The 121896-nt window shown below is 49.5% G+C and overlaps 2 protein-coding genes across 4 annotated transcripts; one reads left to right on the forward strand and one right to left on the reverse strand.

Moving 5' to 3' along the window:
• Nucleotides 1-19158: 19158 nt before the first annotated feature.
• LOC122386601 (small nuclear ribonucleoprotein-associated protein B-like) lies at nt 19159-23540 on the reverse strand. Of its 2 annotated transcripts, XM_043375936.1 has the most exons (5): nt 23385-23540; nt 22887-22980; nt 21250-21654; nt 19544-19690; nt 19159-19500 (listed from the first exon to the last, which is right to left on the reverse strand). In XM_043375936.1, the coding sequence occupies exons 1-4, from the start codon at nt 23385-23387 to the stop codon at nt 19572-19574; spliced, it is 621 nt and encodes a 206-aa protein (XP_043231871.1). In that variant the 5' UTR covers nt 23388-23540; the 3' UTR covers nt 19159-19500; nt 19544-19571. The 2 variants fall into 2 exon arrangements, with proteins under 2 accessions (XP_043231871.1, XP_043231870.1); XM_043375935.1 differs by having other exon boundaries at nt 19159-19690.
• Nucleotides 23541-23767: 227 nt separating this feature from the next.
• Nucleotides 23768-110938, forward strand: LOC122386602 (DNA topoisomerase 2-alpha-like). 2 transcript variants are annotated; one of them, XM_043375937.1, is made up of 29 exons: nt 23768-23957; nt 25824-26179; nt 27001-27139; nt 27455-27631; nt 27819-27959; nt 28349-28522; nt 29338-29577; nt 30190-30295; nt 31796-31986; nt 34746-34877; nt 35344-35554; nt 36395-36504; nt 38955-39185; nt 41997-42244; nt 47124-47355; nt 50356-50549; nt 57809-57976; nt 59036-59161; nt 64022-64172; nt 65375-65584; nt 66831-66923; nt 68467-68595; nt 76392-76494; nt 76879-77037; nt 79273-79432; nt 89907-90004; nt 97017-97127; nt 100938-101092; nt 110216-110938. In XM_043375937.1, the coding sequence occupies exons 1-29, from the start codon at nt 23934-23936 to the stop codon at nt 110357-110359; spliced, it is 4713 nt and encodes a 1570-aa protein (XP_043231872.1). In that variant the 5' UTR covers nt 23768-23933; the 3' UTR covers nt 110360-110938. The 2 variants fall into 2 exon arrangements, with proteins under 2 accessions (XP_043231872.1, XP_043231873.1); XM_043375938.1 differs by lacking the exon at nt 23768-23957 and adding an exon at nt 24012-24126.
• Nucleotides 110939-121896: the final 10958 nt, after the last annotated feature.

The following is a 121896-nucleotide window of genomic DNA, read 5'->3' on the forward strand; positions in this document are numbered from 1 at the left end:
GCATACTTGCAATATGCTACAACAACTACATCTATTCTGAAAAAAACATAAGCTGGTGAAATATTTTATCTTTCTGATTATGTCAAATGGTACGCTGACTTCCATTGATAGGTATAGCGGTGACCCACGCTGTAACAAAGGAAACTCAGATTAAAACAAAAAGCTCATGGTCTACATAGATGTGTCTCTCCCACTATACCTCGGGCCCGGTGGAGACTGCCCACTCCTCCCCCTCCCCGGTAAGAGCCTACCACTTAAGCGTGACCCAGCACTTGGCTTAGCTGCGCTCAGACATGCTTAGGAGTGCTTACCGCAGACGGCCAGTGGATAAGTCGCAGTGCGGCACTGCGCTTAGCCAGCCCGTGTCTCAGAATGTGCTATCTTGTTTGTATCGTCTGCACCACGCATGGCCGCTTCATTCATTTTTGTGTTTGCTCGGATTTAGTGTCACACCTGCTGTAGGGGATTTGGCATTTGAGGCTCACGATTTACTTGTAAGTTACCCAACGACGGTGAGGGTTAAATGTTTGTCAATTAGATTTGTTGTGAGAAAGCTGAGAGTTTCTTTCGTTTAAGACAGTTTTCCTGAATCTGGTAGAATACACATAACATACCTACATAGTATATACCTACCTACATCGTTTTAGCACGGAGTGCCACTCATGTCATACACCACACGAGTGCAGAATGAGGTTCTACTTGGATTCTGTCCGTCTGAAGTATCGGCGTCTTATCGCTCGATAAGTGCTCTATCATTGCCCTGTTGATGGGGGGGGGGGGGGGGGTCACATCTGCCGTCAGCAAGCCATCCGAAACCGGTTTTCGACGCCTGACCTGACCGCGATAGCCTGCCAATCGGCAGGGCGACCGCCCCCCCCCCCCTGGCAGGGGGGCGCCCCTGCGCCATCATCAACTGACCTTGGCGATGACGTCACACCAGCGCCATTCGCAGAAGTCGGGCGGGTGAAAACATTGGCGGATTTTCTGGTAATTGGGCTGATGGGTGCAGTGAGATGTCTGTATGTCATTCTGTCGGTGAGTTGTGGATGGGAGGGAGCGGCTGCAGCGTGACAGCGGTTAGCCAGGTGTTCCACCCGTCCTGCACTGTGACAGACAGACCCGATGACCCGAGTTGGGGTCCCCTGTCCGCCGCCCACCACTCCCCGTCTCGTTCATCGGGCGCAGCTGCACCGGTCAATGAGCAGTGAGCAATGACAGGAGAGGAGTTGGCTTTTCTTTTGATATATGTCCCCGGTGATAATCATTTTGTAAGGATGACCTTTGATGCGTGATGACCTAGGGATGACATTAAGTTTATAGAGTTCATAGTAAAAATACGTGCCAGCCTTTTCTTTTCTAAGCTAATGACGTTTTTTATATCCTGTAATCTGTAGGGATGTATTGTACATTTCATTTATTATATAATTTACATTTAAGTTATAGTTACAGGTACTTAATTCGTTGTTTGCTCTTCATGTTTATAAGGCTGTTTTTTGTGAGAATGATTGTCAGGCGATGTAACCATGAAACTGGAAGAAAGAATGTCATGACCACATTTCTTGCCTTATAGAAGTATGACACCAAATGAACGGACCATCACTTCACTTCCCATAAATCGAAGGGAAATATTAGCCTCGTGGTTTCGTCGCATTCCATGGTTTGACGTAAACAGGCCCACAAACGTTCATAAAAGCCCTCAGTTATTTGTGGTTTCCGCACCTTATGAAGTTTCCAGATTCGGCCGTTCAGCGATTTCGGACAATGCCGGAGCTCCCAATTCAACAGGGATCCGTTTGGAGGCACGTGGGGTGGGGAATGGGGGGGGGGGCAGACATAACCAGGGAATCCTGAATGACCCAAGGATATGTGCTAATTTTGAAAGTCGGCAATGCGCTATGGTGGTGGCCTTCAGCTATCGCGAAACGCTTCACATGTAATAAGCTTGTTTCCGTTTTCCAAGTCATGAACGACCCTAGCTTGGCACCAAAGTAAGCTATGTGACAAAAAATACCTATAAGTAGAGTTGAATTGTTGATTCATCAATAAAAGCAATGACGGTGGAATGTGCATAATACCAATCACAGATTCATTCAGTGCATATATATGACCAGTTATTCTGCCAATATTTCTCATAATCAAAATTCCTTAGAGACTAGAGTGCCGCAACATACTTTGCTGAATGATGTATATTGGGCATTTCCGAACTCGAATAGCACCCTGAGCATAACAACTGTCAGTTGCTGCACGAATGCAAATGCATTGTAACCGGCAAGTCCCCTGCATACTGTTAATAATTCGGATTATTCGGACATAGAACATCGATTGACAATGGCCGTTCTTAATTCTGTTAACCTTAAGTTTGGCTGCATTATATGCATGACGTGTTCACTGTTCAATGTATCTGTCGCATGCCAAAAACAAAAATATACAAAACACGATGACTCTATTTCTCTCTTTGCTTAAGCCTCGAACTATGCTTCCCCCCCCCCCCCTGGTTGTAAGTTGCAACATGAGCCAAAGCTGCTCCCAAGAAGCATTCCTACGGCTGTTTACTTTATCATGAACTCCCTCAGACCCTCAGATCACGATGTTTGTCAACACGTAAGCCCTCTGCTTAACCCTTATAGCGCAACATTCAGTGAAGGAAGGTGCAAACTGCCGATTCGCTAAACCGTTCGTCGCAGTCACAAACCGTGCAAACAGCCGTTGCTCGGGTGCACAGAGCCGGTGCACGTGTCACGCTGATCAAAGATTGTGCACCTCGGCGACGGGTCGGGGTCGACAGCCGTGGGGGGGGGGACCAGTCGTGCGCCAGGACTGGTCCGAAATTCTGCATGTCATGACTGTCGGGCTGTTTCATTTCCGGGTTGCTTTCCCAGACATTATGGAGCTTTATGATCTGGGATTAGAATTAGAGAAATGATAAACACTGTAACATTTTGAGCTAGTTTGTTGTAACTTGCATAAATGGATGTTTCATGAACTGAGGCTTGTTGTTTGGTAGATCGCTTATGCCGGCTCGCTGCTTCGAGATGTCGTTAGTATTTTCTTCCTTGTTTTTCGTGACAGTCGGACGTTTTGTATGCTTTTCTAAATATTTGTTTGGATAACAATGTTGTCAAGTTATCTTCCCTCGGACGATTCTCGAGCCCGCTTGCAATTCCCACTGCCCGAGCTCATGTGTGGCCGAGATGAGGCGTTCTCCGTAGGAGTTTTTGGCATCTAACATCTTTGTTTACCCTGAAAAAGGACGGGTCGGAATATAACCCCCGGGCTATCCACCTCTCTTCAGTCACACCCTTTGTATCCTTGAATAATGGCTCTTGAGTCTTGAAGCAAGGTTCATGTAAGACTCTAAGACTCAGGGGCGGATCCAGAAAATCTCCAAGGGAGGGGCCATTAGAAACCAGGAGGCCCCCCCCCCCATAATCCCACCTGTTGGAGGCCCCATCTTCCCACTTGTTGGGGCCCCCCCAAAAAAAACTGCGTCTATTGAGCTTATCTAGCTGTTCAGGCAACATCTCAACATCTGTGCAGGCTTGGAGGCCCTCTGTGCAGGTTAGGAGGCCCTGTAAAAGTGGTCATCTCTGTGAGTATAAGAGACCTCCAAGTTATGAAAAGCTTTACCAATCTTCTAACAAAGAAGTCTTCTCAGCTAGTCTTCTAAGAAATAACTAAGTGGGTAGGTAAAAAAAAAAAACTCATCGGATTTCGGCCACTTTATTTTCAGGAGGCCCCCTTTTCAGCTTTTTAACTTTTTAACTTTTTATTTTATTTTTGAAAAAAATCGGCCAAGGGGGGGGGGCCATGGCCCCCATGGCCCCCCCCCCTTGTATCCGCGCCTGCTAAGACTCATGTCATCGTACATAAAAACCATGCAGAGAGGCGGGCCCGAGGCCTTTTCTATTTCTTATAAATTTGGTTCAAATGTCTTGAATGGTTGAAAGGAGTAAGAGTCCATGCAAATCATTTTGCAGATCATTTTTCATATGAGACAACCTAATGTATGTCCATATGTTTTACTCAAGTGAAAAACATAATCAATTTCCCGTGCTATTGTTTGAATGTTAGTTAGACCATGTATATTATTTGTATCATTCAGTTGCAGCTTATTTTTTTCTCTAGAATTGCATTCCTGTACGCTGGTTTGTTCCTTTATTAGTCATGGCACCATTGCCCAAAACCGTATTGACACGAGTCCGAAAACAGCTGAGCATTGTCCAGCACGTTCTATTTTTCACAACAAACAAAAATGCACCCGAAACCAGTTCTTCAGACTAACACAGATGCAGTGGCTTAAGACTGAAAAATAGCTCGCATGGCTGTCGAACTCCACAAAGTTCGGACCGATCGTCGTCATGTCACATGAATTTGGCCACGTGTAGCGCTCGGCGGTGGGTCGACTCCTGATCCGTTCATGGAACTCTCACAGGGAAACGATCGCACTTCGTCTGAACTCCCCGGTCAGCCAGCTCGACGGCACGTGGCTACCGCTCGGCTCCCATAGGACAGCGTTCGGAGAGACGCGCTCAGGGGAAATGAGTGGGGGAGGGGGCGGTAAGAGACAGTTGCCGGGGGGGGGGATTAGGGGAGAGGGTAGTTTCTTGGGGTCGGGAGATCAGTCAGGGCGGGCTTTAGGGGGAGAGGTCTGTAGTGGGATCTTTTTCGCAAATGCGGAAAGATCAGTAGGGGCCGGGGTTTTGGAGAGATGACGGTAGTACCTATACTGGTATGAAGAGGACAGCGGTCAGTTTCTGGGAGGGATGTGTGTGAGAGCAGAAACAGGGGTGGGAGTCTTTGAAAAGGGACCAGTCGAGATCAACTTCCAGAGACCGCCATTCAGTATCTCGAGGGAGATCGTCCAGGGGGGGGGGGGGGGGGAAGAGGGAGGACCTTTCTTTGATCAAGCTATCTGCTTTGGCTGGACCGTCGAGCAGACTCATCTTGTTAAACTCTTCGTGGAGCCACCATTTACTAATGGCACAAATAATGGTTTAATAACGATAAACAATGAACAGTCCTGCCACCTTTACCACCTTGGCACCCTGCTATCCAGCGCGGCTGGGCGTCTACATCTCTGCCGGACGCCGCCGCCTCACTGGCTGCCCGCACGCTGGGTCCACTGACGGCTGAGCGAACCATTCCGATCGCCTGTCAAGGTCAGCGTGCGTGCTGCTCCTGCAGAGCACCCGCCCCCCCCCCCCCACCCTCAGCCCCCTTCCAGCGAAGGTCGCACAGCCGGCTGGCGGAGCGAGGTCACGGTCGTCAAGTTAGATGTAAGTGAATCCTAATCTATAATCTAAGATTCGGAATCAGGTGAGCCCCTACGATTTGGACCAAACTTGGTCAGTGGATGGTACGTAACGTCCTGATTACGATGCACCCAAAATCTAAGCTCGGCCCGCAATATTTACGAAGTTACGGATGTTTGAATTTCAAGGTCATTCGGGAGAGCCCCTGCGATTTCCGTCAAAATTTGTGTACGGACACTCTAGATGCTCCTCATTATGAATATCACAAAATTTAAGCTCGGCCCGCCATATTTACGAAGTTACGGAGGTTTGAATTTCAAGGTCATTTGGGTGAGCCCCTGCGATTTCCGTCAAAATTGGTATACGGACATATTACATCCTCCTCATTACAAATATCATAAAAGTTAAGCTCGGCCCGCCATATTTTTCAAGTTACGGAGTCACAAAGTTACGGAATTTCAAGGTCATTCGGAGAGCCCCTCCGATTTTCGTCAAAATTTGTATGCGGACACATTACATGCTCCTCATTACGAATATCGTAAAAGCTAAGCTCGGCCCGCACTATTTCAAAAGTTACTGACGTTTGAAACTCACTGAAATTCAAACATCTCTAACTTTTGAAATAGTGCGGGCCGAGCTTAGCTTTTACGATATTCGTAATGAGGAGCATGTAATGTGTACGCATACAAATTTTGACGAAAATCGGAGGGGCTCTCCGAATGACCTTGAAATTCCGTAATTTTGTGACTCTGTAACTTGAAAAATATGGCGGGCCGAGCTTAACTTTTATGATATTTGTAATGAGGAGGATGTAATATGTCCGTATACCAATTTTGACGGAAATCGCAGGGGCTCACCCAAATGACCTTGAAATTCAAACCTCCGTAACTTCGTAAATATGGCGGGCCGAGCTTAAATTTTGTGATATTCGTAATGAGGAGCATCTAGAGTGTCCGTACACAAATTTTGACGGAAATCGCAGGGGCTCTCCCGAATGACCTTGAAATTCAAACATCCGTAACTTCGTAAATATGGCGGGCCGAGCTTAGATTTTGGGTGCATCGTAATCAGGACGTTACGTACTATCCACTGACCAAGTTTGGTCCAAATCGTAGGGGCTCACCTGATTCCGAATCTTAGATTATAGATTAGGATTCACTTACATCTAACTTGACGACCGTAAAGCCCAGGGCAAATTCCACCAATCATTTTCGAAATCAAAAGTATCTTACGTCATAATTGCTAGCGTTGTGCGATATTAGAACATAAATACCGGAAACGCCTTCGGAAAGACGGTCGTCAAGTTAGATGTAAGTGAATCCTAATCTATAATCTAAGATTCGGAATCAGGTGAGCCCCTACGATTTGGACCAAACTTGGTCAGTGGATAGTACGTAACGTCCTGATTACGATGCACCCAAAATCTAAGCTCGGCCCGCCATATTTACGAAGTAACGGATATTTGAATTTCAAGGTCATTCGGGAGAGCCCCTACGATTTCCGTCAAAATTTGTGTACGGACACTCTAGATGCTCCTCATTACGAATATCACAAAATTTAAGCTCGGCCCGCCATATTTACGAAGTTACGGAGGTTTGAATTTCAAGGTCATTTGGGTGAGCCCCTGCGATTTCCGTCAAAATTGGTATACGGACATATTACATCCTCCTCATTACAAATATCATAAAAGTTAAGCTCGGCCCGCCATATTTTTCAAGTTACGGAGTCACAAAGTTACGGAATTTCAAGGTCATTCGGAGAGCCCCTCCGATTTTCTTCAAAATTTGTATGCGGACACATTACATGCTCCTCATTACGAATATCGTAAAAGCTAAGCTCGGCCCGCACTATTTCAAAAGTTAGAGATGTTTGAATTTCAGTGAGTTTCAAACGTCAGTAACTTTTGAAATAGTGCGGGCCGAGCTTAGCTTTTACGATATTCGTAATGAGGAGCATGTTATGTGTCCGCATACAAATTTTGACGAAAATCAGAGGGGCTCTCCGAATGACCTTGAAATTCCGTAACTTTGTGACTCCGTAACTTGAAAAATATGGCGGGCCGAGCTCAACTTTTATGATATTTGTAATGAGGAGGATGTAATATGTCCGTATACCAATTTTGACGGAAATCGCAGGGGCTCACCCAAATGACCTTGAAATTCAAACCTCCGTAACTTCGTAAATATGGCGGGCCGAGCTTAAATTTTGTGATATTCGTAATGAGGAGCATCTAGAGTGTCCGTCCACAAATTTTGACGGGAATCGTAGGGGCCCTCCCGAATGACCTTGAAATTCAAACATCCGTAACTTCGTAAATATGGCGGGCCGAGCTTAGATTTTGGCTGCATCGTAATCAGAACGTTACGTACTATCCACTGACCAAGTTTGGTCCAAATCGTAGGGGCTCACCTGATTCCGAATCTTAGATTATAGATTAGGATTCACTTACATCTAACTTGACGACCGTAGCGAGGTCGCAGTCCAGGCGGTGAGCTGAGAGCCCCCTGGCTATATCCATTACGCAACGGCCGTCGCGTCTGGCGCCCTGCGGCTATAATTGAAATATAGCCAAGGAAAATGCCTGGTCCTTGCATAACAGAAGGTAGATAGAGTTAGAACCAAATGGGAATATGATGCAAACGAATTCGGGTTTTTATTTAAGAATTGAGGGCCGCCCTTCCAGAATATTATTAGCCGTTTTCACGACGGGCCATCTGGTAAATACGCCAAAACTTGACCAAATCTGCACCAAATCTCTTTTATAACAAATATTTTGAGTGGGATTTTAAAGTCACCTTATCTTTTACTCAGTCATCTAATCTTTTAAAGTCATCTTATTAATTTAACAAATATTTTCATTTGATGAATTTATTTCAGTGATTTAATCGAAAAATGTTTAATAATTTAAAAAAGCAGATATATAAGCAACTGTGCAGCCCAAGCTGAAAACATCTGAGAAATACAACGGACCTAATTTGACCAAATCTGCACCAAATGCGCACCAAATGTGCACCAAATGTGTAGATAGCCGTCGTGAAAACGGCTATTATGTCCAATAGCAAGAATAACCCCGCGTTCGATGTCTCTCGGACGGCAAAGATTCTACGTCGTCCGGCCAATCACGTTCAAGGTCAGCGGGGGCTGGGCTGCGGTTATGGAACGTGATTGGCCGGACGACGTAGAATCTTCGTCGCCCGGGAGACATCGAACGCGGGGTAAATAAATGACTAATGAGGTATTGGTTTTGCAAATATTTTGCTATAAAATATGAAAATATGTGATCATTATTGCATCTGAATTTAGCGACAGAATTCAGCGTCACTGATCAGCATTGTCAATACACTACGACGACCTGGCACCCACACACTCAGTGAGCCTGCGTCGCAGATTTCCTGGAATTGCTCACCCGATTACGGGTTGAATCGCAAGCTCGCCTCGCTGCCGAAAGACCCTGACGCTGCGTGTAGGACTAGGTGGAATTATGCGTTCAATTCGGCGCTCTGTGCCTATATTTGGTACAAGTTCCGGGAAAGTCGGGTCTTACCGTTACACGTCTATTACAGAGTCAAGTCGCCGCCACCGTTGCAACGACCGGCAGCGGCGAAAGTGGCGATCCGAGGGAGCTCGAGAGCCGAACCCGGCGAGAGTTGCCAGCTTCGAGCGGAGCTGGAATTTGCAACAGGACAGACGCAGCTGGTCTGATAATATGTGCGAAAATGTCAGTCGTGAAAACAGGAAGAACAGGATTGCTTGGCGGCAGACACGAACACAGTAAGTCAAATTGTCCGAAGGCAAATCTATTGGCAGAAACTGTCGAACAGAACTGTCTGTACATACACGAGCATAGCAGGAAGGACAGAACTGGGCACTGACACAGCTAAATGAACAGGACTGTGTGGACAAGCATAACAAGCAGAGCATGCAGGACTGTCTGGAGTTATAAACATGGACATGGGATAAAAAGCAAAGACAACACAAAACTGCCTGGACACGAGAACAGTGTCCAGGCGGACACGAGAACAGTGAACATCAGGATGGAGCAGGACCGTGAGACCCACGCGCTACAACTTACACACACACATATGAATATATGCATATGAAGTATGAACACACAGGAGGTCCCAGTATGCGGGGGCATGTTGAACTTTTACATGTCTGACTCGTAACTTTGACATTCATTGGTCTGTGGTCCACCGGACTACGCACATCCTCCGCGAATGTGCAGTGTGCACAGTCATCGGACCCGGCTGGCCTTGACTCGTGCGTGCCAGGCCGATGCGTCGCGGGCCAGCGATGGTGCAAATCCTGGAGGGTGGGTGGGTGAAAAGCTGATGCAACGGCCAGTTTTGCCCGTACTCTAGCGGAGCAGTCAGGCAGGATCGTTAAAAATGGCTATCGCGGCTGGAGACTCTGATTGGGTAACGCATCCTCAGCTGAAATGGACCACCATTTTCTAGAAATTATCCGGGTAAATGGATCATTTAAGTAGATATGCTCTCACAGGTATTGATGTAATAGAACCAGTGGAGTCTTGCACAAAGACGGGATAGCTTATTTTAGGCTAGCATTGTTGAGAAATGAGAGGATAGGAAGCACTTAACTCTCCCTGAACTAGCATATTACATCGCTCCAGCGCCTCTCGCCGTTCAAAGTAGACTGTAGCAGTTTCGAGTCGAACTTGGGACTGCCACCGAGGGAACATTCTGCCTTGCAGAACTGTCAATTGATGTTCGATTTTGGTGCTTTCTTAACTCATAAATGTCAACTACATTCTTAACTGTATTCGAAAGCAGTCAGGCGAATATAATTATGATAGTAAGAGCCATAGATCCATTAGATCCCATGGATCATGTTATCTATGTAAAAGCATAAATCTTCGTAGGATATAATTTGTACGATATACCTGGGCTAAGCTTTGATTTTTTTAACATCACGAGCACGTGAAACGTGGTGTTTGAACTGTTGACTTTTACTTATGCCATCTTATGCCATGTTTTTCATTTAATCAGGCTTCAACAAGCATTCAACCTTCATCAACAGCTTCTCCATCAAGGTGGACATCACACCTTCTCTCGGACGATTGTCCTGCTGGTCTCTCGCTGCAGGGAGATGATCTTCAGCGCCATACCCAAGTTCTTCGCGGTACCAGGGCAGACCCAGGCATATACATTCTCGGGAAACTGTTCGCCGTTCATTGTGCTATTCGATAGTCTTTTCGGGTTAGAAACTTACTGCTGTTTGCTATATGGGGGGGGGGGGGGGGGCGCCTACTGTTATTCGTTCGAAATATACTTACAAAAAAACGTGCATTAAAAAACCGTTGATTGTATTGTATGACATCAACGTTTACCCATCGTCTGTCAATAATGCTAAAAAAGTAACAGCTAACTGCAGTGAAATCACCGGATTATGATTTATTTCCGGTAGCAATGTAAGTGTCGTACACATCTGAGCTCCGAATGTTGTTATAATTTTTAGGAGTTCCCGTGCTGTTCACAGTGATTTTATGATTCATTCCTCAGATAAGCCAGTTAAGGTCATTTATTTTCATTCACTTCAACCTACACGATCAGGTTTATTTGAATTTTCCATAGCTTTTCCTTTGCATTGTTTTGCTAGTAAAACACCCCTTTAGTTGATGTGAGCCTGTAAATAAGTAGGTACTTACGTACCAGACCAGCTCCACACTGAGCACTTCATGCTATCCAGTTTTTGTAGATTCAAAGGAATCCCCAGCAAGGGCGAGGCAGGCGTGAACTCATGAATAGAGTATGGCGAAAAGCCGTTTAGATAAGTGAGCGGAAACATGTAAGCACCGGTCCACGCGCGCCCCATGATTCAAAAAAGTCAGCTAGGAAAATGCTACACGGAAATGTTTCATCAAAGCTAAAAGAAAACAAGTTTCAAAATTCAAGAATGCTAAAATATGAAACTCTCACAGGAACATCAAACAAATGTCCGACATAATGTCGGTTGTTGAACATTGACCTAAGACCGTGAATATGCCACAATGATGCACGATGCAGCTATTTTTAGCTCGGACGGCTCTAAACTGAGTTTCGTCCGTCACCCTGTCCGGTGCGGCGGTGTGCGTGGCCTCTGTACCGGCCCGGTCCGTCCTGCGGGGTCAGTGACATTTCGGCCCTGCCCAGGTGCCCGCCATACCTCTCGCACAGCCCGCGGCGCTCTGACGTCACGCTGCAACAGGCCCTTTTTACACGCTGCTGCAGATCAATAGCCGGGCGGTTGAACGACCCCGACTGCGCGTGGCGGGCGGGGGCGGCTGGCCGAGACCAGCGCCAACACCTCGCCCATTCTGCGGGTCGGCGGCCTCACTTCACTCTCGCACGCACACGCACTGGCCGTTACTATGCCGTGGATAGGAAGGCCGACCAGGGGCTCTCAAACCGGTACACAGACGCTGCCTTAGCAACAAGCTGCAACAATTGCAAAAAAAATAAATACAACACATCTTGACAAAGACATGAGCTATAAATAAATCAACGAACAATTGACAACTTTTTAGTTGAAAATTATGAAAATATATGCTGTTTTTCTTCTTTCGTTGAGGAGTTCAACCTTCTAGCCAAGGAGCGAGAATGGATTAGAGGATGATGTAACACTCGTACCGACGACGGTTGGACAAAGTTTGAGAGCCGAGACGGCGCCCGGAAGTGCGTGCGAGGCCGGGGCGCACAGCGAAGGCTGTGTGGCAGGTCGGATCGAGGGGGGGGGGGTGTCTGGCGGGTGCTGACGCGGCGAGCAGTGACCCGGCTACAGGTCAACGGCCCACGTGTGGCTGAAACAGAACGGCGGCGACAGAGAAAGCCGATCGGTAGTGAGGGAGGACCGATTCGTGGAAGTTTGTGCAGACTGAAAAGAAACTTGCGTAACTTTCTAAACATAGACGTATCGGTGGTAATTCACCAGAAAGCTGTGACAGATGTCCAGATTTTCTGAGTAGAAGGGTTTATTTTGACTCACATTTCAGCATGGGAATCAGCAAAAACAAGCGTACGATTATTATCAAGTTTATTACACCTAATCGACTTCAGTCTTCCCACCAATTCAAATCAATATTGCAATCGAAGTAAGTAAGTAAGTAATGTTTTGAAAACTGTTATCCTTGTTCATATACTGAACAGTCATCAGTGATGGCCATGAGCTGAACCTTTTCACGAACCTTAAAACGTACTTTTAAGGTATATGTATGATGAGCAAAGTTGCGTTGTTACAAGCTGCATGAACTGAGCCTGAATGAACTGGCTTAAATCGAATGATACAACAAACTCCTTATCAAGTGCTTTCGCACGGCCACATCCTAAGAATAGAAGTAACCTCCTCCCACTTGGTGTTCACAAACCGTTACACATTGATATATCTATATGCATCAAATATCACAAGACGGAATGATCTTAGCTAGAGTAAAACGAAAAAAAAATGACATAGAATATTATTTCTGAATGGATGGCAGCCCTTCAATGGATTCGGCGTCCATATGGACTGAACTGGAACGGGTTGCAATTTGAGCCAGTAATTATGGATGCAGCCAACTACTAAAGCCAGATAATTACTTCTAACTACAAAATTGTGTGCATAGCCACGATTTTAATCGCATAGAATCGTTATAATGATAACGTGCTGTCATCTGTTGAATAAAGGTTTCCCATAGGAAAATAGTAAATAAGTACACCGTCGATAAATTGTGCGTTAAAAAGCTATAGCCTAGAGCTCCGGCTTATTTCTCCAATGCATCTAGCTTCGGAAAGGTATTCAGCTAGTTTCGTATTCTAGTTTTCGTATTCAACTATGCATACCGCGCTGTATTCATGCACTGGTGTGCATTGTGCACTGTGCCTAGCCTGTGACCATGTCTGTCACAGGCTGTAACTTGTAACTTGCAGTCAAGTCACAAGTGTCTCATAAGCATGCTTGCACTTATTGGCATATGATGTTTGCTATGGTTGACTGCCAATTGTCAGTATATGCCTGGAGCAAGTAGACGAGTACATACATACGGTAATAAGTCGTGCTCCAGCCTCCAGCCTCCAAGTTCATTGCCCCAGCTCCTTCAGCACCACAAAGAAGACAGTTTCAAACAGACGGGAAGATCCTTGACCGTTTCACCACAGGGGTCGGGCGATGGCTCGGAGCAACGGAAATAATGAACTCACAATAAACATGCTGCTAAAAATACACTGCATCCTTGGAAGCCTTCTTTATGACTCTACGTCGGCAATGCAAATGATCCCGGGCGGTGTTACATGCAAATGGGATGGGGAGGGGGATGGTGAGAGCTATGCAAAGCAGGACAAGTGGCGCCTGGACTCTCATGACAAGGCTGTGCCGGATGTACTGCATTTCACTGCGGGACTCTGTGCTGTCGAACTCAATAGTTAACGCCTCTGCATGCCATAATTTCGTCGTTAAGTTAGTCTGGGTCTTCAAGCCAGACTTTTTTAGTTTAGTTGAATGCCAGTCGTTGAGCAGGCAGTCGCATTTACTTTGCGGTCTAGCAACAGATCGAGTAATTTTAGTGACTCGTCATGAACAAAGATATAATTGAGTCTGATGGAGTGAATTTGAGTTTTCATTACGAAAAATAACGAACTTCAGAATGGCAGATTCTATTCTAGAACCCGATCTCAGACACAAAAGTGAAATATAAATAGAAAATGCTTCGATGGGGCGAACAGAGCCTGTATAGTCATATGAATGCTGCAGGCGTTCACTTCGAATCATCCGTAGACCGTACGTATACATTTATACAACTCACAATAATTTTTTTATTGCACTGCATCGCCCCCCCCCCCCCCAACGAAAAACAAAAAACAAAATCGCACCGTCAGCAAACATCGCATGCTGCTTATATAGTTACTTGCACTACATTTAAGCTTCCGGTTCGAATGAAATCCCCAGACCAGCCATTTGGGCTGGCGTGAAAGGGGAAGTATCAAGAACGAAATTGCCGGTCTTGAAATGGAACGCTGGTTCACAACAATCTCGAATTACTGGACTGTGAGGTGTTTTCGGCAAGTAAATACTTCCTTCCTTTGTAAATACTTCCATGGAAAAGTATGGCACAGTTAATGACTCAATCTTATCGGATTATGGTGTTGGGCGCTGTAATATATCGAACAAGAAACACGGCACCTCGATATCAATGCCGCTAGATGGCAGGAAAAGCGAACGCCTGAAGCTAGGCTGTACCGCAGGACCCAAACTGCAGGAAGTAGCGCGCGGCGGTTGGAACAATTTTATGAGCTATTGTATTGAAGGGGTAATCATTGCAGAGTTGACACATGCACGATGACTGACAATGCGCAGAGACTATTGTATTGGAGGTCAGACGCATCTCACTATGAGCAGATTTAGGGAGTCTCCAAAACGTTCCCGACTCCTGTCTATGGATCACCGCTTGGTGAATCACTTTACATTCAGATTAACATGACACATCCCTCTCGGTAAGCAAAGACAGAACACGTCTTGTAACCGAAGGAGCTTAGAAGTAAGCAACAAGCAGTGAATAAATTTCAACATTTATTATGCCTGAAAGATTCATAAAGAAGTCACTTAAAATCACGCCTTTGATTGCAATGTGCACAGTTTTGCTGGATATTTTAGGAAAAAACACTGCGCTTTGCAAACTGCAATATGCAACAAGCATAGTGAAACATGTGTTATATGTTATTGGTTACCCCAGTATATCCAATGCGGACTCTAAATATCAACGACCAATAAATGAAATAACTGAGCCAGTGCAGTCGCTTATATAGCCTCTCTCAATTTTGTCTACGAACTTGAGACGGGTATCTATTATCTGAATTAATCATTGCAAATAACCACGAATCTCTCCTGATTTATTACGTACGCACTACACTCACGAGCAGCAGCATTACGCAGCAACTTGGTCGGGGTCCATGACCGCGGTGACCGGTGGAAAGCTACACACACCTGGCCTGCCGACCGCCGCGCCGGGTACTTCCCCTTCTCACAAAGCGCTGGAGCAGTGCGCAGTTTCGGCGGCCCGCAGGGAGCACATGACGCGAATTGACGTCAACATCACAGTGGTCGGCAGCCGCGTCAGTGCACCGATCGCGGTGTATTTGCGGCTCAGCGCTGCCCCTCACGGCAGGGGTATGTCCCGAGGGCAGAGGTCATGACCTCTCAGTGCGGGACGGATGATTGATGTAATTTGTGCGTCATGCATTGATGTCCACACGAGGTAACGGAGGAAACGTCGACAATAAAGGTAACGCAGAAGTCGCTTGTAACAGTTCCATTAGTTGATTAAAGGTTGCATGTAATATTTATCTTTTTATGAGTCTCAAAAGACATGTTAGATATAAAACATCATTTTCATGAAACAGGGGCTTAGACGAGCCCAAATGAGGCCGGCACTGGATTTGACGCAAAACACTAACTGCAAATCGGATAAAGTGTGAGCAAATAATGCATACAAAATGTTTTTCCCGAGCCACTTACTTGCCTCGAGCAACAATGAGTGATATTTGATAAAGGATAAAGGTTATACCTATGGTATTACGTGTTTGCAGCTCGTCGCACTGATTAATTCAAATGATTTAATCATTTTCCGTCTTTTTTAGAAAAGAATCATACAATTTCATTAGTCGCTGACATACCGTATAACCTATCCAGAGATCAAATGTCCATTTGTGCTGCACAATGTCCTCGTCGCTGAAACATCCCTATCATGATTACTGACCACACCCCCTATTATAACCTCGTCGCAAATTTAGACGGACCTCGCACAGCCCACAGCATGCAGCCGACGACCATGCACAGCCCGACCAATGAACTGAATGTCCGGGTCTCATCAGTGTGCGGTGCGGCTGACAGGACCGAATTCAACGTGTCCAAATACTGACAGCCGACACAGAACTAGACTTTCAACCGGGGTATCCACCGAAAAGCCTGCCCAGCATAGTCTCGCAGAATTGGCATGGCGGACTTCCAACCGATAATGCGCTGTATCTATATTAGGTATGTTTTATAACATGTCCGTACTTTAGCCTTTAGGTATGATTATGAACTGCGCAAAACCTTTAGTAGCCACAAATATATTTCGCATAGTATTTACATGGTGGTGTCAACGACAATGTGAAAATCGGGCCCTGGCGAAAATCCAGCTGATACCTGCTTAAGCCAGTTGTGATAAACGTGGTTTATATGAGCCGGACAATTCACATCCATATATCAAAAACACTAATTGACACGTCGTTAGACGCTCATGGCCGGCATGACTTTGCGAAATGCGAACGACTTATCGAAATGTCATGAGTGCATATAACTATGTGCAATACTTACCGTGCAAGGTGAGATTTCCGGTTCTGCAGGAGATTATATCCATACGCGCAATCTCGGTAAATCGCTGGCGAGTGAGGCATATTGTCATCGGTTCATGACGCCATACGAGTATTTGCAAGAAAAAGTTGTAGTCTTTGATAAGCAATTTAATGGTTGTTTCCCACGAGAAAATTGCAACAACTGTAATGTTAAAATCAATCGCACTGACGAATAATAGACACTTCATAATGCTAAGCAGCCGTTCAATAAAGCCGTTGTGCAAAAACGAAAACATTAAATGACAACAAAAAAGAACCGTCGTACAAAAAGGCATCATTAAATAGGTGTAAATAAATGCTAAGACAAAAAAGCAGATTCTCTTCACCGATTTCTATTGTCAGCCATGGACCGCACTGAGCTCTAGATAAACCCGCCGGCCTTTTGTAATGTTAAACAATACCTCCGCCATTTTCCGTCCATGGTCTGGCAGTGTTGGGCCCGGTCCTGCAGACTGAGTCCCGCCTGACACACCCTCAACAGTCGTGCACTAGGAAGCCATTATCGTGCGGTGATCATCAGCTTTTCTCCACTGTACGGGAAAACGGGCCCGCGTCTGATATCTCGGTCAATCATCGCACGATTTTTATCGAGTCTTGGGGGTGCACGAGCGCGCTCTTGGCGTCAGCGGAAGTTTTAGCGCCATGGAACAGGCTCAGCACATTGCCTAATCGTAATCCGACGGCTGAACGATCCGGCGAAAAGTTGAGCGTCGCAGCTCGTGGCCGAATTCATGGTATTGGCGCCGGTAGCAAGGTAATCTCTGGAAGTCTGTGCAGTTGCAGGTATACGGGCAAGTGGGCCACGCGATCGTACCCACGCACATGTCAGTGAAAGTAACAGGCAAATTTCGCCGTTGTGTGTGTTTTTTAGGTATGTTTGTAAGTGGGTACGTAGGTAACAGTGCCACTGCTAGGAAACGACCGACTAGCGCTTGCCTTATATAAGCAATGCCGTAACATAAATGCTGCATAGCTTTTGCCTTTGCGGCCCAGTATCAACTTATGGCATTGTCGACAAAGAAACTCATTATAAACCGACTAAGAGGCCCTGGGCCTTCTCCAAATGCTATGACAGATTCGCAAGTCTAACAAAATCGCTAGTCTAACGCAAGTCGGGGTGTTACGGAGTACGGACACGCCCCAGCTCATTATCAAACGGATCTCAATATCAAAAGTTGAAACTCATCCCTAGCTACGGTCAGAGATGACATAACCTGACTTCTGACGGAAATATTGCGAACCAGTTTCAGCCGAACCGTCTCAATAAGACCTTTTTCACATCTGCATCGGCTGTATCCAGCTTTTATTGCAATTGAAAGTAGCCCAGTGCAACTCAGGAAACGCAAGTAATCCGGTTGTCATTCGAATTCAAGTTCACTTCACAAAAGCCAATGATTGTTTTTCAGTGTAACGCCCTCTCGGTTTGGGAACTTTTCAGAGCCGGATTCACATAGACGGCCTCACTGTTGCGTCGGCAGACTTCGACGTTGCGGTGGAGGCCCAGCCAGCCGTACCTGCTCCGCCATCTAGCAGCAAGCATAACAACTAAAGACTCCTCTCTCGGTTGCAGATGTCGCTGTGCTGAGCAAATGAACGGCGAGTCCCAATGGCGGAACTACACTTCATTCAATGCAAAGGCATTATACTGTTCTCAGCATTTGTATAGAAAACCGTGTCCTAGGCGCAAACGACTTTGCGTTCCCCCTGGTGAGAGCTCTAAACCATTGATGCACCAGCACTGACCAACCAAGTCGAGAATAGTGAGACCTTTGACCCGAATCACCTCAGACTGGAATCAGAGGAGCGAGCATAGTTTTGAGCATCATTATGGCCCTTTTCAAGTACAGTCCAAAGCAGAAGTAATGCACCTATCCGTGCTTCTATCCTCAGGATACTGAAATCCTTCTCCTCCACGCCACAACCCCCTTCCGGGCTGGACAGGCAACTTTATCTCATGCGGGCTGCTCCCTTGGAGCGGCACCGCTGCTCCCGAGGGAGAGCACCCCGTAGCCGGGTGCAGTGAGTGCCTTGGGGCTGGGTGGCCTGTCCTCTGGACGGGCTCAGCCCCGGCGACTCACTAGGGTGCCTGCCCAGACCAATGTCTCCCCCTAAATCCTATCATCCTTCCGGCTCTGCAATGGTCTTGTCGACCGAAAGGGCCTAACCCAACAAAACAAACAAACAAACAAACAAGAAGTAATGTGCGGTTTCCGTCATGGGTATGTCCTGCTTCTGAAGCTTATGAACGATTAGACAGACTACAATGAAACTTTGAATGTAGCTTACATGTATCGTCACCCTTGCAGCTGCAACTTTATCTATTGACATCTTCTTTTCGATTACTCCGCATTAAAAAAAAATCGCCAGTCAAAGCCATCCGTTGAGATTGATAAAACCGCACATTACTTTAGCGGTGGGCTGTACATCTTTATGAATTGGTCACTCCTACGACAGTTGCCGCTCATAAGACAAATGGCTATCCCTATGTGCAGTCACAACTGTGCTCCTAGTCGGTAGCTCACACGCCCCCAAACATAATCTTAGCGAGGTCAGTGTATTCCACCACAAACCATCTTCTGGTCGGAACACGAGGCTGAGGCCCAGACACCGGGCTCTCCTTACACTGAGAGAGCCATCCACACTCCACAGCTAAAACGGCTGCCCGGCCGGCGGCAGACCGTCCGCATTCAAATCCACCTCGCTGCGTTGAACCCCGGATAAAATACACTGACGTGATGGTAGTAAGAGAGACCGATCACAGGTATGCTATCGACCATTTCGAGCGCGCATTTCGACCGGTAGAGAACTTCTCCAAAGCACATGAGATACTGATGACACTGGTGTGGGCGATGATGACGCTTTCTGACGTCACGATGACGCCGGATGACGTCCCGATGACGCCGGATGACGTCTCGATGACGCCGGATGACGGGCTCACGGGGCGGCGGGTAGTCTAGAAGGGTCGTCCCTGGTGAGGCCCGCCACGCATCATACCTGGCGGCGGCCCCCGCATGGGCCCCATGGGTCCGGGCCCTCCGCGGCCCATCTGGGGCGGCCCTCCGGGGCCCATACCTGTCGAAAGGTTAGAGGTCAGTTCAGGGGCTATCTTACGGGTCATCTCATGTTATCTTAGAGTTCAGCACAGAGGCTAGCACATAGGTTACGGTCAGCTTAGAGGCCACGTTAGCTCAGAGAAAAGCTCAGCCAGGTTTGGTGAACAGATGTCACTCCTAAGGTGATAAAAGAAAGGATGGAAAGTATACGGAAAAAGATTATGGTCGGCCGTGCGGTGGTGATGAATCGTTAACAATCGAAGTAGCGACTACGCTCAAACCAGTTTTAGGTTAAAATGAATGGGTCCGATTGCTGTGACAACACAAACACATTAGGCGCACAAACAAGGATATCAACTGAAATAAACAACAAATCAACCATCTACGAGAATCGAAAGTTGTTCACGATGTCCGGATGCAAACGATGCCATCCAATACATCAACAACTGAGCCTGTTCCACATTTCCCCAAACTCCACCGAATATAATAAACAATGTAATTCAATTCCAGCTATCACAGACCGCAAATCCTTTCCAAAGCTGCAGCTGAACAAACACGATTCCCCTGACAGTAGTACGGACCAGCGCGGCAGTCACGGTGGCCAGTTCTCAGAATATGCCCAGCGGTTCGACGGGTGCGCTGTCGGCCGTCCTAACCTACCCCACCACAAATCGGGTGGCCGAGGCCGGCCGCTCCGTCCCAGGAATTTAGTCCGAACCGGGCGGACGGCACTGCGGCCGGCGAACGGGGTGGTAATGAGTACCGTGGCCCGTGGGGTACAGAAGGGACCTTTTGTGGAAATATCAGACATAGAATTATCAGCTACATAGATGGACCCTTGTGGACGCTACAAGATACAAACTGCACAGTGGACGCATCAATATCAGGTGATGCATGCTGACCACAGGCAGGATCAGGTGGGAATACCCAAATCAGAAGTGGCGATATACTACCAGGCAATGTCCTGCCAACAGACTAGGAACCACATAGCGGGTCCCAATGATATTATAAGTACTTGTACCGCGCAATCTCATGTGAAAATCACACCAGAGATCGAAAATAAAGCACGACAAACAATTGCGGCCACACAGAACTAAAACCCATGGCAATAAATTTGCCCGGGAAGACCCCGACCCATCAGGTTGCATGACGAGCTACCTCTCTATCTTTCTTAGCACTCTCCGAAAACACACTACTCCCACAGGACAAATACCTACACCACAAAGCAACACATCTCTATTTACTCTCTTCCCATTATGAACACAGCCACACAGCACGCACTGTCCCACAGGCACAACCTAATTATAGTAACAAGTAACCCCATCCCAGTGACCATACTGTTCCTCTCTCAGGCGACTCGCCACTGAAACTTCCTTCTTGGGCTGTAGCAGCCACCCATGGCCCAATCCCACCCCAAGCCCAGACCCCTCACACCCAAACCCCTCCCCCTTCCATGGCCGCCTTACCTCCCATGATGAGCCGTGGTCAATGCATTCAGATACCCATACGTTCAAAAACACCCCCTCCCCATGTCGATAATCTTCATCATCATCATCATGTAGGTGCGTAACGACTTACCTCCCATCATGGGCCGTGGCGGTCCACCGAGCAGGGGTCCCATCGGTCCCCGCATGGGCGGCATGCCGCGTCCCTGCGGCACCATCATCTGCTGGGAGGGTCCTCCGACTCCGCGCACCGGTCCCTGGAGGCCGGCGGCCGGTCCGGTGGGCGCAGCGCTCACTCCGCGGCCGGCGGCGCGGCCGGCGCCCGGTCCCGGCCCGGCGCCGGCGGCCGGCACGCGCGGCCCGCGCTCGTCGGCCGGCGGCGGACCCTCCACTGTCACCGAGACAATGTTCTCCCCGCGCAGCAGCACCATGCCCAGCACGCGCTTCTCCTCACGCTCACCAGTCTTCCCGGCTTTGGCCTTGAGCTTGCGGAACTCCTCGCAGTCACACAGGATCAGGTTCATGTGCTTGTCGAACGCTGCACGGCACAGAGTGGATTGTTACGATATCAAACAAACAAAACGGCGCGAAGTTAGCAATCTTTGCACACTCAACAAATGTACGAACACATCACGTCAATTAACCCGCGCCGTTTATAGCTTTTGGGGCATAGCTCCTACAGATTTGACCAACTGCCTCCCTGCCCTGCCCTATGCCCTCACACTGTTATGTGCCCTGCTCTCAACCCTGTGCCCAGTTCTATGCCCTGTGACCTACCCTGCACCCTTTCTTGTAACACCCTGTTCTCTGCCCTGCCCTGTGTCCTGCTCTCTGCCCTGTGTCCTGCTCTCTGCCCTCTGTCCTGCTCTCTGGCCTGCCCTCTGCCCTGCCCTGTGTCCTGCTCTCTGCCCTAGCCTGTGCTCCCTGCCCTGCCCTGTGTCCTGCTCTCTGCCCTGTGTCCTGCTATCTGCCCTGCCCTGTGTCCTGCTCTCTGCCCTGTGTCCTGCTCTCTGCCCTGTGTCCTGCTCTCTGCCCTCTGTCCTGCTCTCTGCCCTGCCCTGTGTCCTGCTCTCTGCCCTAGCCTGTGCTCTCTACCCTGTCCAGTGTCCTGCTCTCTGGCCTACCCTGTGCCCTGAGTCCTACCATGTACCAAGATACCTACCCTGCCCTAAATCTTGACATGTGCCCTACCCTGTGCCCAATAATTTGCCAGCAGTTAATGTAGCTGTAGGGCTGACATCCATAAATGTTTCTATACCTTATTGCATACATATGCTCTCAGTGCCCTATCACAGCTATAGCATGTGCCCTCTGCTCAACCATGGGATGCAGAAAAAAAAACTGTAAAAATATGCCCAGATAAAGTGACACAAAAACAAAAACAGTAACCCCTGGTGTTGCTTCCCTAACACAATATGTAATGATGCAAGGACTCCTTGCATCATGATATGGCTTGATTTGATCAGTGCTGTCTGGACAGCTTTTACAGGAAGCTTCATTAAGAAATTTACTAGGCCTTGGAAATGAGATCAATAATATAATCTTTTTCAGCTTTCTAAACTAGAGCTGAAAAAGATTATATTATTGATCTCATTTTCAAGGCCTAGTAAACTTCTTAGTGAAGCTTCCTGTAAAAGCTGTCCAGACAGCACTGATCAAGCAACATCAATATTGATAATTGTGAAAAATAACTAAATCAAAATAATATGATTTGGCAGCACTTTAAGTTGATCCATCCCCATTTAGCTTGAGAATCTTGCTGCCGCTCACCCTTGAACGTTCCAATGAAGGTCCTAGAGTCCTGTAGCATCACCCGGATGCGGTAGTTGATGTGCTGCATCATCTTGTTATTCTTGCCCACTGTCTGTGAATCAGCATCAAAGGACTCAACCAGTGTTCAAGAATTAATTGAGGACAGATTGGTAGCTACGACAGCACAGAAAACAGACCCAACAAGACCTATGATTCTAGAATCGGCATAAATATACCCTGCAATTGGAGAAAATTTTCACTCATCTCGTAACAACTGGATAGAATTACAATTAGCTGTCTTTAAACATATCAGGATTTTTAATAAATTGCACTAAACTAACGGTTAAATACCTATGAGTAAGGTATTTTCAATATTTGTAGTGCAGGGTTTAGATAACCCAATTCAAATTGGGTTACCTATCTGTCGGTTAACCGACAAAAGAAAAGCCAAACACCCGCCGATCGACAATACCCATTTTCGCGTTGCGGAGCACACGGGTCACCCTAGTCACTTACCATTTTGGTGTTGTTGATTTCAACACGGTAATATCAGTCAGACTTAATTAACTCTTATTTCAGCCAAAAATTAATCCCATAAACCCCGCAGCCGATGCAAAACGTTTCTCGCCCTCCACGCTTCTTGCCTATTTCACTTTTGTATCAGCCATGCCATAAATGCCTCTTATAGGTACCGCCATTTTCTTTTCTAAGTGCTTTGGCCGATGTTTGGCTCATTTTTACTTTCTTTCAAAGCATTTATCCATTTGATCAAATGAAAGGCTTAACATAAAATATAAAAATCTAAATTGCGTTCATTTTGAAGAAGCTTTTGAAGGTTTTTAAATATAATTAAAAAATATATTCGGAAGCTTTTATAAATGTCCGCGAGGTGTCAGTGCGCTCAAAATCTCCAAATCAATTGCGCGCCGAAGGAGTTTCTTTGATATTTTCGAATTATCGGGGGACGTATTTCGGGCGGTGGTCTGCGTTTGTCCTTTCAATATAAGCGCTGTATTCAGGAGTACGGCTTTCAGAGCTTTCGGACGTTTTAATTCCCTAACATTGATGTCTTCAGGTGGACCTTTGAAGGTAATGATTATTTGAAAAGACCGCTCTCAGACGTATGCGGCGAATGTTCAGGTTTTAAATTTGTTCATGTTTGTACTAGTGACTGCCGGTGCTTATACTTCGTGTCTTTATTGAGCAATTATTTGCTGGTGCTTCTGCCTTAGCTCAAGACTTGAGTCACTGGACACAGGTCTGGGAAATGTTTGTTACCTACCTATCTGTCCTGTCCATTACTGCAGGGCGCTGTTCGGTCGCAGTTTTTATCAGCAGGCTGTGGCCTGCGAGTTTACTGTTATTTCTTGGCTCCTCATTGGCCAAATTCACATGGTCTCTTCATTGGACCAATGAGAGGTAAAGAAGTGCCAGCAAGAGCTTCCTTATATGGGAAAAACCAACAGTTGCTGATAAAAACAGCCGCCGAACAGACCTCAGGTCAAATACCTACTACATCAAAGTAATTTTAAACAATCCCCAAGCAGATTGCAGTGCAAATGCAAAGATTATACCAAGGCGATAAATATCAGGTGGTGACGTGGCGTCATGAGAACTTAAGCCCAAGGGACACTGTATTGCTTGACCTAATCTAAGGTAGCAACTGTTGGAAAGAACAAGGAATGCAATTAGCCTAACATGAATGTTTTTTGTCACCTGAAGCTGGCATATAGCAGCTATTCCTTTGTTTGCCATCATTTGTCATGCTGTGTGTCTTAGGCAAAGTCCAGACTGCAAAGCGTGGCACATGCGCACCTGAGGTGCACCCAGTTCAATGGGACTGGGACTGGGACTGGGAGTGCAAGCCTGGCAAATAGGAGTACACGCCTGTGTCCGTAATTTGTATGCCTTGAGCGCAGCGTTTCAAGCTCAAGCTTACGTACTTGCCCCACAAGCATGGGTATCGATGTTGAGGATCATAGCAAGACTTACCAGTAAGATTTTCCTGACAAATAGGTCATTGACCTGACCTGGGAGGTCAGCCAATGATCGAAGATCTCAAAATTTGTTACCATTCGCTTCCTCTTGTCATGAGTAATACACTTGTTTTTTTCCGCGAGGCTCTACCTCGATTAAGGGTCCGGCGTTCGGATGGAACCCAGGTCCGCTGTCCGATAGAGGTTACTCCGCCCGTCTCCCATATATGCCAGATGCAGTGAAAATGCTGGAATTTGTGGCAATGACCGCACAAGTGATCTGTCACACTGGCAAATTTAATCCCAATCATCCCAATGAGCAGCGCTGGGCGCTCTTACAAATGTGCGGTAGTTGTGAGATGTCTTCCCGTGCATTTCTCATTTGTTTCATTAGCAAGCTTCGAATGAAAGCTCTCCAGGCATGTAGTTATGGCTCTCGCGAGATTAAGCGGTAGGTTTCGCACTTTTACATTTCCGGTTATATCTCAGAAACTAATCGATCTACAATGAAGCATTTTACACGATCATGGCCGGCTTGTTACCCAACAAGTCGATCGCATCTTTAACACTTAAAAGCTTAAGATGACGAAGATATAGCCTGAAGTACACTAAATTTTCTAGGTGCAAAACCTACCGCTAAAACCCGCGAGACCTGTACGCTCTGGTTCGTTACTGCGAGCCTGGGCCGTGCATTGCACGCCTGAGATTTGTAATGCACGCCTGAATAAGGCTAGAGGAGGCCCCGTGCACGCCCGAGATGTCGTCGAAACCTGCCACGTTTTTCAGTCTAGGGAAAAGTGGTAGGACATTTTACTTTCAGCCTGAACCAAAATACGAAGGTGAATCGGTGAACGACCATCCCTTTTACAGCTCAACATACCCGAAGCTGAAGGCAGCCTGCGTCCCCTGCTCACTTGTACCCAGTGTTTCATTGGCAGCAAATGCACTGCTCACACTCGCCCCATGTTCTTGTCGACAGCAAATGTTCAGTAATATGGCGGCAGCTGTGAACGGCGCCGCCAACGGAGAGACTGCCGGCGGCGGCGGCGGGGACAAGGCCGCCGCCGCCAAGGCGGCCAAGCGGCTCTCCGTCGAGCGCATCTACCAGAAGAAGAGCCAGCTGGAGCACATTCTGCTGCGGCCCGACACCTACATCGGCTCGTGCGAGCCGCTCACCGAGACCATGTACGTCTACGATGACGAGCAGGGCATGCACCAGCGCGAGATCACCTTCGTGCCGGGCCTGTTCAAGATCTTTGACGAGGTGCTGGTGAACGCGGCCGACAACAAGCAGAGGGACGCCAACATGGACACCATCAAGATCGAGATTGATTCGTGAGTTGACGAGGGGAAGGGACCCAGGGGTATGCTATAGGATGGGGGATAAATAATCAATTCATGGCGTCATATGGGTTTCGGGATAGCCTGGTGTTTGGCATTTCTCTTTCACGGGTCTTCGGTTTATAATTGTTGCCGAATATCGGCATTGTTTTCTTAGTCTGTATATCAAAATGTGTTGAATGATGTTTTCAATGTGGGCAAAAACATCTGAGGGCTGTTCACGGGCCCTGTGTGCGGTCGGACCGCACACAGCCTGAGGGGTGTTCACGGGCACCGCACACTGCTGCGTGCGGTGTCTGCGGTGCGTCCAGCAGGCGTGGGGGTAGGGGATGGGTAGGCGGCTCTGACGTCACGGCTGCGTGCGGTGGACGGTCCGCTGTGGCCAGTCCCGACCGGCCACAGCGGTCGCTGTGTGCGGTGACGGAAGGCTGACGTAGGGACGCAGTGGGCGGAGCTTGGAGGCTGTGTGCGGTCCGACCGCACACAGGGCCCGTGAACAGCCCTCTGGAAGCTCCGCCCACTTCGTCCCTACGTCAGCATTCCGTCACCGCACACAGCGATCGCTGTGGCCGGTCGGGACTGGCCACAGCGGACCGTCCACCGCACGCAGCCGTGACGTCAGAACCACCTACCCATCCCCTACCCCCACGCCTGCTGGACGCACCGCACACACCGCACGCAGCAGTGTGCGGTGCCCGTGAACACCCCTCTGATGTATCATTTCATCTGATTATTCAAAGCTTTCTTCAGTAGGTATGTGCGTTTTAATGTGTCACCGAGATTCGATATAATTTCACTTGCATTTCATTTTGCAGCGAGAACAACAGCATTTCCATCTACAACAATGGCAAGGGCATCCCAGTGGTGACGCACAAAGATGAGAAGATGTACGTGCCGACGATGATCTTTGGCCACCTGCTGACCTCCTCCAACTTCAATGACGAGGAACAAAAGGTGCGTGCCTCATGTAGTTAAAGCCTGACGGATGGATGGAGCACAGCTTAATCTGTCCCATTCCATTGCAGTGCCGTTTCTAAAGATAATAATGGTTCCGTGAATGGGATGCTGGCACTTGGCAGGTGTTGGAGTAAAGTTGTGTCTCTGTTGTATTATTTCGAGCTAGGAAGTTGTGTAATGTGTGTGGTGTATTAGCGTAATTAATCTGCTGGATGTCTCTTTGACTTTGTTATTTGTAACGTGTTGAATCAGCATTCACGGCGTTGTAGCTTTAGTGCGTGAACATACGTTTAATATGTGACTTTCCCGCAGGTGACTGGAGGCAGGAACGGTTACGGTGCGAAGCTGTGTAACATCTTCTCCTCCAAGTTCACTGTGGAGACTGCCTCCATCGATTACAAGCGCTCTTTCAAGCAGACGTGGGCCAACAACATGTCCAAGACCTCTGAACCGAAAGTCAAAGACTTCCATGGATCGGACTTCACCAAGGTATGTGCTTCGTTTCACGTGGGCACACTGAGTTGTGTTTGAGCCCTTTTTTTGTTGGAAATATGCTGACGTGATATCGTCCACCGATTTGACCACAGCAAGCATGCTTCAAAACACCCGGTCTCGTCTCACCCTGCTGGCCTGTGCATTTCATTAGCGAACTGACCTGTGTCCCTGTCTCTATCAGGTGACGTTCAGTCCTGACCTGGATAAGTTCAAGATGACCTGCCTGGACAAGGACACAGTGGCGCTGCTCTCGAGACGCGCCTACGATGTGGCCGCCAGCACCAGGGGCGTCAAGGTCTTCCTCAACGGCAAGAGGGTGCCGGTAAGTAGCGTGTCGTCAAATGAACCGGGAAGAGTGTGGTGTTACCTCGCTAGTAGGGCGGGAACGATAATCGATGAGTAGGACTGAATATGGTGTGGTGGGTAGGTGCACGGTCGTGGCTTGTGTAATTCTGTGGCTATTTTTTGTTAACATTTTTGTTGTTTGTACAAATCGTTTAGATCGATGAAGTTAATGAATCAGCTATCAATTAAGATCGAGAACAGTCCACGATGGTTTTGAGCCTCTCCAGAGCTTATTGCCCCACCAATACGTCTTGGACCTGCTTGAGATCCCTGTCTGCCCCTGCCCTCAGCTGAACGAAGAGCGAGACCCCTGTCTACCATTCTCTCGACTGACCGTAGCCTCTGCTCGCCTCGCTCTGACCCCAGGTGAAGAACTTCAAGGACTACGTGGAGCTGTACCTGAAGGACAAGGTGGACGACACGGGAAACCAGATTAAGTGCGTCTACGAGAACTGCGGCCCGCGCTGGGAGGTGGCCGTCGCCATCTCGGACAAGGGCTTCCAGCAGGTCTCCTTCGTCAACAGCATCGCCACCACCAAGGTCAGCTCGGGAAGGAGGGAATGGGCTGTAAGGGGTAACTTGGGATCTGACTCGATCGGTTTAAAACGGACGTTGAGTGATTGGACTGGGGGCTGCTTCATGTTTGGCCTAAGGAACCTATCAGCCCTGCATATTACCGGCAGTCATTGATTTGGTCTGTCCGTCTTGATCATTATTGCCACTCAGTGGCAGCGTAGAGCGGTATGAGAAGCATAATTAGAGCTGTCGCATATTTCGAGTTTCATCAACATGCTGGTTACTGGTCGTTCGCCACTGTATTTGTGTTTGGTTAGATCTTGGGTAGGACCTTTCGCGTATAGGTGACGCTGTAATCGGTTGGAGAAGCCGTGTGTGGCACTGTCCGCTTCGTTGGTACCGTTCTATGCGATAGCACCTCCGATACCGTGAGAGATTTTGGATAGGAGTATCTTAGCATCACAGTCTTCCATCCTCCTAGCACCAGATGGGTTTTCATCGGAAGTTCTGCCTGCCTTTTGTGATTTCAAGCTGCTAACCTTTCTGACCTAGATGACCTGTAAATACAGGCGGCCTTTCAGTCCTCTGTGACTCCTGATTGCTGACCGATTTGTGACTCCAAACCTGCCTGCCCTGTGATAGACGACTGCTGACGTGTGTGACCTCTGAGCAATAACCTGTTGGGCCGTTTTGACGATAAATCCTGACCTGCGTGAACCATTGCTGTCTCCCTTCTGGCTCGCCTAACCAGTAACCCGTGTCCCATCTGCAATCTATTACCCGGCCTGATCGCTGACCTGTTGGCTGCGTCGCTTTTCTAACCTCTGCTTCCTCTCCAGGGCGGTCGCCACGTGGACCACGTTGCCGACATGATCATCAAACAACTGATTGAGACTCTCAAGAAGAAGAACAAGGGCGGCGTACAGATCAAACCGTTCCAGATCAAGAATCACATGTGGGTGTTCATCAACTGTCTAATCGTCAACCCGGCGTTCGACTCGCAGACCAAAGAGAACATGATTCTGCAAGTGAAGAGCTTCGGCTCCAAGTGTACCCTGTCGGACAAGTTCATCGGACAGGTGAGATTTGGTGGTGGAATTTTCTCCTAGATACCGCGTCGGTGTTTTGCTGGGAGATAGTGAGGCTAATTGACTAAGTTCTGATGGAGTTGGGGAAGTTCAGACAGCGTCTGACGGCTGAGGATGTTGTGGGGCGGTATCGTGGGCAATAACCGCCCGGCCAGCTACCCAAATGTCCTGTTGTTATTGTCGAACTGCGGGCAAGTGCTGGCCACCAGCCTATCGAACGTAATCGAAGCGACGTTAATGCGGCACTGATGACCGCCCGAAGCCGTTCAACTCGCCTTCACTCGACATTTGAGGGCACTAGTGTCTTTCCCAGTGTTTGCAGTGGTGCAACTTTGCCCCGAACGAGCTCTGCCGACCCTTCCGACCCGCTCTACGGGCCGGTAACGGTCCAAACTCGCTGCGAGCACCGACAGTCTTTGTCGGGTGATGTTTTGCACCAAAGTCGGTCTCTCAAGTCCGGGCCGGTACCGCCGAGTCGGCCACTCAGTGCTCTGACCTTCACAAACGATCTTTGTGACATTCACTGGTGTTTCTTTGGTCGGAACTTTAATGTAGCCTCTGTGGCTCCCCACTTGCGTAATATGTCTGATTTCTTGTCGCCAGGTGAACAAATGCGGTATCGTCGAGTCGGTGATGGCCTGGGCCAAGTTCAAAGCCCAGTCGCAGCTCAACACCAAATGCAACTCCAAGAAGCAGAATAAGATCAGAGGCAAGTACCCGCCCGTCCCGAATGAAAAGTGAAAGCGTAGTGCGGTGTTGTTTCATCCCCAGCTGTTGTCCTCATCTCAAATGGAACGGCGCGTTACATAATGGGACTTTTCCGAAAATTGGTATTTACTCATGTGCCGTATTTATAGCCACAGTCGAAGGTGGTCGCTTGTGTGCCTTTATCTCACAGCTGAGATCACAGAGGTACCGGGACGTCTCCTATTTCACGCTTTTTGCGCCCGACTTTTGTGTGTTCCTCTGTGCTCCATGTGTAAATTTACCAGCTGTCTTACATCAAAAGTTCATACATCCTATTTTGTTATGTAACTCTAGCTCTACAACTACGCGTGATTTGAGACTATTTTCTGGTTATTTTGGTGGTCCCGGACTTTCCCTAATGCCCTCTGCTCGCTGGCCGGTTCCTAAAGTACTTACAGAGGACGGTGGTCGATGGAAGAGTGCTTTTATTAGCCACATAACCAGCTCCGACGCACATTGTTCTACGTACAGTTGCCTTCCCTCCCGTGTGCGTGACTGTGTGCGGGGCGATACCCCGCGGGGGCAGGATCCTATCCAATCACCGCGAGCGTGCTCAGCGGTGGCCGGTGGTCCCGAAAGTCCGATAGCTCTTCCGCGCTGTCCCAGCCTTCCGCTGTCTGATTTGTCGTGGACGCGTGACCCTGTAGATGATCCCGAGACGAGTTCGATTCTGCTGTGTACTCTGTTGTGTACTTGTGAACAGGGCTGCGGAGTCGATGGATTTTCGGCGACTCCGACTCCGACTCCGACTCCGGCTTTCAAAAACCAGCTCCGACTCCGACTCCGACTCCGGGCAGAATTGTCGACTCCGACCGACTCCAACTCCCGACTCCGACTCCGCAGACCTAGCAGGGCTGCGGAGTCGACAGATTTTCGGTGACTCCGACTCCGACTCCGGCTCGGGTTTCTAAAATCGACTCCGACTCCGACTCCGACTCCGACTCCGCAGCCCTGCTTGTGAAGATGTGAGGTCAAGGCCTCGTTTCATGAAGCGAGTCCATAACTTACGCCGGTTTTTGGGCTTGTATTGCAAGCGCATGTGAAGCGATAGATTTATTTCCCCATCTCCCTTCTGTTCTTGCTTGCAAGATAAATAAATTCAACGTTTCAAACTATCATCATCGCTTCACATACACTTGCAATAAAAGACCAAAAACCGGCGTACGCTACCGACTCGTTTTATGAAACGAGGCCCTGGAGACCAAAGGCTTTCTTTCAGAGCGTTGCTGTGAATTGTTAAACAGCGCGACTAGCCTTTGATTGCACGTGCTGTTATATGTTTATGCCAGACTTCCCCACTTTCATTTCAATCCAATATTACAAACTTTGACGCCGCCAGTCGGCACACCACTACTCCATCATAAAGCCTCCTCCTTAGGAACTATTTAGAGGAGTCGGATCGCCTTTATCCTCACCCAGCATTGATAGGAGTCGGATCTTCTGAACCCCTCCCCTCGGACAGGTATCCCAAAGCTGGAGGATGCCAACGACGCCGGCACGCGCTACTCCCAGGACTGCACACTGATCCTCACGGAGGGAGATTCGGCCAAAACTCTGGCCGTCAGTGGCCTGGGTGTGGTCGGACGAGACCGCTACGGCGTCTTCCCGCTCAAGGGAAAGCTGCTCAACGTGCGAGAGGCCTCACACAAGCAGGTGAGTTGGTGGGAGGTGGTGAGGGGAAAGGAGGAGTTGAGAGAAGGAAGGAGAGAATGGGAAGGGAAGCAGAATGGGCATTGAGTCTGCACTGGTCTGCACGTCACTGTATACTACATAGTACATACAGTCATGGAAAGTGGGCATAGTGTTGCTGTTTTTTTTTTTTAGGGGGAGGGGCTAAGCGGTTTGACGCGCCTTCACTCGGTATGTAGTCCGAAGCGTCTGGGTCTTGTTTATTCTGTGAAATTCCTACGCTACTATTTTGTGCTTTAGCAACGTGTGGAGTTGCACAGCTTTGATGTTTCAACATTTGCCAAACGACTTTAAAGCCGACCTATAGCCGGCGCTCAGGGATGGCACACCGCTGTCCGGCGGCCGGCACATCAGCTATTCCTCCGACGTAAGCGGTATAATTGAACTATCGGCGGCGTAATTTGAGCTCGGCGCTGGCACACGATGCCGGCCTGCGCTCGTTCGGCCCCGTTCAGCCCGATAGGTCAATGGCGCCCATCGGCCGGCTCGGGGCCAACTGTGCGCTATTGAGGTAATCTCCCATGGCGGCGGTGGATTCAACTGGGACACCCCCGGGCCGTCCGCAGGTAACAAGTTCCGGCCAAAACCGGGGCCTCAATACGCCGGCACTGAAGAATCGACTCGCTTCCTAATTGATAGGTCGCTTAAATCGGCCCAGCTGCGTCTTTAACGGAGCTCTCCGTCGAGTAGCGATTGGGGCTAGCGACAGTCGGTCGTCGGAAACCTAATGGAGCTCCCCCCCTCCCCCCGGATAGAGGGACGAGGAGCGAGTGACGGCCGAGACGGGAGTTTAGTTGACCGTGCTCGCTTCCGGTGGTGCAATGGACAGGAAAGGCTTAGGCGAGCGGCCGGCGGCGGGGGCGGATATAGACTCCGAGATCAGTTTCCCGATGGTTTTGTGTAGTTGACACTACTGTTAACGCCAGACCCCTTGAGACCCTAATTTTTCGCGATTACTTTTAAATGCGTGAAGGAATTTCAACCAAGCTCAGGACATGGCCGTTTCAAGACAGGCCGAAACTTTTACAATTTAGATATTTTATCGCCATTTCAATATTTCAGGCACTTGTCATTGACTCGTAATGTTAACTGTTTTTCCATCCTGGATAGAGGCTTTCTACGTCATATGACATTAGGCTCCGCCCACGACTGCGGCATTGACCCGTGCCCATCAGCGACCTCTGTACAAACGACACCCCTGCCATCTGTGAAGGACTATGAATTTCGCTGACGCTTCACGTGCTATGAGTCAATTGCAGCAGACGGTCAAGTAAATGTTAGGCTCTTGTTGACTCTTGTATATAGGACCAAGAGGACCATCACTCCTCAACCTACTACTCAGTCGTGCTTCGAACAAACGTTAACGATTCCTAACAAATACGATTTTCGATGTAGGGTATCTGTTTGAAATACGAGCGAGCCGTATGATGTGAAGCTCAGGCAATTAACTTATTATTGCGTTGTTCGATGGTTGCATAGCGATGTACAAATCGGCAGCTACTTGGTGACATCCGACATCCCATTATCGCATTATCTGCAACGCCATAGGCTTTAAATACAGGTGAATATTTCCTAACCTTATGTCAGTTATATGCCATCTGCCCGTCATATGCAGCTTATAAAAAAAAAAAATCAGCGAACATATCAGCATTGTAGAAGCAATGCGCATTGAGCATTTATGACTCCTTAGTCATCATGTCGCTCTCTGGGCACTGTCAGCCAAGACGCTACGCACAACTCCGCCGGCTTTCGGCACCGCTCGACCGTCGCCCGTCCCCGCTCCCCGCCACAGCGAGAGTGACCGCGCGCCGGCCCGAAACCGCCGCAGGCCAAGACCACAGAGGCGGGGCTTAGCTGTGACGTCATAACGTATCACAGACTGACTGTTGATAGCCTCTACACACCGGATGAAAATCTTGCTCGAAATTTAACATTACGAGTCAATGACAAGTGCCTGAAATATTGAAATGGCGATAAAATATCTAAATTGTAAAAGTTTCGGCCTGTCTTGAAACGGCCATGTCCTGAGCTTGGTTGAAACTCCTTCACGCATTTAAAAGTAATCGCGAAAAATTAGGGTCTCAAGGGGTCTGGCGTTAACAGTAGATAGCGGTGATACGAAGGAGCTGATATTAGAGAAATATGGTGTGTCTATTCCTGGTAAATGCGGGATCCGCGATAGCCGCGAGCTGAAAGGGTTATCAGTGGTGTTATGAAAGTGTTGATTGGCTTGCCAAATCATTTAATCAAAGTGTGATGCAATGATATTGCATGGTTTATTAGTCACTATTCAGAGCTCCAATATAGCTTATTGATTTGGTTGGGGTTAGTAACAATGGATTTGTCTTGGTAAAGCCATTGCACGTAATTTGCCCACGTCGGGCTACACTTCTGCAAGCATACACAAAACAAATATTACGGCTTTATCGATTACAATGGATAATGGATATGGGACAGTGACTCTCAGTCTATTTATCAATAAATAGCTAAGATTCATATCAGAGCTGACTCACAAGAACATTGAAAGGGCTGCAGCAGGGATGTCTGGCAATTACATTCTTCGGAATGTTTGAGACGAGTTGTTAGGATTACGGATGTTAGTAGTCAGACTATCGTCCCCGTCTTGAGTTGAGTTGGAGGATTAGTTTCACGACATTGTCTGTAATTATATAACCAAACTCGAAATAAGTTGACCGTAACATCGCATTACCGTCTGTTTCCAGATTCTGGAGAACGCTGAGATCAACAACGTGATCAAGATCATGGGACTGCAGTACAAGAAGACCTACGACAACGCCGAGGATATGAAGACGCTCCGCTACGGCAAGCTGATGATCATGACAGATCAGGATCAGGTATATTAGGGTTATTGGCACATGTTTTGGTGTACGTTGCATGGATGATTAACATTGTTGTTTTTTCTCGTGCTCAGAAAAATTCCTCGAAAAAGTATATCTTAGCTGCAGACAAGGACGGCGTGTTGAGTGTTTTTTTTTTTTTGTGTGTGGATATTTTGAAACAGTCGTAAAGCCTGAATATTTTATGTAACGGAAGTTAGCAGGGATTCAGCAGGGGTTCATATTTTTGTGTGGTAATTGTTTTGTGTCAATAAAGTCCACATTTTCGCTGCATTCCGGCATCTTCGCTTTTTGCGCGGTTGCCTTCTGTCCTATATCATTCTTACGCATACAAGAATCAGGTTAGGCCTTTTTTCTCGGTATGATTTCGCGCCTGGCTCTGACGGACGTCTTTGATCTATGCCACGGTATCTGACGTGTGTGCCGCCGCGCCTGACCGTGTGTCCCTGCCGGCGCCGGACAGGACGGCTCGCACATCAAGGGCCTGCTGATCAACTTCATCCACCACAACTGGCCGACGCTTCTGCGGCAGCCGTTCCTCGAGCAGTTCATCACGCCCATCGTCAAGGCGACCAAGGGCAAGGAGGAGGTCAGCTTCTTCTCCATCCCCGAGTTCGAGGAGTGGAAACAGAACAAGTCCAACTGGCACACCTACAAGATCAAGTACTACAAAGGTATTTACTTCAGGATGGAAGGGGACGCTCACGATGCACTGTATAATTGTGCTGCAAATAGTAACGTCATGTTGTTCAGCTAAAGAATTATTAGTGAATCGTTCTTTTATGTATGTTGTTGCCTTGTAATGCATATTTGTCGCGGCAAATTCCATGATTATTTTTTCTTATTTTCTCCGGAAATTTTGTTTGAATGCTTACATTAGCAGAATATGTGGGCTCGACTGCAATTTCTTCCAGATTTATTGTAGTCCACGAGAGCGTTAAGTTGTAGCGTGAAATGCGCTTTGTCGTACAATTGAACTACGCTTTACAACGTCTTCAGTTTTTCCTTTTTGTTCTGGTTCACACATTTAAAAAAAAAAAAAATGTTCAGTGCTATGCGAGAAAATAATATATTTCTTGCTCTACCCGGGAAAGAAGCTTATTTGCAGACTCCCGATATGCAAAGCAAGTTATTCCAAGAACAGAAAACACACGGCCGCTTCCGGTGTTTCACTGCTTTACATGTTCTAGTTATTGTTATCGTAACTTTACTGTTGGGGCAAATTCGCTCATAGAAGAGTACGGGGGATCGGATATAACAGCTTCGGTAAAACACAAAATAAGTCCGATAAATTAATATGTAGGTACTTAGCATACAGTGCAAATATACTTCCTATTCAGATAATGGTAAAATAACAACATATGTATATTAGAGGCATTCATACGTCAACTTCGGTGGAGCCGGTTCCACTCTGTCAGACGCCTGATAACACGCTGACGCAAAAGTTGGCAGTATAGCAGTCCGTCCCGGGCGTCGTTCCGCCCGCGGCGTTAACGCTGTGCCTTTATCCCCAGGTCTGGGTACCTCCACCGCCAAAGAGGCCAAGGAATACTTCTCGGACATGGCGCGTCACAGGATCAAGTTCCGCTTTGAGGGAGACGCCGCCAACCGGGCCATCAACATGGTAAGCAATTCCCGTGAACAACCTCTCCTTCCATCCCCCAGTTTCATCCCTAGCTTTCCGTTTACCACGACATTGACCCTTATGGCCTCTGTCTACTATAGACGCCTCCCCACGGCGGGCAGACCGCTCTGTCACGGGCGATAGGTCCTCCGACGGCGCACCGACGTCACTCTGTCCTTCTCCGGCTGCTCTACCCTCCACGTGTGCCACGTTAGACCGTCCGAGCGCGAACACATCGTCTCCCGCCCTGATGACAAACAATACACCCACTCAGCTCAGATCTATCCGCTGCGGGCAGCGGGCTATGGGCGTGGAGAGTAAGAAAACAGACACATTGTATTCCTGCATCACAAAGACACAGGGCTCGTTGAGTTTTGAGGCGCTTGAGCTGGTCGCTGGAGGTCTTCTTCATGCACGTGTCTGTCTTTCTAAAGCAACGTGATTTTTCACCGGGCCGATTCATATCATTGTGTGCGTGTGTGCAGTTTTCCGGCTGGCCGCGCGGCTTCAGAGACGACCGTCGCCGGCGGCGCCGACCCGTATTCAGAGTCAGGATATTTGATGGAACCGCCCCGGGCTGGTCCGTGTGCCGACCGGCGCCGCGTGGCTCCTTCCTGCCCCCAGCCCCTCCCCGACCCCCGAGATCTGGGAACTACAGGCGCTCTGAGACGCCGAATCGTCCCTCCGCAGCGCGGGCGGATGAAATGCGCTTTTGAGAGTAACTTGCTGCTTTTATGTTCTGTCCAAATTGCCATTCTTGAATGGTAGATCAAAGTGTCATTCTTTGAGAGCCACTAAGACCTCCGCGTCATCTCTGTCTTTTCTTTTCATCTTTTGTGCTGTTACTGTCACAATTGGTCTGAAGTCTGGTCCCCGATTTCGATGTCGGAGCTCGACAAATCCCGTGCTGTCCGTCGGGACCGCCACTCGTCCGGTCCGCTGGACTCAGCTGCTCGGCAGCACTGTTTTAATCTCCAGCGGCGCCTCCATCTTGACGGGCTCACCGTTATATTTCCTATGGCCATTATAGCTGCGATCCCGTCGTCTACGGTTGGCAACAACGCCTCTGTAGCAACGCCTGCGGAGCGAACCACTGAAGCGAGCCGAATGTCCCGGGGACTGGGATGATCGGGTAGGGGCGTTATTGTTTCCGGCTGCAGGTCAGTCAGATGGCGTATTTCTGGTTTGGAGCTGACACGCAGAAATACGTGCAATATGCATTGTGTGCTGCATTGTGGACATACTTTTAACTTTATTTAATGTTTCTTTTGGTGCAGGGGGATGACAAATTGAAGTTCTCATCACCGACCAATCATCAAAATCTGGCACTGTGCAGTTGTGCTCTGTTCATTGAGTTTGTGTCATCATTTGGTCTCGTATCGTGTATCATTGCAGGCGTCTTCTAAAGATACCTCACCGACCGCAAATTGTTCGTTCCATTAACCGGTTTCAACCAGATTTACTTCTATAGGGGGTGTAAGGATGATCGTTGGATGCTCTAGCTTGGCACGTTTCAAGAGCCGGGCCGGAATTCGTTTTCCGGGAGGTCGGCTTCCAATAACCATTGCATACATTAGTGGGTTAATCAGGGCACGGCCGTAAATAATATATCGGCCGGCCGGTCGGCCCGCCGCCGCCGTTCGTCAGCCGGGCTGGCGTATAGACGCGCCAGGGCAGCCACCTACGCATAACGCGCGCCGCGGGGCGTGCCGTTGGCGCGCGACACTTGTTGTCTCGGCTCGGGCCGCTGACACTAATACTGTCTCTAATCAGTCGTTTGTATGCGCTCCCCTCGAGCTCCCGGTTCTACCATCCCATTAACGCGGCTGGCCTCGGGCGTCAGAGCCAATGACGGCCCGCCAGAGTCGCTCATTTTGTTGATCAAAGCAAAGAGCCTTTGTTACCCTAGCCGAAATTCATTTTCACGGCTGCCCGCTCTGGCTTTTAGCGCTAACTTTGTGCACCTTCCGTTTCTTTGTCGACGGAAACACTCCGGTGTGCGTGAAATCCTTTGAGAGGTGTGACTTTCCTGGCTATGTTTTATCTTCAATCCTTTGAGGGAGTCACTCGGCACTGTTTGCTATCAACAGCAATTAACTCGGTCGCCAAACTGACTGTTGGCTGCTTTCAGAGCTGGTTTTGAAGGCGTCTCGCTAAAAATTTGCTTGTGTGGGTAGCTTGTGTGGGCTGTATAAAAAACCTTGGTTGGTCTGTAGCGGTTATCAACGACAATAAATAAACTGTGATAACTAAATTATACACTTTTTTCTTTTTTAGATCGTCCCATTGTGCTTGACAACATCAGCTGCTGCTATGTAATACAAATACTTCACCTAAACATATATAATAAATGTCGCTGAACCAAATAATGTAATTGCCAGTTCTTGCTTCCACCATTGTAGCCAGTTTGATCCGTACTCGGCTGACGTTTTCTTCACCCCACCCGACAGGCGTTCAGCAAGAAGTGCGTCGACCAACGCAAAGAGTGGCTGACCAACTGGATGGAAGAGTGCAAACGCCGCCGGGAGCTGGGTCTGCCCGAGCTGTACCTGTACGAGAAGGACACGCGCGCCGTCAACTTTACCGACTTTGTCAACAAGGAGCTGGTGCTGTTCTCCAACCTGGATAACGAGCGCTCCATCCCGTCACTGGTTGACGGACTGAAGCCGGGACAGCGCAAGGTAGGTGTCGACGGGAGAGGGAACCGGCGGGTGAGGGCACTTCGGGGGAGAGGTGGGGGGGGGGGGGGGGAGAGACTGCTTTCCGAGAGTGTGTGAAGGGAAAGGAGACGACTTTATAGAGGTGTTGTATGGTAGAAGTAAGAACACTTTTGAAAGGAGGCTGATTCTACCTGATGCCTCATAACTGGTAGAGGCGTGCCTTCTGAAACTAAACTTGAGGAAGAGGTAAGCGTGAGGTAAACTTCCTGATTGGAGACGGAATCGATGTTTGGCTGCGTTGCAAGTGTTCAATTTGATTACCCACTGAATTGTAAGCGAGCTTACGCTGCGACGTATCAGCTCCTGACATGTTTGTGGAGACGTTTCCCTGAATTTGCTGTCTAAAGCCACATTCACCCGCTAAAGGCCCTCCGATGGAGCGTGGAATGCAAACCCACGCTGTAGAGATCTGAAGCAACTTGCCATGCAACAAAACTCATTTTGTTGCTATTTTCAGTGGCGTGCGTAGGGGGCTACATCAGGTAGCAACGGCTCGAAAATGCCGAGATGCTAGCGATCAGGGTTTTATTGGGTGGTTGTTGTCCTTCAATCCGCCTTTAAACTGTCGACCTGTCCTCTTATTTCCTAGATATGATCCTGGAAGTTTCTCTATTTCGAGCCAGGGTGAAGCTATGACTGGATTAACATGTCACCTGCTCTAAATCTGATCTAGCTGGCTGTTCTGGATACAGTGATAAGCTATTGGTTCGATGAAAAGTTCATTGAGACAGTACCTACCTCTTCTATACTTTGACCCAAGAATATTTGACAAGTTTGTGCAATATCCCTTGTTTCGTTATCCCCATTTCTGTTTCGCATCTTAACTTTGTGCAATTTCGCTTAAATAAAACATTCATTAGCCTTCCCCACAATTTTCCCTGCAAGTTACCCGTCTCGGAGACTGTCATTCCGCCGAACCTCCTCCCAAATTGACGCCGGCCGCGGTCTGTCGCGGCACCTGGACGCCGCTGTACGCGATAACTCCCTCTGTTCGGCGGTGGTCTGTTCCCTGTGTCCCTCCTCTGCTGTCCGTCGGCTGCGAGCGCTAGATAACGCCGGCCCACTGTCCCGAGTGCTGGCGGCATTTTGGAGCCGTGAAGGGTTCTCCTGCGGATGGACTGAGTGGCAACGAAGAACGGGGTGGGACGGTGTCGAAGGCTTCAATCCCGGGCTAGGCTGATGTGATACATTTTGTGAGAAATAATACAATAGAAACATTCGTTGAGGGTAGACGCAAAAATGAGCACATTTTAATACCACTTTTCGAAACAGATAACACTCCACCGGTGAGGCTGCTCAGTGTTCAGCTTAGCTGGCCCCGTCAATACTGCTTTTCTGTAGTGTAACTGAAACGCATTTACAGCGTGGGTTGGGTGGGATACCATCATTATTTATGTTTGCCTCTGTTAGCTGCTTGAATAAGCCGAAAATTGCTTCTACTCTATCGGAATTTTCCGAACCTGACACATAATCAGATAGGATTTACCGAAAAGCAAGCCTCGTATCTAACACAGCAGAACGTGAATGGTAAAAACCTGAGAGTAATGGCCGACATTAGATGGTCTGACAGCAGAATGAACGGAGCCATCAGCGACTGCTGCATTGTATCTCTGCTGACGGTTTGTTCGGCGTCCCGTCCGGTCGGAGGGCGGCGCTTTTTTGTCCCGTCTGTCTCCGTCGGCGGCGACGACAGCGCCGTCGGGGCCGACGGGGCGCATCTGATGGCTCCATCGGGGCGCGTCTGATCGCGCCATCAGCCCGCGGCGGCGCCCATCGCGCCGGCACACACACATGAGCGCGCCGGCACAAAGAGGCCTGCCGCCGTCCGGCCGCGCGCCGGCCCACCGGCGGCCACTAATGCTGTCATCACTCGCCGACCGCTACTGTGTGCGGGGAATCAGATTAGCCTGATATGCAGGGTCTGGGCTAATCATCCGTGATGATAGTTTGACTATCGCTGAATTCCTCAAGTGAGAGGGAATAAAACGTCATCTTGATGCGATGCAGAGGTTTGGATGGGATTCGACCGGTCTTCTATAGCTATGGCCAGTTCATAACTGTTCAATCTTAGCTGTTATGAACATATGACTTGAACTGCCGCGTTGTTCACCGATGTCAGGCCGTGTTTCACTGGTCGTTCACAGGCGCGGCCACACCAGATCGTTACGTGTTCATTTGGTGGCGGCAGTGATCAGTAGCTACCGTGCATAAATGAAATGGTCGTATTAAAACACCATTAAATCCCTCATCCCGCCATTACGAGCGCTACGTCCCGTAATGAGACGACTTCGGTTCAACGAACTGCCGCATATTGCTATTCGCACTGCTCGCTTACGTTCAAATCTAAATGATCGACCACAAATTGCGCTCGCTTAGGTATTATGTCGTCGCGTTATTAGCGAATGGTGTGATTCACTGAGGCCTAGCGTAGTCATTCCACCCATCGCGGTGTCTTCGTTCTCATAGACTCACTAGGGGATATTTCTGCCCCTCCCTTGAATGATTCCTGTACTCTTGAAACCTACCTAGCATCCGACTAGGTCCAAGAACAGACCATTAGCCTGCCTGAGACGCCAGGGGTCTGGAGTATTCGTCATCAGATGTGTCAGAAATCGTTCTATTCGGTCATTCCATCGTAATTATTCTGAGAAATTCTTGTCCATATTCATCGATTTTTGTCTTTCTTCATCGTGTGATTGCAATACTGTGCGACCTGTAAAGGACAAAGGTTGTGTGCTCCTGTGCGCCATGTGACCGTTCGTTTTGCCGCAGGTGCTCTTCACCTGTCTGAAGCGCAACGACAAGCGTGAGATCAAGGTGGCCCAGCTGGTGGGATCCGTAGCCGAGATGTCGGCCTACCACCACGGCGAGATGTCGCTGGCGTCCACCATCATCAACATGGCGCAGAACTTTGTGGGCAGCAACAACATCAACCTGCTGCTGCCGGTGGGCCAGTTCGGCACCCGGCTGCAGGGTGGCAAGGACGCCGCCAGCCCGCGATACATCTTCACCATGCTCAGGTGAGTGGGAATGCACGGTGTGGGACGGAAAGGCGCTCTGCGATGACGGTATGATGACGCGTCCTTGCGGTGGGCTGTGTGGCGCGCTGTCGGGGGGAAGGGGGGGGGGGGGGGGGGTAGCGCACTTGAGCGGCAGGTCGAGTGGCTGGCTGCGTTGGAGCATTTGAGCTGAGCGCTTGTGTAATAGTAGTTTCTGTCGGGACGGCCCCCATTTGTTCGTATTTGTGACGTCACCGAAAGCGTTGCAACGCTTTGTATGGCCTCTTTCGTTCACTTACTGGTACACAATTGAGTAAGTCAATTACTAATTCAGTTACAAGGCAAGTACTGCGCACTGAAGAGGTGCTTTGTCCAATCTGGGGACTGTGCTTTTCGAGTGAATAGAAGCGGTTCCGTTTGCCGTATTTATGGTAGATTGGCAGGCGCCTAAAATTACCCTGCGACAATAACAACGTAACTCAGGTTATCAAAGCACCTTGCGTTAGGTTAGTGTCAGCTGACACCGTATTGATATTACGTAGTTTCCGGGTGGTGCTGGCAGGGCACGTCATTTAACTGTGTGTTTTGCTCATCCTGTAACATTGTTTATAGCATATAAGCAAATAATTTTCTGCCTCTGAAGAAACAGTTTTAACCCTCGCCCGTATTGGTGTTTTTCCAGCCGCGAACGTGTAAGGGGGGTCCGTTGGACCCCCCTCCCCCTTGCCGTTTCGCCCCTGATCGAGCTAGAGCTTCGCGGAAAAAAGAGCGTGTTGCCCGTGACAAGAGGAAGCCGAAGATACCCAATTTTAAGGTCCTAGGTTGCATTGGTTGACCTTCCGGGTCAGGTCAATGACCCAAAAGTCGGGAAAATCGGGACCTGTTAGAATGTCGTAAAGTGTGGCTGCTATGGGGTTTTTCGGGGTCCTGATCACGAATATCATGTTAGTTTTGATCACAGATGATGTCGTCATGCATTTAGGCCAGGTCGGGTCAGGTCAGGTCAGGTCAACCAGTAGGGGTCCTGCCGGGTATTCGTAGTAGGTGTCAACCGCCTCTGACAGCTTCGTAACATGTTACGAAGGCACTAAAACTACTTCGTAAACGTTCATATGGTTGTTAAATTCGAATTCAGCTCCAAAAACTGACCTAGAAACATGTAAAACTCGAAAAAGTGAACCGAGGTCATCAAAGGTCAATGACCTGACCTGACCTTCAGGCTTCAGGTGACCTTGACACCCACCCTAATGCATGGGACCAACATCATTTCAGATGTTTGAACGCTTGAAACCACGAAAAGACTGCAAACGCGCTGCTAATGCGAGCCGACATACGCCGAATCGCGATTCCGGCCAAACATGGTCTCGAAAAGTAGGTCACAGGTCAAAGGTCATTTGGGTCAGGGTCATGAAATTTTCAGGGTAGGTGTTAAATTGATCAACTCGAGGGTACTGAAAGTTTCGTCGCGATCGGCCGCTTTTTACGCGAGTTATTCGCGAAAAACCGAGGGGGGGGGTCCGTTCGATCCCCCCCCCCCCCTATACGGGCGAGGGTTAAAGCATCGCTCACGCTGTAATTTTGCCAGAAATCACCTTGTTTTTCCATATCAGCTCAAATTGCACAATAATTTACTTAATTCACGACCTGTGACCGTAACATGTAGCTCTCTCCAAGGCAAATTGTTTTTGTATCAAGCTGGAAATGTGTTTCACGAGCTCACACGTTCTCTGAAAAGTGTGGGGCGATGGGCGACGTATCAATAACCCGGGTCATTGTGGCCGTCGCTGTTTTCCAATAGCCCCCGATCATCGATAAGGCCAGCGTGTCCGAAATCACAACCGGTACTGGGGGCTATTTCCGTCTGAATAGCCCGCTGATCGATCCTTACTGCAGCCGCGGCCCGGTACCGGACTCCGGGGGGCTCGGAGCGGGGGGGGGGGGTACCGGATCTTAGTTGAGCTGTGACAGGTCAATCTCACGCTCCACTGGGGACAGGGTCTTGGCGCAGGTCAATGTAAGGTTTCTCTGGGGGCCTATTGGGGGAAATTCCGCGTCTACAAACGTTCATAAACACGTTGTCATTGTTTCACTGGACGGTAGGGCTTGGTGCATGTCATCTTCATATTCCAAATAGATTTTTACATTGATGCAGCTAAGTATGTAGGTTCAGCTTTGCGACACACCCGCCTGATTGAAATAGACCTTTCGGTTATTGATTATGTCGTCCTTCCGGAGTTTTGGAATTCCACGGTTATTTGGCTGCTCGATTTGCATGTCAGTAGAAACGAGAGTGCAGCGGAGCTTCATATTAAGCGTGATGGAATCTAGCGTTAGGGAGAAAAGACCATTGCTGTGTGAAGGACAATTGTTTCGAAGGAAACCCGTAACATTTGACGGTCATAAGATAGGCGATTAGAAGTCAAACCATCATTTGTTGTGCTGGGATAGCAAAAAAGTAGCTGTTCGGTTGCATTATGTAAGCTTGCCAGCACAAGCATGTGCTTAATCTGAATCATTTAATTTATTTGAGTGGTGCTGTCTTCATAAAGGAGCAGCTGGTAACAAGTTAGCACAAAGTGCAGTCCCTTGACAAGCCACATCACATTTCGATATTCAATATCCTGCGATGCTTGCCACTTCGTCGTTCTATAGACTTGTCTGATAGTTGTGTCGCTACATTTAACTGGCGAGTGCGAACCCTTGTAGTGTCTGGGGCACTGACGAGCACAGGTGTGGAACAAGTGAAGTGCGACCGATAGGCCGTACTTCACTAAATGGAACAGTCCCCGTAAGCCTATTTATTACACCAAACTAACTACCTAGGTAGAGTTCGGTTTCCTTTCCTTTGAATTCTCAGTATTTTGCCTAATTTGCCTTTCTCTTGCACCATATCCCGTATTCGAAAAACTACCTCGATGATTTCTCTAGAAATTCTCTTGAATAGTTACAGGTTCGCGTTAGGAGCTGGTGCAAGAGAAATTATCACCGTTGGACAGATCTCTTTTCTCTTGATATTGTCATGGATTACCATATTGTCAACGTGTGTTGATAACTTACAATGCATGTCGCTCTTGGCGCTCTTGGCGTTTCATCCATGTGACTAATGCGGCACCTTTACGTTCCACTGACTACTTTGGATAAGCCACCGGCTTCTGGAGCCAGTCGAGATAAAGCGGACTATTCATGCTCTGGACAAAAGAGAGTCGTTAATAACAGAAGATAGCCAGAGGACACTGGTGATTGATAGCTCAAAAGTATCTTTTCCTGAACCTTTGTGTCTCGTGTTTCAAAACCGGACACAACGCGGCACTCCTGGCCACCTGATAATGGTTGGCGGCTTAGAAAAAATGAATGCTGAAAACTGGGCCCGCCGTTGCATTCTCCGTCTCCGAATATTGCTCGCACGTTGACCGGCGTATCCGCCATTCTCGGTGGGCGTTTTCCCCGTAACCGATCGCCGCGGCTGATTGCGATTCTCGTTGGTCCTCCGAAGCAGCCGGTGGCTGTTTTCGCTCCGCTGTGGCGAATAGGCCGACCCGCATCCGACTAATGCCGGTGTTTGGTGTCGCTGCGTCGGAACTTTATGCGGCTGATAGCAGCCTGCATGGACTGTTATTGGAACCGTTTTTGCAACACTAGACGCTGTTTTTCATGCTGTGCGTCCCTATTCGATACTAGAGAGTGGAATAAAGTGGTACCCATTGAATGGAAATCGTTGCTCAAAAAGGGTTATTTTTCTTTAATGTGTGTTTGTCGGCTCAGTAATTTACCTGTCTTGGTATTTCTCTTACGGGGCTAAAATTGCATTTTTAGTTCATTGGTTCTGGAAAAGTGATTTTTCTATTAAGCCTTGCTTTGGATTTATCCGCTCTCAGTACCTGGTGTTTCAGGCAGAATACCCTTCGGAGGGGCCGTTGGGCTTACTTTTTTCGTGAAACTGTCTTTACTTTCCTTTTATGGTCAATTTATGGCTGTTTCGTAAGAAAGCTTCAGGCACTGTTATTTATTTCTTAGCTGTCCAGCGTCCACACTCGGCATTACGATGTAAAAACACGTCCAAAACCTCTTCGAGATATTTTACGGGCTGTATGGAACTTTTATGTCTGTTGAGTGACTCAACAGGCGATGTTTTCCTTTTTTTACAATTTCCTTGTTTATTTAGTGCTAAATGTTCGCTACAAAAACAAGAGACACATTTTTTTTGCCGTTTAGTTATTGATAGGATTTTCCGACACCTATTTTAATCAATGTGACCGCAGGTTGTTTGAAATGGACAAACACTATTACTTATTGTGTTTTGCCATTGTAAAGAGGATCGCAACGAAATCCGCTCCACCATGCCTTCAATCGCGAGTAATTAAACACCATAAATTTAGGTATGATTCGTAAATAGTCCGCATTTTACCGTGTAACACTTTACTGATTCGCTTCTTGTAGCTCTTACAGTTTAGTTCTTATAATGCTCCAGAAACTTCAATTTGAATATAATTCGTAAATCGTACCTATTGTGTACTTACATATGGAGAGCGTTCGGCGATTTCTTCCATTAACAAATGAAGAGATCATAGAACATAGTTGAACATTGACCACGTCTTCTATGGTTTCGTAACAAAACTTGGAATGTCCATTTTCAGTCTTGGTCCCGGGTAATAAAATCCGGCCGGAGAGCCCAATTTCTGGCGCCAGATTTTGTAGCAAACTATTTGATTTTTTAGCGACAGGCTGCTAGACCATAATTATTGGGATGTGTAGTACACATTTTTGAATCTTTGGACTGCACAAACATAGACTTCAAAGATAAACGCCGGAGTATATATTTTTCCGGGAGAACAAAATGTTTTGGAACTGCCTGTGATGAAAGGGTCTTACATTCACCACTCACCCCTCGTCTATTCCGCAGCCCGGTGACGCGTGCCATCTTCTCTGCGTCGGACCTGCCGCTGCTGAAGCACCAGATGGACGACAACCAGCGCATCGAGCCCGAGTGGTACATCCCCATCCTGCCCATGATTCTGGTCAACGGCGCGGACGGCATCGGCACCGGCTGGATGACCAAGATCCCCAACTACAACCCGAGGGAGATTGTCGAGAACCTGCGCCGCATGATGCGAGGGGACGACCCGCAGCCCATGGTGAGAGGTAGGGGGGAGAGAGAGAGAGAGAGAGAGAGAGAGAGAGAGAGAGAGAGAGAGAGAGAGAGAGAGAGAGAGAGAGAGAGAGAGAGAGAGAGAGAGAGAGAGAGAGAGAGAGAGAGAGAGAGAGAGAGAGAGAGAGAGAGAGAGAGAGAGAGAGAGAGAGAGAGAGAGAGAGAGAGAGAGAGAGAGAGAGAGAGAGAGAGAGAGAGAGGAGCAGCTAATTCAAACATTGCTTCTAATCTGATTATGTGGATGATGCATCTGCGGGAACCACTGAATACAAACCATAGGCAGACAAGTTAGGTCGATCTACATTTTCAGCTCTTCACGTAAACTCTAGTTGCGCTCGGTGAGAGTGGCTGTAGTATAGATAATAGAGTTGTAATAAGAACGTGGGCAGCGACCGTCAGGCAAAGGTGAGCAGATAGATAGATATTTGCGCGATCAGGGTGCGGTCGCACTGCTCAGGTGGATACGACGCGGTGTTTATTAACGACAGCAAGGAAATATTGCCGGGCCGGGGCGAAACAACAAGCGAGCGTGTCCGTCTTATTGCAATTCGCTGCTCAATATATCACTAGAATTGTCCCAGTGGCATGTAAGGCATTTATGGGATTTCCTGCGTTTCTGAATGTCAGGTACTGTTGGTCCAATTTTACGCCAATATCGTAGCAGATTCGCTGTTCCCTTGGCGACACTGCCCTACCACAGTACTATATAGCCACATTTTTCCTCAGTACTGACCTTCCCGACTGTCTTTTCATACATTGGGGCTGACGCGTTGCCTCGACTGTCGCTCCGTCATAGAATGACAGCGAACAGAGCACGATCAAAGTGTCTCCAGGTCACAGCGAGCGCCATCCGACCCGCACCGCCTAACCAAATTAGAATACCTGCATCTTGTCGCCTCTCGGAATTCGGGGCGGCATTTCTCGGGGAAGTGGCGGAACGGCAACGACTAAGCCTCTTATCTAACGTGCTGTCGCATTGTGAGCCTCCTGCCCCCCCCCCCCCCCCGTCAGCCTCGCCCCTCCGCCCCTCCCCGTGTCCGTTCCCCAGGGATAGGGGGCTCCGGGATGCGTGCATACGTAATGGGGTCACACGCATACACGCACCTACGTATCCACACACGCATACGCCTCTACGCTCGCACGAATACATACACAGCAATCTCCGGTTGGGTGAGCGTGTGTCATTCCTTCGCAAGTGAGGGAAGGGAGACGGCGGCTACCCTTCGTCATCATGCGTGTCGTCTCTGTCCGAGGCGGTATGAAACCTTGCATATTAATGGGGGCCGCGTGTGGCCGGGGCGGCGTCAGCTGCGTTATTCAGGCGCTATACATATGTGTGGACGCTGAGGTATTCATTGCGGTCGGGTGGTGGTATCACCTGACTCTGCCGAGTGGGCGATGGGCGCACAGCGGCGGCGCCCGGCGGGACGTGAACAGCCTCCGTGACGTTTTCCGACCGGTGAATGGCGGCCAAAAGGAGCCGGGGAGCCCCAGTGGAGCTGATTTCCTCCCATGCTGCTTCATACTGCCATATGCTGCCCACCGGCGCCTCAGACATCGTTCCATGGACACGCGGAATCTGAATCAGTGATTGTGGATTTACCACCTCAATAGAGCTAGTTGCTGATATATGCAAAAGGAGTGAGAGGACACGCGTTGATAAAAGTTATTCCAGTGACCTTTGTAAGCAACAGAAGTCGAAAATTTATTGGACGCAAATTTGATAATCCGTATCACAAGCGCCCATTTCATGGAATCGGGGTCACTGGCGAGACCAATATAGTTCTGCCAGGCATATGTGCGCGGCGCGTCAGCTAATATCCACACCTGTTTGGGGAGGCGGAGGTGATATGTCTGTGCGCTTGTGTGTGCGAAGAACACACGGGAGCTCATCATCTACGAGGTCATGGAAATATGGAGACGGAACTGGCACCTGTTACCATACACCAGCTACTCATCCGCCACCTGAGTAGGATATAGGGCGGCACTGTTGGCTTTCCTTCAGGTGCGCGATATAGAAAGTAAGGGTGTCGTGATCATTTATCCTCTATCCATGATGTGCAAGCTGTGGATGCCCTGGGAACGTGATGGTTGCCCGTAATTTCACATGAACTTTGGAAAATTGAGTACTCACCGCACTAAGTGCTGTCGGTGGCTGTCATGAGTGGGCTGGGCTGTGTTATCGACGTTCGCTATGGCTATACGATGCAACTATTTACAATAGGATTGAGCTGTGGAGTTGACGTTTGGACAAATCTGCAATATTTCAAGTGGCATAAACGGAAAAATTCAGTGCTCATGCACTCGGTTTTATATTCATGCATTTTGCACCTATCAATTTCCTCGGGCTGTGTTTCTATGCATGCTTTATAAAACACTGCCATCTGCACTGAACTCATCCGGGGCATAAACATAAGTTATTTTCTCAAGAGCCCTATCAAAAGGATTCTACTGCCCCGTATTATCGACTTAGCAAAGACAGAGTTACGCGTAAAGACGGTGCTTTCCGTTAATTCGGGGCACCGTCCGGCGGAAGCAGAGCGGCAGCACGAGAAACGCGTCATATGCTTTTTTACGTCTCATCATCATAAACAAATGAACAAAATGCAACAGCACGTCTTTTAGCGCAGAATGGGCCCCACTGTCTTCATCGTTTTTACATTGCAGCCTCGTTATTTGCTCAGAGATATTCTGAGAGAGTTAAGTTGATGTTCACGTTTCTTTATTTTTAATTTAATACATTTAAGTGTCCGCCAACTCTGTTACAGCCAGGGTATTGAAAGACGTGCGACGTGATTTCTGTCTTCGTTCTGTAAGACACGGAAGGAATAAAGCGCATGTAAAATCGCAGTCATCCCATAGATTGTCCTGCAAGCGTACGTTCGCATACTCTGCTTTGGAAATAGTCGGTGTGATGCTTCTGACAGAAGTCATAAACACCTGTAACAAAGCGGCAGGATCTTCACATGTCCTCTCCCACCCACAGAAACCATGGTTCAAGAACTTCCGCGGCGAGATTCTGGAGGCCTCGCCGCAGCACTACATCATGAGCGGCGAGATATCGGTGCTGTCGCCGACCCAGGTGGAGATCACCGAGCTTCCTGTGAAGACGTGGACGCAGCCCTACAAGGAGTTCCTTAGCCAGCTGCTCAACCCAGAGAAGGGCAACCCCATGATCAGGTGAGGGCTGACAGGGGGATAGAGGGGAGATGCTGTGGCTTGTGGGGTGTTTCGTCAGTCGGTTTTCAAGTCCGAGCTGCGATACTTGTCAGAAATACTTCTCAAGCCATGTATCAGGTGATTTGGTTGTTCCAATCGTGTATGTGCCACTTCAGTGCGTCTTGTGCATTGCTTGCGGATTATAGTCAAAGCCATAGAGAACAGCTATATTTACATACCTGTCCTTGGTTTACTGACATTTAAATATGGTAAAGGCCTTTGTCACACTGGTCTGTCATTTGTTGAGATACGATTCCTAAAATACGGACAAACTTTTTTCTGAATGTGAACGCTCTGATCTCATCGCCGAAGTTTATATAATTCAGCACTCAACCAGCTATCCGTATTCCGTAACCTTGAAAGAGGTTTCCAAGTGAATTGAAGACTTTGATCTTAGCCTTTGGCCAGACTGTTAGAAGTCTAGCAAGTTTTGATTGAATTCTGCCAAGCCATACAAAAAATATCCGTGCAGTGAACGGTTATTTTTAGGCATTTGCCAAGGAAACAGGTTGGTGCATATCTCCATCATATCTCCACATTCCGTTGCTCGAGTATTATGTGGACCAAGACCGTGAGGCTTTCATATTCGGCACGAAAAGTTGCCAGCTGTCTCTCAGAACTAACAAAAAACTTCTCGTGTTTGTGGTTGGAAGTTTTAGCCTCGATTCTTCATCACGCATTCTGCTGTCAAACACGCTTGTGGTTTTCTTTTGATTAACTGTAAAGCTCACTAGTTTCTGTCATATTTGATTTGGTCGTAATACGGGTCCAACTCGGACCCTTAAATATGCTGTTAACCATGACCATGATTTGCTGTATTTTTTTTAGCACTTCAATGTTTTGGTCGTAATCTTTGCGTTGTTTGCCTTTTCACCCAGCTCATTTTCAACTCATCTGTGGCGCTTTGTCGCGAGTTGATTTGACGTATACGCCAGCGCGACGTGCGGCGGCTGATGGCGGCCAATGTTGGCGCAGCGGTGACATATGCGCCACTGCCACCATCCAGCGATGCCTGTCATTTCTATTCAGCCGGCTGGCGTTCTCTGCTCTGTTCGACCGCCCCGGCCGGCGCCGACAGGCCGGGACGTGGAGCGCCTGCCGGTGACGGCAAGATTTAGCTAGCAATCTCCGGCCGGCCGGCACGTGATTCCTAGCAGAGATTTGCCCATGGACGCGGCCGTCTCGAGACGTCATGCCTGCAGAGTGCACATTGGCGTCAGTCGGGAATTAGGGAGCGCGGGGCCGGCGGTCTTCATTGAAAGGTGACGGACGGCCGCCGATGTGCGCCGCATTGGCCGCGCGGCTGGCAGTGAGGGTGTGTGACGCCGAGTCGCCGCCAGCTGACGGTTAATCAGGGCCGGCGGCGACTGTATGGCTGCGGCGGCGAGTCTGGCGCACCTTTTTACCTTGCCACCATTCACACCTCGGTCCCTGGGAGCGGGCCGGTGACTGGTATTGGAGCCGTCACCGGCACCGTAGGAGAGGGGGTGTGGGAGAGGGAGAGGGGGGTCTGGCCGGCACTGGACAGTGGACAGCCGTGGGGGATGGATGACGTTCAGTCTGTGGACCTGTGGATAGGAAATAGGAATCCTATCCGGCGCCGCAGGATATGGAGAGAGGGAGAGGGGTTGTTCGTCTAGTTTACTGCACAAGAGAGTGGTTAAGTCTGTGGGTCTGACGAGCACTTGAAGATGCATTGACGAGCGAAGTCCTTGACTCGACCAACGCCGAAGAGGAGAGACGTGGCCTGTGAGTTGTGACATGTGTCGGTGGTCAGTGCTGAATCTGATGGGAAGGGAAGCGGTCTGGTCTGTACAACGGCCTCACTGAGTCGCCGGCCCATTCGGTCCAACGCTTCAGTAAAAGACAGTAGCGATGTGGTGTAAACTCATGCTATATACTGTTTCCAATGCAGTCTGGCCCATCGGAAAACTTATTTCGTCAGCATGTCCTAGAGCTGCAATGAAATCGATGATGATGATTTGGTGTTTTAGGGCGCACCAGCAACGAGGCTATATGGCGCCCATACCAATGAAATCAATGCCCGAGAAGTTGCAGATAGGTCGAATGATATTCAATGATCAGTGGATCACTCTTTTATGGAGTCCTTTGTGGAATAGATATCATTAGAAAGGATACACTAATTTTATTATATTTGTATCATTCGTACTAGCAGCTATACCCGCTCTCGTTATCCCGGTCGGTAATGAGTACAGGGTGTCCCAAAAGTTCGTTCTCACATTATGTTTGCATGTGAAACAGAGTACATTGCGTTTTGATATGTTTATGACCCCTCAATGTGCTCCCCATTTAATAGGCAAACACATGAATACATGCAGCGGCATGCCAACCGGCATGTTTGGCTGCATAGCAGGCTTTAAGTTAACCCAGACTGACTTGACATGCGCCGTGAGCTCCTCGAGGCTGGAACAGCGCTACGCTTCGACGAGCCTCAATTTCAGCATAACCAACTTTTTTTTTTGAAATTTTGATCCGATGAAGTGCCTGGCATGTGATCTTGCCACAAACGCCTGTCACAGTCTCCTTGCACCGCTTTTAAGCTTTGCTTGACCTGTGCACTGATGCACTGTCTTGCCTGAAGGTGGGCCTACGACCTCCCGGATGCCATTTTCTCCTCTATAAATGTGTTCATACTCGCGGTTCGAGTTCAGCTTGAGGGCTGAAAATCCTCCTAGATGTTCTTGGAAAAGCATTCTGCTTCCCAAAACCGTTTCGGGGTTGTCACTTGCAGCTTGGTCAACTCCAGAAAGTCTATAATCCCACAACACAGTGACCCTGGCCTTTTGCATAGGAGCATAACGGGACGAAACGGAGGCCTCCTCCTTCGCCCTTATGGGGTTGTTTTCGGGTTTGGACGGGTGTTTCATCTCGAACGTGGACTAGTTAGTCCAGATGACCTGGTTGATGTCATCAGCCCTCTAGTTTTGTTTAGCCTAAGGCATAACGAAACTCATGTTTGGCCATTTTAAGACGTTTTTGACTGTTTTGTGCCCTCCGGTAAGCAAAGCTTAAGTCACCTTGAGTTATGTTCCCCGAAAGAACACTCTTAAACAGCTGGTAATCCATCCTGAAAAGTCTGCTTACCAACTTTCTAACCCGTTGACCTTTTTGACAGCCACTTTGGCGCCACACAGTTTTGGCCACTTGGCTCACTCCTGAGGGCTGACTGGAAAGATGATAAACTTGCAGTGATTGACTCCCGACAAATCATCGGCGTCACTTGCTGACTGTGCGTCCAGTTAGCGATCGACATTGGCTGCAGACTGGTAGACCTCAATCACCCTCAATCGTCGCGAATAGTCACGTGCTGACTAAATACTGAGACGTACCCGTATCAGAGACCTCTATGTTGCGGCGTTAGCCGTCTCTGTAGGAAGCGGACTCTCTAGCAAAAACTATTTTGTCTACAGAAATTAGGTACTGTGGAGCATATTTCTACTAGCCATGGCAACCACGTAAGCTTAATTACGAACCAATTTCAGCGTGCCTTTAAGCAAGAGAGCCTAAAAACGTAAAATTTAGGTGAGAACGAACTTTTGGGACACCCTGTAGGTATTTCTGGAGTTCCATTGTCGACTACATCAGCTGCCGCTGCTTATCTGTCGCCCATTGGTTGGTGTGGACTAAGAACAGACCCCACATGACCGCGCACTCGCTCCGGGGTCTATCTGATCACGCGCCGTCGGCCGTGTATGTATAGGTAGCATCTCAGACTCATCTACCATAGTCAGACTGTCCACGCCGGACCGCCGCCTCCCTCACTAACAAGACGCGGCTAACAGTTGCCCCCGGCCGCTGCTGGTTGGTCGCCGCTCTGACCCGCAGCGCCTCAGGCAGGATGGGGGTCGGCGCGTGCCCCAGACCAACTATACCCGCGCTCCTAGGAGAATGCCCGTCGGCTGCTTGTCTTTCTCTGTGGGTTGGAAGTTGGGAGCTCTGTGGCTCCTGTGCAGACTGAAGAACCCACTCTGAGAACAAACACAGAAAGCTCGGAGCTCGCCGGTTATATTATAGACTCAGCCGGAGGATGCGATTCATCGTTGCCCCACTCTCCCTCGGACACGGGATCCGTCTGGTCTGCCGGCTCACAGCGGCCACCCACCGCGAATCATCCCCGCGGCCTCTGCCCGCGGACATAGCACAGCCCTGAAGCGCGACTCCTTCCGTGAAAAGACCGACGAGACAGATTATCAGATAAAGCTTCGTCGGCGCACAGGATGTGCCCCAGGTGATCGGGTTTGAGGATGACGAGGTGCACACTGCCTCTCTGTTGTCGTGTTATGAGGAACCCTCACAGAGACGGTCGTTTATATTTACCGTCTGGTCGACGTGACTTCCTCACTGGGTCTCGTCCAATTCCTGATGTGAAAATAGCTCGTAAAAATTGTGACTCGTGGCCCAGCCGCGGTTGGCATTTTGTTTGATGGAAACAAGGTGCCGTGGTGTCGATGGCTTTGTATATTTTCTCTGTCTGTCCCACCGCACATCACACCTGTAATTTGACAGACGGGGGTGTAAGGTCGTAAGGAGAGCCGCCCAGAGGGACGTGTCACGGATGGAAGGTGGGGTGGACTTAAAACCGCGTCCCAGTCGCGTATGTTGGTGATTGTTAGGCCCAGGGAATGCACGGCCACATTGGCGGAGGTTTATGTTTGATGTCAGCGTATGGGTTCTCTTTGAAAAGTACCAGGGCAGGTGTACACTTACAGAATAGTAGTGTTGTGAATATTAAGTAATTCCGCCATTCAACGAAACCAGTGGAGAATTGCAACATTCTGAAACTTTCGCTTTCATAATGGTATTGCATTTTGTGTAGGCAAAAAGAGGCAAGCCCCACGTCTAAGTTTAATTAAATGGAGAAATATAACGTCCCGTACTGCGTGTTTTGTGTGTCAAACGTCGAACGATGTGCGGTGCGGTAACCTCAGTGGACTTCTGTGGCGTCGCTTTGCTTTTATGTTCCTTGAGCGTGTGAAGTCCTCGCTAGTTTGTTTGGCTGAACGCAACCCTAGTGCTTGTAGACATTGATGTTAATTTGCCGAGGAACACGTTTTACTCTTGCTGAATAGTCTACCTTTGATTGCATATGCTACTCATTGCGGATAAGTTGAGTTAATATATATCGTTTTTGCCCTTCACGAACTATGATCCAAGTAATTTATCTCGTATATCGTCGCATCTGTAGCGTGTATAGGACTGAGGAACAGCTGAGTTCCGTGATCTCTGCTCGCTCTCGGCACCATATTGACGCTCTTGCAGCGTTGTTTAGCGATACTTATATTCGCATCCGAGCGCCGTGAAGTGGCCTAAAAGTAATCAGAGTGTCTCAGAGCGGCAGTCGACCGCCCTCGGGGCTCCGTTTTTATCGATGGCCCGCGACAAAGCCGGCTGCAGGGCGGGACGCGGCTGTAATTCACAGTAATGAGCCGGCCTGTGTGCTCGTCGGTCGCTCCCGTGCCGGTGTCCCGGGGATGTGAGGGAGGCGTGAGAGTGTCCCGCCCGCCGGCGTCTGCTCAAGGATATGGGTGTGGGCGGCCCGAACCAGCTCTGTGCTGCAGTGACAGTTGGCCTTCGCGCTCTGCTTTCGGCTTAATTATTATATTATCGCTGCAAGTAGCAGATGGACTACACTAGCAGGCGTCCTCAAAATTTCAAATGTCCTCACCATCGCAGAAAGAAGTTTTCATATGCGTGAACTTAACAGGGAACTTCAGCATTAGACAATGTAGACCAAAATATACCCGTGTTTTAACTTTACTGTTTTACAGTTCTGAGAATATTTATATTGCTCCATTCGGTCCACAAGCCACGTATGCAAATAACATGTTAAACAAATAACAAAGCGGCAAGACCGGTAGATCTGCAGCAATTGATACCGGTTCAGTGAATTTAGCTCTTTTATTGTTACTTAGTAAACAAAGTTTTAATTTGAATGTCCGCTTCTGAATTCCTTAGATCCTTTATTAGCTGGCCAGGCTGTAAACACTTCGTGGAAACGGCAGAATCTCATTCATCTGCTTAGATAGCTTCTTGTGGGTCCAGTCGTTTTTCACTGTGAATAAGCAGGACACGCATTTTTGTGCTACTATAACACCATCAGTAGCTTCGATGGTAGACGGTTGAGTTGAGGTCTGAGGAATATCTTTGTCAGCATTTTCGCTAGCGTTACATTTGTGTGACATGCTAACGGGCTGTGAAAATTGGCAGTGAAATGAAAATTGTTTGTGTCCGGTTTCTTTTCTTCCCTCCTTATGTCTGTTTTGACTACCCCTTACCACACCGGCCACTATATTCCGTAATATCCGTCCGTGCTCGCTGCGGGTTCGACCCACGTCGCTGCATTTCTGCCGATCGCCCTGATAATTCAACTACTCCCGGCTGGGAGCCGGTGTCGTTTAGTCCCGCCCCGTTCGACTGTTCCGGCCCATTGTGCGCTGCCAATGTGTGTGTGTGTGTGTGTGATGACACGCGGCTGGACGGGGGGGGGGGGGGAGCAGTCATCAGACCCGTCGCACGCTCGTGAGGTCAGTGCGCTCCCAGCAGGCACTGTCACTGACGATTTGTTATAACTGACGATGGTGTGGATAGAAACCGACGCATACAGGAGCGGGAGGGCTAGGTGTAATAATAATGTAACCGGCTGATTTGTTGTCTGACAGTGCCTTGAGTGGTATTTAGTAGCAGAGTGCAGACTAATGGCCATGATGGTGGCATATGCACACTGTTTTATAATCCACTTGTATTATACTTCACCATGACGTATTAATAGCATTATACTCCACCGTGAGATATTTCATATTTATTCCACCGTTAGCTTTGTTCCTGCACTTTGTTCAGCCATTAATCTCCATTGGCCATCGCAAGAGGCGTCAATACGTCCATCACGGTTTATTCAAGAAGCGCCAGCAATGATGTTAGAGGTACTAAATACTAAAAATGATGATGCATTTTACCATGCCTCACACTGTGAGAATTTTAGTCTGCTCCCTCTCAAATGATGTTGTTCACTGTCAATTTATTTTCGTTTTTGCTTCCACCTACCGCCATCCCTTTCTCTACCCCTCTCCATCTCTGTATCTTTTCCAGCCACTCTCCCTCCTGTCCTCCTTAGTCCTTATATCTCGCTCTCTGCCTTCCTGTGTGTCTGACTGTCTCTGTCCATCCCTCGCCTAACGATATCTCCCTGTTCTGTCCCACAGCGACTTCAAGGAGTACACCACCGACACGACCGTCAAGTTCATCGTCTCGATGCCGGAGGAGAAACTGATCGAGGCTGAGGAGAAGGGCCTGCACACGGTCTTCAAGCTGCAGACCTCCTTCAGCAACACCTCCATGGTGCTCTTCGACCATATGGGAGTCCTCAGAAAGTGAGTTTGTCTGCGGGACCACAGGCCGCGGCTGGTTGAATATCTGAGCCGGTTTTATAAAACTGGGTTTGACGGCAAGTTTTTGAAGTGCTTTACAGGTTTCAAAGGCATTTCAGTATCGGCGAGTTTAGAAGTGTTGACGCCTTTTTTGTTGCGCCGATAAGTTTTGCTCTCGACTTTTCAATGGCTTGCCACCCTGTCACCGAGAACTAATGTGCCGAACTTTACCAGATTTGATAAAAGAGGTGTGCATTTGACGGTTCCTGTAAAAGGCTCAGAAATTCCTGGTTCGAGTTTCGTGAGTTTCGTATATACGTGTACAAATATCAAGGGCAGTGCGTGACCTGAAAGGCGTAATGAACCAAAGGCAATGTTCATTATCCCGCTATTATTACATTATTAACACCTCTGCTAAGCTGTTTCTGCGCTGTTCTAGACAGTCTGTATCTCTAACGGACCCTATTGCGATATATGGTGTCTATATTTATGCTTCCACACCACATTAACCTTTCTTGCGTGTTCTGTACAGTCCGGATCTCTACAGATATGTCGGTATTGCTGTGTGCTTAATGACTCAGGAGTCCCCCGGGTAACCTGACCGCGTTCTGCCCAATAACTGCACTCGGCCGGCTCACGGTACGAGCTTTGTGTCATTCCCGAGATGCGTGTCTGATATCCGTGTCGATATCTTCACATCCTTTCGGCGTATTCACGTGCTGGTCTCGTGACGTCAATACCCTTCCCGTACGACAATTTACTCCGTGATCCTGTCGTAATGTCAGACCCGTCCGTTTCTTCATCCCGTCCCGTCCCGCACGCTCTGTGTCTATCTAGCTTCCTGTCCCGTCATCAGGGTGTCATACTCCATCCCACCCTGTACGCTGAATGGTCTTGTCCTAGCATCGAACCCCAACCTGCCCAGCGCACTGCCATTCTAGCAGTCCTATTTCAACATCTGTGTCACATCACATCCCGTCCCACCTGGCTCATTGACTAGTCCTGTCCCACTGTCAGGCTGTCCCACCCACCCCTTTGACTACTCCGTGCACCTTCGACCAGGTATGACAACGTGGCCTCAATCCTGCGCGAGTTCTACACTCTGCGTCTCGAGTTCTACGACAAGCGGAAGGTGCACCTGGAAGGACTGCTGGGCGCCGAGTCTTCACGGTTGTCTAACCAGGCCAGGTCAGTTCGACGGAGGACCGGGGGAGCTGTGAGACCACCTTTGGAACCAGGCTAGGTCAGTAGCGAGGGAACGCTGTTGAGAGGGTAGCGGGGAAGATGATACCTGACTAGACCAAAAGCCGATTTCAAACAGGAAATTGAAATTATAGAATTTACAATCTTTGTAGAATTGTCTCTGAATTATAAATGGAAGTTTCGGCGTCGAGTTTCTTATGAAAATGAATTTATGAATTTAAAATGATTTCTGGTAGTATCAAACCTTTTCTTAGTAATTGCAAGCATCATTTCTTTTTCTTTTCTTTTTTCTTTTTTATCCGTCACAGGCCGGCTGCGCAGAGGGGTTGTTAGTTGGGGGGGGGGGGGGGGAGGAAGAGAAGCGGTTCTTCCACCGTGATTGCGGGCGGCAGTCTCGAAGTGGCCGTATTTTGGCGGCTCTAACAGAGCAATCATCATTAAGGTGGTTAGGTGATCCGACCAGTGTGTGTTTGTGTGGATGGCTACTGGCGAGGTGTGCGTGGAGTCGCAAAGAACCACAAACAGCGAAGCTGGTCCGCCAAACGAGAGAAAAAAGGCCGCGGGATGAGGGGCTTCTGCTGTTGGATGAGAGGATTTGTCCGGTATTTTCGATTACTTGGCACTCGGCCGTCGTTTCGTGTTGGTGTGTGTTTTTTCTAAAAGTATCTGGCAGAGGGCGATATGTTGGAACGAGGAAGAGCGTGTCTTTGACGCGCACATTACACAGATTGAAAGATCGCCGCAGATCGCAGCAGCTTTGTAGCGTTGGCATCCTTCAGCTTGGCAGCCTCCCGTCTGTCCTGGGGTGGACGCTGCATTCAAATGACACCAATGTATGGACTGAGCCCCGCCGAGTCCGTCCAGCGTCGCCCCAGGGCCGTCCGAGTGTTGTTTTTGTACGCTACCATAGGCCACCGTCCAGCCCGCCCACAGATGGCTATATGATTGGAACTCGAACCCCCCAGGCGACCGCCTGTGTCCCGGCGAGCCGGTGCCGCGGGCAGCAGTGGTCGGGGGCTTGTGGCAGGATTACTATGGCCGCAGACAAAATTTCAGTTGAGTGTGTGACTCGAATTCGCAATGTTTTTGTTTATGTTCGCCGTTCGCAGCTGTGACTTGATTGTGGAAATTTAGTGAGGCACCAAAAATAGTAGCGCAACTTCCCTGCCATATTTCTTCTCGAAGGTATGAACAGGTTCCAATCAAATTTACCAGATGAATCATGGTGACAATCAAACTTGATTAACCATGATAATCACTATATCATTGTCGAAGTCGATATCATAGCGGTTATGAGCAACGCAGCTCTCTGACTCATTCATCTCTGGATACGGAATGAATTGAGAAGGCGCGGCGACCGGAAGGTAGGCGGGGAAGTCGCTGCGTTCTCTGGACTCTCTTCTCCGTAAGGAAGCTATCAGATAGGAGCGAACACAGCCGTAGTCAATTAGACTGCAGAGCACGTAGCTTCAATACGGCCTGTTGATGTCCCATTCGATGAGGGTGCACTAACGTCATATGCGATGTCGCGGTGAGAATATATGATTGTTGGAGCTAAAGGCGACACTAAAGCGACACGCAAAAGAATAACAGGCGTGAGATGGGTATGAGTCTGGCCCAGTCCTTTTACATGGCAACGCTGAACAAAGTAGCGGCTTCTCTCGAGCGGAAAATAGCCAGACAGAACTCAGCATTGCCGTGACGAACTAGTGGCATGGCTGAGAGTCGGCAGCATTGGAATATGAAGCTTAGCCGCCGGTGTATTTCCCCAGTCGTCAGTGTATCATTGCCGCCACTGCACCAAGATGTAACCATCTCAGCTCGACTCGGGGTCGAAGGGCGGCCTACGACACCCGCGGGACAGCTCCGACGGCCCGATGGACCCAGTGCCGCCCCCGGGCTGTCAACGACCCCATCGGCCGCACCTGCCGCCCGGATTGCACCTTTGTCATGTGGACCGACGCGCCGAGCGACCGGTCGCTGCCGCCGCCGGCCGTATTGGTTCCCGACTGGCCGTCTCCTGAGCCGGCCGAGGGACCGTCCGTGGTCGGTCAGAGATTATTGGATCGGCGCAGCACAAACATAAACCGGCGGAGAGGAGATCTGACGTTACCAAGCACCGGCGCACTGTACCAATAACGAATATGGCCGTGAAATTTAATAAGGCGTGTTTGTAATGTGGCCGCTGCCCAGCGTTGTTTTCTTATGACGGAAATTGGCCACTTTAACGCTCCAATTTTTCCGACAGGGTAATTTGTACTGGCTACTCGCTGCTAAAGGCGTGTGGCTTATTGGTTTGAATGAAGATTTTTCAATAGGGCTCATGACGTTTATTAACCCGCGCCCGGCTGGGGGTCCTGGATTTCCACGCCCTGCTGGGGGGGGGGGGTGTTTGAACACCCCCCCCCCCTTGTAACTCGGCTCCTGGGCCACGTAGCGTTACGCGGAAGGCGGCGTTCGAAAGAGCGTCAAAAATAATGACGAAATCACTTCTGTCAATTTTTTGGTCAGGTCAAAGGTCAGGTCACCAGAGGTCATTGAAGGCAAAATTTCGCCGATTTCCAGATCGAATGTCGAAAATTTCCAAGAAGCCAACGAATAACTCGGGAACTAATAAAGCTACAGCGCCGCGGAAAAGCGCATTCGATAGCCCTATTAACGCCCTTTCTGAGCAATTATGTCAGATTTGACCTAACGTCAACGGTTTTGCCTGCAGGGGGCAAAAACTGCAAAAATAACCGATTTTTTTCGGAAACAGTTTTTCTGCAATAACTTTTGACCCAAGCCTTGTACGAGCTTACTTTTACCGGCATCGTGTTCCTCTCGTCAAGACGCATCGAATGAACTATAACTTGACCTTGGAAGGTCAACTTGAAAATTTGACCTCAGGTCAAGGTCATGACCTGACCGGAAAGGGTCATGTTGCATATCAGTCGATCCGTATCGTCTAGCTGAACACATCTAAGGCGTTTTCATTGCTCTAGCATGCCTCTATCAAAAGTTATTTGCGAAAAACTGTTAGATACCATTCGTGACCTAAGATGACCTCAGGGCATATAATTATACAAGGGTCACGAACACCATTTTCATGTTCAGTGTGTCTAAAACACTTGTAATTCGGTGTTTGGGAGTGTTTATAATGTCTTTCGTCCAAAAGAGGCGCATTTCAATTTTCTCCCATTGCCTTATAATGGGGAGGTCGCAAAATTGACCTGACCTTAGGTCATCGATATCAAAATTCTGAGATATGCATTTTGTACATGCTATTGCTCTTAGCAATCGCTGAAAGTTTCAAAGCGATCAGTCACTCGGTGTAGCTATGACAGACATTGAAACTTTTTATGAGGTGAGGTCACTTCAAGTGACCTGGTGACCTGACCTTGAATGACCTTGGTCTGAAATTTTCACAACATGTGTAGAATTGATGTATGATAAGGTGTACCAAAAACGGCGGCGCTCCGCGCCGCCGTTTTTTAGATATTCGCGAAAAACCACAAGGGGGGGGTGTTCAAACACCCCCCAGCAGGGTGCGGGTTAATATTTCTGGCAATATGTCTGGCAATATTCTGTCTGGGGTGATCCGTAGAAGTGTTTCATCAATCCCCCGCATCTGTCACTGGTGAAACACCCGTCCCATACCACAAAGCGCGCTGCATTGTGATTGCAGTCTGATGGCCCCTGCAGCCGTGCCGCCTGGTTACAGTTAGCTTACTGAGCTAGCCAGTGTCAGGGGTCTGCCGGGAAGAGTGGGCATCCTCTAAACCCCTTCCCAGAGGCTCCGCGCTGCGGTGTTCCATCTCGCCGGCTCGGACTGGCTCAGGCTCAGGTAGAGGACGCAGTGGCCGTCTTTGCAACATGTGGCCTCTAGTAATTAATCTTCCGGATCTATTTAATTTGTTGGTTTGTGTTATTTGTCGTATCTGGCCAGTTTTTGCTGGCCACTGCGTTTCCCCGTGTCTTTCCTAAGGGGCAAATCACGGCGGCTTATGTAAGGGTTACGTAACACCTGTTTGTTGGACTGCTTTTTTTTCAGCTAGGACCTAGGTAAATATTTTCTCGGTACGTGCCGGTGTGGCGGCCGCTGTTTCGTAGCTGGGCTGGATGTGTTGACCCGCGGCTCCTGCGAGAATCGAGCCGTCAACATCTCTCAGAGTCGAGATTGATAGATAATTTTCTCGTGCTCGCCCGGCCCCCGCCGGCTGCATTTTCTCGTTTGACTTTCTGGCACGCCCGGATGGAGGCAATATCGTAGTCCGGAGAAACGGTGCGTGTCACCGGCTCGGGGCCGCGGCGGTGACAGGCAATTCAGTGGAGGGCGCGCGACCACCGCCGGCTGATCTTTTCACCGGCGCCCCACTGCCCGCCGTCAGTTGGTCGGGTTAGACTCGCTAATAGGAAATCGGCACAGTCAGAATGAATAGCCGTCTTGGAAAAGGGTGAATGTGGTGTGTATTGGAAATGACGCGTGAAACATGTGCTTTGAAGCGATCGATTCCGTTTCAATTGATAAAAGCTTTATCTGTCTAGCAAGGCTTGTGTCGTACGAGCCTCGTATTTGTACAAAATCGGCTTTGTTGTGTTGAATTTTTGCTGGGGTAACAGCTGCTATGGTGTAAAGTAAGCCTTCGATTCACCTGGGCAGAAATGAAACAACCTCACATTCCACCTACAAACGTTTGTGATTGACCCTATTGTCCAACGATATTTTAGGCTTTTATAGGTTGATCAAATTAAACTTCTTATGTCTTTTGCTCCTTGCATTGCCGATACCAGCAAGTTGAGTCTGGTCGCCATTTCTCCTCTCCCCGCCCAGAGCCAACATAACTCCCTTCTCCTGCCGCGCAGGTTCATCCTGGAGAAGTGCGACAACAAGCTGACGATCGAGAACAAGAAGAAGAAGGACATGATCGCCGAGCTGGTGAAGCGCGGCTACGACTCGGACCCGGTGAAGGCGTGGAAGGTGGCGCAACAGCAGCTGCTGGACGAGGAAACCGCCGTAAGACCGACGGGGGTGTCCTGGGGGGGGGAGGGTCCCTTGGAGGAAGCTTTTTGGGGTGTGGTTTGTAGGCGGAGGGAGAGAGGTTTGATAGGTAGGCGTCTGGGACAGGTGTTGCGTGGGCGTCCTAGAGCAGTGGCGCATCCGAGCGAATGGGATGCGATATGTTTATATGTGTTGTAGAAAGGTTGGCTGTCATGCCATGCTTAGTACTCACTCAGATAGCTATAATACTGCAGAGACTATTCAGAGAGAGTGAGGGCATTGCACTATCTAATCAGACGTTTGCTAAGAAAGGAAGAAAGGTAGGCGACGCGGACAGATATAAATAATCGTCAGATAGGTCACATGTGACAGGAAATACTGCAGGAAAGGGCACCCCGTAAATAACCGAACAATAACTGACATTCGTCGCTCTCATGATATGCTCAGAAATCGATCATATGATTATTATCAGCATAGTTACTACGCGCGTATTATTATCATCCAACACTGACGGCACGGGCTGGGTAGCAGCGGCGTGAACCCGGCGCCGGTAATTGCCTGCGTTTGTCACACACCCACCATCAGCACCGAATATCTCCGCCGTGATGTATGCCGCCCGTCATCTCTCTCATATCTGCGCTCGCCGCAGACATTGCCGTTTTTTTTTTTTTGTCGTGGTCGTTCCGTTATCTCCTTTCTTGGTTCTGTCATTATTACCCATTCGGTGTTTTTTCCTGCGCTTCTTTATTTGGCATGTGCTAGCACACAATAGTGGTATGTGTGTTTCTGGTTAAGATGGATGGCGTTAGTTCTAGAGCGGAGTTAGATGTGTCTGCTAGACGCTTACTTCATCATGAGAGATTGCTGACTTCTGACACAGGCACACAAATGTAGTTTTGATTTCATTAATTATTTCATTATATAAAGTTCATTACACTAGGCTGCAATTTCATTGAATTAATTTCCGGCGTTATGCGGAAAGCTATTGAATTTAGCTTATTTAATGTAATCAGCCTTAGTTTCGGACACACGGTTTGTGATGTGTGCGCTCCTTCTGTGTCCGCATCTGTTACAATGCCTCTATGACTGCCCGCTGAACGTTCTCACAGTGGTCTTTGACTCCCCCACCCTCCACGACTCTCAGGCTCACACAGACTCTCCCCCTCCAGGACTCCCAGGACTCGCACAGACTCTGACTCTCTCCCCTCCCCTCCCAGGACTCTCAGGACTCCCAGGAGGAGGAGGCAGCTGCGCCAGGCGCGCCCGACTTCGACTACCTGCTCGGCATGAACATGTGGATGCTGACCAAGGAGAAGAAGGACGAGCTGCTCAAGAAGCGAGACGAGAAGCTTCAGGAGCTCAAGGTGCTCAAGTCCAAGTCGCCGTCAGACCTGTGGACCGAGGATCTGGACGCCTTCATCGAAGCGGTGAGTGACGCAGATTCGGTCTCGGGCGCCGGGATGGGGGTGGCTCGTGGGTGTCGTGAATCCTCGCGATTTTCGCCTGTTTTGTATCACTAGTTGTGTGTGTGTGTTCCGATTCGTGTTGAGTATTGTCTTACCATCCAGTTTTGAGTTTATTCTATCATAAGCTTATTACTGAATTTGTTAACTTTGGCAATGTAAACTAAGTATTGTTCATTCTGCTCAGCTTTCCCAGCAACGCGGCATGCCGTGAAAATTTAATTTGGCCCGGAATAATTTCCATAAATATTTCAGTGAACTGGCTTCTGCATCAACATTTTAAAGTGGTTGAATGTCAGAGCTCGGTTCACAAGATGTCACGCTTGAAGTTTATCTTGAACAATGAGCGTTTTAATATTGCATTGTTTCCTGTGGGACTCTACCCAGATATGACAGATTCACCATTTACAGTGCTGTGATATAGATATATAAACAAAGACATCATTCAGCCGGTGTGTCTCTATGTCTCCCGTTTGGTGTCGCCGGCTGGTCACTGGTTTTCGTTAGCCCTGACCGGCCGGCGGCGGCGCGGGCGGCCGGACCACCCGTTCCGGGAGCCGGGTCTTTTCTGTGGCGCGCGCCATCAATCTCTGGCCGGTGTTTTTCGCTCGGCGGGCTGAGGCCAGAATTGGCTCCAGACATAGCTATCTAGCAGCTTGATTAACACACGCTAATGTGGGTGGGGATCCTGGGATAGTCCTCTTCCTCTCTCCCCCATTCGTCCCTCCCTCTCTCCTCTCTCTTTCGTTCGGGCTCACTTACCCATTAACAGCTCTTACTCGTAGCCAATTTAGCTAAGATCTGAAAAATTATTTTGTCGCTTATATCTGTCCCTATAAACGATGCATTGCTGCTTAACGGGTGGTTGCAGTAGGCAGTACCTATTGAAAAATACTCTGTGAATCGCGCTACTCTAAGAGCTTCCGCTGCGCTGTGGCGTCTTTGCTACATCGCTGTGACCTCTTTGTGACTTTTGACTTATGTGTGGTGCCTAAGTGGCACAATGCATAGGTCATCCTCGACTTCTGACACTTCTTGTGACACCTGTGGGCACCCTCCGGCGTTTGGACGCCCAGGGTCGTCATGACCTGGGCGTCATGAGGCGACCTCGTCAGAGGCGACCTCGCTGTGGCCTCTGTGTAACATCCCTGTGACCTCGCTCTGACCTCTGTGACCTCGCTCTGACCTCTCTGTGACCTCTCTCACTCAGCTGGACGCCCAGGAGCAGAAGGAGCGAGAGGACGATGATGCAGGTTCCAAGAAGGCCAAGGCGAAGGGCAAGGTGGCCGGCGCTTCCAGGAAGGTCAGTGACCGCGTCGACTACAATGGTGCGGGCGGGCAAGGGAGGGGAGGGCAAGGAACAGCGAGTGCCACTTACTCTCACCATTTTTGTATTTCTGTGCGCAATCGGAATGGAGGCACTCGCCTAATGCTTTCTGAATGGGTGACATTTTCGGGAGCGTCAGTCAATAATGCCGCCACTTGGGCACTTTTCGGAGATTCGCACACACACTGGGCTGAGTTCTGTTGAGTGGAGCGCATTTCGTGTCAAAGGAGATGGAAATTCCGTCTCCGGGCCCTCTTTCGCCGGTTCTCGTCTTTGGCAGAGATGGAATGGCAAAGGAAAGTCGCTGGCTAATAGTGGATGCGCATCGGATTTGCATTTCACAAGGTCTACAAAGCTCAAATTCAAAGGTCTGCACTTTATTGTGAGAGTGAAAGTTCAGGATGGGCACGGATCTCCCGGGCTCGTGGGCATCACGGCTATAAAAGTGCCGGCACGTTTGATCCGAAAAGTCTCATCTGTTTTCATTTCACTTGGTTCTTTGATGTCGGCATGTAAATAAATCCCAATAAACTGTCGGGGCCAAACCAACAACGTGACAGCGACAATCGGCTTAGCGTGCTGTGTGCTGAAATATCCAATAGCGTCAGATTGGGCGGGTTTTATCGGTTCGCCGCGGTGATAGGGGCTGAGGATCGCCAGTGGGCATGATTGGGGACCGGGCCGGGCAGGGCTGCGAGAGTGAGCTGGGTTTCATAGGGGTTGACATTGCTCTAAGGCTGAGGAGATTCGAGGGAGCTATTCCCGGCATAGGGCTTTTTTAGTTGTGTTAACATTTCTTATTTAGTTCTTTGACGAATGACATTATTAATCTTTTCTTTTAGTGTTATAGCTTTAACCTAATTCAGTTTATTCGTCGTTTTGAAAGAAAGCCATTTCCTAGTATTGATGTCGCCAATCACCGAGCTCTCGTCCCATGAATGCATCTGCCCCGAAGGACAGGAATAGCGCCGTTCGTTTCCGTTATGAGCACTCGAGAAGGCTCGAAAGTGAGACACGACCATCCCGAGCGTCCCGGACGGAGGCTCGTAAAACACTGAGCAGCTCAGCGTAAAACTGAAAATGGCCGCCCAATGTATACGACCGCTCAGTGCCGAGCGCCGGCCCGACTCGGCTCTGGTTTACGATCCACATTGCTCTATCCGTCTCTCCGAGATTCGACACTGCGCCGGACAGCTAATATTGTCACTTGTTTTACAGTGGAGCTGTCAGCGTTCGGATCATGCTGACACACTCAGTGTAAAATCCGTCTTTCCAGCTTGACTGCCTTGTCAGCGCTATTTGGGGTCCGTTTACGCGTGTCTGCCGGCCGAGATAGGAGCTGGGACGGCCGTTTGGGCCGCGGGCGAGTCTCCAACAAACGGCCACAGTGACCAGCTGATCACATTTCTGGTGACTGGCCCACGCCAGTCGTGAGACCCGCCGTCATTGATACAATGTCAGCGTGTGAGCGCCCGTCGACATATATTCCCGTCAGGTGACCTGCCCTGTTCGCCGACAGACGGCCGTCGTCGAGTACCTGCCGTCGCCGTCTGCCCGCCGCGTGGCTCCCGTCGTTACTGCCGACGTCAAGAAGCGACTCGAGGCCGCCCAGAACAAAAAGGACGGCGTCGTGCGTGGACGAAAGAGGGTGAGTGTTATAATGAGGTGACGGCGCCCCAGGCACCGGCTTTGGTCTCCTGTCAGAGTCGCCGTGTGTTGCTGTATTGATCCTAACCTTGTCAAAATTGCAACTTGTTTTTCCTACATTATTTTACAATATTTTGTTGCCTCCGGTCAAATCTGGAAGCAGGGCGGGTAGTAATTTTCAACGTGGCCGATAGGACCAAAGTTTCTTCTAATACGGCTCGTCATCGTTTGACAATATTCATTTTTACGATGTTGGAACGGGCCACTTTTGGCGGTTTATGTTCTGCCGGGGAGGTGTTTTTCGCAAAGGTGTCACCTCTGGCATCTACTTACGTGGCCGCACGTAAGGCTAATGCCGTTATCATGTTGACAATCTTGTCAACATGCTGGCTGATCGCAGCTGAAATTGTCACGTCATGTTTTCGTGCGTAACTGGCGTGGACCATTTGTGCGCTGTTCCTTCTGCACGTAAATTTCCATCCATCTGACCCTATAAGTGGTGTTCCCGCTCTCTCTCTCTCTCTCTCTCTCTCTCTCTCTCTCTCTCTCTCTCTCTCTCTCTCTCTCTCTCTCTCTCTCTCTCTCTCTCTCTCTCTCTCTCTCTCTCTCTCTCTCTCTCTCTCTCTCTCTCTGTCTCTGTCTCTGTCTCTGTCTCTGTCTCTGTCTCTGTCTCTGTCTCTGTCTCTGTCTCTGTCTCTGTCTCTGTCTCTGTCTCTGTCTCTGTCTCTGTCTCTGTCTCTGTCTCTGTCTCTGTCTCTGTCTCTGTCTCTGTCTCTGTCTCTGTCTCTGTCTCTGTCTCTCTCTCTCTCTCTCTCTCTCTCTCTCTCTCTCTCTCTCTCTCTCTCTCTCTCTCTCTCTCTCTCTCTCTCTCTCTCTCTCTCTCTTTCTCTTTCTCTTTCTCTTTCTCTTTCTCTTTCTCTTCCTCTCTCTCTCTCCTTCCTCTACCCCTCTGTCCTCCCTGCGTGCGGTACTGGGCCGTGGGAGCCATATGCGCCAGTGTCCCATCCGTCCTGGTGGCTATTGTTGTCCGTAAAGTGGTGACCGGGCCGCGGCCTCGCGTGGCCTCACGCCGGGGCTGAGCTGGGGCAGAGGGCCGGAGGGCAGCACTCGCAGCCTTCCGGCGGTGGCGCTTCCCGTTCCTGGTCCGTGACCTCATGAGGGAGAAGGAGGGTGCCAGAGATCCGTCTGACGCCGGGGCGGGAGACGACTGGCTGAAGTGGCGGGTAAACGGAGGCTGCTGGTGGCTGATTTTTTATGAGGAAGGAGGGGAGGTGTGATAAGGCTGGATTGAAGTTGCGTCTTGTGTTTATCGGAGCTGGTCAAACGTTTTTCGTTGCTAGCAATTACATGTCTCGTCATTTTTTACACGCAATTTTTGGTTAGCGTTAACTGCTATTGTAAGCCAAAACTGTCCAAATCACGAGTTCAGCTTCAGATTGCAATGTCAAGTTTGGATCACGGCTCCAAATTGTATTGTTTAGACGTAGATGGAGAGCTGATTCTTTTTAAGTTTTTAATGGTTTTGCGAGTTTATTTTTAGTTTGTGTTCGCTCCTGAAAGATCATATTCTTCGTTCGATATCATTCATCCACAGAAATCACGACCGCCTTCGACTCGACGCCCCATCGAGCTACTTGGTGTAGGTGCTTCTGAGAGCCTTTCAAGCTCCACGTCTGTTCTCTATAGCCCTTTATGAAGTTACCGGGAATCGAAATTGGTTCTGCAAAGTTGAGAGGCCGAATGATGAATTCAGTGCCCGCGACCTGTCGGGAAGACCCTGTTGTCCCTTACCCGTCAGTCATCGCTATCGAAACTTTTCCAACCTTTTATCCAAATATGATGGAACAACGCTCCGGACCTGGGATGAATGTTGAAGCAATGAGTGTATTTTTGCAGGGACTGTTCGTCGCTGAAACGTATTTCCTTACATCTGCTACGTAGTGGCAGGCTGTCCTTATTAGCTTCATTAACTTGAAGGACTGGTCTAATTTCATACCATTTTTATTAAAATCAGAGAAGCGGTGCCGTTCAGCATTTCGGACAGCCCTGGCTCGAGCTCCGATGGATTATTCTTACTATCTTCGAAGGAAATGGCCCGGTGGTTCAGACTTGGTCCGACTGGCCAGAGTGGGAGAGCGGAGGGGCCAATGTTTCGAGGACGTCCGTACGGGGCGGGGGCTGAGTGACGCGGCAGGTCCCGTGGAGCGTGCTGCTGCGCCGTTCGAACCACTCCATTGTTAACCAGCTGTGTGTCGGGCGACCGCCGTGCTGACTTCTAACTCCCTTCACCGGCATCGGCGCGCAGGTGTGCTGGGCGAGGTAACTCACGGTGTAGTTCCTGTGTGTTTGAGGAGTGTTCGGGGACGGTTGCCTTCTCTGTCTCTCGGTCTCGTCCTCTTGGTTTGGTTTGGTTTGGTTTGCTTTGATATGGCGCCCGCTGCCACGAGCACTGCTCTCCCTCTCCTCCCCTATCTCCCTCTCCCTCTCCCTCTCCCTCTCCCTCTCCCTCTCCCTCTCCCTCTCCCTCTCCCTCTCTCTCTCTCTCCCTCTCCCTCTCCCTCTCCCTCTCCCTCTCCCTCTCCCTCTCCCTCTCCCCCTGTTTAGCTGCCGTCCCTATCCCGTCTGATGACGGTCACATATCAGAGTCCTGTCGCCGCCGGGTCACATGCCGAGCCGACCCAGTCGTCGGCGACTCGACTGCGACCGTCGTGACCTTCGGGTCGGTAGTTACGATCTGTCGGGTCACGTCGTCTGGGCTGTTTCTCAGTCACTCTCCATCTTCCGGCCCCGCTCTGCCTCCGGGCTCGAGTCAACTGCCGGCCATCCATTTCAGAGCCGGCGAAATTATAGGGCGCTGAGTACGGAATCGTTTTAGCTTTCCAGCGTCATAAGCCAGATGCTAAAACTCACAGATTTTAAACTCACCATGCAACTGAACCTGAGAACACACAGCTGTGTAAGTTGAACAATGCCGTCTGGCGGTGAGGTCAGGCCTGTCGTACCAAGAAGTGTTTCTGGTCAGGCCCTGCATTTGTTCCGTTCTTTTGCATGACAATGCACCTATCACGCTATCATCTCGTCGATTGCCACCTGGCCTTTCTCATGCTTCATGGCGTGGCTTAGACGCCTCAACATTGAGGGAAATTAATAGCGCCCTTTGTGTGGCCGACAATCCTGTTAGGGCAGCGGCGTTGTGTGGTTATCCTGTCATCTTACAGATGGGCTGCTGGATGTATGGGAGGCGACGGATGGTGTGAGAAAGGGAAATTGGCTTTTCAGCTTAGTGCGAAGGTAACACCGATGCGATTTGCATTGGGTTGGATAACAATTTGTCGTACTATTCACCAATTCCAGCGCATTTCGTGTTCATTTGACGTTTATTCGCCGGTTTTGCCGTGGTGCTCGGTCCCGTTTGTCCTGCTGCCACAGCGCCAAGTGTCAATATTTCCACTGCGGCTCCAGGTGGCGTCATTCCGGGCTGATTCAGCGGTCACACTGTTTGTTCCTCGCTGTTTGGCCCTGTGTTTGGAGCCACAAACCGTTCGTAACCAATGGTCCGCGCCAGCTCGCTAGCTGCGTTCGACTATTGTGTAGTGATGCATTTATTCATGTAAGTCGATTGTCTATTTGTATCTGTATTCTTCTCAAATGTTCTGTGTTATTTGGGTGATGGAGTCGGGACAATTGAGTTTCCGGCGTGTTTTACACACCGCACACAACATCAGCTGCTGGGCCGTGTGGAAACGCGGAGCGAGTATGATATGTACGAAAAGTCAGACATTGTCGAAAAGTGCTGAGTGGAGTAGAAGCTTTAGTGACAGTGGATCGCTTATATCAATTCTCTCTCTTCAAAAGAGACTAGGTTGAGTGAGTAAATATTTACATTATTAGAACCATAGCATTGCTGTTTGAATAAATACTTTGTTTCCAGAACCCAAAATGGAGCTGTGATTTCCCTTCTGCGAATGTCTCTGACCCCGTTCTGTTTCTGGTCTGATCCTCCTGTCTCCGCCTGACCCTCGTCTCGTATTGACGGCAGCAGCTCTGTCCTGACATGTCACGTCAGGTCTTCGTGACCTCGTCAGTCGTGTGTGGATGGTGTACCGCGGGAGAAGTCGGATTAGCCGCGGTAATGCTGAGCAGCACGCAGCGGGCCGTCTGTCCTTCAGATGACATTGCCTTCGCTTCCCGTTTCCTTTCCTTATACCACCTAGAATGCCTAAGTTAACCTGAAATAAGGACGTCCAATATTTTTAACTTTTTGGTAATGTCGCTATATGATATAGCCAGGCATTCAAGAACAGCATCACCCTGCATCTTTTTCTTGTGTGTCGAATGATTTGCAACAAACAACGAGAAGCAAGAAAATCACCAGATCATCTTCAGTCGTCTTGTATTTTACCTTTGAAATTATACGGATCTGATGACAGAAGAGCATTTGATGTCAGTGGACATTTACGATGCTCTCGGAATTATGCTTTTTTAATTGAATGAAAAAGAAATATGTTCAAGGAATTTGAGATCATCGGAGACCTTTTCACTTCAGTGACAACTGATCTTGGTCTTTAGTATTGTGACTGGGAGTAAAAGCATTGACTTGCTTTTGCTGAGCTTTGATTGACTTTTCCATTCGCTAAGAGTGTATGACATATGAGGGGGGGGGGATTAGCTTTGTTAGGGATCTCCCAATACTTGTAGACTATTAGGTATATTACTTTTAGTTCCCGATGTGAACGTTTAGCATTTATGTTCACGTAAATCCGCATTCTTAAATGCTGACCTAGAAAGACAAATCAACATTAGTGAATGCTCTAGTCATATCGGTTCCCGAAAGCCTCTTGGCCGTGTATCCCTGGGACGCGGGGTGGCTACAATCCCTGCGCTAGTATACTGTGCCGCATCCCAGCTGTGCTCAGCGGGACAGCCTACCAGTACAGGGCGGGCGCCCAGTCTGCCTACATTGAACTTTAAACAAGCATTTTGGGAATTCGTCGGACATCACCACCACTAATGCTTGAGTTTTAATCCAATTTCAGGCCTATTTGTTCTAACTTTGCATTGCTCTTTCATCGCTGTTCAGATGTTTTGAATGTTAGTGGGCTGCGGCTGCCTACAGACTTGTCAATCTTTCGCTGTTGGTTTTGCCTCGCCAAAGGCCAGTGATTCAACGGTGCAGGACAAAGATATCTGTTTGACGTCAATGCTGACTTATCTCATTGATGGTGGCGTCTGGCTTCGTGGAAGCCTGAAAATTTGCCATCGACTGTTGCGTTCGGAATATGCAGTGTGCACAGCAATGTCGCCAATCCTAATGTAATTACGTGGCTTAGTAAGAGCACATTTGCGTCATTTCTGGTAACATACGTGAGTAGTTTTTAGTGGGACTCACCGAATGATCCTGCTGTTCTGGGTATCATGAATAACGATGCATAAATGAGGCGCGCTCCCTCGCACTGTGATTGCTCCAGTAAGCAGAAGAGCTGCTGTGTGCCGCGGTCACCTATGTTTTTCTCGGGGTACAGCTCCGCCGACCGCGCCGCCGGGGAGTCATTCTATCAGCGGCGTGGCGTCAGTCCAATCACGGCTAAACCGCAATCACCGCCGGCCGGCCGGCCGCAGAACTGCCCTCTCCAGAGCAGGATCTGCGGCCGGGTGTGACGCGCGTGCCGGCTCGCCGGCCGTCTGATGGTGACGCTCCGCTAATTGGTCCCGGTCCGGAGGGGCTAGCGCCGCCCCACTGCCCAGTCCCGGTTGACGACGTCACCCGATCCATCCATTGGTGTGGAGGTGGGTGTGAATCCGGGGTCTGCCACTCCGCTCTGGATGGTTTCGCCGCCACATCGCCGAGCACTGGCTTTCAGTTCGGGCAGGGACGGTTACGGTTGCAGTCGTGGCAGGTCAGATAGCGGAAACTTAAAACTGAAACGGACAGAAACACGGTAACGCCGCCAAAGTATTACCTGCGACAATTTCAGTCCCCGTCCATCGATGGAGTCACGGGTAATGCCGTGGTCTTCGACCCCGCATCTGTCAGCTTTATAGCACAGCTTGAACCGTGCCTTTTGTCGACGACATCCGCGCTGCTTTTTACGTTAGCTGTCATAGCTCAGTGGATGATTCGGTCACGTGTCTCCTGAATGGCGCTGGTGATGGCCGGGCTAAGGCACTCTCATGACCGCCTGCTCAACAGGCAGCCCAATTACTCGTACGCGGTCACGTCCAGAGGTCTATGTTTTAGAGGTAATTGGATAGAAGGTTTCATATGAGCTTACGAGGCGAATCGGCGAGCCCAGATGATTTGTATGCTCGCGGAATGGTTTGCACGTTGCGAATTATGATGGCAACTGAGTTGTTGCATCCATGTATAATATGCGCGATGCGTTCCAAGCTTTGATCATCCAATTAGCTGAGAGTCACCAAATAAACAAACTATTCCAATTAAGCAAACGAATTGATACCGAACTTGTGTGGTATTATTTCTTTACGGTCCCTGGCTTCGCTTGCTCAGCAAAGTCAGCGTAACACTGGGGCTAATACGCCAATATCAGACAGTTGCAGTATGACAGGCGGGATGTGGAGTGTCTCGTTTACGACAATTTGTCAGGTGTTTGCTGCAGCCATTAGCTCTGCGTGTTGTCTGCTCCGCTGCAGGACGCTGTCGGTGCCATTTGGGCTGGACGGACCCAACTAACGATGTTTTTTGGCGGCGTCAGCTCACAATTGCCTCGTTACTCGTCGTTTTTCTTTCCCTTGACCCGATCGTAAAATTGTGGATGATGCTGGGGTCGCCTGCCCGTCCCCGGGTGAATCTAGTCTCGGTTCTGCGAAGCCGTTGGCCGCCTAAAATACGGCCGGGATTTTCGGTCCCCGCCCTATGTGACCGATGGGGTTCGGGATAGATTGGAGTCGCCGCTTCCGAACCTCGTCGGTTGGACCCCCGCACCGCGCCGGCCGGCCTTCCCAATTATCGAGTAACCCAGATGGCGATATAAGAAATCGCCGTCACGTCCGACGGGAGATGGCTCGTCGGCGGGTCAGTCGCCATTTGTCTGTGGTCCTATCAGCGGCCAACTTTGGATGAGGTTAAAATAGCGGGCGATGTATTGACTTGTCATCTTGCAGTTATTAATCTGGCCAATATCTGTCGCACCAGTGCTCTTTAAACTTATACGACTGATGCTGGGTGGAACAGTGCCTTCACCGCAGTTTTTCGTGATACAACGTCAGACGCAGTAGATGTGTTCAGATCCTGGCTGCTGTACCTTTGATTCTGGCCGTACTCTCCGACACATGTCCTATTTTTGAGGCACTGCGGCCACTAACGATGCCATCACATTTTTAACGCCTTTTGAAGTCTTTTGCGTTTCAAAAGCGGGAAGCACCTACCAAATCATCCATCAAATCAGCTGATGTCTACTGATATGTGATACGATCGCTTGATCAAGTGACCAAACCTGCCTGAATATCAATGGTTATTTGAAAATATATAAGCATGACCTGTCAATACCTGTCATGACCTGTCAATATCTGTCATGACCTGACAATTTTCTGTCAATAAAGTACATTTTTCGGCACTTTTTTATTCAATATCGAGGAAAGGTCATGCTTATATATTTTCAAATAACTGCCTGAATATCGACTAACCTATATCTAAAGTCATCAATAGACATTGAAAGTGCGCTTTTATGCTGGAACCAAACATGCTGGATAAGTTTGTTACTCTAACTGACAAGTAGTTAGATACTTTTATTATAGCCTGATTATATTACATTTTTCGTTTCTTTCTTGTGATTGCAGAAATCAGATGACGGAACGGCGGAAGACGGAGATGACAAGCCGAAGAGGCAGAAGAAGGAGGGAGATGGAGAAGATAAACCAAAGAAAAAGAGGGAGCCCAAAGGTACTGTCCTGCGCTTATGCGAAATACTTTTACGGCATTTTACCCGCATTGCATTTTTGACTCCAATGAGATGCCACTTATTGTTTTAGATACAGATATAAATATTTTCTAGAAAATTGCACCGTTACAACCGATAAGGTATTGTTGAATATGGTGTTTTTTTCAGTCTCTGTACCCACCGACAATAACAACTTAGCGGGATTTTCTGTCTTCAGGCCGTCTCTACTAGAGTGATTAGTTACCCAGCTGGGACTTGTGCCAACGCAAATGTTTACATTGTCGCTGTTCTCCCTCGCTTAATCTCCCTGAGTAAACGTGCCGCGAACACGGCACGGTCGCACGTACACCGCTCGCGTCCTTACCTGCCGCTCTCTCCCGCCGCAGGCAAGGACGGCATGAAGCAGACCAAGCTGCAGTTCAAAAAGAAACCGGGCAAGGAGGCGTGGGAGACGGACTCTGAAGAGGAGGATTTCCGGGGCAGCGATTCCGAACTGGAGGTCTCCTCGCCCACCCGCGTCCGCGAGGCAGGCCGTCGTGCCGCCGGTGAGTTGGGAACGTCTAAAGGAAAAGTCGGGAAGAGAGTTAGATGTCAGTGGCGCCGGCGCGGCGTGTGATAGAGGCTGTCAGCAGAGCTGACAATACGTGATTTGTGGGTTCTTTGGGCGGGCCCGGCGGTTGGTGGGAGACCCATATGAAATCGTTGATGGAGGTGACAGGAGATGATTTGTAGTTCCGATCAGGTTTGGTAGTTTGAGAAAGAATCGACGGAATTATAGATGGTCTGTGGAGCGAGGAGTGATGGTTGTGTGGGAGGGACGATAGAAGCCGAGGACGGTGTCAGCAGGGGCTCTGCATGAGACGAACGCGCTTATTCATTCATTAACTCACGCCGTATGCATTACTGCTGACCACTAGCGGGCCGAGTTACCCTACTCCGCGTGCGTCACCGCTGTGCGTTGTAGCAGAGTTGGTCTGCCCCTGTTCCCTGCGTTATTGTCGTCCGACTATTGGCAGCGTTACCCTACCGCCGCCTGCGTCACTGCCGTCCAGTTAGTGGTTTGTTTTGGTCCGACCGGTAAGACGAGCCGCCCCCTTTTGGTCCACGCTGCCGCCGACTTAATTAGCGAGGCGCAACATTATGCCGCCAATGACGTCACCGAACTGGTAATTGAAGGCGGTGCTGGCCACTGGCTCGACGCGTTCAGATGTCTCCTGCCGTTCTCGGTATGGTTAAGAAAGGCGACCAACGCAGCCGTTTTCTGCGACAATTGAGGTAGCGGTGATCGGTTTCTGGAAGGTGACGCACCTTGGGATAGCTGAGACGGCCGCTTTCGGTTTGGCATTTGTTCGGATGGGGTTCTGTTCGTCAGGCAGTCAGCTAATTAGCTAATTTGACCGGAAACTTCTGGCCGTGTTGAACAGGATTTGCTTCATGTTGAGCGGAAACTTCTGGCCATGTTGAACAGGACTTGCTCACAACGGCTGTACTAAGACGCAGCTGCCGGCACGAGCGAACTGTAACCAGTGTCCCAAAATTGAGTTTTGTCTTGGGTGTCAGAGGGGAAAATTACCCACCAAAAAGAGGGGAGAGAGTGGAAAACTGCTGATTCGATTAGATAAAAAAGGAGTGAGAAATGACAAAAAGCATGTATTTTATTCTAGGGTGTAGACTGTTTGATGCTAACTGGGCATCCACACAACTGTCTTTCTATAGGTAAAAAATCTATGTTTTCTTAGTTGGGACTTGGGAGTGGAAAATTGTTCTTAAAAATGGTGGTGAGAGTGGAAAATGAATTTCATTTGGATGTCGTTTCCCACCCAAATAGACAAATTTTGGGACATTGACTGTAACTGAACTTTTTTGTCAATATCATCAGCAGTTGTGCTGCTCCGGAATATGTAGGATCACGGCTAAACTCAGTCTCAATCTGTAAGTTCTCCCATCTCGTCATTCACGCCACCGGCACTGCCAGCGGACCTCCCCCCCCCCTCCCTCCCCCAGCCTACTGTTTAGCGCGCTGCGTTCATTACGTTTTTGCCTAGCGGGCTAAGCTGGCACTATCTGTTTGGTTTGGTTTATGCGGTGCGGGTGCGCGCTTCCGCCGTATACTGAGGTCTTGACGGCGGCCCAGAGGCAAATATTAGTGTTGTGCCGCGCACACACACAGACACACAGACCCCCGGCCCCACACACTGCACACACGCCGCAATAAGCTTCTGCGTACGGGGGCAGCGGAGAGCTGTATTATTGACTTTGATTTTGAGTGACCGGCGGGCACGTCATATGACGCCTGGACGCGGTCCCTGGTCGGTCTCACCCTGGCCAGATACCTGGCCTACGTGATGACGGATAATGCTAGCGACCGCATTGTGACCGATTTATTGTCTCAGATGACCTTCAAAGCTGTCGGCTGGTCAACCAATACAAGCATCAGTATGTACAAGCATCAGTTCAGACATTTTTGGTTGATTGATTGATGCTGGATTGGAACACAGAATTGAGCCTTGTCGAGTTCTTATTCAGCAATCAGTTCCAAAAGCAACGATTTCATGTACTTTTCACGAATTTAATATTTCCCTGAAAGACAAATTTCGTATAGTATCTGCGTTTAATGTTTTGCAATGCGTCGATGATTGTGCCGCTCTCGAATTACATGGGATCACGGCTATGTTTAAGTTGTAACTAACGGCTAGGCTGTAAATAACCACCACCGTCGTCCATATTGGCACTCTCGCTGTCCTGTTGCGTCATCTCACACACGCCCGTTTCCTCCACAGCGGCTAAGGTCAAGTACAACTTCAACAGTGACGAGGAGGATGCCTCCAGCGGTGATGAGGAGCTGTTCGACAATGACGCCGTCAAGGAGCCCGATCATGTGATGGAGGTGGACTCTGACCTGGACACCTCGGCAGTCCAACCGCCGCCAAAACCGGCCAGGTCAGTTCTTCGGGCCTGCCGCGGGGGAGGGGGATAGGCGTTGCAGTCCCCAGTCATCGCCCGCCGCGGAAGAGGGGGTGGACAGGGAGGGGGCAGACAAGTCAGATTCGTCAGTCTTAAGCTCGCGTCCTCCACGGAGAAGGGAGCGGGCATGGAGGGACACGACGGGCATGCCAATCCTCAGACCACACCCGCCGAGGAGAGGGGAATGCGGTGGTAGCGATACTGGCGGGGAGGAGGGTTGCATGTATAGCATAGAGATGTCTGATTTTATCACGATAAGATGTTTTTCATGCATGGGTGATTTTAACCATCAGCTTTCGTGCAAGATGTGGATGACTCAATTTAAATTACTGTTTTCCATGAAGGCCGTGATTCAATTTGAGGGATCGTTATGGCACCATTTATCATCAGCCTGGTCTCGAGCATCCCATGCATTTAAATGTTGTCGGACCCCACCGCTCGCGTTGGTCGACGGCTGATTTTCGTTTCCCTCTAGAAATTATGCCGACTGCCGAAAGTTTTGCATCGTCCATTCCATTGCATAACTGCGTCGCAGTCGCTCAGTTCATTCGCTGCGTCTTCATTGTCCGGACGGGGGCATTGTCCCCGCAATCCCGTATGTATTCAGCGTGTCCTTTAGAAAATTGATCTAGCTCTCGGTGAAATGTAATCTGGGAGCGGCGTGCAGTCCATTGTCGATGTAGCTGTCGCGCAGTGAAGGTTCGCTGTCACATGAACATGACTCGGACCGGGGCGCGGCACTGTATCATGCATATCTGATCAACGTCTGTCGACTGGAGCTGCCATCGAATATCCAGCGCTCTTCGCTGACGTAGTAGGCAGGCGTCTTTGATTGAATTCTGACTCAGGCCAGAATCCTATTCCAGGTATGGATATTTTCCGCAATGCCTTGGCGACGCGCAGATGTTGGGTCCAATGTGTTTTAGGGAGCTCTTGAAAATAATTTTCGCATGAATGATAAAACATGTATTTTGCCGTCTATTGGGTATTTCGTCTATTGCTTTACTAGACGTGTCGGGTGTTATGTCGCTCTCAATATGAGTCGGGAACATAGCCCTGTTCAGTTACCAACCCGCCGCAGCTTGGCGTCTCCATGTCACTCCTGTTGACTTCGAGAAGGTTCGAGAGTGCCAATCGGTGCCCGTGCCCGTCCGGCGCCACCCAGAACCAATCAGTGCGCGCGTCTCTGTGACCTCTAATTGCGGTCCGGCGACGGGTGTGCGTCTCTGCTGACGTCACACTGGCTCCTTTGAAGCTCTCCCACCCCAGTGTCTGTACAGGCGCCGCCCGCTCTCGTAGAGTCGCCAGGGCGGCGGGGGCGTTCTAAATGTAATCCAGGATCTTCAGCCAGGTTTTATTTGGAGAACACTAGACATTTGAGCAAAGTCCAAATGAGTTATTTAGCTGTTTGGGTTTAATGAGCCACTTATTAATAAAAACATGATATTCGGGACGATGCGCATCTTCTTTCTTCATTTTGCCCTTCTTAATGAGTTGGCCAAGTTGGCCTTTTAACGATAGAAAGCGAGCCTTCCCCAGCCGTTGCCATGCAATTTGTCGGTGAGTGACATTTTGTTGCTAAGTTATCGTTGGTTCTAACTTTGAAGACAAAAAAAAAACAAGTTATATAATGCAATGGTCTTTGTTTCACCGGGTGCATAACATTTACGACACGCATTGCCTGGTAATTGTTGGCTATATCTGTCCAGCCATGACGGCGAGGTGGTGGAATATGGTCATCAGTGTCCGTTACTGACCATCACTGTCGTGTCTACACGGTTGAAATGGGCGCAGTAATTCGGGAAACCACCGTAATGCGTCCTCAACATCCCTGCATAACGCCATTTTGTTCCAGCCTGGCCATAAATCAGCATTCTGACCGAAATGGGCGCCATATTGGCCCAAAACGGCCATCACCGGTCACCGGTGCCGCGCTGTGGTCAGCAGTGTTCCCTGATGACGCCCCGCGATGACGCCCTTACGACCGCTGTGGGCCGTCATTGGCGGTTTAGGACGTCGCTTGTCCGTCCCTGTCGTTACACCCACATACTGGACACTGGACAGGCAAGCTGCCTCAGTTGATGGAGGCATGAGCTATTTGATTTTAGTTGGACTGATGGTCGGGTAGTTTCAGTATAATTTAGTGTGGGAAATTGGCATAGGGACACGTAGGATACTTAGTCGCCAGCTGCGTTCCCAGTTTTCTGAGTAATAGAAAGCAGTGTATTTCATCCAGTCCTTGATGTTTAGTAGGGCTTGACACTAGCTACATCATCGTACGTGTGGCACGCTTCCTGGTCCCTTAGTATTCCCATTAGGTCGCATGGTGCCGCAGTCCTCACGTAAACGTCGCTCCACCCATCTCAAGTTTAGATTAGAGGGCCTTAGAAGATGAGGCTTCTAATGTCACTGAGCCAACCGTACGTGTGTGCAATGTGCATTGGGATGTTGAACTCGAAAAATGTGGCGGCTTGTGTTTTATTAGCCGTCGTGTGTGTCACGATGGTGTACGGACGTTCATTGAGTTAGTGATTTCATTGGGTTGGCCACCCATTAGTTGTCGGTTTGAAGCTGGACACGCTGTTACCCGATTACGTGAATGGGAGAGGCGTGTCGGGAATGGTTTGTACTCGTAGTCGGGTGGTATTTCAACTCCTCAAAGTTGTGTGATATTTGTTCTGAAGGCACGCTATTGCTCCTTGAAGAAATGCTTGCTTAGGATCGTAGGCGATGTCAAGGTAACCAGCATATCGCGATGAAATTTGAATAAAATTGCAAAATTGTAGAAAATTGCAATAAACACGTGATCTATCGTCACGGGACACTAAAGTCGACGTAAAGCATAGCTGAGCAACGCTTTACCGATGCATGGTAGCCGTTAGCGAGATAATTACAAATTTATCGCGCTCCTAAATTCATCAGATTGCTTTTTGTTCGTGAGGAGTGAGGCTCCGCGGCGGCGGCGACTCGCCGCTTTTAAAATGGTGCCGACACCACTTTTGTTCCTCCCGTAGACATCACTGACCCTCAGTTGTCACAGACGCTTGTGCCTTTGCCTCGCTCTCCGGGATTGTTGTGTGTTATATCTGGCGTTGTATATCCAGTTACACTAGGTCCGGCTCACACGCGTCCTTTCTTGTTAAACCGGATATGGTTATCTCAGTACAGCTATCAGTTAACCCTGCGGTTGCCGAGTCTACTGTTGCACTGCCTCCGGCGGCGAAGTGACCCAGTGATCATACGAGCGATTAGCGAATGTAGGTAAGCGGCTTGACGCCGGGAGCACTCGCCGAGATTGCCGGAGACGAGACGTCACAGAAGACCTGTGAGCCGTGTGCTGTGGGTGGGCAGGAGAGGCGACGCTTTACTGAGCATAGCTCACGATTTTTCTGACCCTGTCGGACGAGATCGCTGTAAGATCGAACATGCGATTAGCTTTGGGCGTTGAACTTGATTGAACTGTAGTTGGGACTCAGTTGGCTCTCATTGGTCCTTGGTTCACAATTTTTAAAATTATTTGTTGTGAAAATAGCGCTGTCAAGAGCAAGCTGTATAGCGTTACTACGTCTTTGTGGCTGTCCAACACACAACGCATACATTACTTTGAAATCATCAGAATCATGAATTTTCAAATGTAGCCATTCGTAAATATTGTGAGGACATGAACGATTCGTGTCCAATTCGCCGCCGTGATTATTGCCAAGAATGACAGCAGTTAGTCTCCCATGGCAATTCTATGACGAGCCGTTGGGTCCCAGCTAAATGGCAATATGCATTTATAGCCGGCTGGTTTGAATAATCATCGCCATGCGGCCGGTGCCATGGCGTCATTGCCAGTCATCAAACTGGCGCAGTGGCCCGTATCTTAGGCGGCCGTCCGAACTGGGGCGGTCTTATTGGGCGACCTAAAGTCGGTCCCAGCCCCCAGCCGCGCCCCCGGGCCCGCACGTCCGGGCCGCAGCCCGAGTTAGACCGACTCGGCCCCTGTCCTAGACGGGTGGTAATTGCTCTGTGTCTGTGAGCGGCGGCGGCTCTGTGCCGTGAGCAGCGCGAACCGACCCGATAAAAGGCCCGATGACGGTACAAAGAGACGCTCCGATCCCGGCGGCGACTCGAACCTGGCTGATCGAACCCAAACTCGGACAGATTCGCAGAATAACTTGACAGAGGCTTTCTTCCAATCGGGAGTGTCGACGGCACGCACTCGAAACTTGGCGATCGTCCTATTTTCTGAGCGGGAGAGAATGAAGTGGCGACGTGTCTCGGGGGTGATCGGGCGAAATGAGTGCCACCGACGCCGATAGCTCATCGGGGAGGTGGAGCTGGTGTCTGCGAAAGGTTGGTGGGCTCCACCCCACGGTGGACGGTGCCAGCGGGTAGATGGACGACCCATTTAATTTCCCTTTTTAATTGTTCCCCCGAGAAACTGGATTTGGGGCGTCATTATGTGGGGGATAAATCTTGTTATTTCTATTGCCAGAGATGCTTTCAATTGAATTCATTTTTTCCAACAATCCAATTACGACAAAATGATGCTATCGAACATGAAGTTTATTGATGTATTACGTATAGCAGATCCCCCACCTTAGGATTGGTTTTACTTTCCACGGATGCCACTCAACTGCGACCACTTGTGCGCCGCTCATTCCTGTCTGGTGGATCTGGGACGAGTGTCCCATCCCCTTGCTTGCTGCCGGAAGAATATGGGGCCAGCCCTTGTCGCCTGAGCTGTGAGCCGGCCACAATGCCCTGCTGGCTGCTGGAAGGACTGGGGCCGCCACTCTCCTGTGTGAGTAGCCGGAAAAAATGTGTCCCGCTAGTGACCAGATGGCCTCTGTCCTATGCCAGACGAACCGGAGGGACTCGGGACCAGTCACCCAAAATTCCGCCACCGTCCTCCTTCCAGCCGCCAGAAGGAGCCTCGGCTGGCCATTACCGCTCGGCGGCCGCCGTCAATCGCTATCGGTCCGGCCGGCCAGTCGTAATGTGCGCACCGAACGGCCGCTGGAACGGCCTAATGTGCGCCCGCTATCGGGCCGTCTCGGCCGGGACCGGGCCGTTCCGTGCCGCCGGGTCCCGTCTCAGCCGGCGCGGCGGGCGGAGACAGACGGAGAAGGACGGACGGACGGACACCGGGAACAGAAGTCTGCGGACCGATGGACCAAAGAGCAAACCGATGGGCGGATGGACGGACGGACACCGTTCCGTGCTTCTATCCTCAGGAAACTGAAATCCTTCTCCTCCACGCCGCAACCCCCCTCCGGGCTGGACAGGCAACTTTATCTCATGCGGGCTGCTCCCTTGGAGCGGCACCGCTGCTCCCGAGGGAGCGCACCCCGTAGCCGGGTGCAGTGAGTGCCTTGGGGCTGGGTGGCCTGTCCTCTGGACGGGCTCAGCCCCGGCGACTCACTAGGGTGCCTGCCCAGACCAATGTCTCCCCCTATATCCTATCATCCTCCCGGCTCTGAAATGGTCTCATTGGACCGAAAGGGCCTAACCCAACAAAACAAAAAACAAAAAAAGGACGGACGGACGCGGTTGGCGGCAGTGAATGATGAAGTGGTCACCTTTTATTTTTGTGGTGCAGAGTATGCTGCAGACCGGTCCGTATTTCATGCCAGGTGTTTCCCCCTATCCTATTGGGTACCTTCTCTGCTGACATTACAGTGTGTTTTACCTTGTGGCGGGGATTATTTAAAGCACAGTTCGCCAGGGTCAGCACTCCTAATAATGTTTTGTCGAAGTTTATAATACCCAAGAGCTTGCGTACAAAATTTGTCAGTGGTTCCCAGAAACTTTTTTTTATACATACATTATAACTCTCGCCTTGCGCTTGTGAGCTCATAAAGTCGCGTGTGGTTTCTTTTGCCTAGACTTTGTGTGTACTTCGTTCGCTTACACGTGTGCACACAGTCGTATGGTTAATAATTTTGTTGAGTTCTTGTTTGTTGAGTGCTGAGAGTTGAGTGTTGTTTTGCATATACTTCTTTGAAAGGCATCGTCCGTAATTACGAGGTCCGGGTAGTAATTTACTCAAATGTTATTTGGAAGGATGCTACTAACGCGCTAAATTTTCGCATCAACTTTAGAAAGTCAACTACCTGAAATCCAATAAACTTGTTTGAGTTTGAGGTTTCTCTGAAATAAATTATAACAACCTAATAATTCACATTTTTATCGGGTGTGAGCGAAAATGCCGTCCGATTTCCAAAGGACTCGCATTTCGGGCTTGGTGTTTTTTCGTTCGGTAAATGCTAAATACGAGAACCGCTAACATTGTTCCAATAGGAGCAGGAAGGCGTAAGCTGCCTTTCCACCAGGGTGGAACCCGCCGAGCTGTCTTGTTTACCGGCGGCTGTTGGGCAGTGGTGCCAGCGCGTCGTTCTCGCACCAGTGGTGCTGACCGCCGCTGGTGGCCACTGGTGCTGACGGGCGCTGCTCCGAATCGCGCCTTATCGCCAACGCTCGCAAGTCGGCCGTCGTTTTTTTGATAATACGATCATTTCAACCCACTGCCGGAAAGTCTCCACAGGCCGGGAGCGCGGCCCGCTGAGAGATTTGGAGCGTGAACTCACGACAGGGAATGTTTGCGAACGTCAATTTGGCTAGTGTTGACGCTTGCCAAACGTCCAATGCGGTCCGTCAATAAAGAGGCGTTTATAGATGTGCTGTGGATTCGCTTTGTAGGAGTGAAATGGTACGGCAAATGTGAAGGATATCCGATGCGAGATGATCCAGACGATTGAAGACTATTGGTTATGTTTGATCGAGTATGGTACTTTGTCCCAGTTCTGCTCCGTTGGCTGCCGGGTATCCGTCTGATGCTGCTCCACAGGCAAACTTGATCAGTTTCGCAGCAAGTTGTCACGTACTTGGTAAAGTAGCCCTTTTCTCTTCGCAGTACGATTTCTTGTTTGGATATCCGATACTGTGTTCTGGCACGTCTCGAGGCTGTTCAGTTAGAAAGTCGCTTTATCGTCCAATCTAAGCAATGTTCATTACGCTATGTTTCGTGTCTTGGGAGTAACACCAATAGGATCGCGGGGTAGTGTCCTACCTTTCCAAGGAGTCGCTGAAAGTCGAGAAAACGCAGGTTTTTCTGTCGGCCCGTTTTTTCTTATGTTTCTGCTGTCGAGGGGAACTCGATGGGGCTGCTTCAGTCCTGGAGTCGGCAACAGTCGGGGGATTGTGCACAGGCCTCGCGTGGTTTCCAGCCAAACGAGCTCCCAAGTGGACTCATTATATTCGTCCACTGCCCGTCTGGTATCTTCTTAACGGATGTCGCAGAATGAGGGGAAGACAGCGATAAGAATATACCAACAACTTATAGTTGGTATATGTTTCCTGGTCAGGGTAGTGTTTTTCAATTCCAGTTGTAGCTGCGTTCGTAGCTGCGTTCGTTGAAATTGCGTTCGATTCAGCCGAACTTACAATGAAGCTTAACGTAACTTCGCTCGTACTTAAGCAGCCCTCTGAATCGTTCCGGTGAATCAAAGGTCAAATGTATGCGCCGTGCAGCTTCTCACTCATTTGTGCCGACCCGCCGGCTTCTGTTCACGGTCGCCTCAGAACGCCCGTCGACCCGGCCACCGTGGCTTCTGATCCAGAGAACAGCCCCCGGGCCCAGCACAAAGTTGATTGCCTTTGTCTGATGAGTTGGTAATTTGTTTGATAGGCTTAACCCGCGCCCCGTTGGGCTCTGCCGAGCAACGCGCCCGGTTGGGGGGGGGGCCATTTTGGCCCCCCCCCCTAAGATCTCGAGAACCACGCAACATAGCGACAAGCGGTAAACGGCGTTGGATAGCCCCAACGGGGAACTACCTTGTGACCCAATTTTATTGACCTAGGTCAAACCGATGACGTCACAGGTCAGGTCAAAGGTCCAATTTTCACCGTATACAGGCACTTCAAGAAATGCGTTGTAAAATCGAGTAAAATGCATTTCATTGAAAATCATCGATGGGGAAATGTTCTTCAAACACATATTTTGCTATTTGAGGTCACTGATACCAGGTCAGGTCACAGAGGTCAGGTCACGGGGGGGTCACAATATGAAAGTGTCGTGTGATACATGTTTTATGGTCCATTTTACATGACAAATGCGATTATATGGGTCAGGCAGCCTTTGGGGCCAGCTTAGATCACGTTTTGGTCAAGGTCAGGTCAAGGTCAGGTCAAGGTCAGGTCAAATTAGGTCAAATTTCAAAGTTAATATTTTTGCATAAAATGGGTATCGAATCGATGCAGTTCGTCACGGGGAGTTTAATGGTGGTCTTTGTTTTGCCGTACGTGGTCTAGAATTGCTAAAAATTGAGTTCAAAAATTTGACGTCATCATTTTTGAACAGTTTTTTCGCTATAACTTGGCCAAAAAACGAGATATCGATCTGAAATTTGGTATGTATATAGAAGAGCGCTGGGACTATCACATATATTCCGGTTTTTTCGAAATTCGGAAATTTTTTGGTTTTTTTCAAAGTTTTTCTAAAAAAATCAATTTTTTGAATTTTTTTCGGTCAAAAACCAAAAATTTTGAAAATCCGAGATAGCAGTTTTGTAGCGCCGCTTTTTGTCTACTAGACCATATAAAGAACTTTGAAATTGCTTGATAACTGTAGATTTGGTGAGCGTTTCAAGATTGCATGTTTTTTGCTCATTTTTGCTCGAACATGACCTCAGTTTGACCTCAATAACTCCTGACCTAAGGTGACCTAAGACTTGAAATTTGGTGTGAAGGTGTCAAATTGATGCCCGGGAAGGTACTGAAAATTTGGCGGCGCTGCGCGCCGCCGTTTTCCTGCTATTTAGGAAAAACCACAGGGGGGGGCCAAAATGGCCCCCCCCCCCAACGGGGCGAGGGTTAAAATGTCGCCCATTGATTTTATGTAATCGTTGTCTGCGCCTGATTGCTGGTCGTGCTACCGACGGGTAACTTTGTGCTCTGTTAACTTGGGCCGCTCCGGATCAGCCGGAAAGCCTGATTTCGGGCTAACTGCATCAGCCATTGGAAATTGAGATGCTAAGTGGCAGACGTGAGCCTATGGCGGGGACTGACGGGCGGACGAGGCACAGCTGTAGCGCTGTGTCTATAAGCTGCAAGGTTAGGCGGTACTTATTTGTTATGCAACATTCGATCGCATGGAGCTGGTACCGATGATGAGTCAGAAGACCAATATCCGGTTGGGCAGGACTAACGAGTAATCGTGTTCTTCACACACCGTGCTAATCGCATGCTTAGGCGTTGTAAGACTTATTACTAATATCAATAAAGTGTCATGTGTTGCTGCGGTAGGCTGACTTGCCGACTCAGGTAGTGGCATTTGGTATAATTACTAAGCAGGCTTAGTGATGTTTGTCGTTCGTTATTTCTTATACAGAAAAATGTTAATCCGGCTAATGTCAAAAATGTTGTACCCCAGTGTTGTAAAAAGACGTTGCTATAAAACCCAGAGATAGTTATATAAGGCGCTCTTTTTCATGTGTCGCCCTTCCTGCAACTAATATTTAATCGTTTTTATGGCGAATGCCAATGCGGAACTGGCTCGATGTTATGCGTGAAAAAAAAAATAGGGAGTTGTAAGTAAAGCTGCACTCGGTTATTCGCTGGTAAATGCAAAGATGACAGCGGTGCCTCGGAGTGTTTCTGCTGTATGCCTCAGGATGGCCATATTCCCGCCAGGCAATCATATCCTACATTTCTCGTGGGTGTAAAAAGCGGCAAACATCTATTGGCACTTGGCAGAACTTTCACTTCGCCCCCGCCGTCCGGCACCAACATTCACCAGGAACGGAGCATTCCCGGCTGTTTTTTCTCGCTGCCCTCGACGGGCGGCTGCAATATGTGTCGCGTCTCCTGCGGCGCGGCCGGGCCGCCCCCATCGCCAGCCGGTCGCTCCGTCGTCTGTGACGCAGCGCGAGGTGCGGGCTGTCACCGGCAGCGGCGCACCCGTATTCCCGGGGGCGGCGCGGCTGCTGCCGTATCGCCGGCGACGAGTGGGGGGGGGGGGGGCGTCTTTGTGAATGGCGGCTGCGTTGACTGGTCCGGGACGACTCGGGCCGGGCTGGGGTACCGAGCTGGCCGACGGAGGCCGCTAAGATTCGCGACATGGCCTTCCAATCGACCGGCGATTAACGGGATGCATGGGTGTCACACGGAAAGTGGTAGCAATTTGTCACGGCGCTGTTGGTATTTCTGGGGGAGTAGGTCACCTTACTAAGAATAGCAAATAACATTTAGCAGTTAATACTAGACGTGGCCGAATTGTGTACCAAGGCGTTGGCTCTACTGAGACGTTTTATTGCAACGCAGTACAGCGTGTTCTGCATGCAGAAATTGATGCGCTCTGCTTAATCATTTAGGTATTCGCCTTGTGTCTGCATTTGATTACCCTGTTTTAGTGGTGCTTATTTTCAGTGAGATTAACCTCTGACATCTCTTTTGTTTCTGACAGGGAAAACAAGGCGAAGGCGGCTTTGGTTATCAGTGACACTGACTCGGAATTCGAGGGAGCGCAAAAGAAGAAGAAGCCTGCCGCCAAGAAGAACGACGGTGAGTGATTCCTCCCTCCAACCCGCACCTCACCCACCCAGTGACCCCATCCAGCTGACCTCTATGTGCCCCAGTGCGCCATTGACCTAACCAGCAGGCTCGTTTCCGTCTCTAGCCTTTTCAATGAGCCCGACAAACGGACAAGTTCAGCCTAGTGAATACCGCTCCGCTCTGTAATTCGCTTACGTTCGTCCCTCGGCGCATGGTTTCCATTATGCAGCCGTTCGGTTGATGGTAATTCGATGGCCCGGGCCCGTTGGCAGTACTGCCAGGGGCTTGTGAACCGGAAGGTGACCCGATGGTGCCATTAGTGCTGTGAGGAGACGGCTGTGCCCGTCCGGCCGACCGTTTGTCCCCTGGTTTGGTGGCTGTCTGCTCGATGGCCGGAGTTTAGTAGCGGGCACTGCTGGTGGTCGGTAGGCCCCGGGGAACCAGCGTTCAGGTCTAACGTTCAGTCTGCCGTCCCTGAGAGACCTCAAAGGGGACACAGCACTTACAACAATGTAATGGCTGTCGCAGCTCGCTTTTATTGAAATAAGATTTCTTATTTCCGCTATAAATACCTACTCCGGGTTTATACCTCATGTCTGAAATGAAGCCTGTCTATTCATCTTTATCTTACTAAATTATTAACTAGGAACTACCTCACGGTCTGACTGATCGTATTATTTGATTCCATGTACTGATGCCAGCTAAAGTTTTCTTATGTGAATGACCCCGCCTCGAGGGCTAGTGATCCTCTCCCTTTCCCCTCCCTCGGTGATACTGTGGCCACATGATGAGTTGTGAGTCTTCTGACCTCCCGGGCCGTACCCCGGCGGATACTGTAGCCGTTCCCTGCCCCCCCCCCCGTCCCCCCGGGGTCTCGTGATGGCTAGCGGTGGCTGTTGGAAGGTCGTTATGCTCACGGCCGCCCTAAGATATTGCACCACTGTGCTCTGACGGCTCAGACGCGGCCGACTCATGCATTATGTCCGCTCTAATGATGCAGGTCGCAGAGTGGTGGACAATGCAAAATTGTTATCTTGTGCGCTGCCTTTTAAGCGGGTTTGTGTACAGTCCGGCTTCGTGAAAACACGGAGACAGACGGAAGCAGACAGGGTCGATGGGGTTGGGTTGCGTCGCCCGCGGCTCCGGCTCGTTTTTCCGCCGCTAATTGGCCCTTGTTCCGTGTTCTGAATATATGGCTGACATGGAGAAGTCTCGTTATCAGGCACAGTTCTAGGAGAGGGCACATCTATAATAAATATTAAACATCATTTTGCTTCTGCATACCATCTCATGACAGGATTATAATTAAATGAAAATATATAAACTTGGTTAATGATTTGTGACGTCCGGGCACTTACCAGACTGTTGCTTCTTGAAATCAATTTCATCGACGTTTGAAAGTGGCTGGTTATGGAGTCCACCACTCATAAATCGGTCATACTTGGGTTAAAAAGAGTCAATGCTCTTTCAATGCATGCTATTTTCATAGCATGCTATCGTCACAATGCATGCTATTTTCAATAACCGCAGGTTGTTTGATATGTGTGGTCAAAGCGACTCCCCTGGTCAGGTGCTAAAATGGTGTTATCTTACCGGACCTGTGGAGCCCCGGTCCCGCCCTCATTGGCTGTCCAGCTGCCGTACGAACTGCGCAAAAACAGTTGAGCTGGTGCAGTAATACTAGACCCTCTAGCTGCTGCGTGCGCTGACCTTGCGGCCTACAGCTGCCGTGCGGCAACATTCGGCGCTCCAGCTGCCAGCCGCGAGTAGCGCCGTTTTGTCCACCAGCGACGCGGTGTGCAGAAACAATCTGCCCGCCGGCATCAGGAGCGTCGCCATTCTGCGGACAGTCTATCAGTCAGTGCGCGTGCCATAAGCGCGCCGGTGACGCGGCCAACATTTATCAGTGTCGGCAACACGTGACCGCCATCAGCGCTAGGTACCGCCCAGTGATAACCCAGGCGCGCCCGAATGTGGCCAATTTGTTACCGCGGCAGCGGCCTGGCGTGGTCCGAGCGGCACGGTTCCAACGTCGGGGCAATGTAGTGGGGATTGTAGTTATGTTTCATTTATAGCGGCATTTTTCAGTCGGCCTATTGTCACTGGACCAATATGTGGCTCAATGTTGCGTCACATTGCATTTTCGCTCCATTTCTCGTATCTGGTTGGGCAGTTTCTCTGGCGATATTTCACCACTGGGTCATTTACGTTGGATACTTTTGCATGTCGTCTGTATCGGTCTCATGTTTAGCCCTGCTCTGAGCGCCTCATTGGCCGCAGTTTCCTGGTCCGGATTTCGGCGGCCGTGGCTGGCTGTCTTTGACGAAGAGTCTGCCTTACTCAAGGCGCCGGCGTGGGCTGTCCTGCTGCGCGAGGGACGACTGAGGTCGCCGGCGCGTTGGACCCCGCCACATGCCATCGTAGTGACCCCAAAGTCAGCGGCTCAAAGTCAGCGGGGGCCGCAGATTGCCATGATTAGTCATGGACCGGCTGAATTTGGAACTGGCTCTGGACTGAACGCCGGCGGAACCGAGTGTGCTGACCACGCCGGTTGGATGGGATGAAGAGCGTGGGCCGCTCGGCTGATGAGCGGCCCGGGCCGAATTGGGCTGGGCTAACCCGGCCCGGCGTGGGTGGTACCCCTCAGAGGGCTGGGGGGGGGGGGGGTAGACCCGCCGATATTGGGAACGGCGCTCGTCATCAGGAGATGTCGGCCCGGCTTTACGAGCCGGAAAGGATGCTTTACGGTGAATGGAAATGGCCATGAATTTGTCGCAGGAATTCGGATAGTGAGGGATGGATTGTGGACGCTGCGTGGAGACTGGGAAAGATATATTTGAGAAAATTGATGAAAATTCAGCAGGCGGCAGCCGAGTTTCGTAATTAGCTTGTCAGCTGCCGCCCGAGTCGGGCCCGGAATAGCCTACAGCCGTCGTCAGTTAAGTTGGCCTGGATGTCGGATCTGTTTCTTGTAACTTTAAGTGATCCTTAGGCGGACTAATTTTGTTCGCTGGAAATAGTCCCTCCTCGAAATTACCATCAGCCGTTTAGGGTCGTGAGCGGTGTTTCCGTCTGCATATCAGTCTCAAGGCGCCACTTAATTTTGTTACATTCCTTAATTTTATGAATTTCGTCAACCATAACCTCTCTGGTGCTATGCTGGCTTTGTTCCCTGCATGGCCAAAATCAAGCGATCGGGGCGGTCCTTTGATAGCTAAACTAATGTTTTTCTTTGAAGTTCTTCGCGAAATTGTGCGGAAAGGCCACTTGAGTATCGCATTGTGACGGTCATCCAACTACCTATCCGCGTAGGCTCTAAAACGGCTTTTCTCCTTGCCAGGAAGACTTGTTTTTGTTTGCCGATCTGACTGGTTTTGACTTTCTTTGGATATGATCCCCGATACCTTTGGTCCCCAGCAAAATACTGATTATGTAACTTAAGTTTTTTTTGCGAAATAACGTGAGCAGCCGGATTGCTCTCAAAGTTCCGTTCCCTGAATTCATACTAATTAGCTTCATAGGTGGGTATCGCTGTTATATTGACAATGACATTTCATTCCTGATTATATAACTTCTGAGAATTTCCTTTTCTGACATGTGTGCCAGTTTTTGCGAAGATCTGTAATGATGTACGTGTCATTGAGCACCGTTCCTTTATGACTAATTCGCGAAATGTCAATAGATAGCAGCGGCACAAGGCAGGCAACTGTAGTCACGATTTGGTCATAAGTGCGATCAATGTCGCATTGAACGCCGGTCACCGGGCATCGCTCAGACCGTTCGGTAGGTCTCCTGATGGAACAATCCCTGTCTGATCAATGGCTTTTCCGACCGCTCAACCATGGAAGTCCTTGTTCGATTATTTCATATCGTGAAGTCCTTGTTCGTGACTCTTTGACTGATCTTCCTATGAGGTACTGCCTGGTCAACTTCGTGGTTTGATTAGTCTCGGCACCTATACAAAAGTGTACGTTTATGAAATGCGCCAGATTCTTGGCATTGTAATTACATGTATCAGACATAGAGGGTCGAGTTTCTCACCAAAGGGACCGCTCTGATTAGTTTATTGACCTCCAGCACGACATGATCAGCTCCCAGATTGGCTCATTCACCGGTTCTGGGTAGTGCTGAGCTCCCTTCAGATACAAAGCCCGTGTCGTGTGCTTCCTAGATACGGAGCTGAGCCATAGACACCAAGGAATCTTGTTATGGAAAATACAAATTGTTACTGATCAGCTTCCGCAGCAACTTTTTACGTAAGCTGTTTTGTGTTGGTGTCTTAATTTGATGATTGCATTTTTAAGAAGCTCGAAAATAAATTTGACTTTGTACGAGTATTTGGTTGAACAGTTTCGCCACTTCCAATGGCGGATCGACTTGGGTGACTCGGCAGACGCCACCTCACAGCTCTTGGGTGACGCCACCTCACAGCTCTGTGAGGTGGCTTTTGATGTATGTACAGTACATACATCAAAAGCCATGGGCGCCGCCACCGGGGGGGACGGGGGGGACGCGTCCCCCCCACTCTCAGAATGGAAGGGGGACGTCCCCCCCCAAAAAAAAAATCATTACGGAGCGAGCGAAGCGAGCGTAGTCTTTCGGGAAATTTCTGAATTCTGAGTATGAGCGGCCGGCCGTGGTCATGCTTTTGCGAGACTTATATCTCAGGAACCACTTGACTGATTTACATGCGGTAATTTTTGTAGGGTAGCTTCATTCCTTCTAACAAGTATTGAACTATTCTCGATGCATGTGGGTGACCCATTATGCACCTGCCACGTGAAAAACGAAGAGGTCAGTTTTGTAACAATTATAATATCTCGGTAACATACTGGGCCGATTGCGCTGAAAGTTGGCATGTAGGTAGGCACCCACTAGGCAATGCATATCCTTGACCATGTGCCACAGTTGGGGGTTGCTGCTGCACGTGCGCACATGCAGGGGTCGATTCCAGATCTCGAGAACGGCTGACTCCGATTATGCTGAAAGTTGACACATGGTTAGGGAGTAGTGACCGGTTAGTAGGGTGCAGTGCACAAGTTGGTTGGAGGTACCCCCTCGCAATTTCGTACGTGCAAGGCCCACCCCTCGCTCGCTCCGTTAGTCGCCCCAAAAGGCGTTTTACTGGTTGTTTTCCTACTCGAAATTTGATTAGGCCCTTCGGTCCAATGAGACCATTTCAGAGCGGGAAGGATGAAAGAATCAGTGGGAGACATTGGTCTGGGCAGCCACGCCAGTGAGCCACTTGGGCTGAACCCGACCAATTGAACAGGCAGCCCAGCCCACTGGCACTCACTGCACCCGGCAAAGGACTATAGCTCCAGTGGAGCCATTCCCGCATGGGATAAACTTGCCCGTCCAGCCCGGAGCAGGGGACCGCGGCGTGGAGGAGAAGGATTTGACTGTCCTGAGGATGGAAGAGATGGAACCGTGCCGAATCTGAGAGGGTCCAGGAGGTTTAGATACTCAGTATATGGGGTATGGGCCTACATGCATTGGTCTGACCCCTGCCACCTCGGCCAACAAAATCTCCAGCTCTTATCCGACCCGTCATCGCGGAACTGCCGATTTTTGATATCGCGATCACTGATGAACGTGTGTCGCATAACACGACTGGCAGAAAACGGGCATAATATATTTCGTCTAACTAGCCAAGAGCATGATTTTAAACCAATCCGACCTCGGAGTCAAAATCCGAACAATTTCGAAGACTTCAACTCCGACTCTGGCCAAAACTTTCACTCCGACTAATTCCGGCTCCGACCCCACAGTTCTGCAGTCACACTACACTAAATTTTCAGCTTCTAAGAAATAAGCTATACCTACCGTTGACAGAACCACAAAACTTTGAGGCGACTTGACTACTTGACTTGGTGACCTGACCTAAAGTTTTCTGGTATCAAGCTTGTTAAACGGGCTGCAAAATTCGTATTTTGGAGCAGTTTTGCCTGATGTTTTTTTTTTGCCAATTTTCGCGGCGCTTCGCGCCGATTCATGCACAAGCCAGAAAGAGAGATTGTAACTATACAACGCCTCCTCTCCCACGCGGGTATGCATCCTATGCAATATGCATTATCGATCATATTAGTGGCATACATCAGCAATTATACCGTGATAGAACACGAGGCTTTGCCGTGTCAAAATTGAATCGGACATCAGATGTGTATATAGGTAGGTACTCGGTGGGAATTCGGTCTCGGGACTATTAAAGGAAATACCTAAACTACTTTCCTCAAACCAGTTGTTTTGCCACAGGTTTATGAGTTTTTATGCTTAAAATGGTCAGGAAATAACATAATGAATATTTGCAAAAGGATTTTATTTTTATTCTTACATAAGAAGTTAAGAACCAATTACCGTCTTTCGTAGAGGCCTGGTGCGTTGGCCAATCATATTACGTAGTTCAAACCAGCTGAATGCTGATTGGCTGGCATTTTTCCGTAAGGGAATGGATTCCTCGACAAAGGTCTTCAAAACCTAAGTCTTCGAACCTAAAATCGATACCGATATCTTTGGCTAGGGTGATCGTTGGGCCATAAAAGCTTCTGATTTGTTCTTGTCTCAGCTCAGGCTACAAAACTGTTACTTCAGTTCAAAACCCAATGTTAAAAGTGGCATATTTGCTTTAAACTTTGAATGCATCGGGCCGAAAAAGCCACGGTAAGAATGCCTACTTTTGGGTTTTCGGTCGGTCAGTCCGTCCCCCCCAGTCAAAAATCCGTGGCGGCGCCCCTGTATGTACTGACACTGACTCCTCCATCTCTTCTCCAGAGTCGACCTTTGACATGTTTCACTCAATGTCTGTCGACTCTTGACTCCCTCACCCTTCCCCAGAGTCGGTATCTGATGTTTGACTCTATGATCTATTTGATGACTCTGACTGCTCCCTTTTTCCCACAGTCAGCCTCAGACATGTTTGACTCGATGTGTGTGCCGACTCCGACTCCCCCTCCCTCCCCCAGAGTCGGCCCCGGCCATGTTTGACTCGATGATGCCTGTACTGACTCTGACTCTCCCCCAGAGTCGGCCTCGGATATGTTTGACTCGATGATGTCGGCTGGCCGGGAGGAGCCGGACGCCGACTCGGACGCTGCCTCTGTCCGCTCTCATGGCAGTGCCGCCGCCAGCAAAGGTCAGTGACGGGTGGCGCTACCGCGGGGAGGGACGAAAGGTGATCAGTAGCATGCGGTAGTCATGCTACTTGCCTTTTATCGCTGTATGTGCCAAAGATCAGACATTTTCCTACGCTCGCCTTTGCTAAATATCCTTGCTTTCGGGAATCGATTTTGTTGTGGCACACCTGCCTGGTTTTATTTAAATTTAATTTGCTTTGGAGTTCTCATCAGTTACATGGAGCAGGTCACGTTGTGGTAATCGTGGCGTTTCGGAGAGCAATTCTCTATCGGCCGTCCATCTCTCGGTCATCCAATCTGGCGTCCGTGATAATCGCGGCCGGACTGATATGTCTGACCGTGTGGCGGTCCAGCCGAGACTGATGTGTCGGGCCGGACGGCAGCCGGACTGTAATATCTGACCGTGCGCCGGCCCAGCTCGGACTGATGTGTCCGACCCGGCGGTCCCGTCCGGTCTGCCCGGGCCGTCTGTCACGTCGACCTGCCGTCAGCCGACTGTTATATCACGGCCGGCTTCATTCTGCCGCCGGCGACGTGCCTCTGTCGCTGATTAGACTGTTATCCGACTGAATTATCACCGCTGCCAGCCGGCCGGGCCGTGAACGCGGCCGCTCGGTCACACCAGCCAGCCATCCCCGACACTAATTAATGGATGTGTCTGGCCGGCGCTGTGGGTGATCGGAGTCGAGCGGCTGACCGGTGAGCCACCGCGGCCCGCCGGTGAACCTTGTGCAGTATGTTGATTTTATTCATAGCCTCGTAGGGCTGAGAGTTGTGATTGTATTCATTCGAGGTGGAGCCGCGAGGAGAATGAATATCGTAGCGGCGGAGGTCTTATGTCATAAGGCCGAGCACATCAGGACAGTGTGCTGAATGAGTGCGCCGTTAGTGGTGCAATATGCGCCACTCTCCGCTACTGGGCGCACGGCCATTCGTCGGGGCCAAATGGTCCACTGCCGGCTGAGTGTGGGGGTGGGGGGTGGGGGAGTCATGCTCTCAGTGGGGCGCGACGGGTGGTCGTCGGACGGGTGGGGACCGCACGTCCGTCAGACCACGGTGGCTAGTTTGGGGCCAGAGGGTGGCTAATAACGCAGCGCATTATTCTAGATTCGGGTCTGATCTTCCATATTGCTTTGGGATGATACATACAGGATTGTAGGATTCGTAGGGATGTAGGATTCGTAGGGATGTCAAGCATTCCAAACGTATTTAGCTAATGCAGTTTGTGGATCCAAATAACAAAAGGGGAAAATATCAGGATAGGTAACACTGTCACTCATTTCTTAGAACGTGTCAGCCTTCCGGAGTCGTGTCAAATCTTCCTGAAGCTTGACGGGTGTTCATTGAGCGCCTCTTCAGGTCTACGCTGGTAATCCAACTGACGCTGGTAATCCAACTGCGCACAGTGCGACTCTGTACATCAGCTCGTTTCTGCCCTCTACTCTCCATCCAGTGCGGGCGGGTAACGATGCCGCGGTGCCGGACCTGACCATTTCCACCCGGAAACGACTCTCGACCACCGCTCTGAGTGAGATCGCAGTGCCGAGGAGGCTGGTCAGACGGCGCTGCATGGCCCGGCGCCGGCCGGCGGGCCTCGGACCCAGACGCTGTCGTCGGTGTCAGTCGCAGCGGGGGGAGAGGGGCCGGGGGTGTCACCTGCCGCTGACAGTCGCAGGGGGAGGATAATGGAGCGATCAGAGGCCGCCCTCTGGCTCCGGTGCTCTCAGAAATCAGCCAGAATCGCCAAAAATCGCGGCGGGAGTAGGTTCCTGGAGCTGGCTTGTGACAGTGGTGTGTCTTTTGTTCTCTTAGTCGTTAAGTTTTTTATGCATGCTAGTCATTTGTTGATGTGTTTTATAGCTGTGTAGCTGTATATCATTTTATTACGTTCTTCCATCTTTTTTTCGCGCATTGTCAGCGACACTGCCGCTAACAGCTATATACAGATGTATCACATTTGCTTCCCGTATAGCATGACGTGAACAAAGGGACAATGTACTGTAAGGAAATGTGACAAATATTGTTCAGATGTACAAAAATTTATTTGCTTCTAGGCGCTGATTTTCTTTTCTTTTCTTTTTAGGTTGTTAACGTAGATGCGTATATAATTTTCGGTGTGATTTTCTGGTAGTAATAGTGAACTGATAGCTTTTTTAACTCGCAAACAAGCAATACCACCATTGTGAATTGTGATATTTATTCACTTTCCTCAAAAATCCTCAAAAATACTACCATTGACGGTAGAACCACACCGCTCGGTGTCCGTAATCACGATTTGTGTCCGGACGTCGGTGGTGGTTCCGTCTGTTGTGTTCAGAGCAAGCCAGCTGATGTGTTACTGCTACGACCAGGCGCCGTGGACCTGTGCACCCAGTGCGGGCACAAATACTTGTTAGAGGAACGGCACGTGCTGGTCTCAGCAGTTATGCTGTGTTGTGTTCGCGCTGAACGGCTTGTTTTGTACCGGACGCCGTTGGCGGCTAAAGCAGAGGACGGTCTCGTGGACCTTTCTTAGTATATGATTCTGGCATTGCTACGTTATTGCTGTCAGGAAACAGTCCGATTCTACCTTCCAGATTTAATTAAGTTAACGTCGGAAGCTGTAACAATTCATTTAATTAAATCGAGGCTATTCAGCACGTCCTTTTTGCGTGTCCCTGATATCGCGTTTTTACAGATACTACCGATCTAGTTAAAAATTAATTAACGCGTCTCATCGTACACCGTGGATGATAATAATTCCACAAATAGACTTAATTATGACATACCTAATACCCGTACTCATAACAATAATCAAATATTGATGGGTAGCACATGACAATGAAAAATATTGGCGACAAGCGCCGTGTTTTGGCTTCTTTCGGAAATTGTCGAATGTCGATTTTTATGTTTCTATGCTAGAGTTACAGACGTCATAGATTTTAGATGGATAAAGACTGGATCCTTGCGGCCCCACAGCTGCCTTCATAATTTTACACAGAATCGTCCCGCTGGATTCAAATGCAGAATTCATCGGCGAGTGAGCTGTTTTGGTCTGCGAAACCGTCCTAAATAGTAAATTTATGCAGTTAAACTTTCTTCAATTCGTCAAGACAACCAGTGTTTTAAAAATATGTGCAATTTCGCCTCCATCGAATGCATGGACCTGGTAATGCATTTGACACTCGTCAGTCGTCTCCATTAGTGCATTTGGGTCCATTTTCATTTTGGGAAAATGAACCAAATCTCATGCAAACATGGCAACTCCAGAGCGGACGCTGGTCAGTGGTCAATTCATTCCCGCGTCTCGTTCACCTGTCCGTGGACAGCGGGGGGGGGGGAGAGGGGGCTGACGGCAGCAGCACGGCACCGCCCGCCTGGAACAAGTAGTCGCGTCGTCAGCACGCGAACAAGTGGGTGGTCGCCGGCGGCGGGTGCGTGGCGCCTGGCGGACGGCCCCGCCTTCTATCGCCGACCGGGTGGTGGACGCAATGGATGGCGCCGGGGACAGGACCGAGGGGACGGGAGAGGAGAGAAGAGGAGAGGAGGGGGAGATAGGAGCGGGGGAGATGAAGGCCGTGGGTGCCGCGCCGGAGGATGGTTATTGCTGAGCGCGTTGCCGATGAGGGAAGATGATGGAACCACTCCCGTGTGGCAGAGCGTGCATGGCCGGATAGTGGCCATGGGAGAACGCACGAGATGAATGGATCCGCCGGGTATTGTGCTGTGTATTGGGTATTATGTACTCGTATTGTGCCGTGACCTTTGTTCTTATCGCGCGTAGGGGTTTCATCTGCGTTGTATAACCTCGGATTTCGTTTTTATTACAGCTAAGCCGAAACCGGCTGCCGCGGCGAAAAAGCCGGCTGCGGCAGCCAAGAAGCCGGCGGCGGCCGCCAAGAAACCGACCGTGAAGAGGGCTCCGAAGAAGAAGACTACGTACGACTCCGACTCTGATGGAGATTTCGCCTCCTCGAAACCCAAGGTGAGCCCTAGCGTGCTATAAAATGTGTGGAGGTCATATTTGCGCAGTTTCTGCCCGGCTGAGCTTCAAGAACGCAGTACCAGCCAAGGTTGAGAAACATTGTCCAATGCCATTCCCCACTGTCACTCCCAATTTATCACTGAGCTCCTAGTCTAGCACGGCTCTGTGTAGGAACGTGTTGATCCCACGCTGCCTCCCGGGCCACCCGCCCCGCTCACCCCGTCTGTCAGAGGGGATTGTCTTGGGTCAGAAGCTGTCTCGGGCCGCTGTGTGGAGTAGGGTGGTCGTTTACGCCGTGTGCCGGCTGACTGGCCGCGTCTGTTTCACTGTTTCGGCAGTCGGCGCGGCGGCGCTGTTTGCCGTTTGGTGGAGGTTTTTGTGGCTCTCGGTCTCCCTCCCCTCACCCCAGATCCATTAGCCGGCGGAAGGACGCCTTTAGATGTGTATGGGTAGATGGCCGTTCATATTTGCTCGGCCGTCCCGTGTGGCGTCCAGGTCCGCCCGCCGGCGGAGGCGCCGCGCTCTCTGCTCCCTCTGTCTGCCGCTCTCTCTGCTCTGCCCGCCGCCGGACTGTATCGAGTGTCGTGCAAGACGCGCGGGGAAGTTGCACCGCTCGCAGCAGGGAGTCCCCACCAGGGTGCCGCCTCCGCCGAGCGGCTCTACCCGAGACTAATCGGACGGCGCCGCGGGCCATCGACTAATGAAACGTACTCGAGACTCCGCCATATGCAACGATCGGTAGTTGTGAAAGAAGCTATCAGCTGGCGCCTGTCGAGCGACTTCTGAGACACCTCTGGCGGGAGGTTTTCCGTGAGCTGACGCGTGCCGCTCACTCACGTGGTGCTGTCGGTGTTTGGCTAGTGGAGCTCGGTCTCCCGGACGCGCATTTACAAACTGTATACACGCCTTCGGAGCGCCAATCATATTGCACCAGCCGCTGGCGTGACGTCGGCCATGACGTCAGAGAAGGGGCGGAGCGAAGTTGGTTAGCCAGCTGTTTTCACAGCGCGGCGGGCGGCGCAGTGCGGCGAGCGCGCGATTTTGTTTGTAAACAATCGTTGCCAAGGCCGTATTGGTATAGATGGTTGCAGCGTGATTGATTTTGATTGTTTGATTGATGTGATGCGACGAGTATCATGGATGAGGATACTTACGATAGCATAATTGGTAAACACAGTTGCCTGCAAAGTTTGAATGTCAATCAGACCAATCATCCACCAAGCGTCTGTGGCTAAGTGGTTATGATCCTCGCACATCACCAAGAGAAGCCGAGTTCGATTCTCGGAGCGGCGGGTTTTTCTTAAGAGCTCCGACGTCTAATTGAACGGTTTTACGTAAGCCTATGAGTAATATAAAGCAAACCCCTCTTATTGACGAACGCGGTTGGCGGCTCACAGCATGTTGCAGGTCAGAGTGGGTGGTATGAAACGACGCGTCTCGACCGTCTCCGTGTTGTTTGCCAGGTGTGCACGCTGTCAGTGCACGGGTTTTGTGCATTTCGCCGAAAATCATTCTGGATTCTAATGAAATTGGACGTCTAAATAGGCCGAGTCGGCGGCGCTCTGAACGGCAGACGGCTTAAAAGATCAACTTGAAACTTATACGCCCGTCTAGCGGCATCGATTTTGGCGAGGCACTTTCCGGATCTTCGGCATTTTGGAGCATAGTTAGAGATCCGAAAAGTGCCTCGCCAAAATCGATGCCGCTAGACGGGCGTATAAGTTTCAAGTTGATCTTTTAAGCCGTCTGCCGTTCAGAGCGCCGCCGACTCGGCCTATTTAGACGTCCAATTTCATTAGAATCCAGAATGACTTTCGGCGAAATGCACAAAACCCGTGCACTGACAGCGTGCACACCTGGCAAACAACACGGAGACGGTCGAGACGCGTCGTTTCATACCACCCACTCTGACCTGCAACATGCTGTGAGCCGCCAACCGCGTTCGTCAATAAGAGGGGTTTGCTTTATATTACTCATAGGCTTACGTAAAACCGTTCAATTAGACGTCGGAGCTCATGAGAAAAACCCGCCGCTCCGAGAATCGAACTCGGCTTCTCTTGGCGATATGCGAGGATCATAGCCACTTGGCCACAGGCGCTTGCTGGACGATCAGTCTGATTGACATTCAAACTTTGCAGGCAACTGTGTTTACCAATTATGCTATCGTAAGTAGGGGAAGGTGGGGTAAGACGGCCCAGCGGGGCAAGACGGACCACCAGCCCTCCCGGCTGAACCGCTGCTGGTATCTACTGCTTTATGCACTCACTATGTTTGTTTTCCTTCGTAACAATGGCCACCTTGAGCTCATGCTGCTAGGATGCATAGCTTTTGAGTTATTGAGAAAAATGTTGTTTTTCGTCAAACCGATCTAATATAAGAGGTCTACGGGTGATTCAATTACGGCGCCTTTCTTGCATGATTAGTTTCTATTTTGCACTTAACTGTGAAGAACAAAGTTATAAACTTAGTTATAGTCACACTTTAGGAAAGGCAAGGTTTTGCAATGTTGGGCTATTTGACATTAACGTCATGATAATGACAGAATTTAGATTTGGGGCAAGACGGACCACTGTGGTCCATCTTACCCTTTGGTGGTCCATTGTACCCTGCATATGGAAAGTTCTTTTCCAAAACATTGACACAAGTTTAAGTAAGCTAATTTTTCAGGAAGGAGTCTTTTTTGCATGTGAGCCATGCATGCAAGTGCTCAGTTAGCATGCATTCATGCCAAACGACAATCAGCACACATGTTCCCAGCTTTTAGCTGCACTTCCATCACACATGAGTAAAGAATAAAGGCTCATTTTGTTATTTTACCATTCTGGTTACTTTTTCTTACAAGAGTACAGAGCAGAAGTGTAACACACATGAACGGATAGCAGGCACTGCTGGGTGGTCCGTCTTACCCCACGTTTTTTCTTGTCTGAGTTTTTGACATGTCCCTCTTTAAGAGCATCCACCACCTAGATGTCTTTAATTTGAAATTTAGTCTTTACACATATCAACAGAGGAAGGATTGAGCATTCCGAAGACTATAAATAATATGAATTACGAGAGCAGTATAGCAAGATATGCGGCCTCAAACCTTAGCTGGTCCGTCTTACCCCACCTTCCCCTATAACTTGGTCTTTCGGATGAACTTTTTTCCCAAACAAGATCAGGGGTTTTAGCTAGTTGTAAATATTCAACACAACATTACAATTTCTCATCGAGTAGGTAAGCTCCACGATCCGCGAGTCTTCCGCTCCGCCCCTGCACTTGACGTCACCTGCCAAGCGCCGCTACAGCCTTTCGCTCCGCCCATTGGCATGACGTCACGGCTCGGTCTCCGAAGACGTATATACAGTTTGTAAATTTGCCTCCCGGACGGAACAGGATCCGTGGCCAAACACGTCACAACGCTTGAACGCAGGAGTTCGTGACCTGCCCCCACTCCATGATACGGCTCTGCCGATATAAAAACTGGCGTATGTTGTTTATCAGGGGATAAATATAGCCCACGAGCTTTGGGTTAAACCTTTGATGTCCGTGATTCTAACGCAGGTCGACACCTACTCTATTCGCCTGAATTATTTGGGCACCGTCGTGCGAATTTGATCTCGCAATATACTGGCACTGTTTTGTAATCCTGTTTCATCTTTGTGCCTTTGACGTAAATGCCTGTTGCACTTTCCACACGAATCCTATTTTTAGTCTGGTTTCCTATTTCCAATTGTTTTGTGTAAAAATCGCCGGTCTGGCGTATTATTACATAACCCCTTCTCGTGGCGTACCCAAGCGCCGTATTGGTGGGTCGGCACGCGCTGTGCCGCAGCCCACTGGCTCCAACGACCCTTTATCATTTCTCGTGCGCTCGCCTTCGCCGCCCGGTGGGTGGAATAACTTTCCAGAAAGAAAGCCTTCGGGAAATATAGTGGCGTATCGGGCGCAGTGCGATGGCTGGAGTGTGCGACAGAGGTCCTCCTCGATCGGTATGAGTGGCTCCCCTGCCGCTCCGAGGCCGGGTATGGGCTTCCCAGACCCAACATCCGCCCAACGCTGAATTTGGGATACCCCTTTCTGTCGTATGTGTGATTGATGCACTCGCTAGCGCTGCGGCTCCGCCTTTTTTGCGAAAAGCGCATTGCCGTAAGCCAGGCAAAGCGCGTTTGTCTCGTTGTGCTGTCAGCGTATGCCATTAGGGGACGCATAAATCCGTTTGGGAACCCCGCTATAGGAATGTGGTCGCCATATTTCGGCGCAGAGCTGGCATGTTAGGAGATTCACGTCGTTATCGCTGCGACATGAGCTATTCCGGCAGCCATCCATTGTGGCGGAGGGTCGCCGGCGCCGTCCGCGGCTCGGCATTGGACCGCCGCCCGTCCTTTGGGTACACTCGGGGGCAGATTGATGTTCTACAACTCTTTATTCACCGGGTTCCTATGGCTCACCATTGGCAGCAGCCGCCTGGTACCGGTAGACTGTGCCGCTTCACTTACTTGTCAAGCGGCACAGCCTACCCACACCATATGACACCGGCCTGGGTCGGTGGCTGGAAGGCGATGTGGGCCGCTGTGATGTCAGCGCAGCGGTGAGGGCCGAGCCCGGAGGCATGGCTCGGGTCGGCGTGGCGCGGCGGCTGGCGAGGGCTGGGGAGTGAGGTGGGGTGGGAGCATGGACCATCGCGCGGCTGAGCGAGTGTAGTTAACTTTCGCGTCTCAAGGCGCCAATTATTCTACCTAACAATTGCGCTAAAGCAGTTGTTAAAATATCCTATGCCCAAGACAGCGCCTATCATTATACCTACTTGCCATGCGCATTACGACACACTTTAACGTAGCATTGGGACAGCCGGTAGAGTTTATATCACACGTGCATCGAGTTGCGGAGCTGCATTGTTTATAACAGATAAGTATTAAGGCCTTGATTGAGCTCATTGGTGTCTATTATTTTGCACAGCAATCGTCAAGAGACGTGGGAACTGCAGTTTTTGGATAGCGCGGCAGCCAACGCCCCAACTTTAAGCAAATCTTACTGTTCCTCTAATGTGTGATCGAAGCCACCAATAGCAAACGGTTCCACCTATAGGAGCAAATAAGTCGCGCACCTGGAACGGTTCGAACCGGGCTTCTCCAACCGGTTACCCTACGACGCTAGCGCGCATCCATTGAGCTACCGAGACCAGCGACCACCCGCCGCGGTCAAACGCGATGAAATGTCACCAAACTGTCATTGTCAGTCAGCGGGTGAATGTCATTTTGTTTTGTGCTGCCGGGGACCATTCTCGGTAGCTCAGGGGATGAACGCTTGTGTCGTAAGCTGACCGGTGGGGCAAGCCCGGTTCTAACCCTCCTGAGTGCACGAAGTTTTGGCTCCTAGTTGGAACGGTTTGCTATTGGCGGCTGCGACCACATATTAGAGCAACAGTAATAATCGCTTTAAATTGGGGCGTTGGCTGCCGCACTATGCCCATAACCCCTAGTTCCCACGTCTCTAGACGATTGACGTGCGAAGCAATAGACACCAATCTGCTCAATCAAGGCCTTAATACTAATATGTTATACAAAATATAGCTCCGCACCTCGATGCACGTGTGACATAAGTTCTATTGGCTGTCCCATTGCCACGCTTAAGTGTGTCGTAATACGCATGCATAGCAAGTAAATGATAGGCGCTGTCCTGGGCATAGGGCATTTTAACAAATGCTTTAGCGCAATTAATAGGTAGACTAATTGGGAGACGCGAAAGTTAACTACGCTCGCCCAGCCGCGCGATGGTCCATGCTTCCAACCCGCCTCACTCCCCAGTCCTCGCCAGCCGCCGCGCCGCGCCGACCCGAGCCATGCCTCCGGGCTCGGCCCTCACCGCTGCGCTGACGTCACAGGCGGCCCACATCACCTTCCAGCCACCGACCCAGACCGGTGTCATACGGTGTGGGTAGGCTGTGCCGCTTGACAAGTAAGTGAAGCGGCACAGTCTACCGGTACCAGGCGGCTGCTGCCAATGCTGAGCCATAGGAACCCGGTGGATAAAGAGTTGTGGAACATCAATCTGCCCTCGAGTGTACATTTTGTTGCCGGCCGCTCAGCTTACTACTTGCTCTGCTCAGCTGGCGGGCGGATGTTTGGTTGTCAGTTTACTGGCGGATTTAAAAACTTTTGCGCTGGTTTGTTTCACTGTTGCTAAGTTTTTGTCAAGTTTGTAAATAATTCATGGAGGCTGTAGTTTTGTAACTGTTGTTTTTCTGTTTGTTTTGGCGTTTGTCAGCGACAAGCACACCCTTAGAAGGTTTTTGTATTGTCAAGTTTCCTTCCTTGATTAGTTTCCTTGAGATCTCCCTTTTCTTGTTTTCCTCTCCTACGTTCACCTGTCTGGTGCTCGCGGTGTGAGTGCCGTATGTCGTATTTGCCGGTCTCCTAGGTGTCTGGTGCGCCGCCGTATTGCGTTCAGCGTGCTCCCTGGTGACCGGCCTGGGACGTCTGGAAAGTGTGATCAGCAGCCCCCGAGCGTAGCTGTTACGCTGGCTTCAGTGAAGTCGTGGCAATAAAGGCGGTCCCATCTGACACGTAACGAAATTTGGCAGGTCCCCGTCATTTTTAGTACATCATCTTTGTAACATCCAGAGCAGCGTCTCGCTAGTTTTTTTTTGCGCCCCGGGGATCTGATGCACTTGAAAGTGGCGGGGATCAGCGCAAGGCCGATCAGCTTGTCACCTGAAACACCGCGCACTGCAGTATCTGATATATTAGGTCCCCGACTCCCACCTAGTAATGAGTGGCGGCACCCTTTTACCGGTACAAATCTTTTTTCGATCATTCCGATTGGCGCTCGTTCGTTCTCTTTCTTCAGACCTTGAATAAGATTAATGTCAGTCCTAAGACAAAACATATAGATGAGGCACGCGGCATGCTGACGCATTCCACGTGCCTCAATCTCTGGTATCGGGCCAGGTCGGCTGGCCGCGTCAAGCGTCACTCCCTGCGACCAGCCGCTGTGACGTGGATACCTACAAATGTTGTCTGAATGCTGGACGCAATGTCGAGCTGCCATTTTACCGGGAACGTGGTGTGAGTGGAAGCCAGTCCAAACTGGTCATCGGCAGACGGGCATCTCAGGAATAGACGTCAGCAAGATTGCCTCGCCGGGTTATTTACGAATATAGCTGGTGATATACCTGGCTATGGCGTTTTTGGGCGCTACTGGTTACCAGACACGGTGATGGAATATGACCTCCATAATTGGACATGCCATGAATGAGGCAGGCCGCTACCAATAAATGCGCAAAATGCCAGACGAAGCACCACTGATTATATGTTTTGGTGTCTGCGTATTGATATTGTGAAATAAATTAGCATTGTGCTAAGCAAGGCCTGAAAGCGCGTTTTATGAATCGCTCCTTATGGTTTAGGTATGAATATGCGAGTGATGAAATAAAACTATTAGTATATTTTAAAATGAAGATAAAATAGCTTTTGATTCATTAAAGACTTGCTTGTGATGCTTCATTATTGAAGCTATGACTTTTTTCATCCTTTCTCACAAAAAAGCTCATCCATTCTGGTGTATCCTACCGTCTTTGTAGCACTACACTCGGCCCGGCTCCCTCTACGGGAAATCACCGTGCAAGGGGCGGGAGTGGCAATAGAGGCTGACAGCTTTCAGATATCGTTGTCGGTACACAGAGTCAATGTAGGTAATGGCGGCAGTATCGGTGGCCATGCCACGGTGATGTCAGCGAGTATCGGTGTCGATATAGAGTAGCTGTCAGTACTGATGTCTGTGTCGGTATTGATGGAATATGACCTCCATAATTGGACATGCCATGAATGAGGCAGGCCGCTACCAATAAATGCGCAAAATGCCAGACGAAGCACCACTGATTATATGTTTTGGTGTCTGCGTATTGATATTGTGAAATAAATTAGCATTGTGCTAAGCAAGGCCTGAAAGCGCGTTTTATGAATCACTCCTTATGGTTTAGGTATGAATATGCGAGTGATGAAATAAAACTATTAGTATATTTTAAAATGAAGATAAAATAGCTTTTGATTCATTAAAGACTTGCTTGTGATGCTTCATTATTGAAGCTATGACTTTTTTCATCCTTTCTCACAAAAAAGCTCATCCATTCTGGTGTATCCTACCGTCTTTGTAGCACTACACTCGGCCCGGCTCCCTCTACGGGAAATCACCGTGCAAGGGGCGGGAGTGGCAATAGAGGCTGACAGCTTTCAGATATCGTTGTCGGTACCCAGAGTCAATGTAGGTGATGGCGGCAGTATCGGTGGCCATGCCACGGTGATGTCAGCGAGTATCGGTGTCGATATAGAGTAGCTGTCAGTAGTGATGTCTGTGTCGGTATTGATATTGATGCCTGTGTACTGTACAGCTCGTATGGATATCGATGATATCGGTATCTACATATGTCTGATGTCTGTCGTTGCCGATGTCTGGTGTCTATCAGTGTCGATGTCGATGTCTGTCGGCGTCTTTCCGTTTCTGCGTCCGTACCTGTGAACTGTCGTCCCTCCTTTACCATCCATTCTCCGTGACCGGGCCGCGGTGCCGGAGTTCCGGACTGTGTGGAAAGTATTCCGGACTCTGCGGAACGCACATGGAGGTCGTGCGGCCGACGAGGTGGCGTATTCAGAACACTCCAGGACACCATCCCTGGGGTGGGTGACAGAACGGGGGCACCGTAACCCTCTGAGAGCAGAGCCGTGTTGTGGGAGCTCTGGGACCGGTGGTGACTAGTGACTACCGTGTCCCAGATCCAACACTTCCGCGATGGGTCGCTGGTCAGCAGGTGCAGGAAGATACCGTGTTCCTTTCTGTCCATTAATCCGAGATCAAAGACGGCTAAAAGCTTAGGTTTGCGTAATCTTGTTTGTTGACGAAACTCGATTTACATTATTTATCTGTCTTCGGTAATGCATTCTTAGAGGATGGACAACGAAGAAGCTGCGTCTTTCTAAATGAAACATTCTGCTTGCTTTGTTACTGTTGTGTCTGACCTATTTGTTTGAGACTCATTTCTTTGTTATTTTTCATGTGTCGTCACTTATTAGTTGACTTCTAAGCTGTTCGGCTGATTATTTCTCGCCCGTGACGCCTGCACTCACCCTCTCTCCTCTGTGTTTCCAGAGCAAGTCGAAGAAGAAGAAGAAGGCTAGCTCCGACTCGGACTCGGACGCCTCGACCGGCTACGTGCCGCTGGCCCAGCGGGCGGCCGGCCGCGCGCGGAAAGTCGCCAGCTATAAGGTGGACGAGTCGAGTGACGACGATTGAGCGCGTGACCTGAGACGTAACGACGTAACGCTGTAAGCGTGACGCCGCAGTGAGGGACCGAAATGTTGCTGAGGTGATCGGCAGTTGCGCCCGCCGACCGCGCGCTGACCTAAGGCTCGCCACTCGGCGAACCAGCCGTGGTGTACAAATGGTGTCCGACCGGCGCGGCGCGGCGGTGGTGTCGTGTAGGTTCTTCCCGTCTGGGCCGCTGCGGAAGGGACGGCGGCGCTGTTGGCGTCCAATGGACCGAAGCGGCCGTCAGCGCGGCGATGATGCCCGGAGAGTAGCTGTGTTTAGAGCTGACAAGGACGGACGGTGTTCGGGCCGGCGCGCTGTGTAGCCGGCGGCCTGTCGTGTTGCGTTTCATGTTTCATGTCTCCTTCTGTGGCCTGTGCTGTGAGCTGCGGTGCCGCTGAGGCGCACCACTCGGCTCATCATCCGCGCACCTCAGCGCGGCTCTCATTCAGACCCATCATCGGATCACCGGTCTTTTTAGCTAGTGCAGGTACGCCGCTGCGACAGTTCGCATCGCATATTCACCGTTTTCACAGAATACATCTCTTAGAAGCACTGTCGAGCGTGGGTGTGTGTGATTGGAGAGGGCAGACGTGAAGTCATTGGTTGCTTTCTTGAAACGTTAACTCAACCCGAAAGGACCGCTCATTGAATTACTCGGGATATGCTTTGGGACAAAATTCTATAGAACTTTACTTTGTCAATAGCATATAATGGTTGAAACACCGTAGTGTGGGGGCTTTCCTGGGTTTATGTATATCGTCCCTAGCCGTCTTCTCAGTCCCTAGTGGGGTATCGGTCGCTCCTCAGGCTCTCGCGCTGCCTTTTGTGCTGGTCGGTCTCCCGTGGTAGCTCCTAACCCGTTGACGGCCGAGCGATGGGCGGGCACGACGGGAGCATGGGCCCGTTCAGTTATTCACGGGCCAAGGCACGGACGCGGCAGTCGCCTGCCTCCTGCTGTCTGTCGTCCGTCTCTGTCCGTAGGACTTCGCGGACGGGGGGAATGGAACAGTGGGTAGAAGTGGTGAATGAAGAGCTATGGGACACCATGTAGAAGTGGTGAGTGATGAGCATCGGCAGTCGCATATGCATATGGAAGTGGAGATTCGCAATCTAGGAATGAACGCGGAACAATTAGGCGCCCGACATCAGCGAGTGACGCACAGCACTCTGTCTAAGCTCGATGTCAAAGAGAATATTGTGTTTCATTCAGCTTCCAACAGCTTCATCTCACAGCGCGTCGTGACAGCTTTCCGTCAGAGATCGGGCGTTGCCGCGTTGGCCTGTCCCTGAGGGATATTTTGGGCTCGGACGAGGGGCGGCCTTTGTCTGGGTCGTGCACAGGTGCATCCCCGCTCAGTGGTCATGGGTCAGTTGGTCTCACGGGGATAGTTTTCTAGGGGATAGTTTCTAGTCAATAGTCCTCAGTACTGCGATGGCTCTTGGTGATAGCCCACTATACCTACTTACTTACTCACCATTGCCAATAGTTACCGTCAAGGGTGGCTGATCCTACACATGTCGAATGTCCATGGTAAATGCAAATTATCTAATAAATGTATATTGTTTATTGAACCCTGGGTTACCTTAGGCACACTCCCCTCCCGCCAACATACAAAACAGCGCCGCTGCGCGGCCGTCGTGTTCTAGATAGGCAGGTAGGCTATACCGCATAGCAGCTGTGCACTGCGGCACAGTATGCCAGCCAGAGTCCACCGAGCTCCGAGAGGCCAGTCGTCTTCTCGCCTCATCTTAAATTTAGAAGGAGCCGTGTCAGTTAGCCATGCCGTCACAGCAGCAGCTCCGACATGAAAACTGAATAACTGCTTGAAGAAGGGAGACCTGAAGGTTCACGATCGGGGACAAAGTTTTTGTGTATGAGAAATGTTTGATATAGGCAAAGTAAAATAAATTACTGATAGCAATATTTTCAGCTGGTAACGTCGCCTATAATACGTCTTAGTTACCTTGTCACTAAGTGTCGGCCGAAAGCAGTCATATCCAGATAGGCTGATCGGTGCCGAGGCGTTCTATCAGGGGCCAGGTCAAATCACCCGTCACATTTCGGCGCTCACGGGGCAGCTGCGCAGCCCGTCAGGGCAGCACAGGCCAATGGTCGCAATATAGGTCACTGGCCATTATGTTGTGTCGGCGTCAAAAGTTCCAAGGGTAGTATCCAACGTTATTACCTACATATTATTCACTGTCGCTCAATGTCCATTCAGCTGGGCGATTGCTCAACGATGTGTTCACTTATCGCTCGGACGAAAGTTGACTATTTTCAATATTACAAGTGCTGTACAATACGGACAAACAATATACGTGCTGTCTAGTGAATGCCTATAACCCTTCAGTAAACAAAGTGATGTCCGCTGTTCCGATTGACTAGGCGATGCATCCGACTGATGTAATAAAAACTCATGGAAGGCCTGTCACCGACTGGCAACGATAACGACTGGCAACGACTGTTTCTTATATTTAGCGGGAACGGGATATATTCAATCTATACATGACCTCGCGCCTGTAACCTTTAGAACACGAACACGCTGATCCGTGTAGTGTCTGGATTGACTCCATCGAGCCACTATCCACGCCGGGTCTTCACTCAGCACTACATAGTAATCGGCCAGTCCACGACCTTTGCATTGGACGGTCTTGTTGCACTGCACAATATTGGAAACTGATTGGGAACAGGCTTCGGATATATTTGTGCTGTGAAGGGGCGCAGCTGAGAGAGAGAGAGAGAGAGAGAGAGAGAGAGAGAGAGAGAGAGAGAGAGAGAGAGAGAGAGAGAGAGAGAGAGAGAGAGAGAGAGAGTACACTGTGATGCTTGCGCAATACCTACCCAGATGCATTTCAATTCATCAACGCTTCCAGTTGCAGCAGATCGGAGAATACATTAGCGAAACAAGTTGTAAGTGGGCAGTGGCTGTATCGAGTTCAATGCAACTTATTCTAACGTCCGCTGATACTGGTAAACACTCAGAAATAAACAGTCTACTTCCTAATGGAACTGTCGAATAGTTAAAAAGTGTTTTAGGCACAGTTGAGCAGACGTCGACTTACATCAGCAAACGATGCTTTGCAAACACTTTGTAAGAAGCAGAAATTCTACGCAGAACATGTATATTCACATGCTCTAAGATTGATATAAGAATGGTCGTAAATTTGACGAGCATATCAATGGCAATCCTATAACCCCGATGCCTCGAGTGCCGCCCGAGCCAGGGCGCGGCTGTCGCCTGTCGCGCCGTGAGGCCGAAAATACCCATCATTACGTGCTCTATTCACCCACGAGCCTCTCCCAGCGGATTCTGGAATCCCACTGAATACTGATGAGTGCCGTCACGGTACCGCGCCACCCGTCTACAAGTCGCTCCGCTCCAGTAGAAGCCCGAGCGCGGTCGACCGGCGGCCTATTCAATCCATGGTGTGTGTAGCAAACCAGGCGGCGACGGGAGCTGAATGGCTCCGCTCGCTCGGTGTTGAACTTGTGCCCCCGGGCGGTGCTCTAGACGGCTGTGTCTGGATGCGACCGCCGCGCTCCTGCAGTGGCAGCGGGGAGCCAGTCACTGCTGGTTCGAGCCGACAGATCCTCTCCGGCGACCGCCGAGACATGTCATGCATTTGCAATGCGACAGCAGCAACAGCCGCCGGGCCGCTGTCTCTTCGAGGACGTTCCTGTCGGTTAACTTTGAACGCTGCCAGGATACTGATGAGCAGTTTTACTTGTCGCAGTCCAGTCAGGGGTCAGCACGTGTATTGATTTCGGCACTCAATTGGATTTTTTTTAAATATTAAATCCGTTGCAGACTTGTATAAGAATAATGCAAGAGGCGTGTCTACCATCGACAGACAAATTTACATTCCAGAAAACTATGCACTATCGTGAAAATACAATGTTCATCTTGATGGACCAAACTTACATTTTCACAGGATATGTAGACGGCTCTGTACAAAATGAATCAATTTGAATTGCAGGTGTCACTCAAGCCAACCGGAAATTTCAATTGTATTGAGCCGCTACCTTCTGGCTAACTATTGCTGAATGCTCCTTGGTTCGCCAGTAGGTATAGGCCTTAGTTCACCTGTCTGTATCTCCATACATAGGTCACGCTGAGCCTATCCGTGTCCGTCCGTCTGCGTAGATTGTTGCGACTGAACGAGTGTTTATCATGGCAAAACCGAATGGCTTGAATTGCCAAGCTTATAGTATTTAATGGAAGTGTAAGCCGCATGCCTGGTATGGTGCATGATTATCGAGAGGACTACCAGTTTCCGTACCTACCTAGTTTCAGCTATGATGCCATTGATGAAAAGTTTGTATAGGCAGCCATGCTGTTTCCTAAAATTTCTCAAAGGCTGCCTCCTTGGTTGTTGGTTCTTGTTAGTAAATTTATTTTTGTTGTTTAACGTCCACTTTGAATAAGCGTCTAAAGGCGATAGGCGTCCATACTTTACTTTTAGCTTAAACCGTGAAGCATGCGTTGCCGGGATCGAAAGGGTTATGTATTACATGCAGTATGTATGTACAGTCTTAACCCGGCCGGGCCCGGGGGGTAATCCCAACCACCGCAGCCCGGGGGGGGCTTTTTTCGCCCCCTGTCTAACTCCGTAAATAAGGGAGCTACGGAAACAAAAGCGATACCAAACGAAAGGTCCTTACGAGACGATTCTAAAGCACCTAAAATTTTTGACCAGGTCAATTTTCAAGGTCAGAGGTCAAGGTCAAAGGCAAAAACCGGCACATGTGTAGTGATCTCAAAGTAAGCCTTCTAGAAGACAGCAGGCGGCATCAAACCGGCAAAATTGGGTGTCAAACAAAAGAAGAGAATCTGAGGATTCTGAAACTGTGCTCAAAGTGAAAGGTCAAGGTCAAGATCACGCTCAAAATTGACCTCAAACTGGACACTTTTTCGCACATCTTGCGTGCTAACTTCCAAGGTGTTTTGAAATGTTTTGAGGCTTATCAGTTCCCTATTTGTGGTTCATCTTACGATACAAGGCTGCTCAAAGGTCAAGGTCACTGAAGAGTATCCCTGCTAGAGGCTATTTCACTAATTCAAATTAGTAATAATAAATAAGACAATTTTGCCATCCGGAAGCTCTAAATGAAGGCTTAGAGGAAAATAGATGCCAGATTCGTGATCAGCGGGTACAAATCCGTCATAAACGACCTTTCATGTGTCAAGGTCAACCAGAGGTCATTCGAGGTCACATGAGGTCAACATAAAACTTGACCTTTTCCGAACAAAATATATATCATTCGACGCGGCTTGACAAGGCGAATGCGATGGTACCACTGCCGTAGCTCTAGGACCATTTTTGTCGAAGTTATTTGCGAAAAACTAAAACCACATTTCGGGGTCGTTGACCGGACCTCTGACCTCAGGTCACCAAAACTATTTTTCTATTTTTCTCTAGGTCAAACGCTACACAGCCGTGCACGTAATTTGTCTTTATCTCTAAAACTCTATTTTTAGCAGTTATTTGAAGTTTGCGTCTGTGACGCCGAAGTTTGCCGTGCAGGGGTCTAGAAAAATGGACCTTGTGACGTCATCAAGGGGGCTAGGTCCAAATTTTTTACTTCAGAAGATGTCAAATTGATGGGAGAAAAGGTACTGAAAGTTTCGCTTTCCTATCCCTAAGCGTTCGGGAGCTATCGCAAATATTCGCCAGGGGGGGGCGAAAAACGCCCCCCCGGGCCCGCGAGGGTTAATTAACCCTCGCCGGCCGAGGGGGGGCGGGTGCCGCCCCCCCATAGGGTTTTTTCGCGATAGCTCCGAACACGCTGGCGATAGAGAGCTGAAACTTGGCATACCTGACCTTTGATCCAAGCCGCATCTTTTGACACCAACCGCATTTTTGGGTCAGGTCAGGTCACTGACCTATGACGTCATAAGTGAACCTGTGCACGGTCTTCAGATGTCGCAACTTCGCAACGCCCTCACTGCCAGAGGAGATGTCACAGGGAAATGAAACTTGCAGGATCTAGTATCCATTATGAGTCTCACAATTTGTATATCTCGGATTTTTCCTAAAGGTCATATGAGGTCAGGTCATTTTCGCGACCTCACCATTATAAGTCAATGGGGGAAAATGAAAACTGCTATTCTGGCGCCGGGAACGATCTCCAACTATCTCAAGCACACAGAATCGTGATTTGATGCACTCCTTGCAAGGCTAGATGCGTCACTTTTGCAATGTTGACCTTCCGTGACGTCATTTATGACGTCATCAAGGTCATATTAGTTTTTCGTCAATAACTCCCGATCAAATTAAGCTAGCGAGTCGAGAAGGCCACCAATGGACTCAGGAAGACCTACCAAATCGAATGATATGCGACATGACCTCTTTCGACCAACTTCGTGACCTGGGGGTGCTGACCTGACCTTGACCTGAGGTCAACACCCTAAGTTGACCTGACCCGAACAAAAAGTATAGCATTCGACGCGCCTGAGCGAGACGAACACGATGCTGCCAAAATCGCGGCTCTGCGGCTGTTTTTTGCGAAGTTATTCACCAAAAACTGAACCGTACCCTGGGGCACTTGACCTGACCTCAGAGGTCACCGGTTGACCTAGGACCTTAAAATCGGGTACCAATCTCTGCGTCTCGTAACGGCGCACACGCTCGTTTTTTCCGCGACGCGCTAGCTCTACCAGGGGCGAAACGGCGAGGGGGGTCGTACCCGCCCCCCCCCCCCCCCCTCGGCCGGCGCGTATGTAGAAAACCAATAGGTCCGGCGAGGGTTAAAAGTCTGTCTTAACCCTATTCCTGGCGGGCTCCGCCGGGACAAGAAACTGGCGGGGGGGGGGGCCGATTCGGCCCCCCCCCTGAGATCTCGAGAACGAAGCAAGATAGCGACAAACGGTAAACGGCATCGGATACGCACGGTCAAGATCTACAATTTTTACTAAGGTCATTTTCAGGTCAGGTCAAAGATGACGTCACAGGGGTCGAAAAAGTCAAAATGGCGGCGCTAGATATGGAGAGAGTTTTTCTCGAATAACTTTCGAATTAGTCAAGATAGGAACAAACTAAGGGCATCATCGTGATCCTCTCGTCAATCCGCATCGAATGATATATATGTTGACCTCGCAAGGTCAAGGTCAAAGGTTGACCTCAGGTCACGTGACCTCGAGGTCATCATGTATATCATTCGATGCGTCTTGACGAGCTGAACACAATGAGACCATCCACGCGTCTGTATCTTGTTCCTGTACGGAGTTATTGGCCAAAAACCTTTGGTGACCTTTGATGACGTCACATGACCTCACAGCTGCCCAACAGCAAAACAGACCTCAAGGTAGTGAAGGTTGATCGTATATGAAGTCATGTATGGTATATGGGGCCATTCCGACCCGTTTTAGTGGTAAAAACAGGGAGTTGATTTTTCCCCCATTGACTTATAATGGGGAGGTCGCGAAACTGACCTGACCTTAGGTCACCGATATCAAAATTCCGAGATATACAAATTGCACATACTGGTACCCTAACTAAAGCCTGAAGAGAAGAAATTGATCGGTCAAAAACTCTAGCTCTGGCGTGATTGCAAACTTTTCTGAGGTAGGGTCACCAAACCGCCTCTGGTGACCTGACCTGTGGTCAGATCAACTCAAAATTTTCAGACATGTTGCGTACAAGCCTTTTAGGAAAAGTCAGAAAATTTGAGCTTCCTAGCTCAACGCGTTTGGGAGAAATAACCAAAAAACCTCAGGGGGGGGCTCCTGAAGCCCCCCCCCCCCCCCGCCAGGAATAGGGTTAAAAGTACCGCGCAAAGTGACGGTGGATCTATCAAGCCTGACCGAGGAAGGACGTACTGTAATTTCAAAGTCACCGAACCAATTGACCTGGGGAATGGACGAGGATGTCCATTGTTTCGGTGACTCAAATTTAGCACTCCTTCCTCGGTCAGGCTTGATGGATCCACCGTTACTTTGCGCGGTACTTTTAAGACAGACTGTACACCTCTTCAGCTCTGTAGTCTGTACCACTCATCAGCGGCCTAGTTGGTTGGAACCTGGAGCAGTTTTGGTATTGATTGTCTCTCAGTCGTGTCTCGATATGACACATTTTTCAGTGTTCGTCACCAAGCGATGTGTTGTAACTACACATATATTGTGGATGCACCAAAGGTCAGCTAGTGAAATTGACCTTTCGCTTGATGAAAACCTAAAAAAGATAAAATATATTCGCAAAATTGTATGTTTCTCATAAGACAGAAGGTCTTTTATGGATCAAGGTAAATCGTGCTACCAGCAAGATTGTGTCTGTCCCTATTGGCCAGTACATAATGTAAGAACTCCGAATATGTGGCTCACTGCGCACTGCGCGGCCCAAAGCGTGGAGAATTATTGTATATCAAATATCCATTTCAGTGGCACTGGCATGAGACTGTTTCAATAATTGCAACTTGCATCATTGTATAGATGCACCTTTGCTATACTTAGAGTTGTTATTATTGATGTACCACTTTCTCAGAAACGTCACAGACGCCCCTGGGCCCTGGCATTCATCAACTTTGTTATGAAAAACCTGTTTTGTAGTGTGAACGCTTGGAAGTGTGAAAGCGTCCACCGAGACGAAGGAGCGACAAACATTATGTTAAGATCGAGCTGATATTTGGCACCAGGCGCGGATACAAGGGGGGGCCATGGGGGCCATGGCCCCCCCTTGGCCGATTTTTTTCAAAAATAATATAAAAAGTTAAAAAGCTGAAAAGGGGGCCTCCTGAAAATAAAGTGGCCGAAATCCGATGAGTTTTTTTTTAACCTACCCACTTAGTTATTTCTTAGAAGACTAGCTGAGAAGACTTCTTTGTTAGAAGATTGGTAAAGCTTTTCATAACTTGGAGGTCTCTTATACTCACAGAGATGACCACTTTTACAGGGCCTCCTAACCTGCACAGAGGGCCTCCAAGCCTGTACAGATGTCCTAACAAACACAAAATCTCTTAGCCTACACAGAGGCCTCCACTCGCATCCGAACAAAGGGCCTCCTAGCCAACACAGAGGGCCTCCTAACTCACACAGAAGGTCTCCTATTCTGCACAGAGGGACTCCAAGCCTGCACAGATATCCTCTTCGCCAACACAGGACCTCTTAATCTCCACAGAGGGCCTCCACTCGCATCCACACAAAGGGTCTCCAAGTCTGTACTGAGGGCCTGCGCTCGCATCTGCACAGAGGGCCTCCTAGCTATCACAGAGGGCTTCCTAGTTCACATACAAGGCCTCCTAGCAGGGGCGGATCCAGGGGGGGCGATAGGGACTATAGCGTCCCCCCGGGCGACTTTCTCATTTTCTTTTTTTTTTGCAAAAAAAGCATGATAGGGGGCCCCCAAAAATAAAGTGGACGAAATCCAGGCTTAAACTTTTGGGGGTAGGTAGGGCCCCCATCGATGGGGGGCCCCCGATTCGGAATAGCCCCTCCCTTGGCAAAATGCTGGATCCGCCCCTGTTTGGCACAATCTCCTGTTGTTTTCCAGGTTTTATCTCTCGGTTATTTTGGGTGGAGCAGGTGCGAAGCTGTGAACCTGGGTGGGGGAGGGGGAGGAAGTACATCTCCGGGAGCAGCCGGGGCGCAGTATGTTGAATAGCTGCAATAACATTTTTCTTATAAATATGGAGCTACTTACAATAATTAGTAGCTCGAGATTGTTATTAGTAGCTCGGATAGCTCGGATTCTTAGTAGCTCGATTAGTAGCTCGGATAGAGAAACGGATAGAGATTCTTCACTTGGTGAAAGACTGGAGCTAAAATAGCGTTACAAAAGAAAAAATATAAGACATTCCGATTTCGAATGACGATACGATAGATACGATCTGACACGTTATCACATGTAGCATTTAATTTTCTTCACATGTGCCTACTAACGTTAAATTAATGCAAGCACATTAATTCAACTATGCACACAAAAATGAATAGCATTCAACCATAAAATTCTAGCAATTCCGTCCAACGTCAGGGTCACGTTACTTAACCCACCTTCGTGCGACGTCCACGGTGGGCGGGTGGCATTTGGCGGGTGCGTCAGATTTGACGTTTATCCCCGTTAGTCGGGTCGGTGGGCAGTATAACGTGTGAGGTCAGGCTGCAGAGTTGCACGGTCCCGGTCGGTCGCCAGAGCACGGACCGATAGGGTCGACGGTGCAGCGTTGGTGCCGGTGCGTGCACTGCAGGTCAGTCTGCGTTGGTGTGTTGCGGGTTAAACGGTATCCGGGCTATTGTTTTGGGCTTGACTTGGTAGGTTTTTCATCATCCCTACAATTATTTTTCGTGATTCCGGCTCACGTGATAAAATGCACTAATTTTAACCATATATTTTTCCAAAATTTTCATTGTTTGATATCGTAATTTGGATGTCTCGAAAATATGCAGCTTGGACATTTTTGGTATGATACCAATTTTTCCATGGTTGTGAGTTTACATTTTTTTTTCAGAATCATGATGCCGCCCGCGCTGTTTCTGGTTCCGCTGCTGCTCGCCGCCGTATCAGCCGATCCAAACTACTGCCAAATCAGGAGCTGCGCCCATCCAGCCAACCACACCATGTGCAAGTACCCCAAGGACGGTGCCGCTTCCTCCTGTCTCGCCGTCGTTGAGAGAGGCGTGTCGTCTAAAGAGCGGAATGAGATTATCAGGGCCCACAACACCATCCGGCGGGACGTCAAGGAGGGAGTGTACGCCGACAAAAACCTGCCGGCGGCTAAGGAGATGCCGGAGCTGAAGTGGGATGAGGAGCTGGCCACTGTGGCCCAGCGCTGGTCGGATCAGTGCCAGGAAGTATACAGCGACGAGTGTCGTAACGTTCCAAGGTTCACAGTAGGACAAAGCATCACCACTTCGGAGGGGCCCAGCAATAGCAAGAACTGGACTGACGTAATTGTTAACTCGTGGTTCCTGCAAGAGCTACCTGTCTTCAAGAAAAAACAGAAGAATTTGACTTGTTGTTCTTCATTTACTTCTTTCCGTCTTACCCAGCTCATATGGGCTGGGACCACTAAGATCGGTTGTGGGTTTATCGGTTTGAAGAGCGCCAATTCATATCCGGTGGAACGTACGGTCAGAACCTACATATGTAACTACGGGCCAGCGGGGAACCAGCTTGGTGAGAAAATGTACCGGAAAAGACGCTAAGATGAATTATGTTTGCATGTCAATTTTGTTGGAAGCTATTGACATAACTGAATTTGGTCTTCGCTTCTTCTTCAATGCGAGCTACTGAACAAGGATCAGCTCTAAGAAAATTACGAGGCATTACTTTTAAGATTGACAATATACGGTGATACCGTCATATAAGTTCAATATCCCTACAAGACCATAGTCGTATCACAATGACATTGTTCAGTTTTTTTTTTTTAACAGGCCAATGATAGCGCTATACCTGCATACCGCCCACTAGCTTATACTACCTCAAGGAGAATGGCAATGAAGGGCGCCAAACATCGTCATCCGAAATCAGAAGAATTATGCAGATGCCTACATTGTGCCTGAATGAGTAACCCACACCAGAATTTG

The sequence above is a fragment of the Amphibalanus amphitrite genome, unplaced genomic scaffold (genome assembly GCF_019059575.1).
Source record: "Amphibalanus amphitrite isolate SeventyFive unplaced genomic scaffold, NRLGWU_Aamphi_draft 000257F_arrow, whole genome shotgun sequence".
Classification (NCBI taxonomy): domain Eukaryota; kingdom Metazoa; phylum Arthropoda; class Thecostraca; order Balanomorpha; family Balanidae; genus Amphibalanus; species Amphibalanus amphitrite.

Coding starts and splice junctions, on each gene's coding strand:
- LOC122386602 (XM_043375937.1), top strand. CDS start 23,934: ATGTCTTCAGGTGGACCTTTGAAG. Junction 65,585..66,830: donor TGGACGCCTTCATCGAAGCG/GTGAGTGACGCA, acceptor TCTCTCACTCAG/CTGGACGCCCAGGAGCAGAA. Junction 79,433..89,906: donor CCGCCGCCAAAACCGGCCAG/GTCAGTTCTTCG, acceptor TGTTTCTGACAG/GGAAAACAAGGCGAAGGCGG.
- LOC122386601 (XM_043375936.1), bottom strand. Junction 21,655..22,886: donor CTTCATTGGAACGTTCAAGG/GTGAGCGGCAGC, acceptor TGTGCCGTGCAG/CGTTCGACAAGCACATGAAC. Junction 19,691..21,249: donor GCCACGGCCCATGATGGGAG/GTAAGTCGTTAC, acceptor ACCTTTCGACAG/GTATGGGCCCCGGAGGGCCG.